Source organism: Panthera leo, chromosome C1 (assembly GCF_018350215.1).
Source record: "Panthera leo isolate Ple1 chromosome C1, P.leo_Ple1_pat1.1, whole genome shotgun sequence".
Lineage (NCBI taxonomy): Eukaryota > Metazoa > Chordata > Mammalia > Carnivora > Felidae > Panthera > Panthera leo.
In genome coordinates, this window is record NC_056686.1 from 163450039 (window position 1) to 163594217 (window position 144179).

General features: G+C 36.9%; 1 protein-coding gene across 4 annotated transcripts; it reads left to right on the top strand.

Moving 5' to 3' along the window:
• Positions 1-21106: 21106 nt before the first annotated feature.
• MTX2 (metaxin 2) lies at positions 21107-86906 on the top strand. Of its 4 annotated transcripts, XM_042949210.1 has the most exons (11): positions 21107-21333; positions 38479-38565; positions 43295-43342; positions 44336-44382; positions 66750-66822; positions 71525-71601; positions 72864-72956; positions 73464-73502; positions 73888-74013; positions 75108-75184; positions 86462-86906. In XM_042949210.1, the coding sequence occupies exons 5-11, from the start codon at positions 66762-66764 to the stop codon at positions 86643-86645; spliced, it is 657 nt and encodes a 218-aa protein (XP_042805144.1). In that variant the 5' UTR covers positions 21107-21333; positions 38479-38565; positions 43295-43342; positions 44336-44382; positions 66750-66761; the 3' UTR covers positions 86646-86906. The 4 variants fall into 4 exon arrangements, with proteins under 4 accessions (XP_042805144.1, XP_042805141.1, XP_042805143.1 ...); XM_042949207.1 differs by lacking the exon at positions 38479-38565; XM_042949208.1 differs by lacking the exons at positions 21107-21333; positions 38479-38565 and adding an exon at positions 30717-30767.
• Positions 86907-144179: the final 57273 nt, after the last annotated feature.

A 144179-nucleotide genomic window follows, 5' to 3' on the forward strand; every position in this document is an offset into this window, starting at 1 on the left:
GTTGGATGCTCAACCAACTGAGCCACCGAGGTGCCTCTATCCAGCAATTTAAAAAGTGATTTCAAAGTAAATTACAGACATCTTGACTTTCTCCCTACAGTTTTCAGCATGCGTATCATTTAGTTCAATCTTTGTTTACAGTTTTCTTCCTTTGATGTAAAATTTACACACAAAGAAAGGCAAAAATCTAAAGTTCACATTTGTTGGGTTTTGGCAAAGTATATAGTCACTCTTTGTCATCAATTCCTTGCTTATACCTCAACTCTTGTGTCCCTTCTCTCTTTATTTTACTTTACCTGGCGAAACCAAAGCCTGCTTAAACACAATTCTCCAACCAATAAAAAGTTACCTGTGAGGTTGAATAAGACTAGACAACAACAACTATGTTAACTGTGTGTTTTAGATTCATGATTTCTAACATCAGGTGCTTAATGCTTCCCAGCAGTTATGCTATACTTGCTTCATCCAGTCTCCCCCACTAAGTGGAAACCAAGTGTTTCTCAAACTATCTGGGTGAAGGGTCAACTTCTTATATTTTTAAATCCATTTTGGAATAATACTTTTGGAAAATACAACTTAAATGAGTTACAAGAAAAATGAAATAAAACAGAGACATACAAAATGCAAGTCCCAAATTTTTATCATTAAATTTAGCAGTCATAAAATTATTTCATTAAATTGCTAAAAGCTTCTAAATGCTTACCCTTAATTCCTGTACTTAACCTTTTCATGGACAGATAACAAAGAATTTGTGAAAAAGCACTGGTCTGTAGACTAGCCTTTTTTTTTTTTTTTAATGTTTTATTTATTTTTGAGACAGAGAGAGACAGAGCATGAACAGGGGAGGTTCAGAGAGAGGGAGACATAGAATCTGAAACAGGCTCCAGGCTCTGGGCTGTCAGCACAGAGCCCGACGCGGGGCTCAAACTCACGGACTGCGAGATCATGACCTGAGCTGAAGTCGACCGCTTAACCGACTGAGCCACCCAGGCGCCCCTAGACTAGCCTTTTTGAGGAACGCTGCTCTAAATGACTAGACTACTTTGCACCTTCTCCTCCCTCCTCAAACGTCTCCCTCGTACTTGCCCTCCCTCGCTCTCAGCTGATGATTTTGCTTCACTGAGACACTTGTAGGAATCAGAAGAGAATTCCACAAGCTCTTACCATCATGTCTACTCATCTGCCCCTATCTATGCCTGTATACACCATCCTCTCTCATGTTGCTATGGATGAACTGCCATGCTTCTAGAAACGGCCAGTCCTTTCACTGCACACCGAGTCATGCCGTCTCAACTTAGGGATGTCACTCTGGCAATTGTCCCCTTCTCTTTTGCATCATGATCCTCCCTTCTGCTCTCTACTATGTCATTCACATTAGTATACAATCATGCTGTTATTTCTCCCATCTTAGAAAGCCTCTCAGCCCTCTCTCCCTGTCCAGCTACACACTTAACGTCCCTGTCCCTTTCCTGCAAAACTCCTTGAATTAGTTGTTTATGGCAGCCATCTTCAATGCCTTTGCCTGATTCCCTGTTGGACCCACTTTAGGCAGGTTTTCACCCTCACTACTGCATTCAAACTGCTCTTTTTCTAAGGTCACCAATAGCTTTCACACTTCCAAGTAAGTATTCATTTCTCAGTCTTCAGTTCCTTTGGCCCATTGGCAACATTTGACAGTTAATGGTCCTGTTCCTTGAAACATCTTCTGTCTTCTAGGGTACCACACTAGTTTGCTTTTCGTCTGACTTTTCTGGTTTTTCCTTTTCAGTTTCATTTGGTGACTTGCTGACCTGGAAATGTTGGAGTATCCAATCCTTGGACCTCTCTCTCCTCCTTTCTGTCTACACTCATTCCCTACATGATCTCATGCAAATTTCTGACTTTATGTACCATTTATAGACTGATGAACTTCAGGTTCCCAGAACTTCTCCCTTGAATCTCACTTAGATTGTCTATTTGCCATCTTCCATTGGTATCTAATGAGCAGCTGAGCATCTCAAACTGAACATGTCCAAGCATAGCTCCAGATACTCCTTTCTGCCTCCAAATGCTTTCTCAGTCCTCTCTACCTTAGTGAATAGCAACTCCATCCTTCTAAAGTCCTAAAATCTTGGCATCATCACTGACATCTCTTTTTTTGTTCTCCTACTCTACATCAAATTTCTCAGCAAACCTTGTTACTTATCTCAGTTTACAGGAGACCCAAATGAGGAAGTGTTTTTGCATAAAGATCAAAGACTAATGCTTTTTTATTTTTATTTTATAGAGAGACAGAGCACAAGCAGGGGAGGGGCAGAGGGTGAGAGAGAGAGAGAGAGAGAGAGAGAGAGAGAGAGAGAGAGAGAGAAATCTTAAGCAGGCTCCATGCTCAGCGCAGAGCCTGATATGGGGCTTGCTTTCATGAACCATGATCATGACCTGAGCAGAAATCAAGAGTCCGATGCTTAAGCAACCGAGCCACCCAGGTGCCCCAAAAGTAATGCTTTTCAAAACAGAAATATTAGGAGAATGCCAATACAGTCTCCAGGCTCATTGAATATAAGAGATGGAAAATGAGCAGCCTCTATTCCACAGGGCTATAGCAGGGTGGCTGGGGCACAGAAAGTTCCCAAGTTCTCCATAGGCAAGAGATGAGTCAGATTTTGTGAAGAGACTGAAGGATGACAGGAAGTTGCTAACAATGAAATGAATTTTCCAGAGGGCAAAAGGAAGGCTGGGGAGATAACAGTGGAAGGATACATCATCATCATCATCATCTAGTCTAATCTCTCATTAAAAGGATAGTTAAGATACATATATACACAGGTGCATTATGTTAGACCCTAATATCTTGAATGCAATGCGTGTATGGCAGTGTTAACTTAATAATTTAATGCCAAGACAAGGTAATCAATAACAAAGTTCCAAATAGTGGCTAATTCATAAGAATTGAAGAAAAAGGATGCATATTATAATAAGTCCACCTATATGAGATACCTGGAGTAGTCAAGTCATAGAAACAGAAACTAGTAAGGTGGTTGGGGAGACAGACAGGAGTGGTGAATGTACTTCATGCCACTGAACTGTATTTAAAAATGGTTAAAATGGGGGCACCTGGGTGGCTCAGTCAGTTAAGCATCCAACTTCGGCTCAGGGCATGATCTCACAGTCTGTGAGTTTGAGCCCCCTGAGTTGGGCTCTGTGCTGACAGCTGAGAGCCTACAGCCTGCTTCAGATTTTGTCTCCCTCTCCCTCTGCCCCTCCCCCCTCAAAAATAAACATTAAAATTTTTACAAATGGTTAAAGTGGTAAATTTTGTGTTATGTATTTTTTAACACACGAAAAAAGGAATTGAAGCGGTGTGCGTTTTAATACTGCTAATCCAAGTCAGTTCAGAGAATGTCAATTGCATACGCTAATAGGAATCTGACACTGTGGAAAGTGTTCTATTCACCTCCTTTAATTCCATCCTCACTGCAGCCTAGTCATGAAAGTATTGTTGTCTCTATCATAGAAGAAGGAAAACTGGGAGCCCCAAAGCATTCTTATCCAAAGTCACAGAGCTAGTAAATAATGGACCTAGGAACTATACCCGCGCATATGTGTCTTCAAAGTCTATGTGCTTTCTACGTGCTAATTACATTACGCTGACATAGGGATGATGTAAACTCTGCTGTAAGAAGTTCCAAGGTCCACGTTTTAAGCATGTGGCACAGTGGTGGACCACTGGCAAGCACTGGCAACAGATGGTTAAAGTCAGCTCCTATTAAACAAAAGCCAGACCGTGCTCAAGTTGAGAAGCTGGTTGTGTGAATAGGAGCAAGCTCTAGGAGAGATGATTGAGGACCTGAATGAAAGAACTCTGTTCAGTGGCAACACCGTGGAAGGGCTCCTCATCACACATCGGATTCAGCAGCCATCTCCTCACACACAGAGACAATAATTGCTATCGTGGGGCATCACCCTTTGGTTAATGCACAACCAAAATATGATGTGCTCAGAGGTGAAATTAAAATTTCACATCCGTCCTTTAGAAATATAAGTGTTTCATAAATATAAGGCATTAAAATGATTTAGATTTCACAAAGCAGTCTGGAAACAGGAACGGTTTTATCAGATGGGTATCATAAAGCTCATTGACTGTCAAAACGACAGTGTCAAAAAGGAATTGGGGACAGACTACTCAGGGAAGCTTTGGATAATGCCAACTTGAACTTTTCTTTTTTTTTTATTCCCACCAAAGCATGTTTTGGAAAATCTATGTATGTATCCTATTGTATAGAGAACTTCAAAAGACTAAAGTGGACCACTGCAGAAACCTCAGAATACTGTCTTGAGAATACTTCAAATATTTCCAAAACACATCAGTATAAAACATCTGCACTATAAATTAAAGATGCCAATTGGGTTGCCAGTAAAGGCAAAGTTTAATATTCCCAGATGTTATTATATAGTATCTTATGATATGTTGGCTGAGTATAGTATGCACATTTGTACATCATGGTATTTTTTCAAAATGTAAATCTAGTCCCTGGAGATATAACAATAGCAAGACTGAATAAATTGTCTGAAAAGTAAAATTTATATTTATTTTTTTTATTGTCAGTTTAAAAGATGGGGGAAGGGAAAGAGCAAGAAAACGAATTCTTCTTTTAAATGCTACTTCTTTCTTACTGAAGTAGAAAATTCTTTTTTTTTCTGAAGTATAATTGACTTACAACATTAGTTTTGGGTGTATATGATAATGATTTGGCATTTGTATAACAGTGAAATGATCATAATAAGTCTAGTCACTATCCATCACCATACATAATTACAAATTCTTTTTCTTATGATGCGAACTTCCAACATTTACTCTCTTAACAACTTTCAAATATGCAATAACTGTTATTAGCTATAGTCACAATGCTGTACATTACATCCCATGACTTATTTATTTTACAACTGGAAGTCTACACCTCTTGACCCCGTTCACCCATTTTGTCCACTCCCCAACTCAACTTCCCTCTGGCACCCACCACTGGATCTGTGAGCTTGGTTTTTTGTTGTTGTTGTTCATTCTTTTTTGTTTGCTTGTTTTTTGTTTGTTTGTTTTTGTTTTCCACACATAAGTGAAATTGTATGGTATTTGGCTTTCTCTATCCAACTTATTTCACTTAGTATAATACCCTGAAGGTCCATCCATATTGTTGCAAATGGCAAGATTTCTTTGTGCTTTTTTTTAAGTGTGAGTAGTGTTTCATTGTATATATATATACCATATCTTCTGTATCCATTCATCCATCAGTGGACACTTAGGTTGTTTCTATATCTTGGCTATTGTAAAGAATGCTGCAATGAGTGTAAGGATGCATATATCTTTTCATATTAGTGTTTTTGTTTTCTTTGGATAAATACCCAGAAGTGGAACTGCTGGATAATATGACAGTTCTGTTTTTATTTCTTTGAGGAACCTCCATACTGTTTTCCACTGTGGCTGCACCAATTCACATTCCCACCAATGATGTGGGTTCCCTTTTCTCCACATCTTCATTAACGCTAGTTATTTCTTGTCTTTTTGATAATAGCCATTCTGACTGGTGTGAGGTAATATCTCATTGTGGTTTTGACTTGCATTTCCCTGATGATTGGTGATATTGAGCATCTTTTCATGTATTTGTTGGGCATCTGTATATCTTCCTTGAAAAAAATGTCTATCCAGATCTTCTGCCCATTTTTTAATCAGATCTCTTTTTTAATTGTTATTGAGTTGTGTAAGTTCTCTATATATTTTGGATTTTAACCCCTTATCAGATACATGATTTGCAAATATCTTCTTCCAGTTAGTAGGATGTCTTTTAATTTGTTGATTGTTTTCTTTGCTGTGCAGGTTTTTAGTTTAATGTAGTTCCATTTGTTTACTTTTGCTTTTGTTGCCCTTGCCTTTGGAATCAAATCTCAAAAATCATCTTTAAGATCAATGTCAAGGAGCTTACTGTTTAAGTTTTCTCCTAGGAGTTTTATAGTTTCAGACCTTTAACTCAAGTGTTTAATCCATTTGGAGTCAATTTTTGTGTATGATGTAAGATAGTGGTCCAGTTTTATTCATTTGCACATGTCCAGTTTTCCCAACACAATTTATTGAAGAGATAGTCTTTTCCCCATTGTATATTTTTGGCTTCTTTGTCATAAGTTAATTGACCATATATTTATGGATTTATTTCTGGGCTCTCTTTTCTATTCCACTGATTTATGTGTCTATTTTTATGCCAATACCATTCTGTTTTAATCACTACACTACAGCTTTGTAATATCGTTTGAAATCAGGGAGTGAGATGCCTCCAGCTTTGTTCTTGTTTCTCAAGATTGCTTTAGCTGTGCGGTATCTTTTACGGCTTTATACAAATTTTGGGATTCTTTGTTCTATTTCTGTGAGAAGGGTGATTGGAATTTTGATAGGGATTGTATTGACTCTGTAGATTGCTTTGGGTAACAATATTAATTCTTCCAATCCATGAGCAAGAACTATCTTCCCATTTGTTTGTGTCTTCTTCAATTTCTTTAATTGATGTCTTATAATTTTCAGTCTACAAGTCTTTTACCTCCTTGGTTAAATTTATTTCTAGGTGTTTTATTCTTTCTTTCTTTCTTTCTTTCTTTCTTTCTTTCTTTCTTTCTTTAGTATTCCTTTGTTGTAATTGTAAATGGGATTGTTTTCTTAATTTCTCTTTCTAATGGTTTGTTGTTACTGTATAGAAACATAACAGATTTTTGTGTATTGATCTCAGCAACTTTAATGAATTTGTTTATTCTAATAGTTTTTGGTAGAGTCTTTAAGGTTTTCTATGTATCAAATCATGTCTGCAGATAGTGTGAGTTTTACTTCTTCCTTTCCAATTTGGGTGTCTTTTTTTTTTTTTTTAATTACATGGAGGACATTTTATTTTATTAATTAATTAACTTTTGAGATACAGAGGATGAGAGTGAGCGAGGACCAGAGAGATAGAGAGAGAATCCCATGAGGGGCAGAGAGAGAGGGAGAGAGAGAGGGAGAGAGACGGGGAGAGAGAGGGGGAAAGAGAGAATCACATGCTAACAGCACAGAGTCTGAAGCAGAGCTCACTGGAAGCAGGGCACGAGCGCACCCGGATGAGGGGCTCAAACTCACCAACTGCGAAATCATGACATGAGCTGAAGTCAGACGTTAACTGACTGAGCCATCCAGGTGCCCCAACTGATTTGGATGTCTTTTATTTCTTTTTCCTGCTTAACTGTTCTGTCTGGGACTTCCAACACTATGTTGAATAAAAGTGGCAAGACTGCACATCCTTATTTTGTTCCTTATCTTAGAGAAAAACCTTCCTGTTTTTTACCACTGAATGTGGTATTAGCTGTGGGCTTGTCATATATGCCCTTTAATATGTTGAAGTACGCTCCACCCATACCCATGTTGCCGAGAGTTCTTATTATAACGGATGTTGTATATTGTCAAATATTTTTTGGCAAATATTTTGTCAAATATTTTATCAAATATTTCTCCATCTAATGAAATGATCGTATGATTTTTATTCCTCATGATCCTTTTAATGTACTGTTGAATTCAGTTTGCTAATATTTTGTTGAGGATTTTTGCATATGTTCAAAAGGGATACTCCAGATTTTTAATAAGCATAGATATGAAATGAATAGTTTCTTAAATTTTCACATGGATTATTCCCATTACAGACTTTTGAGAGGATGCAATGGAAGCTAAATATGCTTGTTTACTTAATAAACTCTGTTTTTGAGGTATTGACTATATTATAGCCTACTCCATTTTTAGAGCTTCCTATATTTCAAGACTATTGGTTGAAGTCTATTTAGGATGTTCAAAACAAAATGAAGCGTGGTAATTTCACAACACCAAAGAAGCCATATTTACATTATAGAAGTTATTTTGGAGGATTTAGTGATTCATAATATCCTTGACCTATGGGAATTGGTAGCAAGGATAAAATAGTGGAAGCAGTTTCCTTCTGGAAGTTTTCTCCTACTTTACTCCATTTGGAGTTCAGTTTCAGTGGTAATAACCATAAAGAACATTTTTAAGTTTAAAGTTATTTTGGTTAACTCAAAAGACTATTTTTATCCAGTCACTGTCTAGTTCAATTATTCAATAGATTTTGAACTCAAAATATCATTATTGAAAGCAGAAAGGGAAAGTTGTCAAGTATGTATGTCCTTTATACAGGTAATATAGCTAAGGTACCGGTCTCCAAATAGTTTGGCATTATGCAAAAACCTTCAGGGATCAGTAAACTAGGTTTATCTAGATAAACTAGATTAAATCACTAGCCAGTTATGCAACCTTGGAAAAATAATTTTGGCTTCCTGGAACTATGTTTCCTTATTTCCAAAATAAGAACATTGGGCTAGCCTGGGTTGTTTTTGGACCTGCTTCCCCATCAGAAGATCTCATTTTAGCAGTTGTCTGGGGAATCCTAGTTGGGAACCTCCAATTAGCCTATGTAGTCAATTTGAGGACAAATGCACAATGCCTGTTAGATGTTAAGCCGGCATCATGGAATTGCCAAAGTTTCCTTCAAATTCTAATATTCTATGATCCTATGACTTATTTGGTGACTATCCTTCAATCATCATCAACAACGAGTTATTATCATGCCTATTATTTCACCATATTGGGCTAGGCAAAGGGGGATACCGAAAAGTTTAAAAGACTCCTCTTCAATCTGGCTGGGAAATAGGCTACATAGATAAAATTAAGGAAACAGGTTGATGTGTACTGGGTGGTAAGATAACCCAGGGCCGGAGTGTTCAGGAAGACCTTTTTGGACAGGACTTGAGAAAGGTTAACAAGGTAGAAGAGGGTGGACCTATGGGAAAAAGTGATAAAATCTTTCCGGGTAGGATAAATGGAGTCATCACAAACATGGGAACAGAAATATTCAATGCCTGTCTTGGAAGAATAAGCAGAATAGTTTGGCTGGAAAGAATTGCATTATTATTTAATGAGTCTTTAATCCCAAATTGTGTATAGCAGCTTAGCTGTTATTTTAGCAAATGTGGTAGCTATTATTGCTATATTTAGCCAGCCTGTGGTACATCAGACTATCCAACTGTTTACAATTACTTTTATTAACCCTAGGGAAATTATTGATGTGTCTCAGAATCTAACATTGACACAGTGGAACAATCGGCAAATATTTACTGCATCCATATAGTACAGTATGAGAGTCTTTATGAGGCATAAAGCTAGACTGGAAAGGTTCTAGCCCTAGGGGAGCAGACTAGCTGCTGTTGTAGAATGCCCTCGGGGAAAAAAAAAACAAAATAAAATACAAGATCACACAGCCAATTTAGCACTTTAAAAAATAAACCTTCAAGCAGCCTATACTTACAAAACAATGATCTAACTCATACTTATGATGAGAATGAATCACTGATGAATCTAAACCTCTATCTCTAGTCCAGGTCACTTCTTATCCCCATAAGCTCTAAGACCGGATTTCCTTTCTTTATCACTCTGTAGATCTCTATATGATGTCCCACAGCATGCCAGACTTTAAGTTCCAATAGAATACATAATCTTCTCTCACATTAATTAATTAATTAAAAAAGAAAATAAAATGTCTTCCATGTTATTAAAAACACCATCTCTCTCCAAACAAAATATAACAATAGTAGAAACCACATTCATTGCCACTTCTATCATAAAAAGCGAGCCACCAAAAAAACTCCAAAGCAAGCAAAACCAAGGCCATCTTTTCTCTGGTAATTCCCACACTGGTGAATGGCAACAGCCCAGTTGCTGGGTCAGAAACTTTGGGCCCTGGAAGAAGGGCACGTTGAGATGGGGGAAGATTGGATACATGAAGGGGTAGGGATAAGAGACTGTTATGAGGCCAAGGGATGTGTCTGTCTTGATTGCTGTATTTCTACTGTACCTGGCACTTAGCAATTGTCCAATAAAATATTTGTTAAATTGAGTAGAAACTGGCCTAATAGTGGAAATTATTGCTTTATCAAAGGGGGGAATACATTAATATTCATTCTTTTGCTTTTTCTAGATAGTGTAAAGTTTGACTCACAAATTCTTGAATTGTTACTATTTAGTACTTTGGTTCAGCTTCCTCAGGGGCTGAATAGAATTCTGAGAGCTAGCTTCAGAATCGAACCAGTATTTACAATCTAACTTCTGAGGGAAATTGTACTTAGTATTTTAAGCAGCCAATTTACAAAGATACTTTTGGAACACACTTGTTTGAAAATTGAGGATTCTCTGTTCCATATGATAAATGCTAAGTGAATATTTCAGATGCTACTCACTTAATTGGGTACTAGGGAGGGCAAGATTGCTTCCAGGGGGGTAGGTAAGAGAACTTTCCAGGATGGAAGATTTATACAGAACATTAAGAGTGGGGCAGGAGTCAGAAAGACAGAGAAAAGGAAGAAAGGCCTTCTAGATGAGAGAAAAATTACGAACAAAAGCAAGAATAAAAAGGGCACAGAGGTATAGCGGGTAAATGTCTGAATAGAGAAGTATCAGAGATATATAAAAAGAATGTTACTGCAAAAGCAGCATTTTTAGGAAGATTAATTGGTGGTTATCTGTGGCATGATTTGGAGCTGAGACAGACTGGAAATGTGGAAATTAATTAAGAGTCTATTTCATAAATCCTGGCATGAGATAATGGCCTAACCCAGAGTGGCAGTGGATATGCAAAGAACATGCAAAAAGATAACAGGAAATGAATGCTATTTTGTTATTTCACAGAGCAGAAATTATTTTCTAGGCTTTCTGATTTATAACAAATATATAAATGACAGTGAGATATTCTCTCAAATACATCATTGTAAGGCCTTCTCTTGTTTTTCTTGAAAGTAGTTTTTGTTTATATAAGTCATTTATATCATTATATATAATGATATATAATTATACTGATAGAGTAACCAGTTGAATTTTTCATTGTAAAAAAAGGCACCACTGACACTTCTATTTCCAGAAAAATTGTGGATTAAACAACGTGAAAACATCTCTCAGTATAAAACACTTGGAAATCAGGGTAAAATAAAACATCCCCATACACCAAAGTGAAGACTGAGTTGAGAACCAAAACAGGGTGGCGGAAGATGATGCTATGATTACCCTGGAGAGTTTATTGGTCTTGTTAACCTAGAGCCTTGGGTTTATTTCCCATGCAAGAAAACAAGAGGCCTTGGGCCAGTGTTAAGTTAGACATCCCCACAATGCTAAGGCCCCAAAAGGTTGTGCCTTCAGAGGAAGGGCAAGCTAGCAAAAATCAACCAACACAAGGAGGCAAGCAGGAGCTGGATGCTTTACACCTGTATTTTGGGTGGACTAAAGTCATATCCACTTTAAATTTGTAACCATAGGTCCTCATACCGATTTGTCACTTGAATTTACACTATCTGTAGAGGCTCTCCCACACGGAGAAATCAACCAAAAAATAATGAGGTCTAGGCTACGCTGGCATTACTTCTGGAGTGCTTGGTAGAAGCAAAGGAAAAACCTTTCTGGAGGGATATGCCTTTAGTCATAGTTGCAATAATTTCCACAGAAAGCTTCACAGATTAAAATTATAGGCTACACAAGGAAATAATCTACTATGAGTGAAGGTCAGCAAATATATCATATGGCATGATTAGACCCCAAGAAATTCAATTAATGGGAAAATTGGTTAGATATTCAAAATGTCTGATTTTTACAACTATCTACTTCATAGAAGAAATTAAGAACATAAGAAAAGAACAAGCTGTTAAATTTTTAAAAAGTATTTTGGGGCCTCATTCTGGGCAGATTTCTGGGAGAGGGGAGCTGTTTCGGCATAAGCAGGGCTAAGACTGATTGATGGTTGGGAGTTGTCAGTATTACAAATCATGATGTCCAGGGAACTGGTATGAACTTTCATCCCAATTGATTAGTGCCTATATTTTAAAAATGTCAGATATTTGGGATGAGGCCTTGTGGGCAGGGATCTCCATGAAGTGGTGATAATTTAAGTCAAATGGTGAGAAAAGAGTGGCTGTGAGATTTCTGTCCAGTTGGAAGCAAGACCCCAGCAGTCAGGTAGAATGTAAGGGTAATGATGGTGTGGGAGGGTGTCGAGGTTAGCTGTTGACAAGGACTAGGGTGACTGTCAAGACCCCAGTCAAAAGGGCTTGAGGTTAGGGGCACCTGGGTGGCTCAGTCGATTGAGCATCCCACTTCAGCTCAGGTCATGATCTCACGGTTTAAGCCCCTCATGGGGCTTGCTGCTGTCAGTGAAGAGCCCGCTTTGGATCCTCTCTCCCCTTCTGCCTCTGCTTCCCCCCTGTTCATGCTCTGTCTCTCAAAAATAAATTAAAAACATTTTTAAAAAAAGGGCTTGAGTTTAGGACAGATATATCTAGGAGAAAAATGGATTACCAAATAAATTGGGAAAGAAGTCCTGTAATGCAGAAGAATTAGGCATGCACGAAGAAAACAGGAAGCAGGGAAGATGTAGGTCAGAGTATGAACTATAGGTGCCCTGGATACCAGACTTAGAATACCAAGACTAATTCCAGACCCTATGTATGATAGGAATGGGGCTTCCAATATGCTACCAGGCTTGGTTCAGACTTGGTCAGAACTGGAGCAAATTTAGGATCTGAAACTGGGTGAAGTTCCATGAGGCAAGCACTGATAAAGCTGACTGTATTTATATATATGTGTATATATAGATACATATATATATACACATATATATATACATACATGTATATATGAATTAGTATTAGGTAATCAATTGTCATCTTCTTTACTACAAAATATCATGCAAAAGTCGATACGACCCAAAGCAATCTACACGTTCAATGCAATCCCTATCAAAATAACACCAGCATTCTTCACAGAGCTAGAACAAATAATCCTAAAATTTGTATGGAACCAGAAAAGACCCCAAATAGCCAAAGCAATCTTGAAAAAGAAAACCAAAGCAGGAGGCATCACAATCCCAGACTTCAAGCTATACTACAAAGCTGTAATCATCAAGACGGCATGGTACTGGCACAAGAACAGACACTCAGATCAATGGAACAGAATAGAGAACCCAGAAATGGACCCACAAACGTATGGTCAACTAATCTTTGACAAAGCAGGAAAGGATATGCAATGGAATAAAGACAGTCTCTTCAGCAAGCAGTGCTGGGAAAACCGGACAGCGACATGCAGAAGAATGAACCTGGACCACTTTCTTACACCATACGCAAAAATAAACTCAAAATGGATGAAACACCTAAATGTGAGACAGGAAGCCATCAAAATCCTCGAGGAGAAAGCAGGAAAAAACCTCTTTGATCTTGCCTGCAGCAACTTCTTACTCAACACGTCTCCAGAGGCGAGGGAAACAAAATCAAAAATGAACTATTGGGACCTCATCAAAATAAAAAGCTTCTGCACAGCAAAGGAAACCATCAGCAAAACTAAAAGGCAACTGATGGAATGGGAGAAGATATTTGCAAGTGACATATCAGATAAAGGGTTAGTATCCAAAATCTATAAAGAACTTATCAAACTCAATACCCAAAAAACAAATAATCCAGTGAAGAAATGAGCAAAAGAAATGAATAGACACTTCTCCAAAGAAGACATCCAGATGGCCAACTGACACATGAAAAAATGCTCAACATCACTCCTCATCAGGGAAATACAAATCAAAACCACAATGAGATACCACCTCACACCTGTCAGAATGGCTAACATTAACAACTCAGGCAACAACAGATGTTGGTGAGGATGCGGAGAAAGAGGATCTCTTTTGTATTATAGGTGGGAATGCAAGCTGGTGCAGCCACTCTGGAAAACCGTATGGAGGTTCCTCAAAAAACTAAAAATAGAACTACCCTATGACCCAGCAATTGCACTACTAGGCATTTATCCAAGGGATACAGGTATACTGTTTCGAAGGGACACATGCACCCCCATATTTATAGCAGCACTATCAACAATAGCCAAAGTATGGAAAGAGCCCAAATGTCCATCGGTGGATGAATGGATAAAGAAGATGTGGTATATATATATATACATATATATATATATACATATATATACACGTGTATATATACATATATATACACGTGTATATATATGTATACATACGTGTATACATATATATACACGTGTATATATATGTATACATACGTGTATACATATATATACGTATATATGTATACATACGTGTATATACATATATATATATACATATATATATATGTATATATATATACAATGGAGTAGTAATCGGCAATCAAAAAGAATGAAATCTTGCCATTTGCAACTATGTGGATGGAACTGGAGGGTATTATGCTAAGTGAAATTAGTCAGTCAGAGAAAGACAAAAATCATATGACTTCACTCATATGAGGACTTTAAGAGACAAAACAGATGAATGTAAGGGAAGGAAAAAAATAATATAAAAACAGGGAGGGGGACAAAACAGAAGAGACTCATAGATATGGAGAACAAACAGAGGGTTACGGGAGGGGTTGTGGAAGGGGGGATGGGATAAATGGGGAAGGGGCACTAAGGTATCTACTCCTGAAATCATTGTTGCACTACATGCTAACTAATTTGGATGTAAATAAAAAAAATAAAAAATAAAATTTAAAAAAACATGCAAAAGATTTTTTTTTGCACACAATATGACTTCTGTTTAAATGAATGCAACATCTCAATGAACAGATTTATGATAAATCCATCCAACTCTTTGCTATCTATCTCTCACTGTCATTATAATTTCTTCCAAAGTTTTATTGAGAAGTCATTTTCTCCTGTGCTGACAAAATATTTCTTGAGGAGTGACTTCATTGAAATTTTTCAATTAAAAAGTTCATTTGGAATGTTTGGAATGTTCAGGATGTTTTCTGTTTGAGACATAGAATCCCATTCAGCCTTGTCCCCACCCCGCCTGCCATGTTGTTACTCACCTACAGGCTTAGTCTGGAAGGGCCTTGGCAGGAACTTCTCCCTTCTGGAAAGAGCCTGCAGCTTCTAGACTCCCAGGGTTGGGGATTTGCCTCTGAGAACCACAGAGTTTTTCTGATTCTCCTGGGTCAGACCTCTTGGGAACTGTGCTGCCAGATTCCTTGTGAGTTTCCAGAAACTCCTGGGCCTCTTGACTCAAATGGCTCCTTGTTCTCTCCCCTGCCCTCAACAGAGCCGCTCTCCTCCTCAGCACTCCACTGTCTCCAGCTCTAGGAGCCTGTTTTAGAGTGGCTTTCAGTACGCTGTTCAGTAGCATGTTAGTGACAACACTAGCAGTACTCTTTGGCAATCTTCCAAAGTTAGAAAGATCTGTTTCCTGTAAAATAGAAATAAAATTCCTAGATTCTGTGTTTGACTTGGAGGGCAGAGAGGAGGCGAAAGAAACGGGTGTACAGAGTGCTCCAAAATGCCAAAGTGTGTTCCGAGGTGCATCTCATCTTGAGAAATTCTTTTGGAGAGATTGGTTAAGGGAATTTTGGTTAGTTGGAAAAAAAAAAAGTGTAGAAATCTGCATACCGTTCTGTATTATGGAAGCTCATAATTCTTAGGAGCATGTTTGTAGTTCTAAGAAGTCCTATAATAAAGAAACTTACTTAATTTGGATTAGTGCTTTCCAGACTTTTTGATCTCCATATTTTTTTATTAAAAATTTTTAACGTTTATTTATTTATTTATTTATTTATTTTTTATTTTTTATTATTTCTTTTTTTTAACGTTTATTTATTTTTGAGACAGAAAGAGACAGAGCATGAACGGGGAGGGGCAGAGAGAGAGGGAGACACAGAATCGGAAGCAGGCTCCAGGCTCTGAGCCATCGGCCCAGAGCCCGACGCGGGGCTCGAACTCACGGACTGTGAGATCGTGACCTGAGCTGAAGTCAGACGCTTAACCGACTGAGCCACCCAGGCGCCCCAACGTTTATTTATTTTTGAGAGAGAGAGAGAGAGAGAGAGCATGAGTGGAGGGAGGGGCAGAGAGAGAGAGAGAGAGAGGGAGACACAGAATCTGAAGCAGGCTCCTGTCTCTGAGCTGTCAGCACAGAGCCAGACGCGGGGCTGGAACTCATAAAGCTGTGAGATCATGACCCGAGGTGAAATCAAGAGTGAGATGCTTACCTGACTGAGCCACCCAGGCGCCCCATAAAGTAGTTTTTAAATTCTGCTTTTTTTACTTAACATAGCATCATTCATATTCTCCATGTTGTTATGTTCACACATATTATTTACAGCTTCAGAAAGTATATGTCCTTGTTAGCCAGCTCTGGAAGGACAATATATACACAATGGGATGAGACCATTGTGTACAGTGGTTTTTCTTTTTTGTTTTGAAAACCTGCAAGTTGGGGCACCGGGGTGGCTCAGTGGGTTAAGCGTCCAACTTTGGCTCAGGTTGTGAGCCCTGCACTGGGCTCAGGGTTGGCAATGCAGAGTCTGCTTCTCTCTTTCTCCCTCTCTCTCTGCCCCTCCCCAACTTGTTCTTTCTCTCTCTCTCTCTCTCTCTCTCTCAAAAATAAATAAATTAAAAAAAAAAAACCTGCAAGTTTACTGCTACAGTGATTTAAGGTTGTTCGCTCACTACATTTATGTGAAAGTAACTACTTCCATAATATATATAATAATATAGTATCTACGTAAATAATAAACGTAAAAATTCTGTTGAAGACATCCTCAGCTTTTCCTCTTAGTTAACATAGTCATCTGAATTTCTCTCCCCTTCCCAACTCTAGGGGCTGTAGTCAAGGCTTCATGACATTTTATGACCCCCTTTATGGAAATGAAAAACATTAAAGAGCTTCAGTGACCTTTGTAGTTTTAAAACAAGTGGTAGCCTCACTATGGCACGCTTGATTCTTCTTTGTGGCCTGTGGTATATGGCATTGGTTGCCTGGTGTCTTTTCCATCATTTTCCTTTGTAACAGATTCTATTCCTCCTTTGCTTGGTCTATCGTGGAACCCATCCGCTTGGACAAAGTATTTCGTTCAGAGGTGACAACATCCAAGCGATTGTAATTCTTCCCCGGGATTATTAATTTATGGAAGTTGGGGCTGCCAACGTAAGAAGATGTGAGATTGGCGCTATCTGGGCAACTGTTTTTCCTGCCAGCTGAGAGAAGGTGTGCCTTCGGCTAAAGAGAGTAACACTGAACAGATATGAGAAGTGCAAGGAGAGACACAGAGCTGATACCTTGGTCCCTAGAGCGCTTCATTCAGTTTTGTGAATTACTCTGGTGTACTTTCTACCGCTATGACTTAAACTTGCTTAGCTAGGCTTAATTGTGTCTTTATAACTTGCAACCAGGAGAGTCCTAACTAATTCAGTTCCTACAATGGTAGATAAGACATCAACTGCCAGTGAAAAGCACCACTAGATACGGTTGAAAGACTCAGATCCCAATAAAAACATAAAGCTATGAAAATGAGACAACACACATATTCTGCCAAATTAGGCAGAAATCTATCATTTTAATTTCTATGGAAAACTGGTTAATATTTGAAGTATCTAGGCCCACTATAATCAATAATGTAGTTATTTCCCAAAGTGTAGCGTTGTAGTCAATGTGCCTGTAGTTCATTTGAGGGTGTGCTAGCCTAAAATACAAGAGGGTGGGATCAGAAAGTGAGAAAATGGTAAGAACTTAGTTCTGGATGGATCATGGTTTCTTAGGAATTAAACAAAATGGATGAAAGAAGAGTTGAGAGATGTAAGGACGAATGGCTGACACATTTCTGTACCCTTTAAAAAATATCTTTGCAAACCTGATATATTAGATTGCTTGTAGTTGTCTACAGTTCTGTTATTTTTATTTTTTTAACATTTATTTATTTTTGAGAGAGGGAGTGCAAGTGAGCATGGGGGAAGGGCAGAGAAAGATGAAGACAGAGGATCATCCCCTGTCAGAGCAGAGACGGACATGGGGTTCAAGCTCACGAATGGCGAAATTATGACCTGAGCTGAAGTTGATGCTTAACCAACTGAGCCACAAGGTGCCTCTCTATTATTTTTAAGGAAGAAAAAACTGTTAACAGATGAACAAAAACGTTCTGGGGCACAACATGGTTACCTTAGTGTTTTTAATTGCATTTACACTTTATTTGGATTGATAGAATTATCCACGATTATTTCTGTTGGTGAGGGTGGGAGGATGGTCTAATTTGAATAAAAGGCATGAATTTATTACATCATTGTCAAATAAGTAGTATAATCTTGAAGGAATCTCAGCCAAAATTTTATCTTGCAGCCATTTGTCAAGAAAGAAGATATTTACATTTAAAATATTAACATTCTGTCAGAGAAAAATGAAATGCAGATAAAATGCCTTAGTATTTTAATGTTAATAAAGTATATATTCATCATGACAGCTGTATATTTCCTATTTAATACAGTAATGTAAAATCTAGATTAGAGACAGGAAAATATTCTCATGATGGAACAGTTTTGCAAGAAAAGTGATTTTATTAGGGCAAACAATGTTAATAGCATGCATTAATATTTTATGTTAAATAATTGTGTGATTATCCTTTTAGTAACATATGGATTCCCTAGCACTTTTGTTTTATCATCTCATCCTTAAAAATTCCAGTGGCTTGTTTTCTTGTATTTTCCTTAATTGTGATCTTAAACAGATCCTCAGTTTTAAATCTGCCAGTTGTTCTGATACAGATGCATAAATACATTTTCTCCAGTTGGTTATTTATTCAAAGACAGCTTGTTTGTGGATACTGTCAGGACATCTGCATTTTATTGGATCTAATTTTTAGTAATAAAGACCTCCCACATTATAGATTCTTTCCAGTCTAAATTAGCTTGTGTGGGAAGCAAAAGAACCATCAGTCAGGGAGAAAAAGTGAATCCATATGGCGCTGATGAGTCTGTTTCCCCGACTACAATGATGAAAGGGTTGAATATAGACAGTGCCCCCAGCAGATCCATGTTTCTTTCTCAAAAGCTTGCTAGAACAGGATTCGTGTCAGTCTCAACTCAGTATCTTTGAGCCAGTCCAGTTCATCTATGCATCAAGCCATAGACACCTAAAGAAATTTTGTGGGTGCATTCTCCTTTACCTTTAATCTTGCTCTTTTGCATGTATGTCCAGTCTCTGGCTCTTGCCATTCTCCTTCCATTTTGGGGCTCACCTTTGCCTTTGGGACTTGTTGGATTTTTGATTCCCTGGTCCAATACTAAGGACTTTGGTTCAGGCTTCCACACAATCTCTATGTCATGGAGAAATCTTAAAGAAATCTGCATGTGTCAAAAAGTAGTCAAAAGGGGCATCTGGGTGGCTCAGTCGGTTGAGCGTCTGACTTTGGCTCAGGTCATGATCTCATGGTTTATGAGTTGGAGTCCCACATCTGGCTTGCCGCCGTCAGCCTGTCAATGCAGAGCCCGCTTCAGATACTCTGTCCCCTTCTCTCTCTGCCCCTTCCTGCATTCACCCTCTCTCAAAAAATAAATAAAACATTAACAAAAAAAACGTAGCCAAAATTTTTATTCCTGCTTTTAAAAAGGGACAAACAAAATGTGGTAATAGAACTTGAATAGGTGACAGGTCTTCACTTTTACAAGTTAAACTACTTCACTGTGCAGAGAAACAGGAATTGAAAGTTTTTCTTTCAATGGACACCCACTACCTGGAACAGTTAATTTCTCCTGGTCATTACACCCATGGGCATAGTATAGTCTTTACTATCAATGTTATCTCCCGTAGCACAAACCAGAAAAACCTGTGATTTCAGCCCCTCGTCAACTCTGAGTCTCGGCCAATGAGAAGATACTGTGTCTTCAAACATGGCTGGGTTTATGTTCATTTACGTTTTTGGGTATGTTTAAACTTAGTTTAACAAGTTTCCTAGTTTCAGAGGTGATGCAAATTGATGACTTATCCTTAAAATACTTATTATTTAGTGCAGTGGGTAGAATTGTGTCCCCCCCCCCGCCCCCCACTCCCCAAAAGAAGAAAAAACCCAGTATGTTCAAGTTTCTACCGCCTGGCACCTGTGAATGTGAGCTTATTTGGAAATAGAGTCTTTGCAGAAGTTAATATGAGGATATACTGGATTAGGGTAGACCCTAATCCAAGGACTGGTGGACTTATAAGAAGAGGGAAATTTGGACATGAACATACTCTGCCATGTGATGAAGGCAGAGATTTGAGTGATGTGTCTATAAGCCAAGGAAGATCAAAGATTGCTGGCACCCCCTAGAAGCTACAATGAGGTAGGAAAGGATTTTTCCTGGAGTATTGAGAGAAAGCATGGCCCTCTGTACACGCTGACTTTGGACATCTAGCCTCTAAAATTGGGAGAGAATAGAATTGTTTTAAGCCATTTAGTTTGTGGTGATCTGTTATGAGTTTCTCATCAGTGAAAGGGGGCTTTGGCTTACCAGATGATCTCTGAAGTCAGTTTCACTTGTAATACTTTATGCCTCTAAATCTGTAACATATTCTGATTTTTCCTTAATTGTATAGCTTTGTATAAACTGTATAGAAAGTCACTTATGGATTTAATGTCTCCTCCTCTTTCTGCCCCTCTCACCCACCTCCAAAAAGGAGAAGTGTGTGAAACTAGAGTATCTTAGTCTGCAAGATGAGCTTCATTTCGGGTAATAAAGTTGATGGACAAACTGTCTCTCAGCTTAGGTGTTAGTCTAGCCTCCTCTCTAGCAAGCATGTTTGAATAAAAGAATAAACACTAATGTCTGTCCATGGACTTATCAACCTAGCAGTATAGTGGAACAGAGGAAAGTTAACGTGGCATACTCCCTGAGCAGGCAGTTTAAACTCTCTGTTTCCTTACCCTTAAAATGGCTATCACAATACCGGCTTACTGGGTTGTTGAGCTGACATGAAACAGAATGCTGTTAATACCTTTTTTAAAGTGCCTGGTATGGCGTGCTTAAAAACTTTACTTGCTTACAAAATTCTCGTTTACAGAAAGGATACTGAAAACATCCGGGATCCCCTTTTCCGGATTCCCCTTTTCCCCGGTCGGCAACCACGCACCCAGGTCCATGGAGCGCTTGGCTGCGGCGGGGAGATTTGCATTAGCAAACCAGGCGCGCGGGGGGAGGGGGGCGGAGTGGCGCCGGCGGAAGCGCTCTCGCGCCACTGTCAGCTGCGCCGGAAGTTCCTGGTCGGGCCTGGCGGTAACCTTGGGGTCCTCGCCGCCTCCGCCGCCGCCAGGGTGGGCTGCGCGAGTCTGAGCCTCAGCCGGGTCGGGACTGGTAGCAGCTAGGAGACGCCGGGGTTGTAGGAGAGGACGCCGAGGGCCGTGGGGACCAGGAACTGCGGGCGCAGGACCGCCCAGCCGACATGTCTCTAGTGGCGGAAGCCTTCGTCTCGCAGATCGCAGGTAGCGCGCGTGGCCCTGGGCTGCGGGTGGAGGCGGGGGCGGCGCAGGGCAGTCGCCGGGAGCAGCGTGCGGGTTAGGGCTGCAGCTTTGCCTCAACCTTGCGGCATTAGATGCAGAACCCAGGCCTGGGGATAGAGGCGGGCACGGAGTACCAGCCTCGTTTCACAGATGAGAAAACTGAGGGGGGACACTTGGCCAAGGTCACCTAGCAGGGGCGGGAATACCGCCTTCCTTCTCGTGGGCGTACTTTGGTTCCCCTCCGGTTAGGTCAAGAGGGGTTGGGGTGCGTGAAGGATGTCGTGGGTTGGCATGAGGGGGCGTGGCTACAGGGGCCAGGTCTTGTAAGGCTTCATTCAGTCTGAGAGTGAGGTTGGCCTCCGTCGTTGGACCTGAAGTTTAAAGTGATTGTCACTAATGAGTTGCCCTTGTTACCTAATGTTGTTGAGGGGCTACCGAAGATCTTGCTTTCTCTCCCAGCACCACGATATTGCCATCTGCTAGGTCTGCAGGATTCGTCGAAAAGTCAATCTACATATATTTTTTAGAAACACCTTTGATTTGATGGACTGAATGTAGCTGATGTAAATAAAATAGATTTATGTTTTCTGTTTTCGAGGTTCTTACTGTAGTGGAAGAAATTAAATATTGTTGAGGAAGTGAGGAGACTAGACACAGGTATTGTAGGTATGTATTGATGGGATAATCTTTAAATGGAGTTAATCTTAACTTTCCAGAAGTATTTTCAACATGAGTAAAGAGACAGTTACCAGGATAAATAGGTACATTTAAAATGAAGTCGTGTCTTGGAAATGGAAAGTACTGAATGTGTCCTAAAATTTGTAAAGTGGTTTTCATTGCATTGCATTTGTGTGAACATACGTTTCTTTTTTTCTTTTTCACTTAAATACATTGTTTTCTGGCAGAGAGGGAAGCCCTCACTAGATTAAAAGCTTCATGAAAATAGGGATCTATTTGTTTTGTCCCCCATTGTATCCTGAACACCTGTTAGTTGGTGCTTAGTAGAATTTGTGACCCGAGTCAGTGAATAATCTTAAGATTTCAAACAATGATTATTTCTCTTTTTACCGCTTATGTTAAAAAAAAAAAGTTAGATCACTGATTTAATTTCCATTTCTGCAATGTTAAAAAAAATCAACCATTTCATATTGTATGCTGATAATGGTATACTGTATGCATGTATTCCAATGTGTGATTTCTTCTAAAGAAAAAAAATGATAAATGTCTTTTAGTAAACTTAATGAGTTTGGACTTTTGTGTCAGTTAGTAAAATTTAAGAATTTCTAGGAATTGTAATCTGTCTGTCATCTTAGCTGTTTGTAATGCTCTATTACCCTAGAAGGAGGCATTTAAAGATGGAAAATTCAATAAATGGTGTTGGGCCAGTTCCTAAGTCATAACACCACAAGAATAAATTCCAAATGAATTAAAGATTTAAATGTAAAATAAGAACAAGAACCAAATTGTAATAAAATAATTAGAAAATATAGGTGGTAATTTTCAATAATCTTGGGTAGCAGAGGAAGCCTAAGGACACACAGGATCCAGAATCCTTGGGAGAGAAAATTGGCAGATTTGATTGTAGAAAAATTTAAAAAGCTTTATATGATAAAAGACATACGTTTCTACAGATTAATGAAAATATCAGCAGAATCCAGGGTAAAGGATAGGAACAGGCAGTTCACAAACAGGAAATGCAGATGGACAATGAACATATGAATAAATGCTCTCCGTCAATGAAAGTAGATAGTTTTCCAGCTAGTCAGATGCACAAAAATGAGTATGATAATTTCTAGTACTGACAAAGGCATGGGGAAAACATCTACCTTCAAACTATTGGTGAGTCTATAAATTATTACTACTTTTTGGGAACTTAATATAGCAGTGTTTATTAAAATATCATCCTTTGATCCAGAAACTTTTCAGGGAATTTATTTGATAAAAATATAAGGACTATTGTTTAAAGCAATATGCATTATAGCATTAATTTTAATAGCAAAAAACCAGAAATGTACTAAATATATGCCAAATTACGGTATGCCCACATTATTACAAATACTAGAGATCAAGAGATACATCTGTTAAATATATTGGCTTGAAATTTATGATTATCTTAAATAAAAACAAGTTATAGTATAATATATATATTGTATGAACCCCATTGTTGTTAAATAAATCCTATATAAACATGTATATGTTTATGTAAGCACAGAAAAATAGAATATTCAACTAATTTTAACTTGTAATTTTGGAGTAATAAGTGTAGGGAGTTGGTGGAGGGGGGAGGAGCTACATTTCTGAATTGTTTGAATTGTTATAATGAGAATATTTTACTTGTGTGGTTTAAACAATATAATTAAAAAAATTTAAAAGATTGTATCTGGACAAGCAGTGAAATAAGGGTGGCCAAAATAAACAATTTATATGAAACCCTATGTTTGCCTTGTTAAGTGACTTTTAAGTGTGACTCCAATCCAACAACTATTCAGAGTTTTCTATTTCTGGCAATAATATGGTTTTCTCGGAAGAGATCAATCTCAGGAGATTAGAGGTACATATCTATATAGTTCTATTATAAATAGAATAAATAGTTGTGAATCTGTTTTTGCACCTGAGAGCTTTATTAACAGTGTGCTTATTCTTCTTCCTTTCAGTGGATGTGAGCCAACACACTGACATTTCTTTCAGAAACATTGAAAGGCATCTTGCATCTATCTGTGATATTCTTGAGAGCCTTATTATTAAAAAAATTTTTTTTGAATGTTTATTTAGTTTTGGTGGGGGGGAGGGACAGAGAGAGAGGGAGACACAGAATCTGAAGCAGGCTCCAGGTTCTGAGCTGTCAGCCCAGAGCCCGACGCGGGGCTCGAACTCACGGACCGTGAGAGATCATGACCTGAGCAGAAGTGGGACGCATAAATGACTGAGCCACCCTGGCGCCTTACCATTATTTTCTTTTTTTTTTTTTAAATTTTTTTTTTTTTTAATGTTTATTTATTTTTGAGACAGAGAGAGACAGAGCATGAACAGGGGAGGAGCAGAGAGAGAGAGGGAGACACAGAATCTGAAACAGGCTCCAGGCTCTGAGCTGTCAGCACAGAGCCCGACGCGGGGCTCGAACTCACGGACCGTGAGATCATGACCTGAGCTGAAGTCGGACGCTTAACCGACTGAGCCACCCAGGCGCCCCCCATTATTTTCTTAAAATGCAAATGCGACTCTTGTTTTAACATCTTCATTAGTTCCGTATTGTTCGCAGGTGGAGTGAAGTGTATAAGACCTGTAATAAGTAAGCCTCATCTCTTGTCACTCTTAAATTCTCACCTTTCTAAACTGTTTTAGAGTTCATCTTTGGCACATGTTGTCCTCTGCTTGAAATGCCCACTTTGCTTTTGTAACTCGTTTGTCCCTTAAGACTCTGGGCACATTTTAACTTATAAATCTATCTTATGTTTTTTCTTGTCAAATGAGAACTGTTTGGCTTTTTTTCCTTTTTGTCTGATAATAATTATGATACCTGGCCTTGTAGACAATGAAATAATATGAAGAATAAAGTAAAAATCACCTAAAATCGTAACACCAGGTTAAGACTTTAAAGTTTCACCCTCATCATTAAAACTTTGGTGAGCAGAGCTATCTTCTTCTCTGCCCCTAAATTAAAAAACAAATGAAACAAATTATCGAATGTACATATTTTTTTGGAACCTGTTTTGCCATATATCATTGAGATTTGTTTCCATGTCTGCAAATTGAATTATTGATCATCGTTTTCTGTGGTTGCATAGCATTTCATTATAATGAAGAAATCATAACTTATCCAGTCTTATTTTGGTGGGTGTTTAGGGTGTTGTATTAGTTCAACCAGAGAAGCAGAAGCTGTAGGATTTTGATCTCTAGCTCTACCTTTGGCTCTAGCTCTAGCTTTATATCTGTATGTCTACACACACATGCATGGACACATACGTGGAATTGGCTTATGCTGTGGTGGGGGTAGGCCAACCAAGGACTGTGTTCACAAGGCAGGTAGCCAGGAATGGGAGATCCAGGAGGAAGAAAGGGTACGTGCAGCAGGTGCTGCTTGCAGTGTGTGGGCTCATAGGCCCTCTCTTTAAAGACTTCAGCCGATTAAATCAGGCACACCCCAAGATGATCCCTCCCTTTTTTAAAAAAAAAAATTTTTTTTTTAAAATTTATTCATTTTTTAGAGATAGAGAGATACAAGCATGGGTGGGGGGTGGGGCAGAAAGAGACACAGAATCCAAAGCAGGCTCCAGGCTCTGGGCTGTTAGCACTGCGGGCTGGAACCCACAGACCGCGAGATAATGACCTGAGCTGAAGTCGGATGCTTAACCGACTGAGCCACCCAGGCATCCCGATCCCCCTTTTGATTAATGTAAAGTTAACTGATTAGGGATTTTATTTATATCTGCAAAATCCCTTCACAGCAGCACATGGCTAACAGAGAAGGAGTTTATATGCTACAAAATGGCTCTTCTCTTTTGTTTTCCCAGGGTCTGCTAGAAAATGTCCCTTGCAGCTTATCCTAATCAGTAGAAAGAGAATTCTGGCAAATGTGGTTCAGTCTAGTCAAGTTGATGTATCCTAAAGCCATCACTGGTATATATGATTTTTCTGTGATGTCAATAGTGCTTTCATAGACATATTTGTGTATCTCCTGAGTAGTTTCTTTGGATAAATTTCCTAAAGTGGAAGAGGATTTTGAATTGTTCTTATTACTTAATAATATGGAAAGGAAGGGTAAATTATAATTTTGAATTTTAATTTTTTTTAATTTTTAATTTTTGAATTATAGCTTGGATCTCTAGGTGATGATATGCTAGATTTAGAACCTTGGAAGAGGGATAAAAATAGTCCTGGATATTGAATCATTTTCAAAATCTTTTGGAACTGTGTATTTTCAATAATTATTTGCTTTTTGTTGTTGTTGTTTTGTTTGTTTGTTTTATGGCAAGATTTTTCCAATACATCATAGGGGAGGGCTGAGTATCCCCATTTGGGTTGTGTGAGCCCATTTGGAGCCAAAGAGGATGGAGTACTGTGATGGACAGACCGGACTCTTGCTTATCCCTGTACTAGGAGTGGCTCCAGGCTTTAGGGCTCCGCAGACCCATCATACACACAAAAGGAGAGAGGTGCTGAGCCCTAAGCAGCAGAAATCTCCCACAGTGTCAATCACTTCTTTTTTTTTTTTTTTTTTTTAAGATTTCATTTTTAAGTAATCTCTACTCCTAAAGTGGAGCTCAAATTTAAGACCCCAAGATCAAGAGTCACACGCTCCACGGACTGAACCAACCAGATGCTTCATCAGTCAGTCACTTCTTTCACCTTGTTTTTACACTTGTGGTGGACTTTGGAGTAAGTCAGACCTGGCTACTCACTAAATGTGACCTTGGGTAAATTACTTGCCTTTTTAAGTCTCAGGTTTTTTTGTTTGCAAGATGGTTTCAATTTTAATTTTAATTAAGAAAATTTTAAAGATGATGAGAAAATAATAATGCTTAACCTTGTATCTGACACACTGTAAGCATCCTTTTTTGAGCCACTGTTCTAGATAATTGATATACATAATTGCTAATACTAACAATTTGATCCTGTTTAAAAAAATTTTTTTTAATGTTTATTTTATTTTTGAGAGAGAGAGAGAGGGACGTAGAAGATCCTAAGTAGGCTCTGCAATGGATAGCAGAGAGCCTGATGCCGGGCTCAAACTCAAAAACCGGGAGACTCATGACCTGCCCTGAAATTGTACACTTAACTGACTGAGCCTCCTAGGCACTTCTGATCCTGTCTGATAGATATTATTCTTGTTTTATAGATGAGGAAATTGAAGCTCTGTTGGGTAGTAGAATATAAAGGTTAGGAACTGGGCCATTGGAGTAAGACAGAAATGAGTTCTAAGCTCAGCTGTCCCTCTCGTTCTGTGATTTTGGGCAGACTGTCCCAGGCCACAGTTTCCTTATTTGTAAAAGGGGATAATATGTTTTATAATATATATTAAGCACTTAGTATAGGGTGGTACATAGTAATGTTCAGTACATGATAATTGTTGTTACTACTTTCATTGCCCGAGAGCCTCTGAGGATGTTCCATTGGTAATGTTATCCTATTGCCATTTTGGACAGCATGTTGTCCAAAGTATCTTTATTTTTAGTAAGCCTATACCATCTTTCTGAATGACCTTATTACTTCACCAATGCCTTTCTATATTTTAAGCATATCAGTTAATTTCATCATACTGTAATTATTAATCTTTTGAAATCAGTATAATATCTGTTCTGTTCTTTATTTAGAAGCTCAGTAAACTATATAAGGGATAAAAAAAAGAAGACTTTCAATATTTCATTTATCTTTGTGGACATGTGGGTGCTTAATTATTTAAGTTTATTAATAACTTCATTCTAGCAGTAGCATTAATTTATAGTATGATCTGGGAAAGTAGTTTTATGGGTTCCATGGAATCCATTTCTAAGCATCTTCAAAGTATTATCAAGACAGGCATGTTTACATTTTTTAAAACTATTTATTTTGAAAGAGAGAATGAACATGAGTGGGGGAGGAGCAGAGAGCGAGAGAGAGAGAGAGGTCGGGGGACAGAGAATCCCAAGCAGCCTCCATGGTATCTGCACAGCTCCCAGTGCAGGGCTCCATCTCACCAACTGTGAGATTGTGACCTGTGCCAAAATCAAGATTTGGATGTTTAACCTAGCGAGCCACCCAGGTGCCCTACAACATTTTGTTTTTATATCAGCAACAAAGTATTGTCTATTTCATCCCTCTTCCATGTAAGTACTAGGAAATGTGGACTTTGACAGCAGTTCAGAAGGGTACTAGAAGCTCAAAGTGGAAAACGTAGTTTAAAAGTAAAATCGAGGGGCGCCTGGGTGGCTCAGTCGGTTAAGCGTCCAACTTCAGCTCAGGTCACGATCTCGCGGTCAGTGAGGTCGAGCCCCGCGTCGGGCTCTGGGCTGATGGCTCAGAGCCTGGAGCCTGCTTCCGATTCTGTGTCTCCCTCTCTCTCTGCCCCTCCCCCGTTCCTGCTCTGTCTCTCTCTGTCTCAAAAATAAATAAACGTTAAAAAAAAATTAAAAAAAAAAAAGAGTAAAATCGATGTGTTGCTATTGCTCACAAGGTTTATTGAGAATGAAGAAAATGATAGTCAAAGCTCTTAATACCTGCATGCCTTATTATCTAATGATGAAGTTGTAGCAGATAATTGAAAATATACACTGTGTTCAATTCTTTTGTTCTCGAAAATAAAGATTTTTTTTTAGTTATTTTCACTTAGTATCCTGAGGATTCTCCAGTACTGAGGAATGCACCTAGGAATTATTGAGACGTTTTCAACTGGCCATCACATTTCAGAGAATCTTCTTTCATTCATATCAGCCACATGAATAGTCTCACACTGTAGTCCTTATCACCCTGGAGTATTTGAAGATGATATTGAAGGGGCAGATGGAGAAGCAAAGCAAAGACAAAATAGGTTATACTTCAGATTAGAGGCAAAGGACAATTTATTGACAGCCGTGTGGCCTATTTTATTTTATCATACTTATATTCATGAATAGGTTGGAAACCAAATTCTCAGAGGCAGTGTTTTGTTGTCTTTTAGAAAAGTTTGATATGATGTTAAGATAACTTGAAAGTTTCTGACCTTGAAGTAGTCCACAGTTAATTATAATGTGAGTTTTAATTTTCTTGTATGCTTTATTAACATTCCGTGCTCTGAAATTACATGATTTTTAGTTGTTTTTGGTGATGGGTACCCCATAAAGATTTCATCTTATTTCTGTGATGACTTTTGAGTTATTAATTAATGTTAGCTCAAGTCTTCCATATATGAGTGAAAAGTGAAAAAAAAATCAAACTTTTTAACATTTTTCAAACATTTTTTAAATTTCTTGGTAAGCAGTTATCAGATGGACTGAAGATACCAAATGGAGACGAGATATTAAATTCAGGCTTCTCATTTTTTGTTCAAAGACAGAAGTAATAATATTCAGCAAATTCAGCTACAGACATTTATGTGTAGAAATATTTGCCTTGCCAGTAAGAGAAATGCATGTTTTAATTTTTTATGGCTTTGTAAATGATCCTTACTCTATTCTTGAACACTTTTCTTATTTTTGTACGCTCTATAAATGAATCATGGTTTTGAACTTTTCTACATCAGTAATAAAAATGAAATTTGATTGGTTAGTGATAAAGAGGGTTATTTTCATAAAAACAATCATTTTGTCATGGCAATTCCCATTAACTGTAACTGCGTTAGCAAAATGGAAACCGTAAAAAGCATTTCGTTGTGCTTACACACTTAGCTGTGTTTTTGTGCTGATTATATATTTTTATCTTTAAGAACTTTTATAAACCAAAGAAGTTTCTTTATGACTTAGTCTGCATTTGGGTTTTCAAAAAAGTTTGTTTGGTATATTTATCCCAGGGGATACGGTATCCTTAGATACTGAAATGGAATTGCCTCACACACGTCGTATTTCGTTACCTGTTCAAACTAGAACACTGACTAGAACTTCATACAAATAAATTGTATCATTTGTTAGGCCTGAAGAGGGCCATCATTACTCCAGCATTTATTTCTGTAAGTTAGTATTGGCAGCTGATGCTTTAATGATCTGGCCTTTTGACCTCCTTTTCTTTTGATTGTTAGCCTTTACGTTATAGCAGAATGTTTTGGCTTCGTGAATGAGAAGTTTCTGATTTTCTTGTTTTATCAATTAAAAAAAGTTTTTATGTCAATAAGAATGTAAAAATAAAAGCTACTTTCTTTTTTTCATTAGGCATTGTTATCATTGTAATTTTTACTATTCATCAATTTGATGACGTACTTTGGCTAGTGGATGAGAATTGGTTATATAATGTTAGGTATTTATGTAGTAGTTTCTATTTATTTTTTTTAGTTGAGATTGTGAATTATTCTTGATATATTTTCTTCTCAAACAGATTTCTCCTTCTTGTCATATATACTTGTACTGATTTTCCCACACTATCATGTGGTGGCTATTTGGAGAAGGTAAAATCATTTTAGTCTTAAATATTTAGAAAGGGAGATAATGTCTTAGAAGTCATGGGGTACAGTTTAAAAACAAATATAAAGTATGTTTCATTATTTACTGTTTTGGATTATCTTTGTATCATAGGTAAATGGCTTTACTGGTCTGCATTTTATGAAAAGATTATGGTAAGCTTTGAGTTTAGCTAGCATACTTAAATCATTTTTCTCTTGGATTCTTTTTTTCCTCATTTCCTGAATAATGTAGTAACTGCCAACAGACCAGAGTTTCTGATGGAGGTATGCCATTGTAGTTACTGGGTTCCAAATTCTGGAGGTCAGGGAGCAGTAATGTGGTCAGGAAGCTGGAGAGTGAGATTTCAGGAAGGTAAAGTTTCAAAGTAATGGATTAATAAAATGGAACTGACTAGAGGGAAGGTGAAAATACCAAAATCCATGCCTGAAGCAGTAAAGTGGGGTTTGTAAATGTGACATGGTCAGGAGTCTGATTTAGATGAACAGAGGGAATTCTGAGGCTTCAGATGGATTAATATTTAATTCTGTCTTTAATGATAGATCTGTGACTAATATAACTATTAAAACTGTAACTGTTCAGTTATTATTGTAGTATACAAACCACACCACAGCTTAGGGATGTAAAACAGCCATTTTATTATGTTCATGGATTCTGTGGGTCAATAATTCAGATAGGCCACTGGAGAGATTTCTTGTTTCTACCTCACAGTGTGTGGATACTCAGCTGGAAAGACACAAAGGCTAGGGATGATCTGATAGCTGGAGGCTAGAACATCTAGAAACGTCTTCACTTACATGTCGAAGAATTGCCGATTAGGAACTCAGCTGTGATTGTCTTCTGGAATATTTATACATGGCCTCTCTATGTGGCCTGGACTTCCTCAGAGCCTGGAGGCCATAGAGAGGTCAGACATTTAACTCAGTTCTCCAAAGGCGTATGTTCAAGCCACCAAAGGAGAAGATATATCACCTTTTATGACTCTGCCTTGGAAGTCTTGAAGCATCACTTCTACCATATTCTGTCAGTCACAACAGAGTTACAAGTCTGCCCAGATTCAAGGGGAGGAGATTTAGCTTTCACCTCTTGATAGGAGGATGGGGTAGGTGGGGTGTTGGTGAGGTTCTAGAAGAGCTTCTAGAACAGGATATACTGTTGTGGCTGTCTTTAAGAAATATAATGTGCCGCGGTAAACAAGGTGGTAATAATACTGGTGCAGAGGGATCAGCTGAGTTTAATTAAATCTGGGAACTGACTAGTCCCATTCATGAACTAATAGAGGTTCTAAAATGAGGTGGGGGTGGATGGGATGTGGGTGTGGGTAGAATGGTGTGTAAAGGTGGTAGGGTGTTATTGCACATCACAATTATCTGTGGAGCTCTCTAAAGCCACGCTTGCATTGCATGGCATCTCTCAGACCTCATCCATGCACTTGCACACACATTCCCTTTTTTCTCACCAAAGGCCTGTTACGTGTGAAGGTTAAGGACAGCTCTAGGGCAAGGATATTTTCAAAACCTCCATAGATGATTGGGTTGTATACCTCGGTTAGAACCATTAAACGATTTGGGAGAGAAAATGAGTTTATGAGTTTTTACTGTTGAATTTAGTACACATTTTTGTTGAGATGTTAATTTTGTTTGATGATTTTATTTCCAGAGTTATAGCAACTTTTTGCTGTCAGATATTTTTCAGGCTTTAGATAGCAAAAGACCTGCTTGATTTCCTATAGAATATATTTGTTAGGTTGAGTACTTAATTTGTGCTGGGTCCTCTGCTGGGTGCTGGGTTACATAGAAGAGCAGAACAGTTCTTACCTTTGATGAACTTACATGCTTATGCAGAACACATCGATTGAAACGGATAATTTCTTTCTTCCTTCCTTCCTTTTTTTTTTTTTTTTTAATTTTAGAGAGAGCGTTAGTGGGAGAGAGGGGCAGAAGGAGAGAGGGAGAGAATCTGCACTGACAGCGCAGAGCCTGATGTGGGGTTTGATCTCACCAACTGTGAGAACATGACCTGAGCTGAGACCAAGTGTTGGATGCTTAACCGACTGAGCCACCCAGGTGCCCCCAAGATGACCATTTTTTAAAAGAGAATTCAAATCTTGCAGCCCAATTATAAGGTTCATATCTATTCATGATCACATGTAGTTGACCTGCTTTTTATTGGAAATTAATGACAAATGGCTGATTGTTTTTATAATGTGACAAAGTCTAAACATGACCATTTGAGAAGATGACACGTGTACTTACTAAGAAAGAATGGAAGGTTTTATATTTAACTTGTATTCACTTTAGCTTCAGTTATTGGCTTGTTGATGCTGTGCATTAGTCTTCTTGACCCTTGTTAACCTTCAGAAGTTTGTTAGTTTTATGAAATTGATTTTTGAATGCCATTTTGAAATTGATCTCCAGTTTCACATAGATAGATTTAGATGGTTCATGTTCAAGTCTCATAATGATGAACTTAATTTTACTTTCCTATTGATTGCATCTAATGGAAAAACTATCATTTAACCACTTTGGTTCCAAAATAAGTGATGCTTCGGTTCATTAATCTTAAAGGCTTACTCTGGAACACTGTAAAATTGCAACATGCTAACTAAGGCATGTTTTAAAACATGACTTTAAGCCAAATGCGCAAATACTTAAGTAGAATAAGATGGACAGAAATCTTGAATAAAGTTAATCTACATATAGCCTCACTACCACATTCTGAGGCAAATGAATGAAAGAGGTGAAAAGAAGTTAATCTTAAATCAGGTGCATTCTGTGTCTAAGGGACGGTCTTTTTTTTTTTTTTTTTTTTTTTTTGTGGTATTTACAGACCATCTGCATCAGAGTTACTGGGAGTGCTTGTGGCATGTTTGGATTCTTGGTCCTCATCTCTATATGGTATCAGAATTTCAGAGTTTAGGGTTTGGTGGAAATACATAATTTTATGAAGTTCCACAGATGATTCTTACATACTAAGGGTTGAGAACCACTGTTGTAGGATGATTATAGTTGCTTTAATTCTAATATTTAATTATCACCCAAGAATGTTTATTTTTGGCTGTGTAAGTTGTTAGCTAATACAGCTGTGTGTTCACTGACTGGAACCAGACTACCTGGGGTCAGACCCTGGCTCTTAACACTTATTCACACTGTGACTTTGGGCAAATTACCTGTGCTTGTGTCTCAGTTTTGTAAATTAGGGATAATAATAATAGTCTACTTAATAAAGTTGTGAGATAGTTAACATGCCAAGCACTTAAGTGCACAATAGACACAGTAAGAGTCTTAAAATTTCGTTTGCCTCAACTTTATTGAAGTATAGTTTACATACCCTTTGAAGTGTACAATTCAGTGATTTTTTTAAATGTTTATTTATTTATTTTGAGAGAGAAAGTGTGAGCAGGAGAGGGGCAGAGAGGGAGAGAAAGAATCCCAACCCAAGTAGGCTCTGCACTGCCAGCACAGAGCCTGATGTGGGGCTCGAACTCACAAACTGTGAGACCATGACCTGAGCCAAAATCAAGAGTCAGACGCTTAAACGAGTGAGCCACCCAGCTGCCCTTCAGTGATTTTTTTTAAAGTTTATTTACAGAATTGTGATTATTACCACAATCTAATTGTGGACCATTTCCATCACTCCCAAAAGAAATCCCTTCCTCATTTACAGTCGCTTCCTATTCCCAGCCTGAATCAACCATTAATCCACTCCCTATCTCTGTAGATTTGCCTATTCTGAACATTTCAGATAAATGGAGTAATAGTTTGTTTTCTTCAGTGACTGGCTTCTTTCACTGGGCATAATTCTTTTGAAGTTCATCCCTTTTGTAGCATGTATCAACATATGGTTCCTTTTCATTGCCAAACGCTATTCTTTTGTATGGGTATGCCGTATTTTGTTCATTCATCAGTTGATGGTCATTTGGGTTGTTTACACTTTTTTGACATTGAGAATAAGGCTGGTGGGAACATTCATGTACAAGTCTTCATGTGGATATATGTTTTTTTCATTTCTTCTGGGTGCATACCTAGGAGTAGAATTGCTGAGTCATATGGTAATTCTGTGTTTAACATTTTGAGAAACTGCCAAACTTTTTATATTCCCACCAGCAGTATGTGAGAGTTCCAAATTCTCTACATCTTTTAAACATTTTTTATTTTGTCTTCTTATTCCGCACCCCTCCCCCCCCCACCCCGAATCTTGTTGATTATAGCCATTCTGTGCCTGTGAAGTGGTATCTCATTATTGTGGTTTTGACTTGGATTTCTCTAATGACTAATGATATTAAGTATGTTTTCGTGTGGTTGTTGTTTATTCATATATCTCCTTTGGAGAAAAGTCTCTTCAGATCCTATGCCCATCAAAAAAATTGTGGGTATTTTTTTTTTATTTTTTTTTATTACTGAGTTGTAAAAATTCTTTATTCTGGATATCAGCTTTATGTGTCTTGGAATCTTAGCTGTTACCACCACCATCATCATTGTCATTACCTACCTAGATAGAAGTTTTAGGTAGTGTTTGACCAGAACTGACTACGAGTTTTCTTGAATTTTCAATCTGTTTTGCTTTCTGTCCTCTGCTTTCTGAATGGCAGGTTATTAGAACCCATTTGCCTTGGATAGTAATTCTCCTGTATCATTCATCCATATGCCCTCACTTTGGGTCATTTTAATTGCCCCTGTAAAAGAGATCCCAGAATGCTCCTCAGTCCCTTACACCATGTAAGGACACAGCAAGACTTCAGCAGTTAGAGTCTCAGAAGAAGGCCTTCACCAGAGCCTGACTATGCTGGCATCCCGATCTTGGACTTCCAGCCTCCGGAATCGTGAGAAATTTCTGTTGTTTAGAAGTCACCAGTCTGTGGTATTTTGTTACAGTAGCCCACAGGGACTAAGACAGTAGCCTTACTACTGTGTTACAGAATGCTTACCTGCCAGTCTTTTCAGGTTTGTGGAAATGACACCATGGCACTGTACTTCTTTGTTCTCTAACATGAGCCATTTTCTGACATGAACATCGATCTCTGACTTTTGAGGCGATGGGACAATGGTTTTAAACTCCTTTTATGGGAAGGGTCACTTCCTGCTTAAACATCCTGTGTAGTGTCATTAAACATCCCCTATGAAACAGTAGCTTGGCGACATTGATATTTAATACTTTCATGATCAGTATTTTCTGGGATGTAGTGTTGTCTTTGAACTGTACTATAGTCTGCAGGTTAAATTACTGTTAAATCTAACACGTAGCTCTTAAAATTCTAGTTTTGATAAAGTCCCATGGCATCATACTTTAAACATCTTAAAAATGTATTTTATTTTTTTATTTTTTTTTTTACATTTTTATTTTATTTTTTTGAGAGACATAGAGAGACAGAGCACAAGTTGGGGAGGGGCAGAAAGAGAAGGAGACACAGAACCTGAAACAGGCTCCAGGCTCTGAGCTGTCAGCACAGAGCCCGACACATGGCTTGAACTCACAAACCGTGAGATCATGACCTGAGCCGAAGTCGGACGCTCAACCGACTGAGCCACCCAGGCGCCCCTTAAAAATGTATTTTAAATGAAGGCTTTATATCATAACTGCCTGAAACTTGATAGATGTCTGTGGTGATATCATGGAGATCATCAGCATAATATTTATGTCAAACTAGTAAACTTACTTCCTTCTTTCTCTGTGTGTCTTGCAGTAACTTGTCCATGTTTATGAGCTGCCAAATGCTTTTTGAGTGTTTTGTTATCTCAGTATTTGCATTCATACCTTTGGCAGAAGGCCATCCAAATTTAGAGATAGGGTACACATGTTTCTTACTCCTTTTGTATAACACTGTCTGAATAGTCGTAGGAAGCTGAAGAGATGACATACAGGAAGGAGCTTTTGGAATTTAGTTGCCTAAGGATATACTGGGTTTGACTTCATTAGTGCACAAATGATAGGGTTGTGTAGAGTTATTATAGCATTAATCAATTTGATGGATTGGAAATATGACAGTACTGAAGCAGCATGTAATATTAGTGCCTATTATTCTACAAATTATGTCTTCACCTACATTCATATGCCAGAAGAGTCATGTTATGCATTAAGAATGCAGAACTTAAAAAACAACAGAGGGCACTTCTTTCCATGGCCCCTCTCCTGCCCTCTTAGATGAGATCATCGAGATGTTTATTAGGTCATAGCATTTCCATACCGTGGAATAGTCTGTATTGAATGGCATAGATAGAACATCGCCCCTGGAGTGACCCAGGTTGATACTTGGGAGAATAATTTACCTGCAGGTAAAATATAGCATCTGTAAGAGACATAGGGATAGCTATATGTGAAGTTATGGACCAGTAGTCATTTCTCTAAAAGTTATAATGGACTAGTAGTAAAGAATATTGATTTTTTTGTTGTTATGTTGTGTTGGTTGATAAAGCTTAAAAATAGTAGATGCTTTAAACGTAATTAAATGAGAAGCAAATATGTATTTTGGGGGGGCTATGGGTATTGGTTTACCCTGTGTACATTTCTAACACTACATATGCTTTCGTTTATCTTACGGCTTTCAAAAGTCCCAAGAGTATGTATCCTCTTTTTTTTCTTTTAAACTTTGTTCTCTTCCAACATAAATACTTAAAGAATGGAGAAAATTTCTTTGAAAAATTAAAAAACACTCATTTTGATAAAAAAGCTTACCATTCCACTGAAGACTGAAACTTGAAGAGGCATCTCCTTTGCTTCTGGTAAAAGAGGCACTAAATATAAAATAATCATGGCAGTTTTGCCTCTGCAGAATTTGAGAGTAGGTAAAAGGCTAAGTAGGTAAAAGACTTTTAATAATGTTAATCGGATAGAAACTTAGTTATGAGGTGCTCTCATATTTGCTTTATTTCTAGATTTTTTTCTTTATAGAATAGGAATATGTTTTTTCTTTATAAAAATGATAAAAAAACTTTCATGGGTCTTTTGCTAGGGAATAAGAAGTCATTCTGATTTTAGATAATTAATGTCGGCCACTAAGTACCTTAGAGTAAGTCATTGCTGTTATGAAAATGATATAGTAGTTTCTTATTGTGAAAGAATTTCTGAAAGGTGGGTAGTTTTACTTTGAAACTGTTGTAATAAAGATATTAGCTTTAATGACACTCAGACAAAAAAATTAAATTCAGCTTAATTTGTATCTCATATTTTGGCCACATTCAGTTTGGAGCAATTGAGAAGCCAAGTCTTTAATAAATAATCTTAGGACCATGGGAATTTTTTTGTATTCTAGGAACTTACTGCTTAGAAAGATAAGGTATTGACATAATGATAGAATAGAGTTGAAAGTAATATATGATATAAAACAAGTACAAACTGTTATGGACAATATAGATAAAAGAAATTAGATTTGTTCAGTGCAAAAGCCTTTTTGAGGTAGGTGGCATTTAAACTTGGTGTTGAAAAAGGTGTAGGATTTGGGTATTTGTGGTGAAAGGAGTATTCTGTCCAGAGGGGAATAAGTTGAACAAAGTCACAAAGGTGAGAAAGCATGAAGTATATAGCATTAAGTATTCTGGTGGGGTATGAGGGTCTTGTTACCACCCCCACCCCCCACTCCCCCAGTTAATTTGTGTGTGTTCTTTCCAACCTTTTCTCATAGTCAAAAAAAGATGATTTCACTAGAATAGAGGACTCTTCTTTGTTCAAGTGTATATGAGCAACTGGGTTCCCTGCTAAAATGTCAAATAAGTAGTTATTTAATTAGAGCAGTGTTTTCCAAAGTGGAGTGGGGTGTATACACCCTGTGTTATGTAAGACAATCCTTTCAAGTATAGGAAGAAAGTATTGGAGCTTGGACTTGAATTTATTTTTTAATTCTGTTTTCTTTTTTAATGTACGCTTTTTAATGTGCGTGATTTGTTAGCTTAGGAATACCAACCATATGATTCCTAAATCTGTTTGGACTTGAAATATTTGGACCTCAAATATTTTATCGATTGGGGTTAGATTTTAAAAAGTGGTAATGCCTGGGTTAGAGTTGTAGGATGTGGAAAGGGGACTACTGAGATGACTGGTCAGATAACTGAAGGCCTTTTGTTTGTCTTAGGAATGCTACAACAGGAATATCAAATGGGAACTATATATTTGATTTGAAACAAAGAAACAAATTTCCAGGTTCAGGGTCAGTGCACAGGTAAGTTTATAGAAGTAGATTCTGCCAGTTATTTAGGCAGCTGCTTGATAGTTTTGTATTTGGGTTATTGATTGTAGTATTAAATTTACTTGGTAAAGTTTTTTCTTTTTGGCCATGTTTTGTAATTTCTTTATCTTGTCTGCTGCATTCTTAACCCAAACAATACAGAATAATAACAGCGCTGATAGTGGTAATAATAAAAACATTTATTCAGCCAACATTTACTGATTGCCTATTAGGTGCTCAGTTCCAGGGATGAAGTAATGAGCAAAGACCAGAAATGAACACTGGATTCATGGTGTTTATGTTCTAGTAAGGGAGATAATCAACCAGGTAGTCCTCATATCAGTGTAAAAATGTTATCTTTGATAAGTGGTACAAAGGACTGTGTGTACTATTCAAGCTTGTAAAGAGAGTATTTGCACTATTTGGGGAGGTCAGTGAAGACATCCCTGAGGATAGGACTGGCAACATAATGTGTAGGGTCCAGTGCAAAATGGTAACATGAGGCTCCTTGTTCAAAACAATACCAAGACTGTAATAGCAGCGTGTAATAGACTTAAAATGAAGCGTGGAGTTGTTCTAAGTGCAAGCCATGTGCAGTTGCTCAGGTAGCACATCCAGGAAGCTGGCCCGAGATCTCAGCATGTGTGAGCTGAGCCATACTAGGAGTGAAAGATAGTGCCAGGGCAGAGGAAACAGCACAAATGAATCTTTGGGTCAGGAAGGAACATGGTGCAGTCAGAAGCTGTCTGAAGGCCAGTGTAGCTGGAGTGTAGAGTTGTCAGAGTGGAGTTATGATGAGGCCAGAAGGCAGAATGCCAGAGAGGTAGAGACGGTGATATGTAAGGCCAAGTTGAGGATTCTGATCTTTATTCCAAGAGCCACATTAACCATTGATGTGTGTTAAGTATAAAGTTTACTTTTAAGGCACAAATAATACCAGTGTCTTGCACCTTGATAGCATTGGACAGCATTCTCTCTCAGTCCCCATTTCCTACCAAACTCTTTTTCAGAAGCTTTGAGTTTTACCTTCTGTATTTATTCCAAGGCTAGCCTTTCCCAAAAGTAAGTTTAAAAAGGCAATGAATTCACACCAGGGAGTACTTTTGGTGGTAGAAATTGAACATAGCTTAGGTGAGTCGTGACATTTTACTCACTATTGAATTAGTCTATGGTCTAAAACATTTTAGGTCGATGGAAGTAAAACCAGTAAGAGATGAAAATGTTTTATTATTAAGATGTTTTTTTTTAAATGCTACAGATTTTTAAGGTCTATTGTCAGCACCATAATTTTAAATTCTTAATTTCCCTCTCATTTACATGTGGTTAGGAGCAAGGGGTGGATATTGACTTGTCTAGCCTTGGGAAAGATGTATAGGGAAAGCCGTTGCATTTTTGGGCTTTGTCTTTCAATAATAGGCATTCTCAGTAAAGAAAACCTCAATTAATATTGCCCAAACCAAGGAACAGCCATTCATATGAACAGCCATTCATAACATTCATATTTGTTATGTGTCATAATAATGTTCGTGATTCATGGATTTACTTATGAAGGCAGTTAATAGAGCTCATTTCCTAGAAAGATACCTGCATGGTTGGTTTGTAGATCCATTGCCATGCCACACTTAGAATTTTCACTTTTGGCACTCTATTGAATAACACTCTAGGTATTTCTTCTCCCATGTCATGTTTAAAATGTAATTATTTGAGCTGGTTCCAGTGGAAAATGCACTTAAATCAGTGATGTTTGTATACTTTGAGTTGCTCAAGGGTGAGATAGGCAGTTGATCATTTCTTGCATACTCTACCATTTCTTGCCTCCTCGTCCACAGATATAGTAGAATGCCAGGCTGCTAAACACACACACACACACACACACACACACACACACACACAGGCAATCTACTTGCCTTCTCTTTTTAAATGAAAGCTTCTATTTGTGAAGATAACATCAGATGTTTTGGCAGAGTTACTTTTTAGAGTTTATTTTCAACAGTAGTTTCTGAGTTGGAATGTATTTTGTATCATGGATCAAGGAAAAACATCCAGTTTTCACCCCTTCACCCCAGTTTGCATCTTTAGTTCCTTATTTATAACAGAGATTTTAGTATTTGTAGGCAACTTCTTTATTTTTATTTGTAGTCAGGTGTTATGTCTCAAGATTACTTTCACAAATGTCTGTTGTATTAGAACTGGAGAATTCATGGTGGTGATAATAAATTAACTGTTACCTGGAACTACTGAACACGTAAATTGCTGTTCATATGAGAACTCTGCAGTTTTGCAGTGTAGTTAAGTAGCTTCTGAGTAGTCACAGAATACTTAAATTATTTTGAGTATATGCTTAGCGCTAAGTGTATGTTATTCCATTGTTTTGAAAAGTAATCTTTGTTTAGTACATGTAAAACCCAGTTAACCATAAATTAAACCAGACTATTTAATTAGAACACTCCATTACTTTAGCCTAGTTGATAATGTTAAGTTCAGTAAAGCTTTGGTTAGCCTGAATGTTTAGGGAATAGAATGGTAGGTTTAATCAGATGTCTTTCTTTCTTTCTTTCTTTCTTTCTTTCTTTCTTTCTTTCCACAATTACTGTATGCAAAACATGGTCAGAGTAACATATAAATGGGACATATCTGTGCCCTCAAGAAACTTAGTTTCGGCATCTTTGAAATTTTTGTAGATTTTATTTTCTGCTTTATTGCTTTAATAAGATTAAGATGCATATAATTGAATCTTTTTTTAAATAATTGAATCTTCAATGATGTAGGATCTTATAACGAATGAACCTCATTGTATTGTTTCTCATATAGATGTAAACGGTGTAGGTGTGCTGACCATACAATTTATCTTAAAAGGTTATTTTTTAGTAATTCGCTGATGTCAGCTTGTTTTTGTTTCCCTGACTTTTATTTTAAAAACACTGTTACACAGGTTAATTGGACTCTTATTGAAATTTTACTTTGTTAAAAGTTTTACAGTAACATACAATAAATATGTAATTTTTACTGCTTTTTGGTATGTGAGTTGAAATTCAGTAGCTTTTACATATATATATAATATTATGAGCAACAGCATACAAAACTATGTATGGTCCATTGTTTGCTTGATGATTTCATGGTATTATTCCTAAATATGAGTTTGATTTTGTATAGCCCAAACCAAACCAAAAGTAGCATTTATAATTTATAATGATACTGTGTTTTTCTTTTCATTCTGAAGTATGAATAAAAACAAATTAAAGCGTTCCTCCCTCCACCCCCACTCCCTGGACTGTTTAGTGCATCTTAAGGAGAGGTTAAGAATTATAGTCAAGCCTGGACTCAGGCCTAACATTAGTTTTACTAGTAGCTTCATTTCACAGTGTAGGTACTGCTTCATCATGTTACACCACTTTATTTTTATGGAGTGGTGGTGGTGGGTTCAAGGCAATGGAATGTTCTAGAATACAGTAAGATTCTTCTGTAGGTTTAAATACCACCAGCTTATAAGGAAAGATGCATAGCCTGAAAGAGATATATTTGATTCTTTCATACAGTGATGTCTGTTTAAAACTTTACTTTCTTAAAAGTTTACAGTAAAATATTATAAATATTGTTTCACTTTTTTTCGATAGTGAATCAAATTCAGTATCTTATAAGTAACATTTTGGGATGTCTGCTTTTTGGAGGCTAAAGTAATAGCATATAGGCTGTTTTTAGTTTTTAAATTTTAACTTTTGGTGGCTGAAATGAACAAATCAGGAGACTATAGATGCTGGAGAGGATGTGGAGAAACAGGAACCCTCTTGCACTGTTGGTGGGAATGCAAACTGGTGCAGCCGCTCTGGAAAACAGTGTGGAGGTTCCTCAAAAAATTAAAAAAAGATCTACCCTATGACCCAGCAATAGCACTGCTAGGAATTTACCCAAGGGATACAGGAGTGCTGATGCATAGGGGCACTTGTACCCCAATGTTTATAGCAGCACTCTCAACAATAGCCAAATTATGGAAAGAGCCTAGATGTCCATCAACTGATGAATGGATAAAGAAATTGTGGTTTATATACACAATGGAATATTACGTGGCAATGAGAAAGAATGAAATATGGCCATTTTAGCAACATGGATGGAACTGGAGAGTGTTATGCTAAGTGAAATAAGTCATACAGAGAAAGACAGATACCATACGTTTTCACTCTTATGTGGATCCTGAGAAACTTAACAGGAGACCATGGGGGAGGGGAAGGGGGAAAAAAAAAGAGGGAGGGAGGCAAACCATAAGAGACTCTTGAGAACTGAGACTAAATTGAGGGTTGATGGGGGGTGGGAGGGAGGGGAAAGTGGGTGACGGGCATTGAGGAGGGCACCTGTTGGGATGAGCACTGGGTGTTGTATGGAAACCAATTTGACAATACATTTCATATTAAAATACATAAATAAATTTTCACTTTTGATTGGGCAAGATGTCTTCCACTTCTTCTCCATTAAAACAACAACAACAAAAGCAACAACAATACAACCTGCCACCAAATAAGAAACCAAACATGCACGTAAAAGAAATTATCTAACCTACTTACACAGGATACCATACCATCTAAGGTGGTGTGATTATTGCCATATATAGAAGGTAACCTTGGCAGTCGACTTTCAGTTAAATGCTCTAGGCAAATGTTTGTGCTTATTAATTTGGTTATTGATATGTGTTTGCCTTATGTACCTGATTATCACTGCCTCGTTTCCACAGCTGCAGAGCCTTGGCCCGAAAATGCTACCTTATATCAGCAACTGAAAGGTAGGCACTTGTTCACGATTAAAAATGGTTATGTATAAAAATGTACTTATTACCAAAAAAACCCGTCGATAATGTCATTTACCTCTGAGAGAACATAAAACATAAAGAAGGGATTCTCTCATATAATTTGTATTGGAGAGTTTGCCTAAACTTGTATCTGCCAGTGTAAACCAACTATTCATGGCCTATAAGGTTCTTAGTTTATTATTGACTCATTATATTGGCTGCTGTAGGCAGTGTAAAATGATGTGGTTGCAGGAGCAGTTGGCAGATTTACTGCACCAATAGCTGACACAGCAGATTTTTGAAGTCCTGTGGTAAAGTGGGCTCTCAGTAAAAAGGAACTGTTAAAATGTATAGGCTAGGATGGTTCAGGCTCCCTTTAGCAGCTCTTCATATATCATCAGATCACATTATGGACCCCATTTGGGGCTCGGCAGCCTGCTGCAGTTGTCAGAAGACTGCAAAGTAATGAAGACTAATAGGCAGCAGCCCTAGTCTTCTAAGCATGGAATTTTTATTGCTGCAAACTTGTCATCTTTCTTTTGTGTGACAGACCTAGACACTCTGTGCAATATTAACTGCAAGCTGGTTTTATATGGTTTTGAATGCTTTTACTTTTAACTAGAGGGGTTTGAGAACATACTGTTTTGCTTAATGAAAAGAAGAATAATATTTCTTGAAAACTTGAAAAATGAATTTGTTTTTAAGTGAGTGATTTTAATTAAATATTGTTGATGAAATACGATAAATGGTCAAATAGTTTTGGAGGAAATAGTCTTGTTTTATCATTGTGTACATATTGTGATAATTTAATCAAAATTATGATTGCACAATAGCATTGATAGAGAACTTTGTAATTACTTTGATGAAAGGCTGTACCTTTTATTTTTCAAAATAGGAATAGTGTTTTAAAATCAAAACATTTATAAGTGTATTATACTTGTTTAGCAATCTCACTTTTGACTCGGACCTTTCGTTGTATTTCCACAGGGGAGCAAATTTTGCTTTCTGACAATGCAGCTTCTCTTGCTGTGCAGGTAAATATGTAAATAATGTAATATTTTTTCAATTTGAGTTGCAAGTGTTTTTTCCTCACCAGGAAGTCTCTGATGTCGTATGTGTACAGTTTTTCTGTGTGATTTACCATTATCAATATAACATCTCATCTGTGAACTGCAATTTTATTATGCAATATTTTCAGTTAATTGTTATCAGTATATAAAAGAAAAGTCTTCATTCTTTTTATAAAAATCACTTCTATGCTAGATGTATTCTCTTCATAGTTTAGCTTTTGACTAGATATGATGGTGTTAATTATTTGTGGTGACAAGTTCATTTATGGATACAATTTAATAACTTATTTGTAAACATTTATTTACCACATATTTTTAAGCATCGTTCTTTCATTGTGCTCATTCTAGCCTAAATCCTTTTGGCAATCTTAAAGTAGACATACTCTTCTCTGGCTATTCCTTTTGTATTTATGATTGTACTGGTATCTGTTACCCCCAGACCACTTATTGACTGCAGTGGCTCTTTACATTGTAGATCACAGTTGTGGAATCCAAAAAAAGGCTAGTGGTCCTGTAAACTTTACACTGTACTATAGGAAGAAGGGGATATGTGGGGATTATTTGCTTTAAAAACTAATATAACAATGTATATTAATTAACTGGAATTAAAATAAAAACTTAAGAAAAAAAAATTCTTACAGATATTGCTAAAGGGCCCGGTATAACCCTCAGTGATTCTGTTTCCGTCTCCCTTCTCTTTCATTGTACTGAATTTGCTTATCATATGATTAGACTATCGATAACTTACGCATACATAAAAAGGGAACAAACCTAACTAGTATTATAGATCATTTTTTTACTTCATGTAAATTTAAACAAACTCTATATGTTGTTTGATTCTTTTTTTGGTACTTGACATTGTTTTTTATATTTGTTCATATTGATAGATGTACCTCTAATTTATTCATTTTTATTGATGTATGTTATCCCACTGTATGAATATCCCACAATTCACTAAAAAAAAGAAAAGAGAGAAATGTTTAGGTAGATTTATAGAATTAAAATTATTCAGATGTTTTACAGTTAGCTATTATTTATTTAGTTAGCTTACATAGTTTGAATCACAAAGAGGATTTTATTGTGGAACACCTACAAGATAAAAGAGAAACCTTAAGACGTGTGACATTTTTGGGGATGGGACTGTGAGCTTCTGGAGGACAGAAAGAAGGGGAAGAGAAGGGCCTGTGAGCTTTTGCTGTGTTCTAGGCATGATATTAGGCACTTGGTCATCTCACATTTTCTTATTCAACTTGGTATTCTCTGGGTTTACCGACTGACTGGTCGCATGCCATTCAGTACATTTTTGTGTTCTTTAAGACGGGGGAAGAAGGAAAACATGGAAAGAAATATATTTGGACAATAATTTATTCATATGAGGATCTATGAGTATCTTTAAGTTTCTTTCTTTTAGATTTACTTTAAATCTTTTTACCAAAAAAGTAAATTACATTTATTTTATTTATTTACCTTTATTTTATCTTTAGATACTAGTTTTATAACTAGTGTATTTTTTTCTTATGTTCACTTTAGAGAAGCAGAAATTCTCGGTGATTGTATGCAATAAATATGGACTTTATGCTGCTGTTAATCTTGTTTTTTCTTTTTTTGGTGAGGGAGAACTTAAGTTTAGCTTTCAGATACTTAATAAGTAACATAGTGCCTAGCATACAGGATATACTCAGTAAGTATTTGTTGAATGAAAGGTTTGTAAGTGTGGTGCCTGATAACTGATAGCACAAGCAAATTATTAGCTGTGTATAAAATAGTATTTTCAATGTTTCTCTTTGAAAAAATAGCTTCAAGACACAGTGAATCTTTTAGTTGAAGCACTAATTCTTTACCCTTTTTTTTTTCATTGCCATTTTTGGGATAACTCTTTCAGGACCTGATGAAAACTGTAAAACATGTCTCAGAAAACATGCCAGAGCGCATACACAAATGGAAACATACCTAGACTATTCTGCACGTGGTTGCAGGGGTTTACTGATCTTGCTGAGGCTATCTGGAGATCCCCTCTGAAGAGCCCCTAAAATTATTGAAGTAATTTTTACCAAATAAGAAGGTATTTTGAGTAGGAATAGACCAGGGGTTCTCAACTGAAAGAAATTTCTACTCCACAAAACACATTTGTCAGTGTTTAGACATTTCTGGTTGTCCTAACTGTTGGGGATGATGCGATTGGCATCTGTTAGGTAAATGCCAGGGATGCTGTTAAACATCTTACAATGCTCAGTACAGTCCCTTCACGACAAAGAAATACCCAGCCCCAAATGAAAATAGTGTCAGTGTTGAGAAACCCTGGAATTAACTAGTTTTCAGTGCAAACCAAGATACCAGTATATTACCATTAAAAAAAAATGTTTTAAATAATCTGGGGAAGGGAAGAAAAAAAGAAATCTTAGTGTGTACTTTATTTAGTAACTCTGTTTTTATGGTTCCTATTAATTTACTTTAACCGTGGCTTTTTAAATCATAGTTGCAATTAAATATAAAGCCAGAAAAAAAGAACCTTTTAAAAATGCAGAATTTTGCTTAAGCATTTCAATTTTTTTGTTATCCTACATATGTCACTTAGATGATAAATTAACCAGCATATATTAAAAATTCTTGGTTTTCTCCAATATTCTTTGACTTGACAGCTGATAGTAGCCATGACTATAAATGTGACTTTTCCAGATATCTGATGTAAACTTTATGGAGTAATTTTCTTCTATATATGGACCAGTATCCGTTTAGAGGAATCAGTTAAATGTGTAAAATTGATGAAAACAATGTGACAGGTATCCATAAACTGGATATTTCTAGAAGATACCAGATATAAAGCATCAGATATTTTAATAGTCTGCCAGTTAAGCCATCAGGAAATTTAAATTTTACCTACCACATAGACTTGGCATTTATTATATTCTTGGAACTAAGTGGTCAGATCTTTTTTGATTAAAGGAACCCTTATGATTTCAGTTTAAAAGAAAATAGGGGCGCCTGGGTGGCGCAGTCGGTTAAGCGTCCGACTTCAGCCAGGTCACGATCTCGCGGTCCGTGAGTTCGAGCCCCGCGTCAGGCTCTGGGCTGATGGCTCGGAGCCTGGAGCCTGTTTCCGATTCTGTGTCTCCCTCTCTCTCTGCCCCTCCCCCGTTCATGCTCTGTCTCTCTCTGTCCCAAAAATAAATTAAAAAAAAAAAAAAAAAAAACAAAAACGTTGAAAAAAAAAATAAAAGAAAATAAATTTTTTTCCCATGGCTGGTATTTCCTCTTAGATTTGCTTTTTTCCCCCCTCATTCACAAATTTTGGTGTTACCTGAAGTGTTTGCCTAGTCATATAACAATCTTGTATGTTGAGTATAGTGACATATTAGTGTAGCGTGTTCCTCTGGTTCTCATGAGCAGTGTGTGTGTGTGTGTGTGTAGCAGTATATATGTATGTATATCTATATATACATCAATCTGTGTGTGTGTTTGGGAAAAGAACTTTGATAATAATTCTGTTACTATTGTCTCACTTCCTAAACCTAAACCAAAACCACTGTCTGACAGATGTATAATGTATGTAAAGTCGGCCACATACGTGGTTTAAAATTTTGTAATAGTCCCATTAAAAAAGATAAAAAGAAACAGATGAAAGTAACTTTAATAATGTTTTATTTAACCCAGTGTATCAAAATATTATCATTTTCACATGTAATCAGTACAAAATTTGTTAATGGGAGGTTTTTCTTGTTTTTTGAATTTTTTTAAATGTTTGTTTATTTTTGAGAGAGAGAGAGAGAGAGAGAGAGAGAGAGAGAGAATGTGAGTGGGGAAGGGGCAGAGAGAGGGAGTCTGAATCTGAAGCAGGCTCCAGGCTCTGAGCTGTCAGGACAGAGCCCAATGCAGGGCTCGAAATCATGAACCAGGAGATCATGACCTGGGCCAAAGTCGGACGCTTAACTTACTGAGCCACCGAAGCTCCCCTGATGTTTTACTTTTGTTTATATTCAGTTCAAGATTTGATGTCTATTTTACACCTACAGCACATCCCAGTTTGTGCTAGCCACATTTCAAGTGCTCAGTAGACACATGTAGCTGATGGCTCTTGTATGGAATAGCACATGTCTAGAAATACAGTAAGCAAATACATATGAACTCCCCTGCAAGTTTTCTATAAAAAAGTCTTATTTTCTTCAAGAAGTTTAGGTCTTTACTGATTTGGAATATGCTATGTACAAGTGAAATGAGCAGTTGGTCTCTTCCAAATACAGCATACCTTAAACATTACTTTTTGTTTCAAGTTTCCTCATCTGTAAAAGGGAGTTACAATAGAAGCTCTTCTGTTGGAGGTCATGAGGACTGAATGTGTTAATATATAGAAAAAACACTTCGAAAAGTACTTGGCGTAATGTAAATACGCAGCTAATGTTGGTTATTATTTCTTTCTCTCCTGTTCATTGACAGGAGTGTATATAATCCATGTCAGCAGGAGGAATGCAAGTTTGCAGGCTTTATGATGTCCAACCACACCCGAGTAATTAAAATCAATGTTAGGCTTAAGGATTTTTTTTGACACATAGGAATTTGTGTCCAAATTATTAATACTGAATATTTTAATTCAAACAATGTATTTTTAAAACAATACTGAATAAATTTGTTTTAAAAGTATTGAATACTTTTATTGATGAAGGCATTCTACTGAGAGCTTTTATGGGAAGTATCTCATTCTGTCCTTCCCATAACCCTAGTGGAAGGTACTCTTATGAACCTCACTTTTAAAGATGTGGAAACTGAAACGAAGGAAAGCTTTTTTGCCCAAGGTCACAGAGCCCACAAATTGTGGAGGTAACCGACAGCAACAGCATTGGCTGAGTACCTGCCACGTGCTCGTCACTATGCTGAGAGCACTTAATTCTTACTAACTCATTCAGTCCTTACAACAACTAAATGAGGTAGTGCTATTGTAATCCGCATCCTTCAGGCAATGTTAGTGAGAACAACCATAATAACCGAAGCTAAAGTTTCCACAGCACTTACTCCATGTGCCAGGTCTTGTTAAATGTACCTCAGGTATCAGAGATAATTTTCACAGCAACTCTAGGAGGTAGGTAGTATTATTATTGCCATTGTACAAATTAAGAAGGTAAAGCCCGTGGTTCAAACTTACATAGGTGGTACTTAGCAGGGCGGGAGTGCCAACCCAGGGAGTATGGAGTCAAGAATCCATGCTCCTAACACTTTGTAGTGTAACAGTCCAGTCCAGTGATGCAGGTCTTTGAATTTTTATCCAAAAAAAAGTGGACATTTAATTCAAGAATCACTTCTGACATTTCTTAGCAAGCCGTATCTTGCAATTTATAGATTACATTAAGATGTGAAAAATAAATGTCTGTCAGCTTTTGGATCCCTGAAATGTGATAAACGCAGTCTTACCTATATTATGAGTTATTGTGAAGCTCACTCAAGTCAGATAATAAACGAGAAGTTCTTTTGAAGGCAGTGAAAGCAATAGAAATAGCAGTAGAAATACAAGATGATGTTGAATGTTCGGGGCGCCTGGGTGGCGCAGTCGGTTAAGCGTCCGACTTCAGCCAGGTCACGATCTCGCGGTCCGTGAGTTCGAGCCCCGCGTCAGGCTCCGGGCTGATGGCTCGGAGCCTGGAGGCTGTTTCCGATTCTGTGTCTCCCTCTCTCTCTGCCCCTCCCCCGTTCATGCTCTGTCTCTCTCTGTCCCAAAAATAAAAAAAAAAAAAAAAAAAAAAAAACGTTGAAAAAAAAAGATGTGAAAAATAAATGTCTGTCAGCTTTTGGATCCCTGAAATGTGATAAACGCAGTCTTACCTATATTATGAGTTATTGTGAAGCTCACTCAAGTCAGATAATAAACGAGAAGTTCTTTTGAAGGCAGTGAAAGCAATAGAAATAGCAGTAGAAATACAAGATGATGTTGAATGTTGAATTAGAGCCTGTTTTGACTACAAAGATTTATAAATACGTATTTTGTGAATGCATATAATAAAATGTTACTTTCTAGTAAGTTTTAGAAGGGATTTTGTTTATTATATATGAATCCAATTTAAAAAGAAACCTGTTTTCCTTTTTTGTATGGCTTACTCTTATTGTAAAAGTTTGAATTTATGTTTGGAGTGTCTCAAACTGATGATCATTATTAGAACGCTGCATAAAAGAGAATGCTGCTTTTTTACTTCACTTAGTTTGTATACTCACTTCCTGTAAGAATGACATTTAAGCCCGGTTAAGGGAAATATCACTATTCTACTTAATTTTCTAGTTTTCCCCTACTTTTTTGTGGATAAATACTCTGTCCCTAAAAATGAAAGGTAAGACAACAGAAAAAAAAAAAAAAAAAAAAAACAAACCCCACCTGTTTTCTTTCTGTTGAATATGTTGTATCATTTTAAAAAGTCGACATTTTTATAGGCCCTGTTAATTCTGGGCCACGAACACTAACATGTCAGATCTGCTGATAAATTGTTAGCTGACCCTTGCCTTTTTCTTTTAGCAAATGATGCCTTTTAGGTGGGCATATTAATTAGCAGTTAAATGATAATATCCTCATGTAGTGATTGGGAAGAGCAGGAGAAAGGAGTAGCTCTCTCTCCTTTGGACCGCGAGTCCATTGATCTACTGGAGAAATAACAGTGATTATGAAAATAGAGCCACTGTAAACATGTCATGGCATTCAGATGGCTACCGTGGACAGCGTACCTTGACAGCTGTAGAGGAAATGATTTTGAATTTTCAGTTTGGTTGGATAGATTTTTTCCCTTAAACAAGTTGGCTATGGTTGTATGCAATTTTTAGGTGTCAGTTCAAACCTGACAAAGATGACACCAGTGGATATATTTTAATAGAGAATTAAGAGGACACTTTTATGAAAAACATTCTTTAAATAGATGCATCTTAAAGTTTTTGGACGTTTGTTTATCTCTCCCACTTGAATCATCTGCTGCAAAATGAGGCTTCTGTATTTTCTTTCAAGATTAGAAGGGGGGGAAGGAAAGCTTAGAGATAGAGGGAATTTAGGGAACGTTTGTCACATAAGGGGACTTGTGAAATCCTTTTCAGTATTCTAAAATGAGAAAAATGGAGGCTACAGGATGCTTCCTTGATATCACTGAATTTAAATTCTTCAGATTGAATGTCATATCACCTTTATAGACCAGGAGTATTAAAGTATTTTGGTGATTTATGCTTTTAAGGATTTAAGTATATAAAATGCAATCTTCAGAAAAGATAATTTAAATTGAGGTGATTAAAATTGAACTGAAATTACAAACAGAATTTAGCAAATTAAAAACATTTTCAGTATTAATTTCTCAGCATATGAATGGTATGGCATACATAAAACATTTAAATTAGTCTTACAGGATTTGGGAGAATGAAGTATATTCAGAATACAGTTAGGTGGCTTTTAGAGTTGTCAGTTTTAGTAATTAGTGAAATAAAATGGTTTTGTAGGGTAATGGTTTGCTAACCTAAGTATCTCTTTAACTTAGCAAAAATGCGCTTTCCTGCCGTCAGGAGAGATTGCAAGTTAGAATGTCAACCATATACTTTTCTGGTTAAAAAGTAAATAGCAAGTGGATTTTAAAATTTGTTGCTATTAAGCAGAACAATGAAGACCTAGCAGTAAGATGAAAAAATGGCAGTCTATTTTTAAATAGAAAAAGGCTAGAATTCTTCATTATTAGATACACAGTATCAGCATAATCGATCTAGCAGCATTATATTTGAGCTGAAAATACACTTAAATTTGAGGCCATAGACTAGCCTGTGTGAACGAAACATCTTTCATATAGTTCTAAGATGAAATTACCCTTGAATGAATAGCATCTTCATTTATCTTCAAACCTCTTCTGTGCTCTTAGTGTATCTACTCTTTCAACATTCTACAACAAGAATTACATTATACCATTATACCAGAGTACTTCTGCAGTGTGAAATAGATTGGTTTGGAAAATGAACCTGGCTTTGCTATAAATTACATTCTCAGGTACAAAGAAATTTGTTATTTTGTTTAAAATAGTCACAAATATAATTAAGGTCTTAATTTATGTTAAACTACAAATATGGCTATTACTTTAACTGGATTAGGAACTTAATCTGTCACTTCAAGAATGATACCTAACACTTTTCATTTGTAACCTTAGATACATTATTTCAATTACAGGGTCTGCAGCTGTTTGATATAAAAAATGAATTATTTTGTAGGTAGATTTGTTCATGGTTTTTAATTTTAAAACATGCCTCTTCAGTAAGGGGGAAAATAATTCTTTGGTTGTTGTCACAGATTTTCTTTTGTGTCCTGGTAAAACAAGATATGAATTAAAAATCAGAACCATTTTCATTTTGTGCCCTGAAAATGGTATTGCATGCTTTCGAATAGTCTGTAGGGAATTCTTACGTGAAATATTTCAAATTTAATTATGAAATGAATAGAAGCTTTGTCCTAAGAAAGAAAACCGGAGGTCTGCTGTCTAAGGATAGCTTTACATGGTTAGACTGAAAATTGCTTTTCCCTATCTAGAATTTGGTAACTTTGTTAATGTGACCTATATACATTTAGAAGCTATGTTTATAATCCCTTAAGTTCCACAATATTAATCAGTATAAAGCACCTGATCTTTTAAAAACTTAAGAACAATTCCTTAAAATTTTATATTATTTAAAACAATTTTTTTAACATTCATTTTTGAGAGACAGAGACAGAGTGCGAGCAGGGGAGGGGCAGAGAAAGTGGGAGACACAGAATCTGAAGCAGGCTCCAGGCTCTGAGCTGTCAGCACAGAGCCCGATGTGGTGCTTCAACCCACGAACCGTGAGAACATGACCTGAATCGAAGTCGGATGCTTAACCAACTGAGCCACCCAGACGCCCTTATTTTTATATTTTTATGAGCAAGCAATGTTGATTTTATTGCTTAAACGCAAAGAGTATTCTTGTGTGTTTAACTTGTAAGACAAGTAGATGTTCATTTTGTTTTTGGAATAGTGAAGCGGAAAGAAAATAGTTGGTGCTGTTTATTGGCAAATGATCCAATATGGAGTTACTGTTAGTTTATCAAAATGAATACATTTTAGATCCCTGACATCTACTATTTAGCTTATCCTAAGAATTTAAAATTTGGTGGGCTTTTGTTGTTGTTATTTTTCTCAGTTGGGAATCTTTACCTGTAAAATATAAAACTTTAAAATACTCGTTATAGGAGCTCAAAAAAAAAAGTTTCCTTTCTTTATTCCCAAGTTGTTCATTGAGTGCCAAATATGCAACTGGTATTGCTTTGGGTTCTTGGGTTGTAAGAATTATTCTTTCTGTGCCTTTTGACTAGTTTATCGCTCCTTATGCTTAATATTGACCTTACAACTTTTATTTATATTTAATTCTAACAGGGAGAGCTTATATCTTTCCCTATTCTGGTTATCTTTATTTGTTGCTTTCCTTCTGAACTTGATTTTTTTCCTACAGCTGTCAGGTGTTGATGTATCTAAAGTTGAGTCAAATATTCCAAAAGTAGTTTTCAGGTGAGAGTTGTATTAAGGAAGATCTGTTCTCTGTTGTGATCTGTCTTCATACGTGCTTTCATTAGCTTTTTATGGTTTTGGTACCAGATTTGGTCTATTTAAAAGCTTTTTCTGCTCATTGAATTGTGGTTTCTGATAATGTTTTTTAAGTTAAATTCCTGTAACTATTTTTCTAAAACAATATCTGCTTACTGATATTTGTCATTTTATTGATTTTAAAAAATAACTCTGAATTTAACAGGAGTTACATCTAACTTTTTAATGCAGTAATCTTTGGTTCCATAAAATAACAAAATGCTAGCCTTTGTTGTAGTTTACTAGTTTTCTACAAACTTAGGTATGTTTGTATTTATTGTGCATATCTATGGCTTATTCCTCGAGCAAGTGTTACATGAGAACCTATAGTATGCTGAGGATAAAGCAGTGAACAAGATAGACATGGTCAGTGTGTGCTAATAGAGCTTACAGTCTGGAGGGGAGGCCTGTTATCAATAATTTATCAGTTTTGTCAATGTGTGGACTTTGAAAAATTATTCATAAAGTAAGCGTTTATGTCAATATCAAAACATCTTTATTCAGTTGTTTTTGCCTTGTTTAAAAGATTTTATATAAGGTATGTACTGTAAACCAGAAATCATATATTTACTCTTCATCTTATTTTTTAAAAAAGTACTTTTTGGGGTGCCTAGGTGGCTCAGTCTGTTGAGCGTCCGCCTTCGGCTCAGGTCATGATCCCACGGCTTGTGAGTTTGAGCCCCATTTCGGGCTCTGTGCTAACAGCTCAGAGCCTGGAGCCTGCTTCGCATTCTTGTCTCTGTCTCTCTCTCTGCCCCTCCCCTGCTCGTATACTGTCTCTCTCAAATATAAATAAGCATAAAAAAATTAAAAAAAAAAAAAAGAAGAAAGCTTATCAGGTAAAGGACCTTTCTCTAACAGTCAGATCCTGCCCAGATATGGCTCGCTGGGAGGCATCTGCTTTGTTAAGTCTTACTGTTCTGTCTATACTGATTCTTAAAATTGATGCAGAGGATTTTCATTTTTCAGAAGGCATTCTAGTCTCAAACAGTATGCTTCTTAAGTCTGTACTCTGTTAGGATCCATTAGGTTATGCTAGGCACTTAACCAGTGACAATTAAGGAGTGGGAATGTGCTAATGGTCACCCAGTCATTGGTATGGTGTATGAGTCAGCAACAGAAAGTCACCTTCCTCTAAATGATGGTAGGACAGAATGTCAATGAGGCAGTGTCCTCCCTGTGCAAATGTAGTAGCCAGGGCAGGCCTGTTGTTGGCTAGCTGTGTTTCCCTTCTCATAGTTTTATGAACTGAATATTTTTATTTGCCCTTTTGTTTTGCTTGTTTTTTTTGTTGTTAACCTAATGCAATTAAAAGATGTTTGATATTTCAGGTTTCTTAATATTGCAGATTCTGTTTTCCTTCTCCTGTCAGATAGCATCATATTTATTTCTGTAAAAGAAATTGATGGGTTTTTTCAGCTTTAAATTTAATTTCATTAAGTTTGCCCTTCCAGATCCTTTCTGAGATATTTTTAGTATATTTCTTTGGGAACAAAGAGTTAAACTAGGTATGCGTAATTTTTGAAATGTTTTGTTTTGTTGGATTTTCTCATTAATACTATTCTGCTTACCTTATATTAATTATACGACCTGTGTACCTAATTTAAATCTCCCGAAGGCTCGTAATTCTCCATAAGGTACAGCACCATATAATGCTGTGTTACACCTTTTGTCCCTGTGACTTTTTCATCCCATAACTGCAAGCCTGTATCTCCCACTCTCCTTCACCCATCCCCCTCTTCTCCTCCCCTCTGCCAACTGTCAATTTGTTCTCTGTATTTGTGGGAATCTTTGGTTTTTTGTTTGTTCATTTGTTTTGTGTTTTAGAGTCCACATGTAAGTGATCTCATTCCTTTTTATGGCTGAGTAATATTCCATGGTGTGTGTGTGTATACAAACACTACATCTTCTTCATCCATCGACAGATACTTGGGTTGCTTTCATATCTTGGCTACTATAAATAATGCTGCAGTGAACATAGGTATACCTATATCTTCTGAGTTCGTGTTTTTGCCTTCTTTGGGTAAATATTCAGTAATGGAATGACTGGATCGGAATCTCTATGCTGTTTTTCATAGTGGTTGCACCAATTTTCATTCCTACCAATAGTGCATGAGGGTTCCTTTTTCTCCACATCCCTACCAGTGCTTTTTATTTCTTGTCTTTTTGATAGTAACCATTCTGACAGGTGTAAAGGTGATAAATCTCATTGTGGTTTTGATATACATTTCTCTGACGTTGAGCATCTTTTCATGTGTCTGTTGGTCATCTGTATGTCTTCTTTGGAAGGATTTCTATTCAGGTCCTCTGCTCACTTTTTAATCCGATTATTTGGAGTTTTTGGTGTTGACTTATGTCCGTTCTTTTTATACTTTGGGTATTGACTTTTCACTTTTTAAACTTGGTGGGCTATAGATGCAGGGAACAGAAGAGATCAAAGGTAAAAACTATCCCTGGTTGTGTTTTTATTCTGCGTAAATAACTATAGCTCTACCCGTTTCTTAACACCTCAGTATTACCATCCTTGCAGGAAAGTGTTGACAAAGATTATACTGATTTGTAGGTACTTCTGTCACCTCTGTCCACAAAAGAAAAGGGTGTGGGTGGCCTTTGAGGTTGGGCTTCTCAACATTTCAGGAGAATCTGCTTATCTGGTTTCAAAGCATATAACTGCCTTCGTGACCAGGTCTTTGAAAAGAGAATAGAGTTGTTTCCTAGTCATTGCCTGTCAGGAAAGTTTGACAAGGAAGTGATGTTAGAGCAGTCCATCTAAAGACTCCTAAGTCTCCCTTCTCCCACCAAAACCTTCTCATCCTGCACTTTTTCCTATTTTGGTAAATGGCATTTCCATTGTTGTAGTTGTTTATGTCAGAAAGTTTGGGCCATCTTTGGAGTCCTCTTTTTCCTATATCCACATCCAGTTGTCAGCAAACCCTTTTGGCCCTAGTTTAAAAATGTAGCCAGAATCCGACTTCTTGTCCCCCCTAGCACTCCTGTCTTAATACAGGCCACCACCATTTCTTGCCTAGATTATTGCGGAATCCTTCTTTTTTTTAATGTTTTATTTATTTATTTATTTATTTATTTATTTATTTATTTATTTATTTTTTGAGAGAGAGAGACAGAGTATGAGCTGGGCAGGGGCAGAGAAGAGAGGGAGACAGAATCCACAAAGCAGACTCCAGGTTCTGAGCTGTCAGCACAGAGCCCAATGCGGGGCTTGAACCCATGAACCATGAGATCATGACCTGAGCCGAAGTCGGATGCCCAACTGACTGAGCCACCCAGGCGCCCCCAGAATCCTTCTAACTAGTGCTTCTGCTTCTATGCTTCTACTGTCTGCAATCTAATCTCTGTATAACTGCTTATAATCCTTTAAAACGTTAGATTCCAGCAGTTTTCAGCTGAGCACCTTCTTGTAATTGTTCTTCTCTTGCAAAGTAAAAGTCAGAATCCTTACAAGTATCTGTAAGTCCTACATGATCTCCTGGTTGTCTCTGATGTTCCCTGTTACCACTCACTTCCTTAATCTGCATTGTCGGACTGGTCTTGTCCCTCAGACACACCAGTAGAAGCATAAGACTGTTTTAGTGCCTTTGAACATGGCTGGCTCCCTAACTTTCTTCAGGTTTATGCCCAAATGTTACTTTATTGGTGAGCCCTCATCTGACCACTCTACTTATAATAGCAATACCTTCATACTGCTTTGTATTTCTAAGTAGCAGGAATCACCATACATATTTTCAGGTTTTTTTGCATATCATCTCTCTCCATTAGAATGTAAACTCAGTGAAGGCCGAGACTTTAAGGTCCCTGTTCTGTTCTCAGTGCCTAGAACAGTTGTGATACATAGTAGCTGCTCAGTAAATATGTATTGAATATGGGGATGAATGCATAAATGTTTTCCACTTATTCTTCTAGATATTTAGAATTGTGTCTTTCTATCAAGTTAGTTCACAGGAAGCTATGCATTGGACCAAATAAATTAGCCTTTTGTAGGCCTTATTGAGCTGTGTTTTAATGTTTTACCCCGGCCCTTTAGAAGAAAAATAACACAAAAAGCAATTTTGCATTTGGTGTATGTTGTCTCATGTCATTCAGTAGCCATACAGAAGATTCCAGATGAGAAATGTTTTTTGGAGTGTAGTATAAGAAGTTGGGTTGAGGAGCAACTCTATTCTTTTTTTTTTCCTCAAAATTTTATTTAAATTCTAGTCAGGTAACATATAGTGTAATATTAGTTTCAGGAGTAGAATTTAATGATTCATCACTTACTTATAACATTCAGTGCTCATCATAACAAGTGTCCTTCTTGTTATGTTATGATAGCCTACCCCCCACCCACCTCCCTCCATCAACCCTCAGTTTGTTCTCTGTAAGAGTATCTTATGGTTTGCTTTCCTTTCTTTTTGTTTTTCCCTTTCTGTATGTTCATTTGCTTTGTTTCTTAAATTCCACATATGAGTGAAATCATATGGTATTTGCCTTTCTCTGACTTATTTTGCATAGCATAATGCAGTCTAGCTCCATCCACATTGTTGCAAATGGCAAGATTTCATTCTTTTTGATGGCTGAGTAATGTTCCTTTTTGAGGAACTCCCACACTGTTTTCCAGAATGGCTGCACCAGTTTGCATTCCCACCAACAGTGTAAGAGGGTTCCCTTTTCTCTGTATCCTTCCAAACATCTGTTGTTTCCTGTGTTAATTTTAGCCATTCTGACAGGTGTGAAGTGGTATCTCATCATGGTTTTGATTGGTACTTCCCTGATGATGAGTGATGTTGAGCATCTTCTCGTGTTTGTCAACCGTCTGGATGTCTTCTTTAGAAAAATATCTATTCATTTCTTCACTGGTTTATTTGTTTTTTTGGGTGTTGAGTTTGAGAAGTTCTTTTTAAAAAATTTTTAATGTTTATTTTTGAGAGAGAGAGCGCAAGTGAGAGTGTGCAGGAGTCGGGGGAGGAGCAGAGAGAGAGGGACACAGAATCTGAAGCAGGCTCCATGCTCTGAGCTGTCAGCACAGAACCTGACATGGGGCTTGAGCCCACTATGAGATCAAACCCCACAGCCAAAGTCAGATGCTTAACTGACTGAGCCACTCCGTTGCCCTGAGTTTTATAGGTTTTTTATAGGTTTTGGGGCACCATTCTTTTTTGAAGACTACAAATATTCCATTGATGGATTCACCGCAGTTTACTGAATCAGTCTCTTATTGGTGGGTATTAGGCTATTATTATAAGTATAAATATTATAAATATAGTATAATTATACTATAAATAGGGATTAGGCATGAATTTCCTAACATATATCTTACATGATTTTAGGCATATATGTCCATATGATAGATTTCTAACAATACAATTGTGGGGTCAGAGGATATGTACATTTAGGATTTTCATAGATGTTGCTAAGCTACCCTTCAAGAAAACTGCATTGATTCATATTCCAGCTAGTGGTTAAATATAAATTTTATGTTATGACTAAGCAGACTTTTAAAAAATGTTTTTATTATCAGGAGTTTCTGTTGCTACATCAAAAAAATTCACATAGGAGGAAAACTAGAAGATTTACTGAGTTTTAGACTTCTTTAGTCTTCATTTTGTGATTTGATGTATTGTTGAGATTTTCATGTTTGTTCATTTATTTATTGAGCTGATAATCATTATCTGGCATATAACTGGGAATTACAAGAGTAAACGCTAGTCTTAGAAGACAGAGGAATCTGAAATGAGAAGTGAGAAGAATCAGAAGCTTGTCACCATGTTACTGAAAGATTACTGTAATGGGATCCCTGTCTGTATTCCTGATACTCTGTTATGTACAACATTTGAAAAGGTTTTCCCAACATTTAAACTGTTAGGCTTATAATCTAATCAAAGCAATGGCATTATTATTAACAATAACAACTTTTGAATCTAGGATTTAAGGTATTTGTAATGGTCTACTTGACTGATAACAGATTTTTTTTGTTCTCTATACTTTTGGCTTCACTTTCACTTATATGCAAATAAATTTTATTCTTCAAGACCAGTTTTTGCAAAAAGATCTGAGCCATGGTTCCCAGAAGATATGATTCAGAGGTAATAATTGAAGACATAGAATTTAGAATCTTTATGGAGTATTGTAGGTATCATCTTCTGGGACTGTTTCTGGAATTTCTCTGATTTAAAAGTTCTCAGTGAATGCTCTTTGTAAAGAATTCAGAGTCAAGAAAAATATATAATCCTTGTATATTTTTTCCTTTCTCATAATAGCAATTGGTGACATTGTATACCCTTTTTAGCTTAGAGTTAGGAATTGTATTTTATTTATTTTTAATGTTTAGTTTTGAGAGAGGGGGTGGGGCAGAGAGAGGGGGACAGAGGATCCGAAGCAGGCTCTGTGCTGATAGCAAACAGTCCGATGCAGAGCTCTAACTCGTGAACCATGAGACCAAGAGCTGAGCTGAAGTCAGATGCGTAACACTGAACTGATTGAGCCACTCAGCACCCCTGGAGTTAGGAATTTTAGATTCAAGTTTGCTACTAATATTAATAGACATTTGAGCTGCTCCCCGTATTTGATTCTTAGGATCAAGCTGCTTAAGAGCATTTTTGTATATGTGTATGTTAGTGGCTATATGCCTTGTTTCTTTTTGATATATTTCTGGGAATGGAATTGTTGGCTGATAGGGTAGTCATGTGCTTAGTAGAAATGACCAAACATTTTCAAGGTGGTTGGATTAATTTACACTCCCACCAGTAAGTAATATATGAGAGGCTTGTCACAAATAAAAACAGTCCACTGTCCTATCCTTTTCCTATCCCAAATCTGGATATACAGAGATAACTACTTTCATTTCTTTTAGCTGTATTATTTTGCCAGGTATTTACCTCTGTATTTTTAAGTAAGATGCTTATGTTACTACTTCATTTAAAAATTTTGAAATTCCCCTCTTACAACTCACCTCCTTCTCCTCCATCTTCCCAATAGTGTTTTCACTTTTTGGATTAAATTAATATTCAGTGTTTACATTATAATTAGAATATAAGTGTTGATCTCAATTGAGTGGCTCAGTGTACTATGAACATACTCTTTCTCTATGATTTTCCTCCCCTTGGGTTAATAATTGTTTTATTTAATTCATCTGAGTAGTTTTCTCTCTTAAACTCTGACTGATCTATACTACTCCCCCTCACAGTGGCCAAATACATCAGATCCTTTTTGTCTTTTCTCTCAGAAATACTACCTTGGAAACTCCTGTTCCTTCTGCTTTAATTGGAACAGTTCCTTCCTCTGTTGGCTGCAGGGCTGTTTTCTTATGACTGCTATTCATCATCATCTAGGGAATTCTTTTTGCTTTTATGTTGGATCCCCATATTCTCTGGATCCTGTATTCTTTTTTTTTTTTCCCTTGGTTTATTATTTTTATTGTACAGCACATTCTTCATTGGCTTCCTGAGAAAGGATACGTGGGCAATAAAAATGTAAAGACATTGCTTATGTGGTACTGTTTTTATTCTGTCTTCACATTTCATTAATACCTTGGCCGCATGTAGAATTTTAGGCTGACAAGATTTTTTGAAGCCCTTGTATTACCATCAAGCTTTCAGAGTTGCTCTTTGAGACACTGAATGTCTTTGTCATTTATCTGCTCAGTTCACTTTTCTTTTTCCTTTTTTCCCCTTTCCTTTCCTTTCTTTCTCTCCCTTCTTCTCTCCCTCCTTTCCTCCTTCCTTTCCTTTCTTCCTTTCCGTATGCTTGTTCAGATCCCTTAACCTCTTTATATGTTTGTGTGTTCCCATATTAAAAGAGGCATATTTGTTGTACCTACCGCTCGGACAAAGCTCTTATGCAAGTACCTGGTACCTAGTAAGTGCTAAATAAGTATTAACCATTATAATTTTTCTTTGAAGTTGTCTTCTCTGTATTTTTTGTTTCCTGTCAGTTCCTTTTTTGTGGCTTCTTTTGGCTCTGTATTTTATGTTCGAGGCTTTCCTCAAGTATCTATTGATCTGTCCTAACAATTTATATTTAAGAGTGAGACACTAAAAAGCTGATGGGGAGATGAGGGACTTTTTGACGTGTGGACTTCACTGTAGACTGATTGCACAGTGAGCTGCCATTTTTGTTGGCGGCTCTCCCCAACCTCTCCCACCCCTACTATCATATCAGCATTTGTAGGGCTTTTCTATAGTTACCTCTCTTATCTTGGAGGTACTTCAATTCATTACCAGCGTGAGAGAGCTGAGAGGGGAGAGGGGGTGCTGTGGGTCTCTTTGGTCGGTGTGTACACTCTGCCTTCATGTTCCTCTTTTCCGTGTAACAGCCCCAACCCACCCAGTTCCGCCCTGCTGTGCTGCTTGAGCCTTGAGTCAGGAGTCTGTCTGGTTGGGTTTCTTCAGAGAATGGACCTCTGTCTCCTACCAGGTTGGGGGTGGACTAGTTGTGTGATACTCATACACACTTTCAGCCACTCTTATTTTTAGTCCTTTACCTCACCTCCACCCTCTGTGGTACGTGGTGCCTCCAGTTGTGGAATCTGCCTAGTTTCTGTGATGTGGACACAATGATTTTTTTCCTCTGCATGCTCTTGGGTTTCGGCTTCCTCTGCCCTAAGTCCGCTTTCCATCTGACAAAAATGGGCAGATATTCCTGGTCTGCTTTGGTCTCCTCTCCCCTTCTTTGTGTCTTTCTGGGTTTATCAGTTTTCTATTTCTTCACTGTTATTTTGGTAGATTTTTGGAGGATTATAGAGATAAATGTGTAACTTCAGTTCTTTATGTTTAGTTATCCATGATCTGGTATTACTTTTTATATTTTTTAGGAAATAAAATGTATCAACATTGCTTCAATGAATTTTTTTGATGTTATGAATTTAATTTATTTAATATGTTGAAACTACATCAAGCTTATTAAATTTCAGAGTTTAGAAGTCAGGTACTGGGTTCTGTGTGTGTATGTGTGTGTGTGTTAAAAAAATCCCTTACCATTCGGGGCGCCTGGGTGGCTCTGTTGGTTAGGCAACTGACTTCGGCTCAGGTCATGATCTCGCAGTTTGTGAGTTTGAGCCCTGCGTCAGGCTCTGTGCTGACAGCTCAGAGCCTGGAGCCTACTTCAGATTCTGTTCTCCCCCCTCTCTGTATCCCTCCCCTGCTCATGCTCTGTGTCTCTCTCTCAATAATAATAAACATTAAAAAAAAAATTAAAAAAAAATTCCTTACCATTCAAAGAAAATATATTTGTTGGCTGTAGTTTTAATTTATTCATTCTTAAATTCTTAGTTTTCACATGTTAATAAATTTATCTCATCATTTTATCAGTTGGAGTTGCTCAGAATAAACCCTATTTAGTTTATTTTTTTTTTAATTGAAAATATTGTGGTGCTTAATGCGTCACTGTCATCAAAAGTTGATTGATCAATTGCAGAGTTTATGAGCACTCTCATATTGTGCAGATTGTTTTTATAATATTTAGCCTGATCACTTTCAGATGATGTTAGCCTGTCTTGCTAAGATGTCTTCTGTGCACTGATTACCATTGCTGTAGATCTGTATTGTCTAATAGAACTTCCTGCAATGATGTAAATGTTCATACCAATAAATATGGTAGCCATTAGCCACATGTGGCTATAGGGCACTTGAAATGTGGCTAGTGTGACTGGGGAACTGAATTAAAAATTTTATTGAATTTTAATTAATTTAAATTTAAGTTAAATAGCCACCGGTGACTGGTGGCTACCATATTGGACAGCACAGTTATTGAACATTATTCTGATAGTATGTGCTAAGTTTTTGGTGCAGATTATTTAAAAAAAAATTTTTTTTTAACGTTTATTTATTTTTGAGACAGAGAGAGACAGAGCATGAACAGGGGAGGGGCAGAGAGAGAGGGAGACACAGAATCTGAAACAGGCTCCAGGCTCTGAGCTGTCAGCACAGAGCCCGACGCGGGGCTCGAACTCACGGACCGTGAGATCATGACCTGAGCCGAAGTCAGACGCCCAACCGACCAAGCCACCCAGGCGCCCATTGGTGCAGATTATTTTATATTATTAATCACTTGAATTAGTTTGGAATAAAGTGTCCAGCGGAGGAATAGGAGTTAGCTGAGTCACCCTAATTTCCTTATTATAATTAAAACTACATTTTTCTTTGGATTCACATGGGAATAAAAATATGCAGACTGCAATTTCAGAATTGAAAATAAAATGTGTTTTAGGTTGGTGTATCATTCCAACCTAAGAAGGAGATTGAAAGTGAAAGCGAAAATTGAAAATTCTATTTTGGGACCTCTCAGAAATCTTCTTCCATCCTACAAGATAAAGGAGAAATATTGTTTGGATCAAAGCTTGGTTTGGATTTAAAGTTTTTATATTCTCAAAGACAGTTATGGTAATGTTCTGGTTTGCATTTTTAATATTTGGATAAAATGTTCTGTTTGTGACATCAGACTTCCTTATAAACTGCCGGTTAATTTATAAAATTTCTTTTGAATGAAGGATGAAGGTTAATTATAGTAAATGTTGTAAAATTAATCTTTGGGTAACTAGAATTATGTCATCAATTGAGGTCTGTGGTGAATTGAGCATTGCTAAATTGCTGGCCTTTTTTTCAAGTAAAAAAGTAGGGGCGCCTGGGTGGCTCAGTCAGTTGAGCGTCCGACCTCGGCTCAGGTCATGATCTCGCGGTCCGTGAGTTCGAGCCCTGCGTCGGGCTCTGTGCTGACAGCTCGGAGCCCGGAGCCTGTTTCAGATTCTGTGTCTCCCTCTCTCTCTGACCCTCCCCTGTTCATGCTCTGTCTCTCTCTGTCTCAAAAATAAACAAACATTAAAAAAAAAAAAAAGAGTAAAAAAGTTAAAAATTCACAGGACTGGAAACATGGCTTTGATTGCAGAACATTACCATTTTGCTTAATTTTTTTGGTGAAATATAGCTTTTTGGAATAAAGATTAGTACAGTTACCACTATACATTTAGTTTAGCAAAATGTACCATATTTACTATTTTTAGAGTATTGTAATTGTTAACAGGGGAATATTATCCAAACATTTGAGAAGATAATGTTAAGATAATGTTTCAGATTCTTTTTGTTCTTCTTTGAAGGCCTCAATCCCCTTATGCCTTCATTCTCAGCAGATGATTTCTTCTCCCATTTCACAGGATGTGAGCATTCGCATTTTCTTGTCCTTCTTGCTCACCATCTTGCAGTTACCACTGACACTGACCACCCCTTGCATTGGAGTAGCAAACTGTCCTGTTTTCTGACAAATAACCAGATCCCTCTACCTGTGCTCTTACATCCCTTTTTACCTTCTCATGGATCTTGTATGCCTGTTGTTCTCCCTGTTTCTTATCATTTCAGTGTGTTTTTGCTGTCTTTTTTTTTTCAAGCTCAACCTTTCTCCCTCATCGAGTACCACTACATATTAATAGAAGGAAGACCCTTCTAATCCCCTTCTTCCTTTCCTTCTCATCCATTCTTGTTGAAAGAGCTGTTGATACTTACTGTCTCTAATTCTTCCGTTCTGAACAATTTGTGTTTTAATAAGCCTTCCACATAATTTTGATCCTAGTCTATACCTGTGGGTCAGTCAAGTAGTTCACTATTATAAATTGGAAGCACAGGTTATGGTATTTAGATGACAGTGTGCACTTACACAGAATCAGCTTTTGGTTGGTTGAGGTGGGGTTTAAAGCTAGACACAGTAATTGTTGGTGCATTAGTTAGAATTAGGTTTGGCTAGGAGTTACAGAAGACCCAAAATAGTAGAGACTTGAAAAGATAGAAGTTTATTTCTGTTTCTTATGAACACAGGTAATCTAGCTTCGGTGATTACCAAGGAACTAGGCATCTTTCCCCTTGTTGCTCTGCCATCTTCTCTCAGCTTCTGCTTCATGGTTGGGTTTGACAGCTGTGGCTGTAGACATCCTTTTCATATTCCAGTGAGCAGGAAGGAAAAAAAGAGGAGAGGTCATATCCATTATTTTTGAAGAAACTTCCCAGCCGTTGCCCAGAACTTTAAGTCCCATTGGTCAGAATTTAGACATTGGTCACATCCAGCTGTAAGGAAGACTGGGAAATAAACTTATTTCATGCAGCCTCGTGTGAAGATACAATTCATGATTTTTAAAAGGTCATTGCATAACATTACATGATTTGGATTCACCGTAAATAATTTACCTGTTCTTTATTGTTAGACATTTAAGTTGCTTGTGAAATTTTTGTTACTATAAACAAAGTGAAAACCAACAACTTATGTCTTTAAAAAGTGAATTGGTAAGCATAAAGCTACACATTAGAACACTGAGTATATAAGAGAGAACTTGGAAGTAACAAAAATAACATTTTGAGAATTTTCCTCTAAGACAAAGATGAAGATCCTGTAAAGAATAGTGGAATTAAGCAATACCTTGTAAAATTTGGACTTTATAGTCATCTATTAAAGAAGGTTAAACCAATATATAGTATTGCTGACTTATATAACCTAATGGAATAAAATAAGTGTGGATAATTTACATTTTTTAAAGTGTGTATAAACGCTCTGTCATACATACATTTACTGGTGTCTAAGTCCTTGATTTTTTTTAGCACTGAAATGACATTTGATTTTGTTCGGACAAGTATTTTACTTTAAATTGATTCATTTTTTTCCAGTGAAGTGTTACTCTATGAGCTTTTGCTTAAGTTTAGAAAATAAATAAAAAGTTTTGTTCAAATACATATCTACTTTCACTAGGCTAATTATACTTGTATTGACTTGCAGGCCTTTTTGCAAATGTGTAACCTGCCTGTCAAAGTGGTTTGTAGGGCAAATGCAGAATATATGTCTCCATCTGGTAAGTTTTTTTTTTTTTTTTTTAATTTTCTGTTAATATTCTGTATTGGTGAAATTGTAGTGATAGTTCAGTTTGTACCTAGATTTTTTTGTTTTGTTTACCCTTTGAAGACTTTTCCCATGGTTTTATGAAGTAACAATTGTAAACTTGATAATCTTTGGGTGGACATGGCTATTCATTTCAACTCTGCGGTCATAGATGGTTAGTGGAAAGTCACAGTAAATATTAAGAAATATTAAGAAAATACATAATCTCAGATATCCCCAATCTTATTTACATAGTGCTGTTTCCACTTCAGAAAACAAATTTTAATATTAATGAATCCATTCATTATTAAACACACTTCTCTAAACTATGTCCTCTTATTATTCAGAGGGAAGAAGAGAGTGTGGAATAATTAATTTGTCAAAGACCTTAAGGTCATCTCTGAAAGCTTTTGGTTTCTAATTATTTCTTTTTTATTTTTATTTCAACAGGTTTTAAAATACTTTTTATTAAGATTTTAGCCTTTCCGCTATTTTTTATAATCAGTGTTGCCTTTTCTGTGTGTCATGTATTAGTAGATTAGGGTACAATTTTAAATAAATATGGTTCAGATAAATTTCTTTTTAATTGTAATTTTCAGTTTTTTAATTTTTTATTTTTTTTTAACATTTATTTATTCTTGAGAGAGAGAGAGAGAGACAGAGCGTGAGAAGGGGAGGGGCAGAGAGAGAGGTAGACACAGAATCTGAAGCAGGCTCCAGGCTTTGAGCTCTGAGCTGTCAGCACGGAGCCGGATATGGGGCTTGAACCTATGAACTGCAAGATCGTGACCTGAACCGAAGTTGGTCGTCCAACCAACCGAGCGACCCAGGTGCCCCTGGTTCAGATAATTTTTAATATAAAAATATAGTGCCACAAAGCTGATAAATATTAACTAAAATTGGTATGGATTATAATTATGGTTTTGCTGCTACAGTAATAACACAGAATCACTCCTTTATGGGTAAATCCACTGAGTATAAATTGTTGGGATAAGTGAGTTACATTGCTTTTAGGGAGACATTTATCTGTCTCCTCACTGTGAAAATAACTTAGAAATGACTTGTATAAAGCATTTTTTTCTTTTCATCTTCGATTCTTAAAGGTGGTAATAATTATCAAAAGCTGTGAAGACAGCCTCCATACACACTGAAAATTCTACATTAATAGTCTACATTTATAGATTTATGAATATACATTTTAAAACATCTCCATAAAAGAATTTCTAGATTTGTAAACATAGACATGTTTTAGATTCTTGAAGCCCATTAATTAACTCATTTTCTATTATTTTTGTATAGAAATTTTATAAACTTTCTGAATTCTGGTGAAATGAATTATATTGGGTTCTGTCCATTTTTTCCTTTATGTAGTCATACAAAAAGAGTGTAGCTATGCATACAAAAATGTTAATAATCTAATACTAAAGTTACTATCCTTGGCAAATGAGGAAAAGCCATGTGGTTCATCCACCTGTTTCCTAAAATGACTGTACTAAGTATCACCTAGGTGATATTATGAAAGACAAATAAATACTATAGAGGCTACAAACCATACGTATATACATATATACATTCATAGGGAGGAGTCTCCCATAAGTAGATGAAAATGGCACTTTCTCTTAAGGCATTTATTTAAATTGTATCATATGACTAGTATTACTCTCTTTCATCATATGATTTGGGGTGATCAAGGGATGTTTTATTTGTTGGAATGATCTTGTTCTAGTAGATTTTTAAAGCAGAGAGCATCATGGAGTAATCAGAAGACTGCTTGGCTAAGAGCTACAAAATTTTTACTCTAATCCTTCTGTGACCTTGTTACTTATTAACAGTTTCCTTGGGAAATTTCCCTTCTCTTTTTTGAGTGTCAGTGACTTCATCTGTAATATGTGGTGATTGCATTAGATGGTATCCGGGGTTCTTTTTGTTTCTAATATTTTCTGAACCTACAAACTTGCTTGCTTACTTCTTGCTTCCTTTAAAGACAAAAATTCTTTTTTAAAAGCACTTTTTAAAAAAAAATCTTTATTTTAAGTAGGCTCCATGCCCAATTGTGGGGCTTGAACTCACGACTCTGCGATCAAGAGTTGCATGCTCTACCAACTGAGCCAGCCAGGAGCCCTTAAAAACAAAAGTTGAAAAAATGATTATTTTGCATAAAATAAGAAATAGGGCCCTCAGATTTTTTTTTTTTAATGGTCTTTGGTGCCAGCGAATAAATGTCTCACTGTGCTTTTGCCTGATACTTGCAATAATAAGGATGTAACAATGGCTCCACTTTTTTTTTAAGTTTGTTTATTTATTTTGAGAGAGAGAGAGAGTGCGTATGAATGTGGGAGGGGCAGAGAGAGAGAGAGAGAGAGAGGAGGAGGAGGAGAGAGAATCCTAAGCAGACTGTGCTGTTACTACAGAGCCCAAGGCAGGGCTCAAACTCATGAACCTTGAGATCATGACCTGAGCTGAAATCAGGAGTCAGATGCTTAACTGTCTGAACCACCCAGGCACCCCAACATTGGCTCCACTTTAAGTCAGGCTAGTGACAAAAAACATTATTTACTTCTAATTTGTTGCCTTGATTTTTATATATATCTTTATATTTAGAGATGTATGAGTACTCTGCTTTCCTGCTTCATAATCTACAATACTGAAAAAATATTTTTTTTTAATTTATTTTTGAGAGAGAGAGCATGCATGGGCAAGGGGCAGAGAGAGGGGGACAGAGGATCTGACGTGGGCTCCGTGCTGAGAGCAAAGAGCAGAGAGCCCCATGGGGGGCTAGAACTTGCGAACCAGAGATCATGCCCTGAGCCGAAGTCAGATGCTTAACTGAGCCACCCCAGTGCCCAATACTCAAAGTATTTTTAAGAAAAGAAATAAAATACAAACCAAACTCGTTATTGAAAATGAGAAATACACTTTGCTTTCAAAATGCTATGCCCTAAAAATAGCTTTAGTCTAGGCATTTATCCACACATAGTTTTCATTCTTAGATCATTTTATCTCAGACGACCTGTGCTATTTCTAGCATTATAGTACTTAACAAAGATTTTATCTCAAGCTAAAAAACACTATGACCCAATACTTTTTTACTTACTGACCCAATAAATTTACCAGTACTTATTTTTAACTTAGTTTTTACTTATTTACTAATTTTACTTATTTACCCAGTACTTATTTACCCAAATAAATTCTTCTCACCTTTGCAAGATTAGAAGAAAGGTATGTGGAATGCAGTGTTTTTATACTGGTATCATGGAAATGTCTTCTAAATACATCAATAGAGTTGTTTCCCCGAGGGACTGCGTTTCCCTTATAATGCACGTTATTTTATGGATGTAGGTGAAGCTTTTGTTGGTGCTGTGCACCTCATCCTTTACCCTAGGTCTGCATGAGGCCGAGAGGAGTCAATCTGTTGAAAAGGACCATGAAGAAGCCTGCTGTTAGTGTGAACTCTGAATTAGGTCTGACAGCAGATTTCATCCTCTAGCTTTTGGGGTGAACTTCATTGCTGTTTGGAGACTATTATCATCTCTGATAATTTTGTCAACTATTAGTTTTTATAAAAATGAAATATTAGTTTTTTAATGTGACATTTATAGAGAGAAGCCAGTTTTTATAAGCATACTTTTATTTTTTTCCCCCAAATATGTCTGGGAACATACTTTGTGTTAGAATTCATAAACTAGCATACCTTCAAAGATTGTTAATTCTCTTAATTCCTGATTTTTTTTGAGTCAAAGACATTTATTAATGTACCGTTACGTGCTTAAGATATTGAACTTACGTGTCTGAGGTTTAAAAGTAGATGTAAAAAGAAGTTGTCTTCTTTTTTTATTTATTTTTGAGACAGAGAGAGACAGAGCATGAATGGGGGAGGGTCAGAGAGAGGGAGACACAGAATCCGAAACAGGCTCCGGGCTCTGAGCTGTCAGCACAGGGGCCCGATGCAGGGCTCGAACTCACAGACCGCGAGATCGTGACCTGAGCCGAAGTCGGTGCTCAACTGACTGAGCCACCCAGGCGCCCCAAGAAGTTGTCTTCTTAAATGTAGTTTAAAAATAGATTGATTCATTGGACTCTGAAGAGAAAGATCCACTACATTTCTTACAAATCTATCAGTGGTTGTGGACCAATGTCCTGCCTATTCATGTAAATTGAATAATTAAGTGTTTACTGCTATAGAGTGACTTGTCAGTGTTAGTTCTGAAAAGGGAATATTGTGGTCGGTTACTATATGCAAGTGAGAATTCTAGAAATGAATCTCCTTTTTTTCTTTTAAAATTAGTAATTGTTTATAGAATTTGGGGTGCCTGGGTGGCTCAGTCATTTAAGTGTCCAACTCTTGATTTTGGCTTAGGTTATGATCTCAGGGTTCGAGAGTTTTAGCCCTACATTGGACTTCATGCTGATAGCTCAGGGCCTGCTTGGGATCTTCTCTCTCCCTCTCTTTCTAATCCTCCCCTGCTCATTCTCTCTCTCTCTCTCTCTCTCTCTCTCTCTGTCTCTGTCTCTGTCTCTCAACGTAAATAAACTTAAAAAAATAGTTTATAGAATTTAACATACACATTTATAATTTTCAAAAGTTATAGGATTACAAGAGCAGTATATTAATAAAACATTCCATTTTTATGTTAATTTACTGAAAGTATTTTCATACATTTCTTTTTCCTCAACAGGTAAAGTACCTTTTATTCATGTAGGAAATCAAGTAGTATCAGAACTTGGTCCAATAGTCCAATTCGTTAAAGCAAAGGTAATAAAAAAGATATTAAATATATTTGATCACAGTTACTCTTAAGTCATTCATCATTCTTTAGCATGTCTTAACATTTACATTGATTTTAACCTAGTTTCATAAAATGCCAATATAAACTAGTGGAGAAATATTTCTAAAGTGGAAGTTTTTTTCCCCCGTAATGTAAATCAATGGCAAAAGATGTAATTTGATCTTTACAAAATGGTAGATAAGTTTCTAACTTACACTTATGAGAATTTTGGTCATAAATGAAAACTTAGGTTGTTATAAAATGTTGAGTTAACCTTTGAGAAGGAAATATAGGGTATATTTGGAAGTTGAATATTAATATATACATTTGAATTATTCAGCTTACGTTTTAATACTTATAAAGGACAACCCCCCACTAACATTTTGGGGAACATCTTTCCAGACTTTTTCTTTGCATATATAGAAAAATATAGATCTTACTATTATGTGCTATTTTGCAACCTGCCTTTTAAAATCATCAATATGTTTGGAAATTCTTCCATGTTAATGACTACAGAAATACATCATCCTTTTAAATTCTTGTATAGTATTCTTTTATATGGATGTATTATAACTTATTCACTTAAGTCTTTATTGATGGGCACATTAAGTTGTAGTCAGGTTTTGGCTCTTACTGAGTGTTCAGGTAAATATTTTCTATACACACCTTTGTAAACTTGTCAGATTATCTTTAGGATAAATTCCGAAGAGTGATCCTGTGATGTTAAAGGGGGTGTGCATTTTTAAAATCTCACCACAGATGGTTGTATTGAACTAAAGGATATACTATTTTATGCATTTTTTCATTATTATAGTATATTAGAATTTAAAAATTAATGTCTGTTTCCCTATACGTTTACTAACATTTTTTTCAACTTTGACCACTTTATAAGTAACACATGTCAATCTTCTAGCATTTATTTTATTACTAATAAGGTTAGTCTCTTAGAAAAAAGGTTTACTGATCATTCTTGTTTTCTTCTTTTGTGAAATAATTGGAAATTTAATTTTGTCCATTGAAAGATACACTTTTATGATAGCATAGAAATACTACTTACTAATATTTTGTAGTGATAGCAGATAATTAATGATTTTTCATATAAAATTTTAGGAGATATTCTAGAAGTTTATTGGACATTTGTCATAAAACCATTGATGTAAAAACATTTATATTATTTGGTAGTAAGATAACTGAAAGTTATTCTCTATTTAATACGATGCTCTTTTAAATTTTTTTAAATTCCCTTTAGGGCCATTCTCTTAGTGATGGGCTGGATGAAGTCCAAAAAGCAGAAATGAAAGCCTACATGGAATTAGTCAACAATATGCTGTTGACTGCAGAGGTATAATAGAAGATAATAGGCCTTGAAAATAAGCTTTTCCTCTTACAAAAGATAATCTTTCTTATAGGTTATTTTAAAATTATTGAGAAATAGGAATATAGTCTGTCAATTCTCGGACTAGGATGGTTCCTGGAATTATTTGGTTATTATGTTTGAACAAGTTGCCTGGCATTTCAGATCTAGTTTTTCTATTTGTAAAAAGGAGTGATTCTTGCCCATTCGTTATTTGACTTTGGGCTTGGGATGTTTACTTCATTCATATCTGTAAAATACTTTGATGATATTTAGAGATACACTACTATATGAATAAGAAATACTTTTATGCAGTACTACCATCAGTTAAATTTAATAATTCTGTATGGCAACATTAGCCAAAGGAGGGCAACTGTCTTACGTGTGACATTTATAGGGTTGGCTCATAAAAAATCACCATGGCAGAAAATAATTTTCTTTATCCATTTTCTCTTTGGTGTTCTAAAGTTCTAGTGACTGTTCTTTTGTTCCTAGTTGTATCTTCAGTGGTGTGATGAAGCTACAGTAGGGGAGGTGAGTGGTTCTGCAGCATTTATCTTAATTAAAATTTAATGAGAAAACACTTTTGCTCAGAATCTTAAGTCCCTGCTCATAAATGAAACATTGTGGTTTATACCATTAGTGATATAGTTTTTCACTTACTTTAATTTTGCTTGCACATACATTTTAGGGAAGCTATGTGTCATCGTTTGATATAACTGGTTGCAAAGTACATAAAAGTTTATATATTTTTAAAGGGAATGGCTTACAATTTTAATTTTTTAGCTTGCAAGCTGTGTATTTTTTTCAGATTGCTGTGTTTGTGTTCTGAAAATATGTTTTCCTGAGTATTCTGTTTGTAAAAACAGGCTTTGTTTTTAGAAAGAATCGTGTTGATAACAAAATCCTTTTGTTCTAGATCACTCATGCTAGATATGGATCTCCTTACCCTTGGCCCCTGAATCATATTTTGGCCTACCAGAAACAGTGGGAAGTCAAACGTAAGATGAAAGCTATTGGATGGGGTAACAAGACTCTGGACCAGGTGAGTTCAGACTGTTGACAAAAGCCTCAACTTTAATGCATTAAGAAATTCATTTTTTATATTAATAGTTTTTTTAATTTAAAAAAATTAAGAAAATTTTTGCTCTTATTTTTTTCTGACTTGAAGTGGTTTTTATTTGTTTTATAAACAAATTACATAACACAGAAAAATTCAAAAAGGAAATAGAGATTGCTTGAAATCCTACCACCTAGAAATTGCCACTGCTATTTGGAGAACATTCTTCTGGATATCTCTTAATAACACTTTCTTTAAATGGGATCATGTTATACCTGTCACTCTATAATCTGATTTTTTTTTTTTTCCCATTCACCAGTACATCGTGGACATCTTTTATGTCCGTAAATGTAGATCTGCAACATCAGGGCTTAAAAAAAAAAAAAAAAAACAAACCAAACCCTGTTAAATACAGTGCTTAATATATCTGTTTTTTTTTTTTTTTTAATCTTAAATTTACTGAAGTAGCAAAATTAAAAAAATACGTATCTGGTCAAGGTCATGAGATTGAACTAATTCAGTCATTAAACTAATGTCTCTTTTCCAAGGCTACGCGTAGTCCTAGCAGCCAGTTTACCGATGTGTGCCATTGGCCACCAGGGGGATTGGGTAAATGAATAGGGATTGAGTAAATGACATAAATCCATCTCCACTAGCACGAAGACCACTCAGATGCTTTTACTCATGGTTAGGTCAGTAGTGTCATCTTTATGAAACAAGCTTTTTAATATATGTAAGATCATTTGAATATATGGATTCAGGAAAACATTTTTGTAGGGTGTGGAGTTTTGAGATAAAAACTTTCTTGATAGTAATCCTTACAAGTAACGTAAGTGTACTTGTGTTTAAAGGAAAGCTGTTCTCACATCATCTTCCTGTTTGTTATATAGAAAGTATCGCTTATGAAAAAAAAGATGGCTTATGTTCTGTATGTGTTCTGTAGTCCGATTTAAATATATTATAAAAAGTTACCTACATTTATATTTTTGTTATAAACTGTGGTGCAGACTAAGTGTTAGACACATTTTATTGTTTTGCTAATTTAAATATTTTTCTTTGTGGTCCGTTGCCTTTGTTAGGTCTTAGAAGATGTAGACCAGTGCTGTCAAGCACTTTCTCAAAGACTGGGAACACAACCATATTTCTTCAATAAGCAGTAAGAAAGTTTATCTTTTTTGAGTTTCTTTTCTATATTGTTAGGTTACAAACTTATTCTATCGTAGAGGGATTGTTTTATCAGTATTTGTGAAAAGATTTTGGTATATTTAAATTCATTTTTGCCCTCATTAGACATTTACTTAGCACTTCTTGGCTATCAGACACAGCTCTAGGCTCTGGGAGACTCAAATTTCTAAAATGTAGCCCTTGCCATTAAAAATTTGTCTTCAGGGCAGACATGTAAACCAGTCATTATTGTCTGACTGGTTAGACAGTCAGATAGAGGTGCTACTACGGGTAGTTCCAGATGCTGTGTTTGGAACTACATAATCTTAATAAAATTCTGCATTTGCAAAGTACTGTTAAAACATGAAGTGTAGCTATACTTTTTTATGTAGGGTGATACCCTGGGGAGTAGAAGACTGAATAAAAATAAACAATTAAAAACATTGTTGGATGGACAAACACTATTATGAACTTATCTTTTAAAAGTTAATGAAAATAGGGGTGCCTGGGTGGCTCAGTTGGTTAAGTGTCCGACTTCGGCTCAGGTGATGATCTTGCAGTTTGTAGGTTCGAGCCCCACATCAGGCTCTCTGCTGTCAGCATGGAACCCACTTCAGATCCTCTGTCCCCCTTTCTGTGCCTGTTCCCCACAGGTTCTCTCTATCTCAAAATAAAGAAATAAACTTAAATAAAAATAAAAAAAAATAGGTCTGTAAGTTGTGCTTTAATTTTAAAAGTTAATGAAAATACTTGTAAAGCACAGAAATGAGTATGAAGGATGTAGGTTAAATATGTATGTATGTATATGTAAATTGAATAATTCATGTTTGAGACAATTATTTTGTAATCTGGAAAAGAGTATCAAGGCAAAGAATGAATTTTCCTTTTTTTAAAAAAATGTTAAAATTTGGGGCACCTGGGTGGCTCAGTTGGTTAAGTGTTTGACTTCCGCTCAGGTCATGATCTCCCAGTTTGTGAGTTCGAGCCCCCTGTCGGGCTCTGTGCTGAGAGCTCAGAGCTTGGAGCCTGCTTCGCATTCTGTGTCTCCCTCTGTCTGCCCCTCCCCTGCTCATGCTTGCTCGCTCGGGCTCTCTCTCTCAAAAATAAACATTAAAAAACTTTTTAAAAAAATGTTACAATTTTAATATGGCAAAATCATCCTGTGATACAATTTAAGATGGGCCTAAATTAGCATTTTAATCGCACTGTTTTACATAGAAATTCTAGACTTTTCTTGGCTCTGTAATACAAATTTTTGCTTTTTAGATTGGTAATTTTAAAAAGGTTTATTTGCTATTGTTTATTATATCTTTCTAGGCATTCATCTTCTGTAGCCACGTCAAACATCTTTTGGTATAGATACTAATATTTGTAACAAACACAACTGTGGTGATAGCTTAGAAATATTTGTTATATTAAGGAAGGGATGCCTAGGTGGCTCGATTGGTAAAGTGTCTGACTATTGATTTAGTCTCAGGTCATGATCTCACAATTTCATGGGTTTGAGCCCCACTTCGGGCTCTGTGCGCTGACTGCGCAGAGCCTGCTTGAGATTTTGTCTCTCTCTCCCCTCTCTGCCCTCCCCCACTCATGCTCTGTCTGTCTCTCAAAATAAATAAACTTTAAAAAATTTCAAAAAAAGAAAAAATATTTGTTATATTAAAGTATACTACCTATAATTGAAATTTGGAGTCTGTTGATCTCTGAAGCACAGAGGTCGAAGAATTCATACCGTGAAATCCTGGTAGGTAAAGCTTCTACAGCAATGTTAGTAATGTTTGCAATGTAGATTCTGTATGTGCCTCAGAGATCAACAGATCTCTGTGTGTCTCTAACACAAAAGAAATGTATCCACATGTTAGTATCAAGTAGTTCCTTGTCTTGCTGATATAGGAATTCTTAGGGGTTGAAACACTCAGAAGAGGTGTGTTTTATTGTTTGAAGTGCATTGTTATGTGTTAGGAGTTAGTTTTGTTATACATGCTATCTTCATGAGAGGCCAAGAGAATATATCTTATTTTTCTCACTGAGTTTTGTTATACATGCTATCTTCATGAGAGGCCAAGAGAATATATCTTATTTTTCTCATTTGACTCAGTGTCAGGGATTTCATAACCAGGTATCATTTAGCATGTAATTTAGTGGCAATAGAAAGAATTTTTTTTTTTCATATAATGGTACGATTATATTTAAGCTTGTAATGAAAAATTCAAAGTTTAGAACAGGCAGAAAACCAACGGTTGCTATGGAGGAACCGTTTAATATTAAGATGTAGGTTTCTGAAATAGTTTTCCCTTGTATGAGACTTAAATAAACATTTTCCCCTAATGATTGAAAAATGAATACATTTTATTTTTAACTTTAGTTTTACCCCATTGTCTAATGCTGAACTGGAATTAGGAAAATGTAACTTGTATTTTCACTTTGATATGACAGAATTTTTCTCTTTTATGTATCAGGAATCATTACTTTGTGAGATACCTTACCTTAGTGAATAGAGCACTAGCTTAAGATACTTAAGATACTACTAGATAAGGTAGTATTGGATTCCAGGCCAGTGGCCTGAACTCTCTTCTTGGCTTTAGTATATACCAGACTTCAGCAAGTTACTTTATTTCCCCGTGTATCGTCCCCTTACCCTCTAAAATTAGATTAAAATTTTCTCCTAGCTTACCTTCTGGGGATGTTGAGAGAACTCATGAAAGAAACTCAGTAGTTGTACTTGATGAGAGAAGGGGAAAGGGAGATGAGGGAAATCCTGCAGCAGGAATAGGAATTGGGAAAAGAGGACAAAGAAGATAAATGGTGGAAAGAAAAAAGGAAGGTGAAATTGAAAGAAATTAGAAATAATGCAAGATAGTTATTAACATCAGGTGGCCTCTTTATTCTTAATAGTATATAGTGTTGGTAGCATTTAAATCTTTAAATCATATTTCTGAAATGCAGTTAAACAAAATCTGTATTTTCTTGTTATATATAAACTATCTTGCTGATGTGATCTCTTTTAAGACACATACTGACAGACTACTGGGTCATTTATTCTTTTTCATGTGAGCATGGACTTGGAATGAAAAAGTAAACTTTTCTTAAAGGGTTATTTTTATGTTACCTTTTTCCCCCTAAGTATAGTCAGGATGAATGAATTACATTGTTGTAAAGCATTTATGAGCTCCTTGCAGGTCTGTGTATTTTCTAAACAAAACCTAGTTGGTAGCAGAGGCTCAGTAAGTGTTTTTTAAAACTAGCTTAAATTGAGGGGCACCTGGGTGGCTCAGCTAAGCGTCCGACTTCGGCTCAGGGTCATGATCTCGCAGTTTGTGAGTTTGAGCCCCACGTCGGGCTCTGTGCTAACAGCTCGGAGCCTGGAGCCTGCTTTGGATTCTGTGTCTTTCTCTCTCTGCCCCTTCCCCACTTGTGCTCTGTCTGTCTCTCAAAAATAAATAAAATGTAAAAAAAAAAAAAAAAAAAACTAGCTTAAATTGAGAAATTGGAAGAAGAGTTATATTTGAAAAAGAAAGAATGTTGTTATTAACTATTAAATGGTAAAACTTGAAAATAAACTTTCGTATACTGATGGGAAAGGATATTGAAGAAATGCTGCAAAAATTACACATAGGAATCTTAAGATGAAAGATTTCAGAGGGGAATTGGATTTTATTGAGGTTTATTCAATAAAGAAATTACCAATTGATAATTTAATCAGTAATGAAAGAACTCCCAACAAACAAAAGTCCAGGACCAGATGGTTTCACAGGTGAATTCTACCAGACATTAAAGAAGAGTTGATACCTATTCTTCTCAAGCTATTCAAAAAAATAGAAGAGGAAAGAAAACTTATAAATTCATTCTATAAGGCCAGCATTATAGATTTTCTGATCTGTATCTTTTCTGATCTGATTTTCTGATCTGTATCTTTGCCTGATACCAAAACCAGGCAAAGATACTATCAGAAAGAGAGAGAGAGAGAGAGAGAGAGAGAAAGAAAGAAAGAAAGAAAGGGAAAAAAAGAAAACCAGGTTAGTATCTCTGATGAGCATAGATGCAAAAAATCCTCAACAAAATATTAGCAAACTGAATTCAATAGTACATTAAAAGGATCATTCACCAAGATCAAGTGGGATTTATTCCACGGTTGCAGGGGTGGTTCAGTATTCTCAAATCAATCAGTGTGCTAAATCACATTAATAAGAGAAAGGATAAAAACCATATGATTGTCATCTCAGTTGATCCAGAAAAAGCATTTGACAAAGTATGACATCTCTTCATGATAAAAACTCTCAACAAAGTGGGAATAGAGGAAACATACCTCAACATAATAAAGGCCATATATTAAAACCCAGATAACATCAGTTGTGAAAAAATAAAAGCTTTTCCTTTATGATCAGGAACAAGACAAGGATGTCCACTCTTACCACTTTTATTCAATATAGTACTGGAAATCCTAGTCACAGCAATCAGATAAGAAAAATAAATAAAAGACATCCGGATTGTTAAGAAAGAAGTAAAACTGTCACTGTTTGCATTTGACATGATAATATATATAGGAAATCCTAAAGACTCTACCAAGAAGCTATGAGAACTGACAAATGAATTCCGTAAAGTTGCAGGATACAAAATTAATCTGTAGAAATCTATTGTGTTTCTATTTACTAGTTACAAAGTAACAGAAAGAGAAATTAAGAAAATAATCTCATTTACAGTTACACCAAAAAGAATAAAAATACCTAGGAATAAATTTAACCAGGGAGGTAGAAGACCTATACCCTGAAAGCTATAAGACATTGATGAAAAGAATTTAACATGATATAAACAAGTGGAAAGATATAGTCTGCTCATGGTTTTGAAGAATTAATATTGTTAAAATGTCCATATTACCCAAAGCAATCTACAGATTTAATGCAATCCCTATCAAAACACAAATAACACTTTTCATACAACTATAACAAATAATCCTAAAATACGTATGGAACCACAAAAAAACCTCAAACATCCAAAGCAATCTTGAGAAAGAAGAACAGAGCTGTGGAAGCGTCATAATCCCAGATTTCAAGATATACTACTAAGCTATAGTAATCGAAACAGTATGGTACTGCCACCAAATCAGACACATAGATCAATAGAACAGGATAGAGAGCCCAGAAATAAACCCATGCATGTATGGTCAATTAATCTATGACAAAGGAGGTAAAAATATCCAACATGACAAAGGAAGAAAAGATAGATAGTCTTTTTAATAAATGGTGTTGTGCCAACTGGACAGCCACATGCAAAAGAATGAAACTAGACCACTTTCTCACACCATACATAAAAATAAACTCAAAATGTACTGAAGACCTAAGTGTGAGGCCTGAAACCATAAAACTAAAAGAAAATTAGGCAGTAATCCTTTAGACATCACCGTTAGCAGCATATTTATGGATATGTCTCCTCAGGCAAGGGAAACAAAAGCAAAAAATAAACTTGGTACTACCCCAAAATAAAAAGTTTTTGCACAGTGAAACCATCAACAAAACCAAAATGAATGGGAGAAGATATTTGCAAATGATATATTCGATAAGGGGTTAATATCAAAAATACATAAAGAACTTCTGCAACTCAACATCAAAAAACCAGTCTGATTAAAATAGGCAGAGGACCTGAATAGATATTTTTCCAAAAGACATACAGATGACCAACAGACCCATGAAAAGATGCTCAACATTACTTAATCATAAGGGAAATGCAAATCCAAACCACAATGAGATATCACCTCACCAGTCAGAATGGCTATTATCAAAAAGACAAGAAATAAAAAAGTGTTGGTGAGGATGGAGAAAAGGGAACCCTTGTGCACTGTTGGTGAGAAAGTAAGTTGGTGTAGCCACTGTGGGAAACAGTATGGAATTTCCTCAAAATATTGAAAATAGAAATATACAGTAATATTACTACTGGGTATTTACACACATACACAAAAAATAAAACACTGATTTGGAAAGGTACATATTTATTATTGTTGATAATAATTGATGATAATAAATATTGTTGATACATATTTATTATTATTTATTATTGCAGCATTATTTACAAAACCCAAATTATGGAAGCAACCCAAGTATCTATCAATAGGTGAATGAATAAAGAAAGTGTGTATGTATGTATGTATATATACATAATATATAATTAAAATATACTATATATAATATGTATGCATATAACATGGAATATTAATCATAAGGAATGAGGTCTTGCCATTTGCAGCAACATGGATGGACCTAGAGGGTATTAGGCTAAGTCAAAGACAAATACCATATGATTTTACTTACATTTGGAATCTGGAAAAAAAAAACCCCAAAAAACAGAACAAATAAACAAAAAAACCAGACTCTTAAACCCAGAAACAAATTGGCAGTTACTAGAAGGGAGGTGGATGGGAAAGATACACAAAATAGATAAAGGGAATTAAGAAGTACAAACTTCTAGTTATAGAATAAACAAGTCATGGAGATGCAAAGTACAGCATAGGGAATATAGTCAGTAATATTGTAATAATGTTGTATGGTAACTGTAGTTATTGTGGTGAGTATTGTATAATGTATACAATTGTTGAATCAATATGTTGTACATCTGAAGCTAATCTAACATTGTGTGTCAATTATACTTTAGTGATAGTAATTTTAAAAATCACCACCTGAGAAAATTAAGGAGGAATTGCTTAAAATTTCAAAGGTTAGATATAAAAAAGGCTGGCAAGGGACTTGATTTACAAACTTGAATGACAGTCTTAAAGATCAGTGATTAGTATATAAAGAAAGAATATGTAGATTATTGCTAGAGCATGAAGACATGGCAAGTTAGTAGTGTAAGGGAGAGAAAAACTACTTGAAAACTGAGACAAAATTAATGTGTTTTAACTGAACTGACTATAAAAGGTATCTGAAAGAAAGAAATATGCAGTCATAATAAAGCAAAAAAGTTGAGTGCAGAGAAATTTAAATGGGAAAGATTAAGAAAACATTCACATTTTACAGTATTTTTATTTTGATATTCAAATGAAAGAATATTAGATAACCGATGGATGGTAGCTGAACCTTTTAGGATAATCATTTCATAATATATGTAAGTCAAACCACCATGCTGTACATCTTAAACTTATACAATGATATATGTTAATTATTTCTCAATAAAAATAGGAAGAAAAAGAATAGTAATAACCAACAGAAAAGTGGGAAGAATGATAATGCAAGATAAGGAATTTAAAAATGTATTTATGACCTTTCAATGTTTTTCTAATAAAAAGTCTATAAAGCTAGATGTAATAATATATATAAAAGATGTTAAAAATCTTAGGAGGAGAGTTGCCATCAGTATTCAAATTACAATCCACTACTTAACAGAAGGGTAGAAATGTTGTTTTTCTTTATATATGGCTTAGGAAAAATTATTAAAACTGGATGTTCATCAGGATCTTGGCTCTTAATTCAGTAGAAATACTGGGCAAAGTGTGTGTTTTGTGCTTGCATATGAATTGCAAATATTTTCTGAGTTTATTGCCTTTTTTTTTTTTTTTTTTTTTTAATCAGGGTTAGGGGTACCTGGGTGGCTCAATCCGTAAAGCCTCTGACTCTTGATTTTGTCTCAGGTCATGCATGATCTCTTGGTTCATGGGATCGAGCCCTGCATTGGGCTCTGGGTTGAGAGCATAGAACCTGCTTGAGATTCTGTCTCTCCCTCTCTCTCTGCCCCTCCCTGCTTGTGCATGCACATGCACTCTCTCTCTCTCTCTCTCTCTCTCAAAATAAATACACTTAAAAAAATTGATAGTTAGGTTTAGGGGTGCCTGGATGGCTCAGTCAGTTAAGTGTCCTACGTTGGCTCAGGTCACGATCTTATGGTTTGTGAGTTCAAGCCCTACATCGGGCTCTCTGCTTGTCAGCACAGAATCTGCTTCAGATCCTCTGTCCACCCCACCCTGCCCTCCCCTGCTCGCACATGCACGCTCCCTCCCTCTCTCTCTCTCTCTCTCTCTCTCTCTCAAAAATAAACTTAAAACAGTTTTTTAAAAATTAGGTTTGTTATGGTATTTATATATAGTAAAATTGACAGTTTTATGTTTACAGCTCTGATGTTTAGTAATGGTATACAGTTGTGTAACTACTATCACAGGTGTACTTTTTAAAAAGAAAGAATTGTAGGAATTGGTAATTTATATGTCATATATATATATAATTAAGTAATGGCTGAAATTTGTAAAGATTACAAAAAATATGCATTAGAAGTTAGGTATGTTTCAGTTGATATAGTATATTGTATTCTACTTCCTGTTAGATGTTCTAAAGTAACTTGCCAAAGAGTTCCTATCTTTATGTAACATAAGATCAATTTCTGTATGCTCATTACCTGTATAATTCAGCAACTTTTGAATTATGTGGATGTTTATTTGCAGCAAATAACATTTTGACCACTTCAGGGGTACTTTTAGACCACTCTAGTTTGAATATATACTTATGCTTGAACTCCTTAAGAGCCTTCATTTATTGATAAAGGATGCCCATCTATACCACTGGAATTTGCATCAGGAAATAAATTCACCTTTTTTTATTATCTAATTCAAGAAGCAAAGAGTCGTTAATCCTAAACAGGAATTAGGAAAGATTGGTGAGATAAGATACATCTTTTAAGAAATATGTTTAGGGATATGGAAGAGTTAGTGTTTATATTAATTCTCCCAGAGTGCCTCAGCTCTACATTTGTCCACCTTCTATATCTCTGGTTCTTTTCAGGCATCCCTTTGTTATTGATTCTTCATTTATATGATAGGATCATGGTGCTATTAAGTCCAAGGACACGTTGGCTACCCTCACCTGACTAATAATTCTTCATGAATGTGTCAAAAAAGGGAAGGCTTTGAAAGAATGTGAATAACCACTATTGAAAAATTAAATACCCTGCATACCTTAGGCAGGATGCATTTCTCCCTATTTGCATCCAGCATATACAGGTTCAGTTCCTGAGATCCTTTTCCAAGAACTGGGGATATAAAAGATATATGCAGTGTTATCTTTAAAGAGCTTGGAGTAAAATGAGGGGAAACACGTGAACACAGTTATAGTGTGGTAATATAAATGCGTCACGTTTTTATTCATTCAAAACATAGTAAGAACCTACTTTGTACCAGGCATTGTTCTAAGTATTGGGGACACAGCAGGAAACAAGTAGAGAAGATCTCCCTGGTAGAGGGAGACAGACACCTAACAACAAATGTTAGATAGTATTAAGTGCCACATGGAGAATTAAAATGGATCACGTGGTAATAAGTGACTGCATGTCCACTTTAATTTGGGTGTTCAGGGGAGGCTTTAAGATGTGACATTTAAACCTTATTCTGAAAAATAAGAAGCTGGCAATGTGAAGTCAAGGGAAGAGGTTAGAGGCAGTAGGAATAGTTGTGTCAAGGCCGTAAGATGGGCTTGAGTTTGTTACATTTGGATGGAAGAAGCAAGGCTGTTATTAGTAGTATGTTGACAGTGGTGGAAGATGAGGCTGAAGAGGTAAGCAGCGGCCAGGTCATCTAGGCTTTGCATGCTTCATGTAATGAGTTTGGCATATTACTGTAAGTGGGATGGATATTCGTTGGAATATTTTATGCTTGGAGTGGTACGGTGTGGTGACTTGAAACAAAAAATCACTGGCTACTCTGTGGACAATGAATAGAGCCAACGTTAGGAGGCTATTGCAGTGGTCTAGCTGAGAGATGATGGTGGCTCAGAGTAGATGAGAACGGAGGGAGAGAATTAGTAGTAATCAGGACATATTTGGTGGTTGTGTCTACAACACTTGCTGATGGATATGAGGGCAAGAGAAAGAGAGGACTCAATAGTAACCCTGAGATTTTTGGTGCAGATGGCTGAGAGGCTAGTGGTGCCTTTTAGTTTGGGAAATGAGATGAGCATGTTTGAGATGCTTATTCACCATTCAGGAGGAGATGTTATGTAGTATGTATGTGTGTATGATTGAGGAATTTGGAAGAGGGACTGGGATTGGAGACAAATAGTGGGGACTTAGTGGCATAAAGAGGTATTTAAAGCCGTGCAGCAGCATGAGGTCATTCATCAGTAGTGATCAAGGCCACATAGCTAGAAAGGAAGTGGCAGAATTAGGATTCATACTTAGATTTGATGGACCCCAAAATCTATTCTTTTTTTTTTTTTTTCTTTTTTAACATTTTTTATTTATTTTTGGGACAGAGAGAGACAGAGCATGAACGGGGGAGGGGCAGAGAGAGAGGGAGACACAGAATCGGAAACAGGCTCCAGGCTCCGAGCCATCAGCCCAGAGCCTGACGCGGGGCTCGAACTCACAGACCGCGAGATCGTGACCTGGCTGAAGTTGGACGCTTAACCGACTGCGCCACCCAGGCGCCCCCCCAAAATCTATTCTAAACTAGATCACTGCAACATACTTTCACATTTAGGTAGGCTAACACATATTTTCTCAAAAGCTTTATCACTGTGGGACTGACACCAATAATTAGCTCCTAATTATGATGATATTTTCCCTTTAGTAAGATTGTGCTGGCAATTATTTTAATATAATGTAGTTTGGTGATGCCTCATTCATAGACCATTAGTAGTGAGGTAGATAAATTTCAATTTTTTGTTACTAATATTTAATTAAAGGGGAAAAAACCCTGGAAATTTTTTTATTGAAGCCATGTTTATTTCTCTTTCAGAAAGCTAAGTGACTTGAAAAGTGGTAAAGTTAAAATTAAATCATGTTTTTGATACATGATTGGGTAATCAGGTGTTACTTGTTCCCGCACCACAGTGAAATCCTGTGCTTCGATACCATTTTGTTTATACATCTATTACAGCACTTACTAAATTGTGCTGTGGTAATTTATGTTTTGTGTCCCATATCTTAGAATATCTGTGGTGTTCTTGTAGCTCTCGCACCTAGCACACAGTTCCTGGTGCATTGGAGACCTGTTTAAAGGATAAATTAATGAGTAAAATGAATATAAACAATTGTGCCAAGGTTATTTTAATGTCTTACTACTTTAAAAAGCAAGTCACACAACTAGCAAATCATGACTTAAAAAGTTGTTTTTTTCATGTCTTACAACAGAAACTCCCAAGTAAAAACAAAATAAATTCTATCAAGTTGAGGTAGGATTTATTTCTCATGTGACTTTCTTTTAAATAGATGAATAGAATGTTTTAAAAAGTAGTGTATATTCTACCATACAAGTTAAATGCTGTTCATGTTACTCTCATTTCTATCTTTGTTTTAGGCCTACTGAACTAGATGCACTGGTATTTGGCCATCTGTATACCATTCTAACCACACAGTTGACCAATGATGAACTTTGCGAGAAGGTAAAAAACTATAGCAACCTCCTTGCTTTCTGTAGAAGAATTGAACAGCACTATTTTGAAGACCGTGGTAAAGGCAGCTCATCTATCAGATCATCTTAGAGATATGTCTTAATTTAGTGATGGAAAAAAAATTAACTTGAAATATGTGAAAGACCTAGTAAATGATACCAGAATTTTAAAACCAAAAATACTGCTTTTTGAAACCTCAGAGTAAATTATATAATGTATCCTATACATGTACTTTATACTGTTAATTAAAGCAATTCTGAATGATTTCATTTGCTATGTTGTACTCTATATCTTGAAATTTTTGTTTTCCTTGAAACGTATGCCTATAAAAATAAAGCTCAAAGAACTGTATGGCTGGTGTATTTATTTCCTTTTGATCTTTCTGAAAGCCACTCTTGAGTTTTTTTACATGGAATAAACGGTCTTTTCTAAGGCGAGTAATTTATGCTCCATACTTTTAAGATTACTTTAATAGGTACATGGTGAACCTAGGCATGGGAAAAATGTTCTTAAGAAACATGCACTCAGAAAATGTAAATAATTGCAAGGCAATTAAATCCTGGAACAGATTACCGTTTAAGAGCATTTTTCATACCTAAACCTAGTTGAAGTTTTATTTATTTTTATTTATTTATTTTTTAATGTTGATTTTTAAGAGAGGAAGAGAGACAAAGCATGAGCAGGGAAGGGGCAGAGAGAGAGGGAGACACAGAATCCGAAGCAGGCTCCAGGCTCTGAGCCGTCAACACAGAACCCAATGTGGGGCTCGAACTCTCGAACTATGAGATCATGACCAGAACCAAAGGTGGACGCTTAACCGACTCAGCCACCCAGGCACCCCTTGAATTTTTAAACATCTCATCAGAGCAGCTATAATTTATATTTGATAAATGGATAGTTTCAAGGACCTTATGTTTTTGAGACAAGATTATTTTAATGATGTTTTATTCCTCTTGTGGGGAAGAGAGTATAGTTTTCACTGAGCTATCAACAGGAATTTATATGTAAGTACTAAGGATTATATGTTTTGTCCCTTTCAAATTTTCTCATAGTTTATATAAAACCAGGGATGCTATAAAGAGATGTGAAAATCATGTTAATTCTTGAAAATATCTAGAATAATTGTACATTTGTATTTTCTGTCTATGTAATACCAGGCATTTTTACTTCATTTAATCCTTACAAAAACAATATGAGGGATATTATCCTCAATTTACAGAGGAGGGAATGGAGACCAAGAAAGCAATAATGCCTTGCCCAAGGTTATAGAGTTTTAAGCAAGTGGCAGAGTTGGAATTCAAACACAGGCAGTCTGGCATCGGTTTGGCCTTTAGCGAACGCTACACTTATTTTTGTTGTCAAGATCATAGATTTATACCATATAAGGGATATATTAGGTTCTCCTTGGTCTAAATCCCACGTAAACTTTGGGTACTCTCTTTGGACTATAATGCTACTTATAGCCTTCCTGAACTAGTTTTGTAATGTATATTCTTAAAATAAAAAATCCCAAGTTAACCTGTGTTTTTGCAGAATTTTTATGACCTTTTTTTTTTTTGGTGTATATTTTTGTATACTTGTTTTGTACTTAGTGATTTTTTTTTAATTAAAAAAAAATTTTTAATGGTTATTTATTTTTGAGAGAGAGAGAGAGAGAAAGAGACAGAGTGCGAGTGGGGGAGGGGCAGAGAGAGAAGGAAACACAGAATCTGAAGCAGGCTCCAGGCTCTGAGTTGGATATGGGGTTTGAACTCACAGACCGAGAGATCATGACCTGAGTCGGTTGGATACTTAACTGAGCCACCCAGGCACCCCAATGCTTTTTTCTTTTAATATTACCATAACATTCATTTAATTGAACCAGAACCATTTGTACTTCAGTATATACATCTAGACTCTTTTCTTTAAGTTGTTTAATCTTTATCTTTTTTTTTTTTTTTAATAATTTATTGTCACATTAGCTAACAGTGTATATACAGTATAGTCTTGGCTTTGGGAATAGAGTCCCATGATTCATCACTTACATACAACACCCAGTGCTCATCCCAATAGGTGCCCTCCTCAATGCCAATCTCCCATTTTCCCCACTTTCCCAACCTCTCCCCCCTCCCCCCCCCTCCCCCCCCCAGTTCTCTATTTTTGAGTCTCTTATGGTTTGCCTCCCTGTTTGTAACTTATTTTTCCTTCTCTTACCCTATGGTCTTCTGTTAAGTTTCTCAAGATCCACATATGAGTGAAAACATACAGTATCTTGGTCTGACTGGCTTATTTCACTTAGCATAATACCTTCCAGTTCTGTCCCCGTTGCTGCAAATGGCAAGATTTCAATCTTTTTCGTTGCTGAGTAGTATTCTAGTGTGTGTGTGTGTGTATCTATCTGTCTATATATACATAATCTTCTTTATCCGTTCATCAGTTGATGGACATTTGGGCTCTTTCCATAATTTGGCTATTGTTGATAGTGCTGCTATAAACATTGGGGTACATGTGCCCCTATGAATCAGCACTCTTGTATCCTTTGGATAAATTCCTAGTAGTGGTATTGCTGGGTTGTAGGGTAATTCTATTTTTAATTTTTTGAGGAAACTCCACACTGTTTTCCAGACTGGCTGTACCAGTTTGCATTCCCACCAACAGTGCAAGAGGGCTTGTTTATTGTTTTGTTTTTTTTTTCACAGTTACCCAGCAGTTTTTATTAGGACATGGGCCTGGCTCCCATAGGAGGGGGATAGGGGAGGCCAGGGTCCCCCAGACATGGCAGTCTGAGGGAAGGAGGTGCTGGCTGACGTGAGCGGAGTCCCCATCAGGGAGGACACAGCTGGCGGTCCCTCTCAGGAGTGGCTGGTCCTTTGGGCCTTCTTGATTTCCTCGGACAGTGCCTCCTCCAGGGCCTGATAGGCCTTGTCCAGGTTGTCATTGATGATGATCAGGTCATCAGTGGGTTCTTGCCACATCCTTGCCAACATCTGTTTCCTGAGGTATTAGTTTTAGCCACTCTGACTGGTGTGAGGTGGTATCTCAATGTGGTTTTGGTTTGTATTTCCCTGGTGATGAGTGATGTTGAACATCTTTTCATATTTCTGTTAGCCATCTGGATATCTTCTTTGGAAGTGTCTATTCATGTCTTCTGCCCATTTCTTCACTGGATTATTTGTTTTTTGGGTGTTGAGTTTGGTAAGTTCTTTATAGATTTTGGATACTAACCCTTTATCTGATGTGTCATTTGCAAATATCTTCTCACATTCCGTTGGTTGCCTTTTAGTTTTGCTGATTGTTTCCTTCGCTGTGCAGAAGCTTTTTATCTTTATGAGGTCTCAATAGTTCATTTTTGCTTTTATTTCCCTTGCCTTCAGAGACATATCAAATAGGAAGTTGCTGTGACCGAGGTCAAGAGGTTGCCTGTTTTCTCCTCTAGTATTTTGATGGTTTCCTGTCACACATTTAGGCCTTCCATCCATTTCAATTTATTTTTGTGTATAGTGTAAGAAAATGGTCCAGTTTCCTTCTTCTGCATGTTGCTGTCCAGTTCTCTCAGCACCATTTGCTAAAGAGACTGTCTTTTTTTCCGTTGGATACTCTTTCCTGCTTTGCTGCAGATTAGCCGGCCATACATTTGTGGGTCCATTTCTGGGTTCTCTATTCTATTCCATAGATCCATGTGTCTGTTTTTATGCCAATACCATACTGTCTTGATGATTACAGCTTTGTAGTACAGGGTGAAGTCTGGGATTGTGATGCCTCCAGCTTTGGTTTTCTTTTTCAACATTACTTTGGCTATTCGGAGTCTTTTGTGGTTCCATATAAATTTTAGGACTGTTCTAGTTCTGAGAAGAATGCTGGTGCTATGTTGATTGGGATTGCATTGAATGTGTAAATTGCTTTGGGTAGTATTGACATGTTAACAGTATTCTTCCAATCTATGAGCATGGAATGTTTTTCCATTTCTTTGTGTCTTCAATTTCTTTCATAAGCTTTCTGTAGTTTTCAGTGTACAGATTTTTTACCTCTTTGGTTAGGTTTATTCCTAGGTATTTTATGGTTCTTGATGCAGTTGTAAATGGGATCAATTCCTTGACATCTCTTTCCGTCGCTTCATTATTGGTATATAGAAATGCAACTGATTTTTGTACATTGATTTTATATCCTGCGACTTTGCTGAATTCATGTATCAGTTCTAGCGGTTTTTGGTGGAGTCTTTCAGGTTTTCCATGTAGAGTATCAAGGCATCTGTGAAAAGTGAAAGTTTGACTTCCTTGCCAGTTTGGTTGCCTTTTATTTTGTTGTCTGATTGCTGAGGCTAGGACTTCCAACCCTAGGTTAAACAACAGTTGTGAGAATGGGCATTTCTGTCATGTTACTGATGTCAGGGGGAAAGCTCTCAGTTTTTCCCCTTTGAGGATGATATTAGCTGTGGGCCTTTCATATATATGGCTTTTATGATATTAAGGTATGTTCCTTCTATCCCAACTTTCTTGAGGGTTTTTATTAAGAAAAGATGCTGTGTTTTGTCAATTGCTTTTTCTGCATCTATTGACAGAATCATATGGTTTTTACTCTTTCTTAATGTGATGTATCACATTGATTGACTTGTGAATATTGAACCAGCCCTGCAGCCCAGGAATGAATCCCACTTGATCATGGTGAATAATTCTTAACAATATACTGTTGAATTCAATTTGCTACTATCTTGTTGAGAATTTTTGCATCCATGTTCATCAGGGATATTGGCCTGTAATTCTCCTTTTTAGTGGGGTCTTTGGTTTGGAAATCAAGGTAATGCTGGCTTCATAGAATGAGCCCAGAAACTTCCCTTCCATTATTTTTTTGGAATCTTTACTACTGCCTATATTCTTATTTTAAAATGAGGAACATTGGGAGACAATGGTTATTTATTCCAAGTTGAGTTATTTACTCTTTCTTAAGACTTACTGTATCTATGGATCACTCTGGGGGGCCTTGTTTTTCTCTAGTGTTGACTTAATCACCATCAAAATAATGCATTAGAAAGTAGAAACCTTGACCATCCCATTATGGTGATTTAGTTATCTGCTTTTATCTTTTAAATTTGGGTCCACAAAGCCAGTTTATAGTAGCTAAAAATGATCATTGAAAAGCTGGTTTGCTGTCCAAAAAAGTTAAGTGTTGTTTTACTGACAAAATACCTAATGTATATACTGAACTTTAAAATAAGTAGCATGATCCTCTATTTAAATTAAAATTTAAATTATGAGTTGTGAGAAAGTTTAAATCAAGATAGATGCAGTTTACAGTGTCATTTGATGACTTCTGAATGATGTACATTAAGGATTTAATATATCTTGTATTAAACCCTTTAGAAGTCCCAACTTGTTATTTTTAACTGACTTGACTACTGGACAAGTAGCCATTGTATTAACTAATTCATTAGGAGCCCAAGTCTAGGAAAGGTGAATTATAAAATGTCAGTCTGTTCATTTAATACATCTTGATACTTTTTTGAAGAACAGATAATGAGTAGTTGTTTTTATTGCTGTTGTGTATGATTGTCCCTTGATGAGGATGGGTAAAATGTAGCTGTACATTGAGATATTTCAAGATACTGTATTCTAAAGTAACACTTAATGTAGTAACTTTTTTGAACTTATTTGAACTTCTTGTTTTAATTATAACCAGTTGCCTCTTATGAGCTAATGTATGTATTTTGAGTCTTAAAAGGAAACATTAAAAAGATTGATTATATCTAGACTGATATAAATATTTTCCTAATCTGTTTTTAAGTTTTTAAGAATTGGGGTTGAATTTATATCTTCAGGTTTTTTTTTTTTGTTTTTTTTTGTTTTTTTTTTTTTTACATTTTTATCAAATTACAGTAATTGAATTTGTGGTAAACTATAGTAGATTCTCTGGATTTTCGACTTTGACAATCCTGTGTTCTGTGAATAGAAATGATTTTATTTAATTCTTTCTAATCCACATGCCTTTTACTTGTTTTGTTTTGGTTTTGTTTTGCCTATAGCACTGACTGGGATTTCCATTACAGTGTTGAACAGGAGTAATGAGAATGGACATCTTTGCTTTATTCATGATCTTAGGGGGAAAGTATTTAGTCCACCATTAAGTATGATTGTAGGTTTTTGTAGATGCCCTTTAACAGATTGAGAAAATTCCTTTCTGTTTCTGGTTTGTAGAGAGTTTGTATGTGTGTTTAAGTTATGAATGAATGATGTATTTTATCAAAGACTTTTTCTGTACCCATTGAGATGATCATATCTTTTTTTCCCCTTAGTCTGTGGAAATGAAGAGTTACATTAATTGATTTTCAAATGTTGAATCAGCTTTAGTTTCCTGGGGTAAATCCCATATGATCATAATATGGTTGGATGTGATTTCCTAGGTTTTGTTAAGGATTATTGTGTCCATATTCTTGAGAGATGTTGGTCTCCAGTTATCTTGTAATACCTTTGGTTTTGGTATCAGGTTAATGCTGGCCTCATTAAATGAATCAGGAAGTATTCCTTCCTCTTAGAAGAGTTTACATTTGGTATTATCTCTTCCTTGAGTGTTTGGTAGAATTTATCAATGCAGCTGGCTAGGCCTGGAGGTTTCTTTGTTGGAAGATTTTAAACTTAAAATTTTAATTTATTTAATAGATTTAGGACTATTCAAGTTACTGGTTTTCTCTTGAGAGAGTTTTGGTGTGTGCCTTTCCAAAGAATTTGTGTATTTTTCTCCATAGGCATTGAGTTCTTGGTATTCCATGATTATGTCTGTAGCATCTGTAGTAATATCCCTTCTTTCCTTCTTTATGTTTGTATTTTTTGTTTTCTCTTTTTCTTAGTCTGGTTAGAGACTTATCAATTGTATGGATTATTTTTTCTGAAATCCAGCTTTTGATTACATTGATTTTCTGTGTAGTTTTGTCATTCTCAGTTTCTTCTTTGTTCTCATTATTTCCTTTCTTTTACTTCCTCTACATTTTTTTAAAGTTTATTTAAGTAATCTCTATATGCAAGGTGGGACTTGAACTCACGACCTCAAGATCAAGATAGGGTCGTGTTGGGTATACTCTACTGACTGAGCCAGCCAGGTGCCCCTACTTGCTCTACATTTTATAGTTTTAATGTGGAAGCTTAGACTGATTTGAAAGTTTCTTTTCTAATATAAGCTTTTAATATTAAGCATTTTCCTCCAAGCAATGCCTCGGAAATCTGAGATATTGCGCTTTCATTTTCATTCAGTTTGAAATATTTTCCAGTTCCCTTATGCTTTCTTCTTTGACCCATGGATTATTTATAAGTGTATTCTTTTATTTGAAAGTATTTGAGGATTTTCCAGATATCATTGTATTATTGATTTGTAGTTTAATTCTGTTATATTTCTAGAATATACTTTATATTTCATTTCTTTTAAATTTGTTAAAGTTTGTGTTATGGTCCAGGATATAGTTGATCTTGGTAAATGTTTCATGTGCAGTTGAAAGGAATACTTTGCTATTGTTGGACAACTGTTCTATATATGTTTTGAGTCTAGTTGGTTGACAATATTATTAAGGTCTTTTATATCCTTATATTGATTTTCTGCCTACTTGTTCTACATTACTGAGAAGAGTGTAGAATTTTGTGTTTTTTTTTTTCTCCTTTCATTTCTATCAAATTTTTTTCATACATTTTGAAGATCTTCTGTTAGTTATATATAGATATTTAAGGTTAGTATTTCTTCTTGGAAAACTAATCCCTTTATTGATGTGTACTGTCTTTCCTTATCTCTAGTAATGTTTCTTGCTTTAAAGTTTTTTGTCTGATATTTAGTTATTTTGGTTACTTTAGTTATTTGATATAGCTCCTCTATGTTTCATGTTACTAATATTTGCAAGATCTCTTTGTTTTTATCGTTTTACTTTTAGCCTACTTATATACTTTTATTTAAAATGTTTTTCTTTTTAAATAAAGAAGCCTGGGTGGGTCAGTTGGTTTAGTGTCCCAACTTCAGCTCAGGTCATGGTCTCATAGTTTGTGAGTTCGAGCCCCACATCAGGCCCTCTGCTCTCAGCGTGGAGCCTGCTTTGGATCCTCTGTCTCTCTCTGTCTCTCTCTCTCTCTCTCTCTGCCCCTCCCCTGCATGCGTTCTCTCTCTCAAAAAATAAACATTCAAAAAGATTAAAATGTTTTTCTTTTAAATGGCTTAGAATTGAATCTTGCATTACCTGACAATTTCTGTCTTGTAATTGCTGTGTTTAGGGTGTTTACATTTAAAGTAATTATTGATACAGGTGGATTAAAACATATCATCTTACGAGTTATTTTCTGTTGGTTCTACTTGTTCCATGTTTCTTTTAACTCTTCTTTCAGATTGGGTTTTTTGTTTTTTGTGTTTGTTTTTAATGAGGCCGTTTTATCTCTGTTGGCTTATTACCACTATTATTTTAAAAAAAAAAATTTTTTTTTAACGTTTTATTTATTTTTGAGACAGAGAGAGACAGAGCATGAACGGGGGAGGGGCAGAGAGAGAGGGAGACACAGAATCGGAAGCAGGCTCCAGGCTCTGAGCCATCAGCCCAGAGCCCTATGCGGGGCTCGAACTCACGGACCGCGAGATCGTGACCTGAGCTGAAGTAGGACGCTTAACCCACTGAGCCACTATTATTATTTATACCTTAATTTTTTTATAGTGGTCACCCAGGGTTTACAATATGTATTTAAAAAAATGTTTTTTTAATTTTATTTAAATCCAAGTTAACATATAGTGTAATAATGGTTTCAGGAGTAGAATTTAGTGATTCATCACTTACATATAACATACAGTGTACAATATATATCTTTAAGCAGAGCCCATGTTCAAATAATATATACTGCTTTACTCCCAGTCTGTGCTTGTCTTTTTATTTACTCAGTGGTGTCTTTAGAAGAGCAGAAATTTTTAATTGTGATGAAGTCTAGTCTATCACACTTTTTGTCTATGGATTATGCTTTTGTTGGCATATCTAAGAAATCTTTACATAATGCAAAGTCCTAAAGATTTTCTTCTGTGGTTTCTTTTAGAAGTTTTATTGTTTTAGCTCTTACATCATCTAAGTCTGTGATCCATATTAAGTTAATTTTAATGGGGTGAAGTAAGAGTCTAAGTTTTTGTGTATTTGTTTGTTTTTGTATATGGATAATATAATTGCTTTTGTTTGACACCTTTTGTTCCATGTGAGAAATATGGGAGAAAGATCCAGGTGAGAATTTTGTGCCTTTCCTGCAACTACTGCTGTTCTCACCAAGGGACCACAAGGGACACTTACTTTCTTAGATTCTCACTGTGTCTCCAATTTTTTTTTTTTTTTTTTTTTTTTGTAAACTTCCTATGAGGTCCTTGGACAAGAGCCTGGCAGTGAATGTGAATTCCTCTTTTGCTGTGGCCCCAGGATTTTAATAGTCTTTTGTCAGGCCACACTCAGCAGTTTATTAGAAATTTTAGCTGAGTTCTTACCGTTGTCCAGTAGTGTCTGTTTATCTTTTATATTTCAGTAGTGTCTGTTTAAAGTAAACAAATGCTTGTGTGTCTTCTCTCCTTAGACCTGGTTAGTTGGCCGTGCAGTCTCAGCTTTCTGCCGGTCGAGAACTGGGGTGAATTTGTAGACGGCCAGTTCATCATTATTCTGAGGGTGGGAGCAGTGCGTTTTTCGGCTTTCTACATTCTAAAACTGAAAATCTGGAAATCTAGGCTGCTTGTTAATCTTGAGATAAGAAATGCTTATTTAGAATTAAAAGTGGTAAATTCTTAGAGGTTTTATTATATAAAATTTTAAACATACAGAAAAGAGAAAATAATAAAAAGTCCCAGGTACCAATGAACCACTCCTTTGCTTCAGATGCTCCCAACCGAGGGCAGTCTATAATCCCATTATTTTTATAAGCTTTATTTACTTAATATATGATGTACATAAGTTCATAGAAGTTTGCTTTTGAAGATATACAAACACGTTCTTTTATCTCAGTGGCTTAATATATTGTTGTTATGTGGATCGTATTCACACCGAAGTTAAAAAATAGGACATTTACTAATATCTTAAAGACCTGTATATGACACTATTTTCACCCAATCCCAGCTCTTTACCCTACCACTGGAGTTTGCCACTATCCTGAATTTTGTATTAATCATTCCCATGATTTAATTTTTTTGCTTTTGATCTTTCTATAAATGGAATTATACTATGTGCATTCTTCTGTGTTTTCCTTCTCTCCCACAATATTACATTTTTGAATATCCATTTTCGTGTGCTTAGCAGTGGTTAATTATATAGTATTCTTTTATCCCAAAATGTAACACTTGATTTCTCTGTGCCCTTGTCCGGACATTTTGGTTATGTCCAGAGTCTTGATGTTCTAAAAAATGTTGCTTATGAACAATCCTTTACATATCTGGTATAAATGTGCAACAGTTTTTACAGGGTATATGCTTTTCCAGAGTATAATTGCTGTGTTATCACGTATGTGTATATTTAACTTAACTAGGTAATTCCGAATTGTTTTCATAAATGTTTGTGCCAGTTTGCACTTTATACCTATCTAACTCTTTGCCAAAGAATTATTAGACAGTTTTTTCCTAATGTGGTTATAATTTGTATTTTCAAGATTCCCAATAAGCTAAGTATATATTTATATATTTATTGCCAATGCTTTTTTTCCTTTTTTTTTTTTTTTTTTTTTTTTTGTGATATGACTACTCATGTAGGCTTTGCCTGTTTTTCTGTTAGGTTGTTTGCTGTTAGTAATTTATAGGAGTCCTCCTTGCATTACAGATATTAATGCCTACTTGGTTCTGAGTGCTACAAATATTTGTATTCCTAGTTTGTGGTTTGTCTTTTCACTCCCTTTATGGTATATTCTAATGTTCAGAAGTTCTTAAGTTTTATATAGTTGAAAGTTTGGTCAGTCTTTTCCTTTATGAGTTGAGCTTTTTGTGCCTTGTTTATAAAAAAAGGACACCCTTTCCCATCCTTGTGTATAATTCAGGGATCAGTTTTAGTGTCCCATCATTCATGAGAATAAGAAGTCCTTATTGTTTTCCTTGGGAGGTGACCCCTAAGCCTTTGTGGCTGGTTTATTTTCTGCATTTTAACCTATCAGGTAGACACAGTCTTGAGAACCAATATGGTTATAGTGGATCGCCATGTCATAGAGCCCATAACTGGAAACTAAATGTGCATTGTGTGATGTTGAGTAGAATATTTCTGTGTATTTTAGTGTTCCCTTTGTAAGCTTTGCTTACTTTACCAACTTAGGGGAGACCTTAAAAAATCATATATCAAAAGTAATACAGGCAAAGGACACTTTGTGTAATTCCTAAGCACAGTTGAAATTTGTGGAGGAAGACAATGAAACTGACATCAGATATGTTGACAAAGATACAATTTTCAACTGCATCTCATACTTATAAAAGTTAAGAAAAAAAAAGTCAAGTTCTTCACATACTGATTGGCCTGAAGGATTGTCCTACAAAGGACTAAACTCTGCTCACCTGGGTCTTGGGTATTTTGATGACAACATATGATGATCCTGTTAATGAGCAAATCTTTTAAAACATTAAGAAGCAAAACTAAACAAAAGCCCACTGGAATTTATTCTGGATAGTTTAAACAAGAAGGAATTCATTATAAGATGTTAATGGCTTACAGAATTTTTGAAAATGCTGAAAGCAACATCTAGGTTGTACTTTCAGGAATGATTCCATAGGACTTGGTCACCAGTGAAGCTTCTGCCCCTTACAGTCGGGAAACCGTGGGCTCCACAGCCATTCCATCACTGCTGTGATCAACAAGCTGCCACGATCGGGATGCTGTTGGCATGCTGCAGCGTGGATCAGGAGTCCAGCAGTGCCTGCTGTAATACGCATTGGCAACGTGGATGTCCACACCCTGCCTCTTAACTTCACAAAGCTAGTGACTAGATTACCAGGGCCTCTGCTGATGCTGCTACAGAAAAAACCTTTATGGAATGAATTGTACCTTGCACGTCACTTTCGCTTTTCAAATTTTTCACAAATGCATCTGGTTGAACCTAAGTAACATCCAGGGCCCTTCTTGTAAAGCCCGTCTGGAAAATGTAAGTTTTAAATTTCTGGCTTCTGCAGGAGAGCATAGCACCCTAAAAGGATGGTGTCACGGGTGTTGAACATCAATCCACTGTATTCATCAACTGTGAGGTTATAAAGCCACTCCTCAATATTTTCTTATACAAGTTTTGCCTTTCCTATTGAAGTTCTTAATGTACCAGGAATATCTTTTTTTTTTTTTTTTTAATGGTATGAGGTAGCTATTTAATTTCATTCTTTTCTCAAAATGGATAATTAATTTTCCCAGGACTGCGTATTGACCTTCTTGACTGGCCTGAGTTTTTCTGGCTGGTCCAAAATCCCAATTCTATTACCTATCCCATTGCACATAGGATTGTTTCTTGGCTATACTATAACATTGGTCTATTAAGTTGACTATCCTACTTTGCGTCAAAATCAAATGCTCAGGGCGCCTGTGTGGCTCAGTTGGTTAAGCATCTGACTTCGGCTCAGGTCATGATCTAACGGTTCCTGGGTTTGTGCCCTGTATCTGGCTCTGTGCTGGAAGCTTGGAGCCTGGAGCCTGGTTCAGATTCTGTGTCTCCCTCTCTCTCTGCTCTTCCCCGACTTGTGTTCTGTCTCTCTTGCAAAAATAAATAAATATTAAACATTTTTAAATAAAAAAAATAAAAATAAATGCTCATAATAACTGTAGTTATATAAAGTTTTGGCATCTGATAAAGCAAATATCCCATCTTATTCTTTGTCTTCAGGAATTGATGTTGGATCTTTGTACTTTCTTGCAAATTTTAGAATCAACTTTTAAAATTTCACCAAAAACAAAAACTAGGATTTTGATTGGATTTATACTGAATCTCTGGATTATTTTGGGAAGAATCACTACCTTTACAAAATTGAGTATATTCTTAAATGTGTCTTGCTTCCATATGTTTCTTTAATGTCTTTTGATAAAGTTTTTCTCCACAGAGAAATCTTGTTTGTTGATTTTGTTGCTGTTTGCTCACTTTTTCTATTTTTAGTTACTATAAATGATATTTAATTAAAATTTTAAATTGTTGATATAAAGAAATGTTCTTGACTTTTATGTGAAATCTACCCTGTAATTCTGTTGAACCTTGTTATTCAAATGATCTTTCTAAGGATCTTTTTTGGTTTTCTATGGATAAAATAATATAATTCCTAGAAAAAGGCAGTTTTAGTTCTTTTACACTTTTGTTTCTTTTTCTTGTCATATTATGGTAACCAGCACCTCTACCTTAATGTTAAATAAGAATAAAAGATCTTTTTACTTGCAGATTAATTAGATGGGAATTGACATTTTAAAAAAATATTGAGTTTCCTGTCTCAAAACTTGGTAAATCTCTCCATTCATTTAGATTTTCTTTTGTTTACCTCATGAAAGTTTTATGTTTTTCTGCATATAGACTGGTTTTTTTTCTCCTTATTAACAGGTTTTATCTTTCTACTTCTTTGCATATCTGATAACTTTTCATTTGATGCCAGATATTGTGAACTTTATCTTTTGGGGACCTGGAAAATTTTGCATTCCTGTGACATTTCTCAAGCTTTGTTTTGGGATTCAGTTAAATTACTTGGAAATGGTTTGATCCTTTTAGGTCTTGTCTGTAATAATTGTCAGACATGAGAGCAACAATATTTAGTCTAGGGCTAATTATTTTCTCTTCTCAGACAAGACCCTTCTAAATACACTAACATTTTGTGAATTATGAAAATTTAAAATCTCACTGGTGGGAATAGGCACTATTCTTACCCTTATATGTCTCTAATCATACTGCCCTCTCTAATCCTTTTAGGTGTTTTTCTGGCCTTGGCCCCAGATTATTTCCCCATACATGTGTACTGATCAGTATCCTGCTAAATATTCAAAGGGGATCTTCTGTGGATCTCTGGAGTTCTCTTTTCCTTCTACTATTCTACCCTGCAAACTCTAGCTACCTTTGTCTCCCTGGACTCTCCCCTCTACCTCTCCAATTTAGGGAGTCTGCCAGGCCCCGCTCAGGTTCCTCTTCCCTGTGCCCTGTCCTGGAACTCAAGACAGTAATGCGGGGAAGCGTAGAAATCACTTTGTTTCTCATCTCTCAGGGATTGATGTCCTCTGTTGCCTGATATCCAGTGTCTTGAAACCATCGTTTCATGTTTTTGTCTGAATTTTAGGTTTTGTCTGGTTTTAGGTATTTAAGGCTGGAGGGTAAATCTGGTCCCTATTACTCTTGTCTTGGCAGAAGCTGCTATCCAAATAAGAGTAGTTTTAATTTCCAAGATTTTTATTTATCTTTGTTTGACACTTAACTATTCTCTGGAGTCTCTAAGAATTTATTGTTGGTTGTTATTTTAAATTTATCTTTGGTTGCATAAGTCACTCTTTTTGGATGAAGGCTTCTCTTTTGAATTTGGGGTCTTTTTCTCATGAGGTTGGTTTTCTTTGTATGTTTGACAATTCTTGGTTGTCTGCTAATCTTTGCATTTGAGAATCGCTGATCATTTCTTTGCAGATGCTAGTAATATAACCTTACTTGGTTCTCATTTTTCACGATAGGCTTCTAAATAGAATTTGGTGGTGGTTTGTCTTGTGAGTGTGTTGTTTCTCATTCTTGGGATTAGTTGTTCCTGTGTGCTTCACTATCTCTCTGATCCCAGGTCTGTGCTCACTACATCATCTGAGAGTAAATACTGCTATTAACACTTGCTTTGTATTCTTAGAAAAATCTGGAGAAGAGCTTCATTAGCCTGGCTTCTTAAAATCCATTTTTCTAATTAATCACTTGAATACTGAGGATCCCTTCCTGTACTTTGTATAACATGCCACTGACCTATGTAATTTCCTTAGATCTCATTTTTTTGGTGATAACCTTCTGCTATCATTTGGAACTTTGGTTTCTTTCAAACTTACTTCTTTGTAGATCTAATGCCATCTGCTTTATTTTTTTCCAATCAGGAGTTCTTCAGAATTTCTGACCCTCTGGGAGCACTTTTTCTTGCTTTTCACTGTTGTTATGAATATATATTTAGAACACACACACACATATATATATGTGTGTGTGTATATATATATATATATATATATATATATATAGGCTATAGAATAAAAGAGATGTGGACACATGTTCAGTGGTTCCATAAGGTTTCATTATATGAAGATGTGCCATTACTAACAGATTTTAATCGTTTACAGTATGTATAAGTTACATTATAATGAACATTGTTGAACATATATCTTCACATGTTTATGTAAATATTTCTGAAGGATAAATTTCAAATGGCAGAAATTTTCTGTCAGAGAGTATGTGCTTCTTAATACATATTGAAAACTGATAATCCATGTAACAAGAAATGCTATAGCTTACTGTAATAACTAAAGTCACTGTAACGTTTCTGGACAAAATTTCAAATTACGATTTAATACAATAAATATGGCAATTTTTTTTTAATAAAAATTTTTTACAGGTTTTACAGGTTTTTAATACATTTTAAAACTATATATTATCAAATTGTCTTTTTAAAAAGCATATTTACATTTGTCCAGACTCACAGAATGTACGATACCAAGAGTGAACTGTAATGTTCTGTGAATTGTGGACTTTGAGTGATTATGATAGGTCTGTAAATGTGAGTTCATCAGTGATAACAAATGTACTCCTTGGGTGGGGGATGTTGACAGTAATAATGCATGTGAGGGCGGGAGTATAAGGGAAGCCTCTGTTCTTTCTCCTCAACTTTGCTGTGAACCTAAAACTACTCTAAAAATAAAGTCTGAATTTTTAAGACATATTTATTTAATAAAGACATACAGTGCTTATAGTGTATGAGGCCTTGTTCTAAGCTCTTTACAGATATTAAATAATTTATTCTTCACAGTAAACCTATGATTGAATATCATCACCTTTTTCAAGATGAGAAAACTAAGGAGGTATAGAGAGATTAAGAAATTTGTTCAAGGTCACATAGCTAAGTTATATCAATTTAGATTCCCATAAAACTGTTTCACCGTGAAACATGTATATCTGCCAATCTAAGTAAAAAATATCTCATTACTCTTGCATTTTGTATCTTCAGTTTTATAAGTGAGGTTAAACATTTTCATATCTTTATTGGTTATTTGTAACCTCTGGTTTTGTCTTTTGCCATTTGGATTGTTTCTTATTGATTTACATGGCATGATCTTTGTGTCATAGATAAATTAATGCATTGTTCTTATAGGTATTGTGGGTATTTGTCCTCAGCTTGGCATTTGCTTTTGGCTTTATTTTTTTCCAGAAGTAAATTTAAACATTTTAAACATATTGTTTTAAATGTAAATAAATACATTAATGTAAACGTAAATGTAAGTAAATACATAAATGTAAATGTAAATGAATACATTAAATGTAAGTGTAAATGAATACATTAAAATTTAAGTGTATTTGTTTTCATGTGGCTTTCTGATCTGTGTGCTTCTTTTGGTCTGTTCAGAAATTTCAAGGCAAGAAATGAGAGAGTTAAGGACTTGGCTTTATTTTTTGTATATTTATTTACTTGTTTATACAAATTTCTAGGCTGTTGTCCCAATACCACTTTACGAATTCACTGATTACAGTTGCCATATTTAGGGGCCCCTGGGTGGCTCAGTCAGTTAAGCATCCAACTTTGGCTCAGGTCATGATCTTGCAGTTCACGAGTTCGAACCCCATATTGGGCTCTGTGCTGACAGCTCAGAGCCTGGAGCCTACTTCGGGTTCTCTGTCTCCCTGTCTCTCTGCCCCTCCCCTGCTCATACTCTGTCTCTGTCTGTCTCTCAAAAATAAACATTAAAAAAAATTTTATTAAAAAAAAAAGAATTGCCATATTTATTGTATTAAATCGTAATTTGAAATTTTGTCCAGAAACGTTACAGTGACTTTAGTTATTACAGTAAGCTATAGCATTTCTTGTTACATGGATTATCAGTTTTCAAATAATTAAAATGCAATAGAATGTAGTTAACAATGAAATTGCATCTGGCATTATTTGAATTTCTCAGAATGAATCAGAAGGTATTCTAGGATATTGTAATGCTTTAGGGTTATTTTTATTAAAATCAGTTATAATTAGAATGAAGAACCTTAGTGCCAATTAACTGATATAGGTAGTTGCTAGAATGCTAGATACATGTTTAACTCATAATTGTTAACCTTTCTAAAGTTCTAAAACTTTGATTTACCACATCATTATTTATCTTTTTTCCTTCCAGTTTTATTGAGCAATGATTGACATATAGGAGTTGAAGGCATACAGCATGATGGTTTGATTTATGTATTTGTGAAATGATTACCACAATAAGTTCAGCTACTATCCATCTTTTTGTATGTATTGAAGAAGAGAAAGGAAAATGGAAAAAAGTGTTCTTGTGATGAGAACTCTTAGGATCTACACTCCTCACAACTTTCCTGTATATCACACAGCAGTCTTGGCTATAGTCATGATGTTGTTCATGGGATGTATTATATCCCCAATACTTACTTATTTTATAACGGGAGATTTGTACCTTTTGACCACTTTTTTCATATTGCCCCTCCTCTTACCTTCTGCCTCAGGTAACCACAAGCCCTACTTTTTTTCCTATGAGTTTGGTTTTTTTGTTTTTGTTTTAATTCCACATGTAAGTGAGGTGACACAGTATTTGTCTTTCTCTGTCTGACTTACTTCACTTAGCATAACGCCCTCAAGGTCCAATCATGTGGTCACATATGGTAGGCTTTCCTCAATTTTTAGAGCTGAACAATATTTCTCCTGGCTTAAAAAGTTTCTGTTGAGAAACCCTCCAATAGTCTTATGGGAGTTCTCTTGTAGGTAACTTCTCTCTTTTGCTGCCATTAAAATTCTTTCTTCGTGAGTCTTGACAGTTTAATGCGTCTGTGTGTGGCCCTATTCAGGTTCAACTTCTTTGGGGTCCTTTGAGCCTCATGGATCTAGATTTCTCTCCCCAGGTTTGGGAAGTTTTCAGCCTTTTCTCTTTAAATATAGTTTCTGTCCCTTTCTCTTCTCTTTTTTTGGAATTTCCATAATGCAAATATTGTTTCTTTTCTTTGAGTCCCATAATTCCCATAGACTTTCATTCTTTTATCATTCTTTTTGATCTGTGCTCCTCTGGGTACTTTCCAATGTCCTGTCCTCCGGGTCACTGGTTCTTTCTTCTGCATGGTCAACTACCTGTAACTCTATTCAATTCTTCAGATATTGTATGTTTCAACTCTAGGATGTCTGTTTTTGTTTTTTGTTTTTTTCCTTTTTTTTAATGGTTGCCAAATCTTTGTTGCACTTCCTGTTTTCTTCCTGTATTGTATTCCTAATCCCACTAAGTTGTCTGTTTTCTTGTAGTTCACTAAACTTCTTTAAGAGGATGTCTGAATTCTTTGACAGTTCATAGATCTCTATTTCTTTAGAGTTGTTATTGGAGCTTTAGTAATTTTCTTTGATGGCGTCATATTTACCTGATTTTTCATATCCTTGATTCCTTACATTGGAATCTGCACGTTTGGGTAATCAGGCTTCTCTTTCAGACTTTAAAAGTTTGCGTTGGTAGCCAGCTCATTTTGGGTTTCTAGATGTGTCTTCTGGTAGTGTCCTTGGGCAGGTGAGGCCTGCTATTATTTATTTTGGGTGAGGCAACTGTTTGAGCTCTGAGGATTGGGATGGTGGGGTGTGTGCCCCTGGCTGAGAACACTTGGATAGTCTGCTGGCTTGGTTCTTTACCCAAGTGAGGCTGTAGGATGGGCTCCATGGGTTATCTAGGCTTACTAGATATTTGGGCCTGGGTACCATAGTAATAGATGGGGTTGTGAATTAGCCTTCCTGCCCTGGCAGGGCAACAGGACAGGACCCAGGGCCTATACAACTTGTTGTTTGGGGACCCAGTTAAGTCCAGAGGGTGCACTTCATTTTCTGGTCAGGTGAGGCCACCAGTTTTGCTCTAAAGACAGGAGAAGCCCCGGGCAGCATTCCCTGTTCAGGTGTCCCTGTACCTAGGGCTGTTGAATGGGCTTCACAGCTTCCTGGGTGCTCTGGTTAGGTTTCCTGATCAGAGAAGCTGAAGGCTGTATTCAGCAATGAGCAGGGCTATGAATTAGATTCCCTGCCCAGGCACAGTAGGAGAAATAGCTCTAAAGCTGGTGAAGCTCTTTGTTTGTTCTCTTTACTCCAGCCGACCCACACCTCAAGTTCCCTGATCGAACAGGACTATCGGCTTTGTTCTGCAAACTCTGCCTGCCTCTCAGCTCGGGTGGGCGCTGCTGGGACAGCACAGCTTTCAGAGGTTGTCACCAGCCCTTCTGGACAGATGGGACTGGCAGACACTCCCAAGTGGGGCTGTGATTCAGCACCTTGCCTGGGCATGAGCGCCTGGGCTCTAGGGCCAGCACAACTCCTTGTTTGAGGATCTGGATCAGGCAGATCTGCACCTTATTGAGTTTCCCTGGTCAGTGTGCTGCCCTGACTTGGTTCTGCAGATGAGGAAAGCCACTGGCTGGGATTACTACTTGGGCACCGCAGACGTGCACTCGGTTCGCCACCATCTGCGCGCTGCTTGTGGCAAGCCCCTCTTCTCTGTCATAGTCACGTTCCCAGTGCCAGTGGGCCCCACAGATTCCCCTGCAATCTTGTGATGCAAGATCAGAGTAGAGGTTCCTACAAAGCGACCCACAATGCAGGGGAGGAGGCTGGTTCTCTTTTCCCAGTGGAGGAACCAGAGGCTCAGGGGAGACCTCTCTGAGTAGTGCCATGCTGGCCTGGGGAGGGGCAAAGTGGTCAGCATGTAACAGCTTTTCTTACCCTTCTAATGTGGTCTTTCTTGGTCTCTGAAGTGCTGGGGTGCTTCAGTCTCACCCCATGTTCTAGGATTCTCTCAATGGTGTCTTCTCTTCCTCCCTCCCTTCTTCTCTCTTCCTTCTTCTGTCTTCCTCCTCCCTCCCTTCTTTCCTCCCTCTCTCCTTTCCTTCCTTCCTTCCTTCCTTCCTTCCTTCCTTCCTTCCTTCCTTCCTTCCTTCCTTCCTAGAGAGAGAACACATGTGCATGCTTGTGAAAGCAGGGGAGGAGAAGAGAGAGAATGAGAGAGAGAAAGAGAATCCCAAGCAGGCTCCATGCCCAACACAGAGCATGATGCAGCGATGTAGGGCTTGAACTCACGAACCATGAGATCATGACTTGAGCAGAAATCAAGAGTCAGATGCTTAACTGACTGAGCCACCCAGTCACCCTCTTTTTTTAATTTTTAAGTAAACTCTATGCTCAACATGGGGCTTGATCTCACAACACTGAGATCAAGAGTCGCATGTTCTAACCACTGAGCCAGCCCAGTGTCCAAAAAGATGTCTTGTTCTTGAGTAGTGGTTAATTGTTCTTGTGAGGGGGAGTGAAATCAGGAACAACCTATGTCATCATCGTGGTGATGTCACTCTAGCATTCATATCCCATTAAAACACTAAAGATATATAGCATTCATTTTATCCTTGCCTACCTACTGATGAGGTTGTGTTGGAGGAAATAGTATTATTTTAATTTGAGAAATGATGTTTTTCCCTCCTGACATACTTTTTTCCATTAGTGTGAGATGCTCAAGGACTATACCTTAAAAAAAAACAACTAAACACTTTGTTATTTACTAAGTATTTTGAAAACTTTACCAAATATCAAATTACTGAAATACGAACTTAGGTGATTATACTGACTGTTAGATCAATGTCCTAAGTTTGGTTTATTAGGTATTTATTCAGTATTGTTGTGGTTTTTACACACAATATGTGTTTAATATGTGCACTTTCAATGATTATTGAGTTAAAATTGTGTTCTTGAGAGGAGAGCATACTCTCTGCTCCCATATAACATGTATATTTTGTTAATGTTGAACATGTAATTATTTCATTTTGGTTTAATAATACATTCTAAAGAAATACCATTCATAGGCACAAAGTTGTTTCTGGGGGATTAGTTTCTTATTGTTTTTCACTGCCTAGGTTTTCAAATTAAACTTAACAAAATTCTTTTAAAAATAATAATATGTAAAAGAACTATAAAATAAAACTCTTAATTTTATGCTGTTTTTTCTTTAAATCAGAGATGTTGCCTTACTGAGTTTAATTCAGTATACTTTCATCAGTGTAATGTTTCATGCCTATAAAACCAGAGAGAATTAAGAATAAAACATTAAGGATATTAGTATTTTTAGGTTTTTGTTGTATGTATTTGGTTTGAATTCCTGGTCCTATTTATTTTTTTCTGTTGGAATAAGCGAGGTATCATCAAAGGAATATTGTTTAGAACTAGTACAACAAACACAAACTGAAAACCAAGAAGCAAACACCGTGAGGAAAAACAAATAGCAAGTCTCATTAACAACCATACATGGAGTCTCACAGTAAAAAGACAAAGCTAATAATGAAATTAAGTCTATTAATGATTTTTTAAATGTCCAGGCTTCTAATGAGGAAAGATCACTCCCTAACTGTCTAGTTGTTTATCATGATAAATAGTTGATGTTTTAAATAGACTGGAAGATTACTTAATCTATGATATATTACTGGATATAAGGCCATAATTATGTAAATAATAATTTAACACATTCATATAATGTAGATTCACAGTACCATTTATTGCCAGTCATTTGACTACATGATGTTAAAATTTTTTTCCAACCAAAAGCAGTAACATTTTAGGCATCCGTTATCTATCTGTTCCCTCGGAGAATCTAGAGGTGCTAAATTGCTCATTGGACAGCACAGGAAGCAATTCGTCAAGTTCTTGAAGACCCACGTTGTCTTTCTCTTGGTATCATATTCTTATTACATCACTAGCCTAATACTCTTGAGACTTAAGTTCCAATGAGATTTAATATTTACATTCCCCAAAGTGCTTATTTTCATTTATTTAGTAAAAATCTTTAGTCTTCAGGGTCGGTGCAAGGTAAGTTGTCTGAATAAAGATCTGCCTAATTTACTGCCCCTTATCTCCAAGAGTGTACCTACCTGTTGAGCATATGGTAGATACTCAACAAATAGTTAATGTGTGAATTTAGGTCAGGGATAACCCCTGATGTTTGGAAATGAAACAACACACTTCAAAATAACCCAGAATCAAAACCAAAATCACAGGGGTGCCTGGGTGGCTCAGTCAGTTAAGCCTTCAGCCTCGGCTCAGGTCATGATCTCATGCTTCCTGGGTTTGAGCCCTCGTGGGTCGGGCTCTGTGCTGACAGCTGGGAGCCTGGAGCCTCCTTCAGATGCTGTGTCTCCCTCTCTCTCTGCCCCTAATCTGCTCATGCTCTCTCTCTCTCTCTCTCAAAATAAATAAATAAGCTTAAAAAAAAAATAAATGTTCATATTAGAAAAGGAGAAAAAGTTTATGATCAACGATCTTAGCTTCCACCTTTAGAATGTAGAAAAAGAGCAATTAACCCTTAGTAAGTACTATGAAGAAAATGATAAATAATGGAAATCAATAAAATATGAAATGGACATACAATAGAGAAAATCAGTGAAAATGACATAGAAAACAGAAATGAATAGAGAATAATCTATAAAACTCTAAATAATTCCAAAAGAGAAATGGATAGCCTTTTAGACAGATGTTTCTGGAGCAACTCAATATCATATTAAAACAACAACAACTTCCTCAACCATACACAAAAATTAACCCAAAACGTATTGTAGGTCTAAACGTAAAAGTTAAAACTCTAAAACTTCTAAAAGAAAATACTAGGAGGGGTGCCCCAGTGGCTCAATTTGTTAAGCATCTGACTTTGGCTCAGGTCATGATCTCACAGTTCATGGGTTCGAGCCCTGCCTCTGTGCTGACAGTTCAGAGTCTGGAACCTGCTTCGTATTCTGTGTCTCCTTCTCTCTCTAGCCCCTCCCCTGCTCACACTCTGTCTCTCTGTCTCTCAAAAATAAATAAACATTAAAAAAAATTAAAAGCCTCTGCTCTTCTGGAGACACTAAAAAATGCAAAGGGTTGCCACAGAATGGGAGAAAATATTTGCAATAATGTATCTGATAAACATCTTTTATCTAGAACACATAAAGAACTCTTAGAAATCAGTAAAAAGACAACCCAGGTTAAAACTTGAGCAAAAAACTTACACAGAAATTATACCATATATATATATATATATATATATATATATATATATACACACACACATATATATATGTATATATATATACCCATATATATATGTATATATATATATATATCTACATATATATATATATATATACACTATACATATATATATATATATATACACTATACATATATATATAGCCAATAAATGTGTGAAAACAAACTTAATGTCAGTTATCACATAAATGTAAATTAACCACAATGAGATACCATTACACACTTATTAAAATAGCTAAAATTGAAAAGTTTGACATTAACAAGTGTCGACAAAGATGGGTAGTAACAGTTGGAATTCTAATACACTGCCAGTGAAAATATAAATTGGTGTGAGCCCTTTGGAAAACTAGTAGTTGGTTTTTTTTTTTTAATTAAAAAAATTTTTTTAATGTTTATTTTTGAGAGACAGAGTGCGAGCAGGGGAGGGACAGAGAGAGAGAAACACAGAATCCGAAGCAGAGTCCAGGCTCTGAGCTGTTAGCACAGAGCCCAACGTGGAGCTTGAACCCACGAACCATGAGATCATGACCTGAGCCGAAGTCGGTGCTAAACCGACTGAGCCACTCAGGCGTTCTAACTAGCAGTTTCTTAAACATGCATTTACTATATGACTGAGCAAGTCCATTTCTAAGTATTTGCCCTAGAGGAATGAAACCATATCCAAATAAGGATTTGTACCTGAATGTTCATTGCAATTTAATTGGTAATAGCCTAAATTTTGAAAAAGATCCAAAAGTCCATCTATAGATGTATAGATAAGTTATGGTATGTTCAAACAGTGGACTACTACCCAGTAATAAAAAGGGATGAACTATTGTTACTTGCAACAACCTAGATGAATCTCAAAACCTTATTAATGTAAGAGGCCAGAAATGGAAGTATATACTCTATGTACATATATATGAAATTCTAGAGTAGGCGAATTTAATTTATAGTAATGAGAGATCAATGGTTGCATGGGGTAAAGTGCTTTGAAAATTTTTATTTTATATATTTTGTTAATTGAATACAGAGGGGCACGAGGGAACTTTTTGGGGTAATGGAAATGTTCTATGTTTTGATTATGGTGTTGTTTATAAGATGTATAACAAATTCTGGCAAAACCCATCAAACTGTATTTTATTCTGTGAAAATTATACCATATTTCAATAAAGATGATTTAAAGAGATGAATTGGGTGACATTGTGTCTTGTCTGAAACTTATATAAGGTAGGGATTCCCATTCTTCAAAGTTACTGGATTTGGGGAAGGAGTAGAGAGTAGAGTTTTGACTACCAGTTCAATTTATATTTTTGGTCATTAATTTGTTTAGGTTTTCAATTTCCTCTTTAAATTTTAAGAGAAAATCAGTGATAGATCAGTATTCTAGATTCCAATTTAATATACTTTACTTTTTATTAAGAATTATGAGATATTATTGAGGGAAGAGGGTTCTCCTTTCATCCTGTGTCTCCACATACTTCAGATTCTAGTTAGGACTATTCTTACGAGTTACCCTGAGTTCTAGACTTGGTTACCCTCCCCTCTTCTTCTGTGTTTCCATATCACTTACAACATTGTACACTTTTCAAGTGGTTTTGATAACCATGCCAGGTTTTAGCCTGCTTCTTATGATGAGGGCAGAAGTAAAATATGTCTTAACTGAAGAAATCGATGCTTATATAACTTGTGAATCTTGAAAATCTTTGGATATATTTAGCCACATATCCCAAACCCAGATTTTTCTTTTATAAGGTTTTTTTTTTTTTTCTTGTTTGTTATTTAATACTTCTCCATTTAGCCAGGAATCACAATTTCAATTCAGAAGCCAGGCTTGTAATGAATAAAATGAGATAGACTGGATATTAAGACAATAGGGAATAGTGGGGGCTGTGCCAAACTGGAGAATGCATCCCTCTACCCAAAGCATTAAAATAACATAAGAAAAGTTAAAACAACTTGCCTGCCAAACAAATATGTCTGTAGGCCATATTAAACTGGTTGACCGCTATTATGAATCCATTGACTTGTGACTTATATAATGCCACTTAAAAAAGTTTCTCAATTAGGAAGCAAGGAATATTGTGGGAAGCTTTTCAAACAATATATATTCCCCTTACCATTTGCCTAATTGAGAACCACTGGTACACTACCTTACTATGTAGTCTTAAATGACAATAATCAAGTTGATGGCACCATGTGGCTTTAGTTACTGGCCATTGCTAACAGTTTTCTTTTTGCCAGCAGAGAATGTTAATTTTGCTATGGGTTTGAGCAAAACTACATTTGTGCGCAATTGCATTATTAGAGAAATGACAAGAGATAACCATATGTAGCTCTCAAATGACCCATATCACAATGTCGAGTACTTGGGCAAAAATTCTATTTTCTCATTTATTATTCATTCATCCATTCATTCCTCCATTCAATAAATATTTAAATGCATGCAAAAATGAGTTAGTGGTTTCTTTTCTCTGAAGATACTTAAAACTTAGTGTTGGGAGGGAGAAAATGGAGCACTGGTATTCAAATGGCGAATGTCGCTGAGTTGGGCTTAATGAAGCCTCTTAGGATCAGCTGGCCTGCTAGCAAACGCTTCATTTCCTGTGGATTTCTTTCCTCACAGGCTGAGCAGAGCTCCAACAGTCCTCACAACAATTATCGCCCACTTGTTCTGTAGGTCTCAAGTTTTTTTGCATTAGTCAGGTTGAAGGATTCATGGTATTAATCACGACTGAAGTTGTTATTTATCACCTGCTGGGTGAGAAATAATAATTTTGGCACTAGTGGGGCAGCAGGCCAGAGGTACCAAATTAAGTAAAACATCTAAACACTAGCAAGGATCATTTCTCTGATTAATGAATTGTTACAAAGAAAAAGTGCTACTCATTATCTGGTCTTACCAATACAAAGTGGGGCATGTAAGGAAAAAAAAGTACCAGCTTGCTCAGACCAATTTTTCTGTTTATTTCTTCTTTCTTTTTTGCTCTCTCTCTCTCTTTTTTCCCTGTGACTATGAACAGATTTGTATAGCCAGTCACGCTATTTTTTGATTTTTCTACCAAATAACACAAAGGGAGAAATACCTTATGTTTTAATAGTATATCAGAAAATACTTCTGGCCGCTGAAACAATACAATATTCTTTGTGACCTTTAAGAAATGAAAATGATTTCAAAAGGTACATCACCTTTAAAATGTTGCATTACCTCCTCATACATGTATTAATCAAGGATTTTACTCTAAAGAGTTGGTGCATTTTACTTTTTCTGTTCTGAACTGAATATCGTTGCTAAAGGGTTTATTTTAGAAAGGGTAAATTTCCATTTCTGTTGGGTTTTTTTGTTTGTTTTGTTTTTGAAAATTCCCCCCCCCAAAAGCTCATTTTTACTCTGTACCCTAGATTAACCCTCACCTTTCATAATGCTATCTAAGAACCTTCACTTTTAGTCATGATAGGAGTAATGGGCACTGGATTTATTTTCCTGCCTTAAACAGCTTAAAAAAAAACCAAGATGAAATATAGGAAACAATGGTTTTCAGACACAAAACAGTAGTAAGTTCAGGACTGTGATCTTTGCGTGAGGGAAACAAAGTGAGCCCTCCCATTGCTCCAGCTTCTGCTTAGTGAGCATTTCTATCTAGGCTGCTTACTGAGGGGGAATCCAAACAAAGCCCACTAGATTCTCTGGGTTGAGAAGACAAGAGTTCAGAGTTCAAGAAGGCCAAGGTGGCCAGAATACACAAAGCAGAGTACCAGAGAGAGAACAACTGCATAGAGAGCTTTACATGTCTGTAGAGAGTTTTGCTTCTGGTCTTGACTGTTGATCATCACATGCATACGAAAAAACTACCAAGACTCAGGAAAGAACTACTGGAAAAGAGCAAGAAGAATGATCCTTAAGACTCATGGTGGGTTGGAAATAGTTTGTGTTCCAACCAGACAAGAATGGAAAAATCACCTGATACATGTGACATCAAATTGAGTCTTTAGAAAGGTTTTGGCTCAGAAGAGGATTAGGGCCAAAGTAGACCTAGACTGAAGGCTGTGTGGACCTTTGTAAGACAGCTTCAAAGCAAGCCTCAGAAGAATTTAATTAATTCCAAGTAACTTACTTTTATTTCAGAGCAAAACCTTAAACCATTTAAGGATAAAAATCTGTAGCACCCAATAATGGAAAATTCACAATGTCTGACATCCAAGAAAAAATTACCAGGCATGCAAAGTAACACGAGAAGAAAAATCAATCAGTAGAAATAGACCCAGAAATGACACAGTTGACAGAATTAGCACATAATAGTGTTACAACAGCTAGTATACATACTCCATATGTTCAGGAAGGTAGATGAGAGAACCCTATATAAAATAAATGTTATTCTACATTTATAGTTGATATTAAGATGTTGAAAGTTTGCTAAGGACCCAATAAGTGCAGATAAGCCAGGATTCGTATGATTGGCTTCACAGAAGATACATTTCAATAATATAGATAACGTTGAAAAAATTTGTTATTTGTATTTTCAAACAATAGGAAAAGAAAGTTATCCTTAATGGCAAATTGAAATGCTTAACTTTATCATACTTATGCTTGTGTCGAAATTAACTTAAGATGATTAATAATACATAAAGGAATAAAGTGTAGGCAAATGTCCACTTCATTCGATATGTTGTCAAAGCTTTACAATTTATACAATTAATAGTATTGATAAGTGACATTTCTGCTATAGAAGTTATTTCAAGTGGTTTTCTAATAGAAGTCAGTGAACACCATCTCTGTGTAAACTAATCAGAAAATAATGTGTCACACGAAAACTTGATTTCTAGAAGAGACTAAGAAAAAAAGTTACTTTATTTTAAACTCCTCATTTGGTGATTATTAATAATGTAATGTATATAGTATTTAAAGTAACTATAATTAAAAAATATATCAAATCAAATGGAAAGTATCTAAGAGAGGGGAGTCAAGATGCCTGTATATGGCACCCTATTATAAGGCCAGAATGGAAATTCCAAATGTAAAACCATCTAACAAGACTCAATCAAAATGAATTTAATTCATATTAATTCATTAATTCATATTTAATTCATATTTAATTCAAATATTTGTTTAATACAAATATTTACTGAACATCTTTTATGTTGCATTTGTTAGCTTCTGAAGGAGATACAAAGACAGACACAGACCATGCTCTCCAGCAAATTATAATCTATAGGGATAGATAAGGCAAAGATATGTGCAAAGGTAAATGAGATGGCAAAAAAGCAAGAATTTAAGAAGAGACAGAAGGTCATATATAAAGGAGTATTCCAAAAATGACAGTTTGAGCATGTGAAAAATTATTGAAATTTAATGGAATGGTTGTAGAAAGCTTCATGGAGAAGGCAGACTGAATTGTATTTTATTGATTGATTGATTGATGCTTATTTATTTTTGGGAGAGAGAGCACGGCAGGGAAGGGGCAGGGAGAGAGGGACAGAAGACCTGGGGCTCAACTCATGAACTGCAAGATCATGACTCGAGCTGAAGTCAAAGTGGGATGCTCAGCTGACTAAGCCACCCAGGCACCCCTTGAATTGCATTTTAAAAGGTAGGAAGGTAGACTTTGAATAGGGGAGAAGACTTTTATTAAAGGGTCACAGTATGAGTAAAAAGTGCCCAGCCAATTCATGGATGGTAGGTAAATCAGTGTGGTTGGATCAAAGGTTTCTGCAGGATAACCATGAAAGGTGAAGTTACAAGTATGAATTTGGACTAGGTGACAAATGGCCCTGAGCATGCTTAAGCAGTTTTGACATTTAGGCAACGTGCCGTCGTTGGACAGTGTGGTGTAATGGAAACTGCTCTGGGCTTAGAGTCAAAAACCTTGCCTCGGACTCCTGGCTCCAATTGGTAACCGTGTAAATGGTCTCAGGCAAGTTATACCCTCTGCAAGTTTTATCTTCCTCATCTACAAAACGGAAATGGAAATGTTAATACCTGTTCTGTCCACCTCACAGGCTTGGTGTGAAGACCAAGCAAATTAATTCACATGAAAGTGTTTTGTGGATGAAACTTAAATTTTATTCATTTAAGTTGAGGTAATGAGTCCTTGGATTAGGAAGGTTGCCAAGAAAAGGGAAATAGAGGGGCAGATCTGAGAAAAGTTTGGAAGGAAAAGGTTACAGGGCTGATAGCTAATGAGATGGGGTGTAAGAAAAAGTGGTAGCAAAGATTTTGAGGCTCAATGGCAGAAGAAGTATAGTTGATAGAAAAGTACACGCATGGGGCGCCTGGGTGGCTCAGTCGGTTGAGCGTCCGACTTCGGCTCAGGTCATGATCTGGCGGTCTGTGAGTTCGAGCCCCGCATCGGGCTCTGTGCCGACAGCTCAGAGCCTGGAGCCTGTTTCAGATTCTGTGTCTCCCTCTCTCTCTGCCCCTCCCCTGTTCATGCTCTGTCTCTCTCTGTCTCAAAAATAAATAAACGTTAAAAAAAATAAAAAAAAAAGAGAAAAGTACACGCATGACACACTGACAGTCTGGAAGCCAGTTTGGGATGTGTGGAGCTGGACATCCAAATGGAAATGTCCAGTGGGCAGTTTAAAAATACGTTGATTTCTACAATTCTAATTGAACAAATCACCCGAAGAATCTTCCATACATAAAAGAGACTTTACTATCCATGCCCTTGGTATTTTGTAGGATATAGGAGAACAAAAAGCCGGGGGGGCGGGGGGGGGGGATGGAGGAGGGGTAAACTGGGTGTAATTTAGCTCTGCCAACTTTGACAATGCTCATTTTAAAACATGTAAATTAAACTTGTCAGAATAAGTTCCTAGGGGGCTGCTGGCCACATCTTAAAAACTCCCAAATGTAAATTCACAAAATCCATCTTGCTTGTTTTTCTATAATTTTATTATTAACATATGTATGTTTCCATTTTCTTCCCTCTTGTCATTAATTGAAAGAATTACAGGTAATCAAAAGTGGCAAATATTGATGGAAATTCTGTTAACTGGCTGTTATTTCCAATTGAGAGTATTCATTTTTCTGGAAATCATATCCTACTGAGTCACTACGAAGATGGCCTCGATGGCTTCTACTTCACTTACTCCCATAAGCATAACTGGTCCTAAGTGGGGTTTTTTCATTTTGGTAAGTACATAGATATTTGATTTGTAAATTAAATTTGAGGAATGATTTCTTTTTATTTAAAAAAAATGGTACTTTTTAAAGGTACTTTTGCTCAAGTTTTCAAAGTCCATGTTTGACAGTTTTTTTGTTTATGTCCAAATATGGTAAATGATAGAGGACAAGAACTAAGTATCACATGTCTTTGTTTAGTGCCCTCCCCCCCCCCCCCGCCATTGAAAGAGGGGGGTCAGGGAGATATTTTATGTCCATGTGAATTTTATAGGAAAATAAATCCATATGTTTCTGATGAATTTACACTTAACTCATCAAAATGTGTGGTTTTGTAAAAAAACTATTTGATGTCTAAACAGATCCCTTTGGGACAATCTTTAAACTTCTTAGTTCTTCTCTGTTGCTCCCTCACCCTCCCTGATAAAAACAGAGGATCATAGTAAGAAAAAAAAATACTGTATTCTGCCTTGAATCAAATGTCTGGATATTCTGGAGAGCATTTGCAAGCAAAAAAAAAAAAAAAAAAAAAAAAAAAAAAGGTTTAGAAATTATGTGTTAGGACCTCACTTTTACCCTGTGCATGTGTGCACATGTGTGGACGTACATATACATAAAAGAAAATCTTACTGAAGTGTTCCTCAAATTTTAGATCTGCAGAATCATGTCATTGCAACCGATGACAATTCCCCCCCACTGCTTCTGGTCCACAGTAATGGCAAATCCCTAAAACGAATTACACCTTCAGCTTGTAGGTGTAACCCTTTCTGTTTATGGCTAATGACAACAAGTACACCTCACACTACATCCTCTTCCAGAGGGGCAAAACACAGGCCGTTTCGAAGGCCTTTGGCACCGCCGCGGACCCGGGGACAGCGGGAGCGCCCTCTGCTTTCCCCTTTATCAAAATATATTCATTCCAGTTTTCAAACCGCTGTTTTGGCGTCCTAAATCTCTCCCCGCACTAATTTCTGCAGGTCAGACTTTGACCCTGATTGCAACAAAATCCGGAGGCAGATATTCACGCCGGAGCGCCCCGCCTCCCCGCGTGTCAGAAGCCATATCGCCGCAAATGCCTCACACACCTCGGAGCGCAGCTTGTGGAACTGATGAGGTGAGAGCGCGGCACAGCGGCGCGGGCCTGGTAATCACAGGGCTGGGGAAACACATACATCATCTGCCACACAGGTTGGCATTTCAAGTAAAAAACCTTCACACTGTGTAAGATGTTGGACAAATGATGGCCATATGCATGTTTGTCTGGGTGCAGATGGCCCTGCGTTCTCAGAGAGGAGAAAGCTGAGCTCGGCTCTTTTTGCAGACAGTTTAATATTGGTGACACAGTTTATGTCCTCTGCAAAAACAATAATGGGGGAGAAGGTGACATAAATTATTTGCAAATCGTTTGACATATGCAGGGCATTGTCCTTGCAATAATCACCATCAGTCTGTCAGTTTAAGATATGAACCGTGCCACTGCCATTTTATATCACTGTGTTAAGCTTTCACATGTTGTAATTTTACAGATTTGTTCTTTGGAGAGCCACTGCAACACAAATCAAATTGGATTATGTTTAGTCATGTACTGTATCATGCACATTGCTTAGATAAAAATAAAAACGCACTGTCCATGGGATGGGGATCTGGAGGCAGTCTTCCAGTCCCTATCTCTGTGAGGGGGTAGTTAAATAAATCTCTCCATCTGCAACCATTAGTCACCTTTCGTTCATCTTTCAAGTTGGCGGGGTTATTTTTGAGACTATGGACTTCCGTTTCCTCACTATAAAGATATCTAGAGTGTGTAGAAGATGAAAATGGCCCATCAGAAGGATTTTTGTTACGTTTTCTAGTAAATTGAAGAAGTTAATATGCAAGTGTCCAAAGATATCTCATGGTCACCTTTCATTTTTTTATGTGGTATTATTGGATTTCTTGCTCAGCCCAAGAAAATGACTAACAATGGTGATTAAATAGATGCGTTGTCTGGTTGCTATAGAAAGAACGTCATGCCACATGACACATTTTGTTTACCGAGTTCCCGATGCCAATTGATGTTGAAAACCGCGTGTGACACTTTAACCACACATAGCAAATGTTGTAAGCACTCCTAAGTCCTTGTTCTCTTGTATCTGTTTGGACTAATTGATGAATGAAACTTAGAGACAGTTTCTCTATTTCCCAGAGTTTCCAAGAAAACTATCAATTCCAAAACAGACATCGAGTACAAAGATTTCTAAAGAGAAATATGATTTGTTTTCATTTGGAAAAGTTACCTCCATTTACTTACATCAGCACAGCTGCACCTCCCTTCGCTCTCTCATTACGCAGCCCTTGAAACAAAGATTTATTGCATTTCCCTCTCTGAGATAACATTTTTTCTCACCGAAGGTAGCCATTATCACTATACCATTTTATATTTATCCTGGTAAGCACAGTGAGGCGAGCATTTGTAAATAAATTACTTTAATCTATCTTAAATGATGCCCTTAAATAGTGCATCAGGGAATTTGACATTAGGTCCAGACGATTTCACAGAGTCTTTATGGTAGCATTAAATTGGAATATTCTTTACTTAGCATTCAGGAAACGTTTAAAGACATAAAAATGTAAACTCGATGAAGATGCTGATAAAAGAAAATATGGTACTTGTAGGACCAAAGTGTAAAGATGGCAATTTTGGCTGTGTTCCAACAAACTTAACTAATCATTTATTTTGGAAGTCGTTGCCTGTATGCTGATGTGACCTCCATCTAACCTCCTGTTGTCCCTGATGTCCCATGAGCACCTCAAATTCTCCAGTCCTTTCTAAACTGCTCTTCCTCCAGTGTTCCCACCATCTCAGTTAATCTCACCATCTATTCAGTTGCTCCTTAGTCCATGTTCTCTTACAATGTTCACGCTCATTTCTGCCATAAACGTTGTGTATATATTATAGTTATTTATTTTATTTTATTTAAAAAAAAATTTTTTTTAACATTTATTTATTTTTGAGACAGAGAGAGACAGAGCATGAGCAGGGGAGGGTCAGAGAGAGAGGGAGACACAGAATCTGAAACGGGCTCCAGGCTTTGAGCCGTCAGCACAGAGCCCGATGCGGGGCTCGAACTCACGGACCGTGAGATCATGACCTGAGCCGAAGTCGGCCGCTTAACCGACTGAGCCACCCAGGCGCCCCTATAGTTAATTATTTTAATTATTAATCTCTCCAATTAGACTGCCAGGTCTTTGAAGCCGTGTCAGGCACATAGCTGCTCGAGAAATATTTATTGAATCGAATCAAATCTTCTTTGGCTCCTCTTTCTTCCTCTTCTCAGTATCGGTTATTCCTGTGAACTGTCTCTAGAATTTATGGCACCATCTTCATTTCATTGCTTTGTTCCTGGTTTCAAATCCTCATTGTTCTGCTATTAGTTTTTGGTACCTATTCCCTCCAGGCTGAGGTTCCCCATTTCTGCCCCTGCTCTAGGTGGGGTACATGTTTCCTAGTGCTCTGGCTGCTCCAAGGATTCATGGCCTTATTATAGGATTTGTGTTTCAGCAATCAGGACTTTTCCAATATTATCTGACTGTTACATTTTTGCATAGTTGACTTTTATAATGTAATTCTATACACTCACCAAGTCAGATCTCTCTTCTTTGTGACATGTATTTTTAGTTCACATGCCCTGATTAGATTTCTCTTTTCCTTTCAACTGTTTACTGGTGCTTAAAAAAAAACTTTTTTATTTTGACAAATTTTAAACATACATGGGGCGCCTGGGTGGCTCGGTCGGTTAAGCGTCCGACTTCGGCTCAGGTCACGATCTCGCGGTCCGTGAGTTCGAGCCCCGCGTCGGGCTCTGTGCTGACAGCTCAGAGCCTGAAGCCTGTTTCAGATTCTGTGTCTCCCTCTCTCTCTGACCCTCCCCTGTTCATGCTCTGTCTCTCTCTGTCTCAAAAATAAACGTTAAAAAAAAAAAAATTAAAAAAAAAAGAAAAAAAAAACATACAAAAGTCTAGAGAGTATAACATAATGAACTCCTTTGCCCATTGTCTAGCTTCAAGAGTAATGACCCCATGGTCATTTTCTTTTGTCTATACATCCATTCCCATTGTTTCTGTACGTCATTGTGCTGAGCCGGATCCTAGATGATCTGTATCACCTTTAAACATACGGTATCTTTTAAATGATGAGGACTCCCTTGAAAACTTATTAAACACGATTATAACACTTAGCAAAATTGACAGTGACACCTTACTATCATCTAATATGTAGTCAATGTTCGTGTTCCTTGGTTGGCTTATAAAATGTATTTTAAAAATTATGTTTGTTCAAATAAAGATCTAAATAAGGTACACACATTGCTATCAGGTTGTTGAGTCACTTAATCTTGTATAATCTGTAGAGAACATCTCCATCTCTTTATTTTTTCTTGGCATTTAGTTGTTGAAAAAACTAGGTATTTGTCCTACAGCCTTTCCTGCAGTCTGGATTTGCTGATGGCATCTTCTTTCCCTTTACTTACCAGTTTTCAAATGAATGAATTGGTTCCCTAACATTCTTCAATGACCAATGAGTGTATTTTTGTTAGTACCATTATGAACAAATGGACTTTTAAAGATTTGCTTTTCCAATCCGTGTATTTATCAGCTTTATTGATGCTCAGATGGTCTCGTCTTTGGCCAGTGGGAGGGTCTCAAATTTGACTCTGAATCCTTTTGACTGGGGTAGTATTTGGTGGCATCCAATGTTTGTTTGGCTTTTATTGTGATCCATTTATACATTTCCTTTCCCGGGCCTAGGATTAGCTATCTCTCTTAAGAACTCTGGCTTTTTTCTTTCTTTCTTTCTTTCTTTCTTTCTTTCTTTCTTTCTTTCTTTCTTTCTTTCTTTCTTTCTTTTTTAGTGGGAAATAGTATTTTGAGAACACAGTTGAAAAACTCCTGGCTACTGGGTTGATCATTAGTTTAGGAATTTTCAGTGAATGGAAGTAGGAAACAAAATATAAGCATATTCATACATATAAATAAAACACAAGGCATATTCAGAGAAGTCTGGCCTGTATCTCTGTCCTGAATATATCATAGTCTCCAGGTATTTAGGTATTTTCCTATTCTATTTTCTATTGCAGAACAAACTGTGCTTTAATGAAAAGTTGTGTATATATTTTTTTCCATATTTTTGTTAATATATCTTTGGAATTGATTCCTAGAAGTCAGATATATGGTCATTTGGTCGTTACTGGCAAATTCCCTATGAATGATCTAATTTTGCATTGCTGCTAGCCGTGTATGTGTTTCTATTTCCTTTATATCAACAAAGTATGTTTTCTAACTCTTTGATTTTTACTAATCTGAGAGGTAAGAAATAATATCTTAATCTAGTTTTTTTTTTTTTTTAATTTTTTTTAACGTTTATTTATTTTTGAGACAGAGAGAGACAGAGCATGAACAGGGGAGGAGCAGAGAGAGAGGGAGACACAGAATCCGAAGCAGGCTCCAGGCTCTGAGCTGTCAGCACAGAGCCCAACGTGGGGCTCGAACTCACGGACCGTGAGATCATGACCTGAGCTGAAGTCGGACGCTTAACCGACCAAGCCACCCAGGCGCCCCTCAATCTAGTTTTTTAAAAATGTTTTTAAATATTTATTTATTTTTGAGAGAAAGAGAGAGAGAGAGAGAGAGAGAGAGAGAGAGAGAGAGAGAGAGACACAGAATCCAAAGTAGGGTCCAGGCTCTGAGTTGTCAGCACAAAGCCCGACACGGGGCTCAAACTCACCAACAGTGAGATCATGACCTGAACTGAAGTTGGTCGCTTAACCGACTGAGCCACCCAGGTGCCCTTCAATCTAGTTTTTAAGATCAACTTTACTGAGGTATAGTTTACACATAGTAAATGTCAATGTTAGGTGTACAGTATTTAGGTTTAGAAAAATGTACATTTCTGTGTGACTACCACCAACATGAACATCTAGAACGTTTCTGTCATCCCCCCAAGTCCTTCATGACACTTTGTAGTCAATCCTCACTCCCTACACCACTCCTGGTCCCAGACAACCACTAATTTGCTTTGTACCTCTATAGATTAATTTTTCCTATTCTAGAATGTCATATAAATGGGATTACATGCATGTACTTTTGTGTCTGACTTCTTTAATATGAATTGAGGTTCTTTTTTTTAAATGTTTATTTATTTATTTTGAGAGAGAGAGAGAATGTGAGTGGGGGAGAGGCAGAGAGGAAGAGGGGGAGAGAGAGAATCCCAAGCAATCTTCACGTTGTCAGCACAGAGCTCGACATGAGGCTCAAATCCATGAACCATGAGATCATGACCTGAGCCAAAATCAAGAGTTGGGCGCTTACCTGCCTGAGACACCCTAGGCGCCCCAATATGAATTGAGATTTCATGTGAGATTCATTCATGTCGTTGCATGGAGCAGTTCATTTTTTAAATGCATTTTGTAAAAATATATGGCTAGAGTATAGTTTGTTTATCCATTCACGTCTTGATAGACATTTGTGTTAAGTGTTTGCTGTTTTGAGAAACGCTTTTGGGAATAATCATGATCATGTATAAGTTTTTGTGAGGACATGTGTTTTCATTTGGGTAAACCCCTAGGAGTGGAATTGCTCAGTAGTATGGTAAGTATATATTTAACTTTATAAGTAACTACAAAATGTTTTCCAAAGTGGTTGTACTATATGGCATTCCTACCAGCAGTATTTGAGAATTCTGGTTGTGCCACATCTTTGCTGTCACTTGGTATTGGCACTTAGTTACATTTTAGCCATTTTACTACATGAGTAGTGGTATCTCATTGTGATTTTATTTTGCATTGTCCTGATGACAGTGATGTTGGCATCTTTTGTAGGCTTACTGGCCAGTCATATGCCTTTGGTCTGTTTAAATCTTTTGCCCAACGTAAATTGAGTTCTAAGAGTTTATTTAAAAAAAAAAATATCCTGGCTATAAATCCTTTGTCAATATTATTAATGTATTTTCCCGGGCTGTGGCTTGCTTTTTCAATTTTATAAAGAGTATTTTTGGAAGAGCAAAAGTTGTAAGTTTTGATGAAGTACAGTTTATTATTATTTTCTTCCTAGACTCGTGCTTTCTGTGTCCCATTTAAAAAAAACCCAAAAAACAAAAAAACTTTCCCTATCCCAAGCCCAAAAGATTTTCTAAAGTCTTAGCTTTTACATTTATTTCTGTGTGTGGTGTGAGGGGTAGAGTCCGTTTTTTTCCCCATATGGATATCCAGTTGTAGCAGCATCTGTTGAGAAGACTATTTTTTTCCACACTGAATTACTTTGGTACTTTTATTATAAATCTGTTGACCACATATGTATCTGTTTCTCAATGCTTTATTCTGTTCCGTTAACCTATATGTCTATTCTTATGCCAATACCACACTGTTGTGATTACTGTAGCTTTGGAGTAAGTCTTGAAATCAGGCAGAGTACATCCTCCTATGTTATTTTTCTTTAGCAAAAAAGTTTAAGTGATTGTAGGTCCTTTGAATTTCTATGTAAATTTTAGAATCCATTTGTCAATGTTGACCCATACACACAAACTTGCTGTGATTTTTACTGGGATTTCTTTAAATTAAGGGAGAATTTACACCTAAACAATATTGTTTCCTCCGTCTAATTATCATAGTATTTATTTAGGTCTTCTTTAATTTTTCTCACTAATACTTTACAGTTTTTAGCGTGTAGTTCTTACTCATGTTTTGTTAACTTTATCCCTAAGTATTCCACGTTTTGGATAATGTTACCGTTATTGCTTTTAAATTTCATTTTTGAATTCGTTGTTGTTAATATATAGACATTCAATTTTGTGTATTTCTCTTGTACCGTACAACTTTGCTAAGTTTACTTACAAATACTAGTAGCTTTTTGTCGATTAGTTAGGAGTTTTTTACTTACACGGTCATGTTACATCTGCAAATAAAGACAGTTGACTTCTTCCTTTTCTATCTGTATGCCCCTTATTACTTTTTTCTTGCCGTATTGTACTGGTTTCGACTTCTAGTACTCTGTTGAATAAAATGGTGAGATCAAACATCATTATCTTATTCTCAATATTAGGATCTCAGATGTTCACCATTACCTGAAATTATTTGCAGTTTTTTTTTTTTCCGTACCTTCTTTTTATCAGGCTGAGAAAGTTCCCTTCTATTAACTTGTTTGTTGTGTCAGATGAACTTTAATCAACTTACTTAACCCCAGAAGTGAGAGGAAGATAGGTGGAAGGTAATTATTGTCCCAGAAGGTACAGATCTGTAGATTAAGTTCCACTTCAGGGGCATGTTTTTTGAAGGTCAGATTTTCAGAAGCAGGTGTTGCATGGATGGGTAATTGAGATAAAGGTCATTTGGGAAGTTGGAACCTGACTGAGATATTAACCTTGATGTTTCAGCAAGCTAGTTCAAAAAACCAAAGAACAGAAATCCAAAAATAACAATGAAACAAACAATGATGTATCTTATTCTTTTGGTACTAATTTGATTTTATGTGTCCCATTGCAGTTTTTAGTGACAGCTAATTTGGCCAAACTTTGGCATTTTTCATCCTGTAAAGGAACAGAATTGTCTACTGCCCTTTCAGATAGGAAAAGACACGGCCAATCCAGTCTTAGTCACATATATGCACCAAATTGACTAGCTACTAGCGGAGATGGTCTGCCGTGAGCCATCTGCCCTTGGGGTAGTGGGGGCATCATGATACTTGGCAAAAGCACAGCCTTTGGAATCAATCAGACCTGGGTTCGGATCTTACCACCTCTGCTTCCTAGTCATGTGACCTTGGGAAGTCAGTTTCCCTAATTGTAAAACGAGCACATAATACTTATGTTATAGGTGCTGAGCTGGTTAAATGTGAAATGCATAGTAGTCTCCTTTCTCTCCTGTCTTTTATTAAGGTATCACTAATGCAGGTGAGTAGGAAGGGCTAGGATTTATTTTCATATCCTGGTCTTTCTCTGTAGTCTGCTGATTGACATATCCAGGAATCAAAGCTTTAGTTTTGGCTTTAGTTTTGGAAAGTTTTGGCTTTCTGATCACTGCATTGGTGCAGAAACTTGAAATTTATATTTCATTTCATTTGGAGTTAGAATGTTAGAACAAATAAAGAATGTGTTTCTCTTTGCTGGAATAGTGTTTGAGACAAAAGCTGGCAAAGTAGAGAATAGTAGGTAAGCCTTCTGGGCAGTCTCCTTGAAGATGTGAATAGATCCGGAATATCTGCTGTTCTTTTTCCACAGACACAAATGGAATCTTCCCTGGATGCAGAAAAAACCAGTACACAATTTTGGAGAGAATCTAAAGCCAAACTAGGGCTTGACGTCAGTTTTCTTAGACTCCAACTATACAGAGTTTTCAAAAAACTCATTTCAAATCTTACTCAACGAAACCTATGCTAAAGGGCATTCGACACTTTTAAATATTGTATGTACCATCTGAACTATTTTCCAAACAAATCTTTCTGGAATCATTGACTCATTCATTTAACACAACTTCCTGAGCACCTATGGTGAGTCAGTCCCTGCTAGGTGATGTTCTTATGCTAAAGTGATTTCTAGATAAATAGAGGGAAACTAATGTGTGTAATAAAGAAGTTCAATTTCAGTTTTATTTTGAAATCAGTGTCTGATTTCCTGATGCATAATGGGAAGTAACGGGATTCTATATATACTAAAAAAACAACAGAATACCAAAGAATATAGGAGACAGCTGAATAATTTTCTTATTCTCTAAGACGTCCTTTGTATTTGGAAATGAATTATGTATGGTAATCTTTGATCTTTGAGTCACCTTGGTATTTTTACTACAATTAACTTCCTAATTTACACTTGATCTTAGCCAAAAGGCCAAGAAGCGATTAACTTCCTAATTTAAACAAATGTTTAATCAGAGGTGTTCTATGCCTTTTATAGGTACATGTTTATTAAAAGAGATATACATGTTCTACATTGTCCAAACTATTTATAATTTTATAATTTTTAATGCTGACTTTAACAAGTCATCTGTTTCTATCAATGCAATCAGTGCTTTTCTGATTGTAAGGAGAAAACCCTCAAACACACACATATACACAGACACACCAAACCCCGAACAATAAATAAACCCACCCCAGGTTTGCCCATCTCAAAGCATGAGTGCCACATTGACAATCCCTTCTTTCTCTAATTTAAATATAACTGAGGTGTGTACTTAGCCCCTTGTCACTGTGGTCTTGTTGGCAATGCATGTAGACTCCCGTAGAGATGGCGATCTTCCTGTGTCGCACAGCTCCTACAAAATGCAAAGTGTTATGGCTTTGTGTTGTATTACGGGAATTTAACAAGAATAAAAGCATTATGATAGTATGCAATGTGCTTCTACTTTAGGCAAGAACAAGGTTATCAGTGAGGATTTCCTTTGTATCAAATCTCCTGCTTTCTGCCAAGTACTCATGGTGTTCAGGTAATATGGAACGAGGTAAATTAGTGCAAATTTTGGTTTCTTACCTGCAGACTCAAGTGTGGTGTCCTTTTGTGACAGTGAGCTCGTAGAGTATCAGTAAAATATAGGGTGTCCAGTTAAATTTGGAAATTTGGAGATTTACAAATTGGAAATTTAAAACTGGAAATTCATGCCTCATTGGAATGAATATATTTTTAGTATAAGTATGGCCCAGGTAGTACATGGGACCTACTTATACTAAAAAAAATTATTTATCATTTTTCTGAAATCCAAATTTAATAGGTGTCCAGGATTTTGATTTGCTAAATCTGGCAATCCTAGTTGTTGGGCTTTTTGGAAAGAGACCATTCTTAAAAGATGCATATTTATATATCTCTGAAGTTTAGCACAGAAGTATGTCTAAAATAAGCCCAAAATATTTGTTTATTTTGTTTTTACCGACAACCGTCTGTATACCCTGTCCAGAGGTCCTGGCACAACTCACCTGTTCCACAGTTAGAACTTTTAGAATGATTAAATAATAATGTAAAATATTCTGGGAATGAAAACGCCCCTGGGATGCTTGCCTTTCTCTCACCCCCAGTCCATAGGGAGTTACTCTCAGCTGGATTACACGGCCACTTTCTGTCTCAACATGAGACTGGGCGTTTCCATTTCATTTCCAACAGGTCACAGTAGGAACAAAGTCTTCTTCCTCAAGTCCAAGTTCAATATTTGCCTTTTGTTACATATTTCACAACTACTGATGTTGCATGCCAGTGTTCCTTTTATTGGATTTTGATGTCTGATTCTGTCTCCATAGGAATTGAATCTGTTCACACAAAGATTCGATTTGAAACTTGTTATAAGGAATTCCCCCCGCCCTCCCCTTGCATCTGGGTATCTGGGGCCACCAGCAATGGTATTGTTCTCCTATGTTACTCCCATTGTAATGAGCTTACAATCTTGAATCTTTAGATCTACGACAAATTTAGTTGAAAGAAACATTTCAGCATAAGATCTATTATTCAGTAAATTGAAGGGGAAATAAAAAAAATAACATTGATATATGTCTGGGGTCCACAGACATACCAGATGAACAAATATATTGGCTCATAATTTATTTTGAAAAGGGTCTTGTAATACAAAATGTTGAATAATGAAAAGTGGTTGATAGGTGCCTATGACTAAGGCTGACATCTTTAGACGACTATCCCCTTTTCTAGCTAAGTCCACATCACAAGTGGCCAGTCCTTAATTATATGGAGAAACAAAAGTGACAGAGTGAGCACATCCCATTTCTGGGCAAGCATCTGAACAGGAGAGTTACCATTATCAAAGGCATGTACATTGTCACATGAAGGCAATACGTGTTTTAAAAATAACAGGTCATGCATGGGAGTGCCTCGCTTGATGATGGATTCCAGTCCCTATGACATTCATGTAATTCTTTTAAGAAGTCACTTGGCTGTAGCAGGCTGATTCTGATCTTGGCTGGCACACTAGATTAAGTTGTAAACAGAATTTTTACAACGGTTGTATTTGCTTACCATGTGAGAAATTTTTGCCCGGAAGAAACTTCTCTTGGCCCTCTACGTTACCCAAGAAGAGGTCCTACCAGAATTTTCAAGAAGCACCCACGCACCATATTTACTAAGTAAGCTTCATATGTCTTCCACCTGCTGGTGGCTTATGCAAATCCAAGATAAGCATTATCCTTTCCTAGTGGTTCACAGGATGCAGAAGTCCCATAATTTTATTGATTTGGACTCGTATTTCAAATGCTATCAAGCTGAAATTTGGCAAAACAATTTCTATTGTAAATTTTTTTAAAATTTGGGATACTATTTAAAATGATACTGGGGCGCCTGGGTGGCTCAGTCGGTTAAGCGTCCGACTTCAGCTCAGGTCACGGTCTCACGGTCCGTGAGTTCGAGCCTCGTGTCGGGCTCTGGGCTGATGGCTCAGAGCCTGGAGCCTGCTTCCAATTCTGTGTCTCCCTCTCTCTCTGCCCCTCCCCCATTCATGCTCTGTCTCTCTCTGTCTCAAAAATAAATAAACGTTAAAAAAAATTTTAAATGATAGTCATGAAAGTTAAAATCCACAGCAGGTGATTATCATGCCTTTTAAGGCAGATTGCCTTGTAGCTGCACAGTGCTGGGTAAGTTAAAGCCAGAGTGGAAATGCCGTGCAAATCCCCATTGCTTCCTCAGCCATATATGGTCATGAAGGTTGAAGGAACAGGGCTGTAGAGAAGGGCATCTGGAGGGAGACTGGAGGGGAACACAGGAGGACAGCTTCCAGGTAGAGCCTCCCTTGAATGGCCTCTGAATTTTTAGCTTCCATGATGATTCTTGAGAGGCAGACTTTGAATGGACTTGCTTCTGGGACAGAACTTGAGGAAACCACAAAGAACATCTTGAAGGAGGCAAAAGTTTTACATAAGCCCTTGTGATATAGTCAAACTTTGTTACTTGGACTCCAGAGGCTGGTGAGGCCGGTGAGATCTCAGGTCAGTTGAGTTATCCACAAATAGCCCCAATCATCATGGAATATCCCATATCACTGAGAACCTTCTTTACTTTTCATCAGTACCACCACTCAAGGGGATCCAAGCTATCTGATGTAGTGCTAATTGTTATATTTGAGATGAACCACTGGCCAGGTGAGAGAATTTTTGCAATTAATGTTATTGATCCTAGGAATTTCCAACCTATACTTTTAGAATAGAGTTTCTCAAATTTGCTATAGCATAAGAACCATCTAAGACATTTGTTAAAATACAAATCTCAAGGCACATCTTTTGGAGATTCTGTTTCAGGAGGTTGGTAGGAGGGTGAGGTGGGGTGGTGATCACTGGAATGAGGTCTGGGATATGTATTTTTTTAAATGCTTATTTATTTATTTATTTTGAGAGAGAGAGAGAGAGACAGAGACAGAGAGACAGAGACAGAGATTGAGAATCCCAAGCAGGCTCCACACTGCCAGCACAGAGCCTGACGTGGGGCTCAAATCCACAAACCATGAGATCGTGACCTGAGCTGAAACCAAGAGTTGGCTGCTTCACCAACTGAGCCACCCAGGCGCCCCTGGGGTGTGTATTTCTAACAAGCTCCTCAGGTAATCCTTATGATCAACAAGTTTAGGAGACATTGACTTTAGCTGGATTTATGTATGAAATGCCCTGGTTGACTAGATTTTATCTAGAATCTGATCTCTGGGATTTGATGAGCCAGCACATCGTGTTACCCTACTCATTATTTATCTTAATTTCATAGACTTTGGTACATTTTTCCTTTTAGCCTTTATTGGACAGAGTCAACTTTTTTAGTATTTCTTTCTATGAGAACTGTTTCACCCACATGATTATTTTAGTTGCCTTTTATCCAAGCCTCTGGCCATGCGTGGATATTGAATATGAGGGGCAGAATTCTATACACTTTTCCAGTTGTGCATGTACCATTGTTCCCAAGAGGGTAAGAGCAAGCAAGTATTTACGTCTTGCCCCTCTTCGCTTCCAACCCCCATCTCTCCATCTCTATATTCCAGCCACTAAGAATAGCTTCATCAACATCCCCATAGCTTTATCCACGTGGGCTTTATCTCTTGTAGTTTTTTCTTTCTGGGACACCGAATCCTTTGAACCCATCTACCTCCAGCTAACTCCCACCACTTCTTTTACCTTACTTGACCCCAACCATCTAGGCTTTGTGTTCTTTTTCCATATTGCGTTGTGTGGTGCATTTATGAGAGAATCCATCACATTCCATCAGTTTGTTACCCTGTAAGACCAGATGCTTTGCATATCCAATAGCAAGCATAATGCCTTGCATATAATGTATGTTCAGAACATGTTTATTGAAAGATATAGTGTTTATTTGTTATACCATATATTTGTTATATGGTTTCTGATACCATCCACATTTATTCACCTCTTTGCTTGCAGGTAATGGCAGGGGGCAGCGTTTGTAGAGAAAGCCCTTAAACTCTTTGGCAAGACTGAAAGCCCAGATCGTGGAGTTTCATAGAAACTGACACTCATGTTTCAATTTTATAGCAAATCACAGACTTTTGAGAGATCCTTTTAGTATTTTGCTCCTATCAGCATTTCACTTCATTTTGTTTTGTTTTGGAGCATTTCACATTTGAGCTGTCTTAGTACTGTCTATACTCTGGGAGCTTTCTCTTGTGCTCTCTTGCAGAACACTTCTAAAACATCAGATGGTCCCAATTCTGATCTCTATGGAAACCAATTTTGTAGTCAGAAAAATGTTTACTTTTACTTGCTTTTGTTTTTAGCCTTTATATAGAAGTGCTTCCCCCTTATCCACAGAAGATACTTTCCAAGACGTTCTCAGTGGATACCTGAAACCATGGATAGTACTAAACTCTATATATGCTATTTTTTAATATATACATACTTATGATAAAATTTAATTTATAAATGAGGCACAGTAAGGTATTAACAGCAATAATAAAATAGAACAGTTCTAACAATATACTGTAATATAAGCTATGCAAATGTGGTATCTCTCTCTCAAAATATCTTATTGTGCTCTACTCACCCTTCTTCATGTGCTGATGCGAGATGATAAAATGCCTGTGTGATGAGATGAAGTGGAGGGAAGTCATGAGACAGCGATAGGCTACTACTGACCTTCTGACCTTTTGTCAGAAGGAGGATTTTTTTCTTCCAGGCTGGTTGACTGAGTATCTGAAACAGGAAAACTAAGTTGCAGGTAAGGAGGGTTGGGGACGTCTGTACTTCTCTCTTCTTGACAAAACAACAAAGCTTTCAAGAATAAAGATCTTAAGCTCATGAAGCCATAAGGATAAGAATGAATCCAAAAGGACATGTATTGGCAGATATGGGAAAAAGGCCTCTAAAAATACATCAACTAGAACTTACAGCAAATAATGTTATTTTGGGAACCATTCCTTAGAAAGGAGTGGATACTTTCAGAACGTGTATGGAAGGATCTTTTAGGAACTCATGTCTCAACTCAACTCAACTCGAAGTCTTTACAAAGGCCTATTAGGCCAGACATGATTTGGCCCCTGTGGCCTCTTCAAACACATCTCCTGTCACATCTTCCCTTCATCCACTTAGTTCCAGCCAATGGCCTTCGAGCTCTTTCTTGTTTACTCAGCCTGGACCACTTTCTCACCTCTTTTCCTTCAATCTCTGCTCAAATATCATCTTTTAGTGAGTTATTCTTTGGCTATTCTATAAAAAAACAAACAAACAGTGCTTCCATGGGTACTTTCTGGTAGTGCCTACTTCCTGTACATACTACCTATCTCCCTCTCAAGGTTTCCTTAATAGCACTTATCAGCTTCTGATATACCTTATGTTTACTTGTGCATTTGTTTTTCTGTCCTCCCTGTTAGGAGGTAAACTCCATGAAAGACTGAGGTTGTCTTTTTTTTTTTTTAAACCAAGGTATAGTTGACACACGATACGATATTAGTTTCAGGTGTACAACATAGTGATTAAGCAAGTGTATATGTTATGGTGTGCTCACCCCAAGTGTAATTACTGTCTGAGGTTGGTCTCTCTTGTTCACTGCTATATCCTCAGCACTTAGATCAATGTCTGGAAATACACCAGGAGGTCAAATCAACATTCGCTGTTCACTATTGAATTAGATTCTATTGTACGGTATTTGTAAAATTTGCATTATTATTAAAAACGGAATAGAACATGACTAAGGAAGAATAGAGTAGTTACGGCATAATTACCTTCTAAACTATTGGACTTTAGACAGTTTTATTGAGTTATTAAAATCTTTCATGGAACATTTCAATCCAGTACTATTAAGTTCTTTTGGAAGATAGGAAAAAATAGTTATCACAATTTATTATAGTGGAACATGGAAACAATTTCCAGGTGTCCAACAATAAGGAGTTGCTTACTAAGCTAATGCATATTTGTATGTTATATTCTTTAAAATTTTTTTTAGCTTTTATTTATTTTTGAGAGTGAGACAGAGAGACAGAGCACAAGCTGGGAAGGGGCAGGGAGAGAGGGAGACACAGAATCTGAAGCCGGCTCTAGGCTCTGGAACACAGAGCCCAATGTGGGGCTCGAACTCAAGAACCATGTGATCATGACCTGAGCCGAAGTCGGATGCTTAACTGACTGAGCCACCCAGGCGCCCCTGTATGTTATATTCTTATACAGTCATGAGAAATAATATTGGCATGGAAAAATACTTCTGTTAGACTCTTAAGTATATAAAATAAGATATAAATACACAGAAGATAAGATTTCAACTTTGTGTGTGTGTGTGTGTCAGATTGCACACACTTACACACTCAGAGTACTGGAAGGAAACACATCAGTCATGAAACTGAGATACAGATGGGTTAAGTAGACTTCCCACGTTCATCCTCCACAATACATGGAGGAGCTGAGTCAACTCTAACCGGTCCAGCTCTGGCCTTAGCATCTTAGCATCTTCTGCAGCAAACAGTGCTGGTTCTGCACGAGTCATGCAGTTCCCCTTGGCCTTACTAGCACCTCTCCCTCTAGCCGTGAGCTTCCCCAGTGCAGGGCTGGTTGTTCAACCCCACACCCAGCACATGTGCCAGCTGACCCCAGGGTTGTAGAGTTGAATTACAGCCTAATATAACTTTGGGCCTTTATGTCTTCTTTCTGGGATAGTAGGGTTAGATTTCGGCAGGCGTAAGTCAGTCTTGTAGCTTTATCTGGAAACTACTGTTGAATGGTAGGGCTTTGTGGGCTAATAAGTAGTGATTTCCATAATCACAGTGAGAAAGCCTACCAGTATTGAGTTGATTTTTTTTTTTTTCTTTTCCAGAACTGGTACTGTTGCTGTTGATCGACATGGTACGGGTTTAGCTAAAAAGCAGATCTATTAAAAATAGGTCTAAGTTGCTTGGTTGGAAGTATGCGAGTTAACACCTTGGACAACCCTTACGTTATGATATTGGTGTGTTTGAGGGCAAGCTCAGACAAAGCATATTCCAAGACTCATCCCTGGTAAAGTTTATTTGGATGTTTAATCAAAATACATTGTCAGTAGATACGGCCCTAGACTAATCTCAGGGAAGTAGCTTACAAGATGGTCACCATTTGTTCTTCTGTTTCCTTAAGCAGCAATCATGATACCCAAGATGTCCTGTTTATAAACTGTCAGCTAGGAGGCCAGGGAGCAGAGAGCCATGTGATGAATCACCCTCAGCAGGCTGACTCCGCCTGTCGCTCTCGCTGGCTCTAATTAAAAGACGACTAAGTCAGGGGTCTACGGCAGGGATGACAATAGGGCAGCAGTCCCCAAAATAGCAGCAAAGGAAAATGGATGCCTTTGAGTGATTGCATGATGTCTGAATTAATGGCCAGGAAATGAGCGATTATTGCATACTTAAAGCTAGGCTGTTTTATAAAGCTTGTGGTGTGCTCGAAGCCATATACTTGAACTTGGGGAAATTTAAGAGAAGAATTTGTTCAGTTATTGCTTGGCTGGATATAATGCATATCCAAGCAGTGCTTAAACTAGGGGGAAAAACACTTTCTGTTGCTGCTGTTTTAGTATTGATGTTTCTAAAATAAGCATGATCTTATAAAACTCATTTTGTAGACAGAGTCTCCAGCCAGTTGTTGACTTAGAGAAACAGCTTTTATTGCCATGGCCTCTGTTTCTGACTTATAATAATATTAGTTGGTATTTAAATAGGTGTTTTTTTTCTGTAGAAGGAAAGCATCTAAGATCTCTCTCCATTCTTCTTCTTCTTCTTCTTCTTCTTCTTCTTCTTCTTCTTCTTCTTCTTAATATATTCTCATAGTGCTTCTATTTTGGCAAGTCAGTGATAAGCATCCTTATTTTTCTGTGGCTGATTAGTTCAGTAGGTTAAAGCACCACACAAAAGAGGCCAAGGTCCAGCGTTTGATTCCCCCATGGGGGTGAGCCTCTCTAGGCTGCACTCCTAACCCCAGTCGCCATTTTGTAATGGTGCCCATTCATCATGGGCGGAAGCAGGAGAAAGGGTGAGGGTGGATCAGAGCAAATCCATCACCACTACTGGAAACCCAACTGATCATGCTGGCCTCACAGGTTGGGGGCGGGGAGGGGTCAGGGAAGTCATTTTATGCAAACAGCAGCGCAGTATGCAAATGGGGAAATTGAGGTACAGATGCATTATATTGCTGCATTTTTTAAAAGTGCTCATTTAGCTAAATTTCAAATCTACATTATCTTCTTCTACTTTTCACTTTGAATTTTTTAGACATCATCCTAAAAACATTTGCCACTATCTAGCCTGTATCACATATGGGCACCTAATTATTTCTTAAACTATCTTTTGTTCTAAAAATAACCACCACAAATTTAATAGTTGGAAAACAGATGTCAAATGAAACCTTGCTCACATATATCTTCTCACAGAGAATGGCCTACCTTAGAAGAGCCTATAGGGAATAGAGGAGAAAAAAATACTGGAACATAACACTGACTTCCAAAGGCAGATGATTTTGGCTGAGGTAGGAGACGTTATATTTGGCCTGGTTTTGTTTTCGCAGGACAGTTATTCTTAGAGTGGCTGACCTTTCTATTGTGGATTTCTTTTATCATGACTAACTTTGGCTTCCCTGTTTTCTCCCCCCTTTTATTTATTTATTTTTCCTCCAACTGGTGATGCTTCCGAGAAGCCCTGCTGCTCTCAGTTTGCAGACTGTGCTGCAGGGTTCAGACAGGTGCCCTTGGTGGCTGAGGTCCCCACCGAACGTCTCATGCATACCAAGCCCACAATCAAGTTAGATGTAAACACCTCGCTGAGATGAGAAAAATCTGGGCCAAGCTCCTTAATGCATTCTGTTGAATGTTATGCTTTCTTCATTGAAGGGCCTTAGGAATGTTCATTGAGTTGAAAAGAAGCCAAAGTCTATAAATGCTATTTATGTGCTCTGATGAGAGTGATTCGGCCTCATTTTCCAATGTGCTACATCCACAGTTAGCCAGAATGTCCTTCTTACTGGTTCAGGCCGACTTTAACCTCCATTTCTGGTTTGTTTCCTATTGATGAGTGCCTCCAGGTCTAGAGTCACCTCCCCTACCTTGGCCCCCAGCATTATCCACTCCCATGCATGTTTTGGCAAAGGAGTGCCCGATTCTCACCGTCTAAAGATCTTGTCGCCCAAGGCTCTCCTTTCCTGATCCCTATTCTAAGTTTCTGTCCTTCTACCTGGCTGGCAAGTTTCTGGACTTATCTGAAGCACTTTCCATACCCACACTCTTTATTCCTTCTGACAGAAAAAACAGCTTATTAATTATCCTGGGAATTAGAAAGGTAGAATCTAGGCTTTCTATCTCAGGCTCAAGGAGCCACAGAGTTATAATTAAGAGCACAGACTCTGGGGCCAGTCTTGCTTGGATCAAATCCATCACTTTATAGCTGTGTGACCTTAGACAAGTTACTTAACCTCTCCGGCCTCCATCTTTTCATCTTTCAGTGTAAGTAATAGTATCTGTCTCACAGGTTAGTATTTGTAAAGCACTCAGAACAGACCTGGCAAAGAGTAAGTGCGATGTAAGTGTTATTCAACTGATGTGAATTTTTTCTTCCCCGGCCTCTCCTCTATCTTGCCTTTTCCTATCGCATTGTTATTCTGGGCAGCAGGGATATTGGGGTTGTGTGTGTGGCCACCGGGAACCAGGCATCACCCGCGTGCAGCCCTAGCCTCTGGCAGAGGCATATAACCGCATGGTTAGTGTATTTTCTGTGAACAAGCCCATGTGAAACCTTAACCCTGAGGTAGGACCGTGACCGCAGGTCTGGGCTTGCCCAGCACGGGAGGCTGCTGGCTATAGGAGAGCTGTCAGGCGCACACACGCGGGTGGTATATAATGTCAGGATGTATGTGTGTGGTCTGTGAGGTATGTGGGGTATGGTATAAACCAGGATCTCTGGATGAGAACCTGTTTTGTACTGAGGCATTTTTAGGAGGAGAGGAAGCAACTCAAAAAAATTAGAAATTCTGGAAACGAAGGTGTATAAGAGAGAGAAAAAAATCAAGATCATTGGGAAAATTGCTTTTTGAGGAGAGTTTAGAGACTTTAGTTACTTTCTCCGTATTAATATGGACTCACTATATCTGTGACCTAAACATGCCCCTGATCTTGACTAAGAAACTTAAGCCAGTACTCAAGGATGACGGTGTCAAGGGAGGGGGAACGACCAGCACCGTCAGCTTCTCGAGCTTCAAAAGGGCCGTGCCGTGCTTGGGCCTCTTTGGAACTCTCCATATTCCTAATTAAATCTGCTTTTTACAAGTGCCCACAATAAGCTAAAATCAATACACTTTCTAATCCATTTTATTGTTGCTTTTCATTTTTGTTTGATAACCAGCAAGAGGATGCATAAGAGAACTACTATGTGTATGGTTTTAATACATTTGAACTGGTCTATATATTTAAAAAAAATTGTTTTAACGTTTATTTATTTTTGAGAGAGAGAGAGAGAGAGAGACAGAGCATGAGGGGGGGAGGGGCAGAGAGCGAGGGAGACACAGAACCCGAAGCAGGCTTCAGGCTCTGAGCTGTCAGTACAGAGCCTGACGTGGGGCTCCAAGCCACGAACCGTGAGATCATGACCTGAGCCGAAGTCAGTTGCTTAACCCACTGAGCCACCCAGGCACCACAAAGCTGAGATGGTCCATATATTTAAATATAACTTCTGAATTCTGAAAGATCAAGGTGGTTCTCCAATTCCCAAAGGCCACAAGCCATGTCTCTCTTGATTACAGTAACCGGAGGATTGCTCAGCGCCTTACCCCTTAAGAGATGTTTGATAAATATTTATTGAGTCTAAAAAACAAAACAAACGAATAAACAAAAAGCAGAATTAGACCTATAAATACAGAGAACAAACTGGTGGTTGCCAGAGGGAGGGGAGTGTGGGGTTGGGTAAAATGGGTGAAGGGGAGCGGGAGATACGGGCTTCCAGTTATGGAATGAATAAGGCACAGGAATAAAAGGTGTGGCATAGAAATATAGTCAACAGTATCGCAATAGCACTGTATGGTGACGCTCGTGGTGAGCATAGCATAGTATAGCAAAGTTGAATCACCATACACGTACTATACTCGAATAAAAATTAAAAAAAAAAAATCAGCCAACTTGTAAACAAATGCTAACAGCAGCACTATTTGCAATTGTCCTAAGATGGAAACAACCCGTATGTCCAGCAACGACAGAATGGATACACAAAAGGCGATGTGTATGTACCGTATATTATTCAGCCTTAAGAAGGAATGAAGTACTCGTGCGTAGTATAACGCAGATCGACCTAGAAAACATGTGAAGTGAAAGAAGTCAAGTACAAAAGGTTACGTCTTGTATGATTCCACTTATAGGAAAGACAGAAGAGGTGAGTCCACAGAGGGCAAATGGTTGTCAGAGCCCAGGGTTTAGAGGGGGAAATGAGGAGTGACTGCTTAATGGGCATGGGGTTTTCCTTTAGGGTGTTATGTTTGGAAGTAAATGGAATTGGTGGTGGTACAACAATGTGAATACACTAAATGACACCTAACTGTACACTCTAAAAAAAAAAAAATCAGCCAACCCTCAAAAAATAGAGTGAACAAATACTACTAAAAATAAATAAATATATATTGCGTGTAACTGCTGGACATCTGGGCAAATGTGCCATCCGTTCTATCACCGGTTAAACAGGATTTGGGGCTAATATGTTTTTGTCTCCCATTGGGTTTTAGATACGTAGAGATGGGCTGATAATTTTTGGCTCGTGACATACTCTCATCAGTAGTCCTGGTTTTATTATTTACTTATTATAATTTAATGAAGTGCTAAGTGTCCATAAACCCACCATCCGACACAGAAGCTCAGTCTTAACAATAACCCACGTCTGACTTATGGTTCCCCCCATCCCACTGGCCCTAGAAAGCGACCATCCAGAATTCTGAGATGAGTAATCATCTGAAACATGTCTTACGGGATGGAGGTGGGGAAGAAAAAACACTCCTGTGTTCCAAACAACTGGCCCAGGAATTTCTGCAACAGATCCGTTTGCAAGTTAGAGATTGTTGCACATCTGTATTTTATTCAGGCCAGTAGAGTGTCTAGGTTGAGCTAATTCATCTTGGTGGAGAAGGCTTTGCAGGTCTGTGATGAAGGGTTGGGATGGGAAGAATGTCTTTGCCCTTTGGATATCAAATACTTAACAAAGACTTGATAGTCTACTTTTTGTTGTTGTTTATTTATTTTGAGAGAGACAGAGAGCACGAGCAAGGGAGGGGCAGAGGGAGGGAGACAGAGAATCCCAAGCAGGCTCCTCACTGTCCGTGCAGAACCCCATGCAGAGCTCAAACCCACGAACTGTAAGATCATGACCTGAGTCAAAATCAAAAGTTGGACCCTTAACCGAAGTGCCCCTTGATAGTCTACTTTTTAAAGTATAGAATTGAGGCTGAATTCTCGCAGTAGAATATCAGGACTGATGTTCGTCTTTAGGTAAAAGCTATAAATGTCTTCCATGATGAGGAATGGTCTCATTTACTATGTAATGAAGCTGTGGTCCCCATTCTTCAATGACTTTCGGCTCTTTTGCTGGTTTCTTCTGATAGGACTTACACATTTCTAGCTAAGTGTACACTTCTCTCTGTTGAATCATCACTTCTACTCACCACTCTCGAGGACCTAGCTCCTTTACGCCACCCTCCAGTCTTTCCCCATCATTTTTTTTTTTTATTAGATCAGCATTTCAGAATTTATAAAATTATGACGGTGAGCAGTGTCGTCTGAGCCAAGACTACTTGGCTCATTCGTGTACTTGGTTACATTTCTCCTACCGGGTAACTTTTCACTTCCCCTGGAGTTACTGACTCCCTTGATTTTCACTGGATTTGTTTTCTTTGTACCCATTTATAGATCTTCCATTGTCTTCCACAGTCTCTCAGTCTAGTTGCCCTCAGGGTTAATCTGATACTCTGTCAGGTTCTCCCTATACCCTCCCTTATGACTTTTTCTCCTTGAAAACATCTTTCCTGGATCCTGAGTCTTCTTGCTGTACTCTGATCCAGTTGCTCTGAGACCTGTGTCTTGGGATTTTCTTTTGCTTTTTTCCTACATTGAATTCCCTATTTTCTTGAAGCACGTGTTTTCCTCTTCCTTGTTTTGGTCACTTGTTTCATGAGAGGAAACGTTTCTGAGTAAAAGGGGCAGAAGAGGCAATCATTTTGATATGTTGCAGCTTACATGATCTTTATTCTGCCCTCACATTGGAATAATAGTTTGGTTATAGAATTCTAAACTGAAAATGATCTGCATTGTTTCATCGTCCTCTGGGTTCTAATCCAGCTTCAGACACCTGATGCCATTTTTAGTCCCAATCTTTTGTGTGTCCAGATGTAACACTCTCCCATTTGGAAGCTACTAGGATGTTCTCTTTATCCTTAATGTTCTAAAATTTCCTGATGTGGACATTTTTCATTCATGACACTAGGCTCTCAGAAGGCCTTTCACTTTTCAGATTTATAAACTTAGTTCTGGAAGTGTTTCTTGTATTATTTGGTTGAGAATTTTTTCTTTTCTTTCTTTTTATTAGTGCTATTTATCAGCTGTTCAGTGTTCATTGATACTCCAGTTTTCTCATTTTTTCTTTCATTGACTATTTCCTTAGAAGATTTTCTTGACTTTGTCTTCCAGTTTTTCTACTGGAGTTTTTCTTTTGGTGGCCGTATTTTTCTCTTCTAAAGTTCTTCCTTGTGGGGCACCTGGGTGGCTCAGTCGGTTAAGTGTCCGACTCTTGATTTTGGCTCAGGTCATGATCTCCCCATTGGTGGGTTCCAGCCCCTGCTGACAGCTCAGGGCCTGCTTGGGATTCTCTCTCCCTCTCGCTCTCTGCCCCTCCCCACCCTTCTCAAAATAAATAAATAAACTTAAAAAAATAAAGCTCTTCCTTGTTATTTGTTCCCTTTTTAAGAGCCTCATCTTGTTTCATGAATGCAATATTTTTCTCTTTTCCCCCTCAGGACATTGATTGTAGCTTTGTGGATGTTTTCTTTTGTTCCCTGCATTGTTTCCCTCACCTTAGAGGTCCTTTCTTTTTTCTGTTTATTGGTTTACATTTCTGTTCGGTATGTTTGAGGACTGTCTGGTATTTCTTGACTGTAAGTTTATCATTGAGATCAAGGGCTATATTTAAAATTATTTATGGAGTGCCTAGGTGGCTCAGTCAGTTAATCTTCCAACTTCGGCTCAGGTCATGATCTCACCTTGAGTTTGAGCCCTGCGTTGGGCTCGGTGCTGACAGCTCGGAGCCTGAAACCTGCTTCAGATTCTACGTCTCCCTTTCTCCCTGTCACTCCCTGCCCCTCACTCTCTCTCTCTCAAAAACAAATCAACATTAAAAATTTTTTTAAATTATTTTAACAATTTATTTTCTAAATAGGAATTGTCTTTGATTATCTGATATGTTTGATAAAATATTCAAGTAATACAGAGAAGTGAGAGTTCTCTCATAATTCTGCCTCCTAGAGATAACCACTGCTTCAAAAAATCCTTCATGTTTTTATGCATACATAAACATATATTTATACAAATGGAATTATAAAATACAGTGTTTGAAACCTGCCTTTTATCACTATCACCAGGCCATTAGTATCTTTCTATGTCACTACATACACTGTACCCCTTTTAATGGCTACAGCTTTTATTTAACCAACCATCAATTGTTGGAAACATTTAGGTTTCTAATTTGTCTATTATAAGTAATGTTGGGCTAGGCTTTGTTGCATACACGTCTTTGTCCGCTTCTCTGACTGCTCCCTTAAGAAAAATTCCTAAGAGAAAATCACTGAGAACACAGGGAGGGACATTTAAGATTGGAGGCACTGTTGGTATGTGAGAAACTTAGCTGGTGAGATTCACTATAGAATAATCAGAGTGTGAACTGCCTTTTTCCTCGACAAACCCCCAGATATAATTACCTGTTGGTCTGTTCTCTGGGGCTTTCCATTAAGGGGCTATAATCTCTGTTAAGGGTGTATAAATCTGACTGTTGCGTTTGGAAGGAAGGTGAGAGAAGATCTTGGCATCTCGTGTTTCTTCTGAAGATGAGTAGTCACAGCCATCTGAGTGCGTTTCTGTTTCTCCAGAGAATATACTTCCCATCTCCTGGCTTCGCAGTGTGGAGCTGAGCATCTAAGTCAGAAGAGGGAGTGAACAACCACTCTGTATGAAGATGTCAGCCAAATGCTCTGGTTTCACGGGGCATTTGAATCCCCAACTCGGGCCCCTGGTGCTTCCCATTCCTGAGGCTTTCCCAGTTTGGGGATTCTGTTGGCTGGGCTGGCTTCTCAATAGGTCTCTCAGTGGGCACTCAGCTTTTACCCTTTTTGCTTGGTTGATTCAATTACCACCTTCCCCCCGCTTTTCACGTGTTTCCACGGGGGTTGCAGATGATTTTTTGTCCCATCAGAGATGAGCTTGTGTTTTTGTTTCTTGTTTATCCTATTGTTTTAGGGGTGGTTTTCAGTTGGAATGTGGGGGAACAGAAAAGTCAATCTGTAAAATCTTAAAACTGGAAGTATACAAGTGTTTAAATGCAATTATGATAAGGGTCTCCGAGAGATATGCTATGAGAGTTTTTAACGGTGGGACCTGCCAGGGTTTGGCCACCTGAGTAAGGAGGGAAAAAGGGTCCTGAGGAAAGAGTATAGTTGGTACACGTGAAGCAAATGGGTCAGTTGGTCAGACTGATCATTTTCCTTGAGACTTGGAGGACTTTGTCAGGCATTTTATCTATAAAATTAAGTATCGTAAACCTTAAGAGGATGTAAACTTCTTAAAAGCAAAAACTGTTCAGATACAATGTCGATCGGCAATAATCATTGGAATCTTAAAGTGAAGGGGTATTTTATTGGAGGGTGGAGATTTTTACTTTGAAATGTTAAGTCATTTGGCTATTTAAAAATATTTTTTCAAATCCTTAACTGGTAGTTTGCTTTACTTTTTCTTCCTTTGAACACTCTGGAACCTTAGAAACTGAATCTGTGTTTTTCAGAGACCACCCCATTCTCCTTTTCACTAAACAACCATTCAGGCAACTTAACACTCAAAGAAGGAAACACTGGCACTTAATCAACAAAAGAAAGTTGTACTCTGTATCCTGTTTGTATAGAGACAAAAATAGCTCTTCAAAAATAGCAGATTGAAGTTGATAATAAAAATGTCCATTGTGATAGTGAGCATTTCTCTATCCCTAAGATAATCTATGCTACCGTAAGAAAGAGGATGTTGAATGGAACACAGTCATGTCAGAGTTGCTCTGTTTTGCACTAACGCAGATACACATATTTTGCAGTGACAGTTGCTAATAAAGACTGGCCCAGGACCCTGCTCTTTGTACTTTTGTGATATTCCCGCTGTTAATGATGCACAGTGGCTTTTATTTATGTATTTTTTTTAGTGAAAGGCAAAAGAGCATTAACAGTAACAAAATCCAATCGGTAGAGGTGTTGTCAGTCAGGTTCTTTGAGTTATGGTGACTGTACCCGCCGCATTCAATGGGTTCCTCCATGGACTAAGGTTTAGAACAACCACTGTCAGCCCTCCCTCAGCTCATGGGGCAGTTGAGGCTGTGCCTCAGGCATAGTGTCTAGAGGAATTGTTTCCAAATTTCCTTAATTGAGTACCCACCATAGGTACATTTACCTATTTGGAGGATGTCCCGTGGACTTTACGTATATCAAACAGAAAATTAAAGATGACCTAAGTAGTACACATAAATAAAATTTTTTTATATGGAGATATCTCCCTATATCCCGGTATGTCATTCTTATTTTGGAGCCCACCGGTCTGGAAACAAGGGCCCTATTTTATCCATAAAATGAAAGGTCCTAGAATTTGTCTCTACAATAAGTGAATCACCTGGTAAGAA

Excerpts from the sequence above, each read along its gene's own strand:
- MTX2 (XM_042949207.1), top strand. The coding sequence starts at position 21,294 with ATGTCTCTAGTGGCGGAAGCCTTCGTCTCGCAGATCGCAG. Across the intron at positions 71,602-72,863 it reads TCCAATTCGTTAAAGCAAAG|GGCCATTCTCTTAGTGATGG; the intron begins GTAATAAAAAAG and ends AATTCCCTTTAG. Across the intron at positions 73,503-73,887 it reads ATGAAGCTACAGTAGGGGAG|ATCACTCATGCTAGATATGG; the intron begins GTGAGTGGTTCT and ends CTTTTGTTCTAG.